The 144,179-nt window shown below is 39.6% G+C and overlaps 1 protein-coding gene across 2 annotated transcripts; it reads right to left on the bottom strand.

The window, feature by feature from the left end:
- Nucleotides 1–61,820: 61,820 nt before the first annotated feature.
- Nucleotides 61,821–98,418, bottom strand: EMC2 (ER membrane protein complex subunit 2). Of its 2 annotated transcripts, XM_062503435.1 has the most exons (11): nucleotides 98,364–98,418; nucleotides 91,979–92,092; nucleotides 91,272–91,336; nucleotides 86,885–86,970; nucleotides 83,960–84,017; nucleotides 73,033–73,118; nucleotides 72,804–72,863; nucleotides 70,283–70,364; nucleotides 69,015–69,125; nucleotides 68,048–68,152; nucleotides 61,821–62,186 (listed from the first exon to the last, which is right to left on the bottom strand). In XM_062503435.1, the coding sequence occupies exons 1-11, from the start codon at nucleotides 98,401–98,403 to the stop codon at nucleotides 62,100–62,102; spliced, it is 894 nt and encodes a 297-aa protein (XP_062359419.1). In that variant the 5' UTR covers nucleotides 98,404–98,418; the 3' UTR covers nucleotides 61,821–62,099. The 2 variants fall into 2 exon arrangements, with proteins under 2 accessions (XP_062359419.1, XP_062359428.1); XM_062503444.1 differs by lacking the exon at nucleotides 98,364–98,418 and having other exon boundaries at nucleotides 91,979–92,220.
- Between the last annotated feature and the right edge of the window lie 45,761 nt (nucleotides 98,419–144,179).

The raw sequence follows: 144,179 nt of genomic DNA, 5'->3' as shown, positions 1-144,179 counted from the left end.
CCACGGTCTCAGAATGTCACAGCTTTGAAATCAGGCTTCCACAGAGACAGTTATGCTGTGAATAAGTACAAAAGAGAATATTTTAGTACTTGAAAACTAGTAAAAAATCCTGTGCACTAAGTGAATTTCTATTAAAAATCATTTTCTAAAAATAATTTTCCTCATTAACAGCATTTGTGTTATTACTGGAATTCTTCCTGCCTATCCTTAGGTGCCAGCTGTGCACAGCAGCCTCTTGCTGCTGTCCCCTGAGACTGGCTGTGTCCCAGTGGTGCAGTCTCAGAGTGAGTGACTCAGCCCATGCAGAGTTAGGTAACTACTGCAGTCTGTAGCCAATACCCAAATTGTCTTTAAACCTCAGGCTAGATTGCAAGAGACCTAGAACACCATGTGCTTGTGTGATTCTCTTCAGGATCCTGGGACTCTCAGAGTGCGCCACTGGCACCTCAGGCTTTCAGTCCCTGAGTTAAGATGACAGCAAGTTTCATCCTACCTCTAGCTAAAATGTTATATAACTTTCTAGTCCCTTGGCCTTCCCTGCAGTCAGAATGCACATAGTCACAAATTAGATTAAATTAATTTTTATAGACGCACTCACTTTTCTTTAATCACACTTTTTCTCTTCCAATTGGGGTGAAGGGTTTGCTTTAGTAAGTTTGTTACGAAAATTCAATAGTCTTAAGTATGTATTCACTTGTCTTTATTTGCCGAGATTAATTTTTTAAGTATAGGACTTTGTCTAAATTTGACTTTACGTGTCCTAGATTCATAAAGTTTGGTTCTAAGATAATAGCAACATTCCTGTAACATTTTTTTACTCCTCAAAGGGCTTTATCCTTTTAGCAGTAACTCCAGATTATGTAGCTTTTTATCACTGGCATCACTTATGACATCTTAGAATAATGAAAGTTCATATATGTTCTCTGTATGAGAAGCCCAAAGTCAGTCCAGCAGTGTATTTTGACTAGTTTGAAAACTGGTAGACTTACGATTAAATTCCTTTTATAGTTCAACTTGGAGAAGTAGATCTGTTGGTAGATTCTCCAAAAAGCATCAGCCGATACTTCTTAAATGGCAGCAACTCTGCAACACCGGTGATATGAAGTGACCAATGTACCTTGGTAAATCTCCCTTAATTTGTCACGTGGAAAACATGTACAAATACCGGAATTAACTGAGAGGCCTGTGAACAGCAGGCTAGCATGTGGCTTGAAAGTGGGTGGGAGCCAGCAGCACATCTGTGGCAAGTGGGGGGATAGTCATTCTGGGGGGATGCCAAGTCCAGCCCATGGCCTTGTCTCCATCAGGCACAGATGGAGATGTTGCAGATTTCTGAGGAAGAGCATAAGAGCAGCACAAGGATCCAGTTTTACACCCTCAAACTTTCTCACAGCCTTCAGCATCTGATAGCAGGGGACCTTTCTGAGGAAGAGTCGCTGTCTCTGTATCTTCAAAATTTTTGTCTTCAAGAACAGATCCAGCTTCTCCTGGGAGGAAGAGCTTCCAGGAGAAGCTTCCCTGTAGCTCATGGGAGCTACATTCTTAGTCTCTGGTGGCAAGAACTTCCCCAGCTCCCCCACACCCTGAGCAGTGAGCTGGCGCCCTTTTTCCTGGACCCATCACATGCTGACTTCATTTGATAGCTCCTATTATTGCACCAGGAGAGGAGTCAACATGAATCCACCTACTGCTCTTGATAGCTCTCCACCACTCTGTGGTCCCCTTGATATGCTGAAGACACTTAGCTGGTCCTTCACAGGAGTCCCCCCTGGCCATGACCAGACATTAAGAAAAGGACAGCTAAGGACACTGACTTTCCTCAGGGCTACCAAAGCCATTGGACCTATGTCCACGACCAGCCCCTGTGGACCTGCCTGCCGTGCAAGCAGAGCCAAGCCAGCAGCCTTGAGGAGCCCTGGGAGCCCCACTGCCCAAGCTGCACAAAGCTTTTCTTCTCTTGCAGCATACACTGCCGTGTGGTGTGGTAATGGCTGAACTCGATTTAAATAAACCACAGCCTAGCCACAGCAGCACAGAGCTCAGCAGAGGGTAATTTACTCTGCCTCTTAGCTGGGATCCTTAAAGAGTCATGACAGGTCCAAGTAATCCGTCAAAAAGCAGCCTGAGCAGCCAGCAGTCTCTGGATGCTAATCCCTTATGAACAATAGACTCATTATATGCAAATTAACAGGAGAAGTGGTGATTGGCCACTGTATCTGCTCAGACAACTGCTCCATTTCAAAGGAACTTTAGGTACCCTGATATCTATAAGTTGAAAAAATTAAATGACCACATTCTTCATCTTTTCTTAAAAGACAACCTGATTTCCTCAGACAGCCTGTGCAGGGATCCTGTGAATGCTGATGACATTGAGGGCTGGGTACAGTGCTCAGTGACTGAAATCCATGGGGAAAACTAATAACAAATCAGTGCAGACACTGAATTTCTTGAACAGCTCTGTTTTTGATTAATTTTAATTCCCTATTCCATTACAGATTTACTTGTTTAATATCAAAAAATCCATCTGAATCCAGGGAATGAGTTGAATATTTGTGGAAAAGATACATGGGTGGTTTTTCTACATTACTGTTTTCTTACTGAGGAGTCAAAGCTGAACCTGAGGAGCAGGACAGCAGCTAGACACAGTCTGACAAACCAGAGCAGGTTCCCACCTTGGTTTGAAGTTAAACAGCTCCGTGGTCAACTGCTTGCTGCTTTCTCCCACTGATATTTGATTGTGGGAAGGTTATGAGTTTTCTGATGCCAACAAAGCTGATCTTAATTAAAATATTCCATTGGAAATGTTTCATAAGATAGGAATACAAGACTGACGCCAGTCTGTCACAATTCACTAGACTGCTTGAAATCTGGAATTGGCCTGGCAGGTAGCTGCACTGAAGCCAAACAGAGTCCTGCACAGAAAGCTTGGCTTCTGGATGGGTGGTTTTCTCTATTTTTTCATTTTTTAAAGTACACCATGTCAAATGTGTTTATGATTCTTTAATGTAGATAAGAAACGAGTTGAGTTTTTATGTCCCTGTTTAGCATGTGATAAACAACATTTAGGCTAAGCAAATACAAACCTCCATAGATGCAGAAATTGATACAGCATATTTTGAAATCAGTCTTATAGGGATCATACAATGTTGGAAAAGACCCGTAAGATCATTGGGTCCAACTGCTGACCCCTGATGTTCAGTGCTAAAGTGTGTCCTTAAGTGCCACATCCACATCTTTTTAACACTTCAAGGGGTGGTGATTCCACCACTTCTCTGGGCAACCTATTCAAATGCCTGCCATTCCTTTCAGAGAATAATTTTTTTCAGCTATCCAGTCCAAATCTCCCTTGGCACAGTTTGAGGCCATTTCCTCCTGTCTTGTTGCTTGCTACTTTGCAGAAGAGACCGACCCCCACCTTGCTACAGCCTCCTTTCAAGTAGTTGTGGAGGGTGAGAAGCTCTATCCTGTGCCTTCTTTTCTCCAGGCTGAGCACCCCCAGCTCCCTCTGCTGCTTGTCCCCCAGACGTTCCCAAGCTTCGCTGTCCTCCTCCAGACATGCTCCCACACCTCAATGTCTTTCTTGGAGTGAGGTGCCCAGAACTGCACATGGATTTAGTTACCCAAATATACACATCTATTGATGAAATTTTCAGCAAGAGTTCCACAGAAGTTGACCCCCCAGCTCACCTCTCCCCTTAACAGCTCAAAATCCCATTCCCATTTCCAGCTTTACTTTGAGGAGACAATCACTCTGACAAACTGGAGCTCACTAAAGCACAGCTCATTTCCTGTGCCAATCCATGGATAATGCCTGAAGAGATGAAGCTCAAGTGATGCTGTGGCTGTTGCAATTATAGTATGCTTCAGGACTTACAGGGAGAAGTTATCTGGCTGCTCCATTAGGCCCTCTGTCCTACATCAGATGCTTTCCTAATTGGTACCTTTTGATAATATAAATCATTGATTTAAACAAACAAACAAAAAAAACAAACATTTTTTCCACATCCCTCTTCCCTGTGAAAAAATCTACATAATTTCAAGGTTCAAGGCACCTGTAGCAGTTGTACACATTCATAAATAAGCTTGTCATCTGTGTTCCAGTTCTGTTCCCATTTTTGAGGACATTTTTCCTATAAAATCACTCAGCACATGGGACTTCAGGCACCAGTGCTGTTACATCAGTGATGATCATATCATACAGCACATAGAACATTTTGCAGGCTTTTCCTTATTAAGACTGATATTAAACAACTATTTCAGCTTTACACATAAGATAGAGGAATGTGACTCAGCCTATAATAAAAAGTACTTTGTACTTACATTATGCTCTCCTTCCAAGGATTTTAGTGTGCTTTCCTAAAAAATTCATTTAGCTTTACAATATCACTGGGTATTTACTGAAGGAACAATTTCACCACATTACCAATAGAAATATTGGCAAAGAGGTCACAGGCCAAATTTTCAGATGTTTTCAATGCAGAAATGTGCGTGCACAATTCAGGCATATTGCTGAAAACAATTCTTAATTTCACTTACTACATGTGGAGATGACCAAACACACGAATGGCCCCTTTAATCCACATCCAGCTGTTATTTGGCAAAAATATGCATTTGAAAATGTGTGTATATTTGTAACCCCTAAACTCATGAACTTCAGGCTTTAAGGTCATGAAGGAAATCTTTAGGTTCACTTGATGCAGCCTTGCAGAGATCTTCAGTGAGTCTGACTGTTTTACTACAAAAATATGCTTATTTTTCACCAAATCTGTATGTGTTTGGTGAATCACTGAAGCAAGTCTTTAACACAGATCTTTGGTGATGCAGCTACTGTCAAGTGCAGTGAGGATCTTTGTGACAAGCAGGAAGCACATGCATTTAGATCTGCCACACTCTGGCAAACACACCTGAAATTCAGGAAAGGATGAGCTAAAAAGACCAATACCTTTTTATTATGCAGAGTCTCACAGTGGGAAATATTTTTCCATAATGCAAAAATTGTCTTTTTATTTTATTTTATTTTATTTTATTTTATTTTATTTTATTTTATTTTATTTTTGCTTTGCTCATTTTTATAGTCTTTTGAGTAATTTCCCATTTAAAATTCCTTTTCTTCCCTCCACAGGCCACCATCCCCAAAAGTATCATATTCATCCTTCTTCTGACTAGATTTTTGAATGATTGTTTTGGAGTCTGGCTTTATCTCCCTGGAGTCTCATATCTAGGGATCAGCAAACTGGCTCATATAACTTAGAAACTGGCCTGAACCATAATTCAGCACTATGGAAATGTTTTGAGGGAAAAAAAAAATCAGTGTGCTTTTCACATTCATATACCCCTCTACTTCCACCTCCTAGAATCAGCTGGAATGCCAAATGATGCCAGGTTACTTGCTGCCTCAAGAGTTTGGATACAGTTTTGAAAGTCCCATGGGTTAAAAAAAAAATCTGTTTTCTTGAGTCCTTTAGTTTTCTTGACTTTCTTCAGCAAATTGACAGTTGTTGGTGACTGTCATTCATGGGTTTTTCTCCTTTTTTTTTTTTCATTCATTTGTGCAATAATGCCTGTGTTTAAAATCATATGGGGGGACAATTGGAAGAGGACATCCATAAAGGAATAGGAAACCCAAAGAAACTAATTAAAAAAGAACTCTGTATTTTGTTATGACTCCCAAGTCCACCACTCCTCCCCCCAAAAAAACCCCAACAAAACAAATTCCCCTGTATTCTTGAAGTGTTCATCTGTCTTTTATCTCTCATCTTCATTAGATGAGAAGCTTTGGGGTTTTTTTCTGCTGTCCCCTTGTTGCAAACATGTAAAAGTATGCAGTCTGCTACATTTTTATTGAGAGTTCCTACAAGTGAATCTCATCCATGGACTTTCCATGTATGCCCTGTATTTTCACCTTCACATCAGGTGAATCTAAGCTCACACAGCTCCACACCTCTGGGAAGACAAGGATGCCTCACAGAATAAACGTCTGGAGTTTGCCACAAAGCCATTTTCTTTAACATGCATCTAACCTACTTTGCTCAATCCTTTAGAGGAAGACTGTGTAAACACACAGGCTCCTTCTCTGGAGCAGAATGGAAATAGTGGAGAATCAGCAGAGTAGTTCTGTGGGGCATGTGGGTTCAGAAAACATGAGGTGGCCTTTCATTTGTATTAGTTATATTCCAGTTAGCTATGACACTACAAAAATTTTCTGATCATTCTGTGTATACATCCTTCTCATGATCCAGTGCAGTTTCGTTAACAAAGAACATTTGTGGACATGGTTTCATCAAAACAAAAAGAAATGACTGCAAGTTATTAGCTTTCACTTAAAGGGACAAGAGTTTTGCCTTTGATTTTAAGGGTCATTGTTCCTCAGCTAATAGAGCACTTTTAATGTCTGCTAGCACGATTTCTTTTTTTCTTTTTAACAGAAGTGTGTCTGTTTTCTTCTCAGATTGTGTACACCAAGTTGACAAGGCTTATTTAGAATGCATAGCTGTGTGGATGTGGTGTTGAAATAACAGATGTTCCAGTAGTTGAACTAGGCATCCAAAGGAATAAAATCAAAACCCATTTGTCAATTGGAACTCATTTCAAAAAGGGTAGCTGGATAAAATGTAACCCTGCTCCCTTTCTCTGGCCCTGGCTTTACAATCTTATTAAAGCCTGAGGGAAAAAAAAAATCAATTGATCTCCAATGTCTGCAAATTGTTAAGACAGCCCTCCTGCTTCAACTGTTCATCTAACGTAGCACTTCTGCTGTCATGCTCATCAGCTCTGTGCCAGTGCTTTCCTTTCTGTCCCATCTGCCCCTAGAGCACCTGCTCAGAGAAAACACTTGGCAACACTGACATTTATAGAAAATGGTCAAAACTATAGGGGATGACCTTGCCAACAGCTACAAGGCTAATAAGAACAAGACTGTGCACCTAAATGGCTGCACTCATATTGGCAACCTTTCTCCAAGGATGCGGGTCCAGGATTGCGACCTTCTGAATATTCATTTGATGTGACAATTTTAGAATTATCCCTTCACCATTTGTAAGTGAAGCATCTTTTTCATATTAAAAAATGCACTGTTTGGTTTTGGCTTGGACACTTGAAGAAAAATAGAGGAATTCACATATTTAATCTAAAAACTGAAGAGTTTTTCAGGGAAACTTAGCTGTTTCTATGTTTCAGCAGTGTTAATTCAATTAGCCTGAAACTAACTCAAGTAAAGCATTATTGTCCACAATGGCGGAACTTCTGGAATCTTCCTTCTAAAGAATTTTTCTCTCCATGAAGACTTGATGTGAAAAACTAACTTAAATATTTCTCCAGCAGTTTACCAACCCTAATCCAATTCCCACTGAAGTTAACAGAGCCATTTCAATTACTCCTCCAGTAGGAACAATTTATTAGAGACAGTGTCTCAGTCTTCATTTACCCGTTTAATTTATCTTCAGCAACTACACCCCTACTCCCACTCTGTGAAACTACTACTGAACTAATTTCCCTCTCTTCACCTATTTTTACCTACTCCATGATTTCTTCTCCTAAAGACTGCTTCATATTGGCCTTTTCTGCATCCCAACAGTTGGTTCCAGCTCAGTTCGCCAAGACATAATCCTAAAATTGATTGGATTTTCAGTCCTCCCAGATCTCCTTCACCCACAATTTGAAGTCTGCTATAGTCTGCAAAGCAGATATTAGGATTTTAAGTTGCTGGGAAATGAGTAGAAAAATGCATGCAGTCTGGGATTGCTGGAACACTGGAAGCTTTTTTCACTTGCATCTTTGTTTTATGGATGGCAGAAATAATGTAAAAGCCAAAGGTGTAATTCACACCTTGAAAAACAGCTGCCTCTGCCAACATTTTTATTAACAGAATCACTAGGAGAATTACTGGAGGTGCAGGATGTGAGGAAAGAAGAGGTACCGCATTTTTTGACTGACAAATGGTGTTGTTCAATTTGAAATTAACTAAGCACTACCAAAGAAAATGCTCTGGCATGATGACTTTGTAATCACCTAAAGACCCTGGTGAATTAGGTGTAACAAATGACACTCAGCTCTGACTCAGCTACAAGTTGGAGGGAGTTATAGTGGCTAGAAGCCTATTATGACCAATATTAACTAAGAATTTTAGATCCTCAAATTCCTCAGTAAACAAATTATGGTCTTGGAGTTGCCCATGAATCTGTTTCAATAATTTCATGGATATCACTCTCAGTGTATGATCTGCTGTACACAAGTACTGTGCTTACTTTGAGAATGCTGCCGGTTCATAATGAAAGTGTTCCTGCTGAAGACTTTTACAGAGACCACAGTGACAGGTATAACAGCACTGCCAGTCTCTGTGTGGTGGTTTAAGAACAGCTGTCAGGAGTCAAGCAAAAGGTCTGGTGGCCAAACTCTGTCAACAGCCAGTAACAGAGGCCAAGAGAAGAGTCCAAGGGCAGGTCAAGCATATAGTGATGATTCCCCAGCCTCCCCTTCCAGCCTACAGCAGTCTGCAGCACAGCAACCTCCTTTCCAGAAGAGGGATCTATGTGTTAAATAGTCCTTGTGGGACATCTTTCCTTTTCCCACAAGTTTGGCTACTCAAGTTAGAAGCTATGTAAACTTTTTGGCATCCACCACTGACACAGAATGTATGTTCCACAGCTCCCCTAGCAAGGAATAAGACAATCTCATCTTCTCCTTAATTGAAACTATCACTCATTCATTTAACTTTATTTTTTCTACTTGTAATGCGGAGAGGCAGTGAGCAGCCATTTCCTGCTTACTTCAGTGATTGCTTTCAGACATACATCCTATCTGCGCTCATTGATCTCTTTTCCAAGCTGATGAATCCAAGACCATTTGTTCCTGATGTCAAAGCTTTTCCACATATTTGATCATGACTGCTGCCCTCCTGTGATTCTTTATTTTTAATATCACATCCTCTTGAGATGGGACATGTGAACTACATGAACTCCTCTGTAGATGTACTGTGCATTTAAACCTTACAAAAATTTTGATTTTCCTTGTTTTTCATTTCTTTATATTTCATTTGTTTTGAGAGCACTCAGGCTGTCAAACTCTTGCCTATAGTTGGAGCCTTGCTATTTTAAGAGTGACAGTAAATGATGACACATTTTATATTATTTTATTTATTTTGACTAACTGGCATTAAAATAACAGTAAGAAAATAGTTTCATTTCCTACTGAATGCTTGACTTTTCCCTCTGACCTCCCTGTTGTCCCCAAGTCTTTCACCTAAACTGCCCTGTATTTATTCTCATTTTAACCCTAAGTAGCCAAAAGATTGCCAGTCCAAATAAAGAATGTGTGCTTTTCATTTTGTGTCTTCCACTGGGCTCAAACATTTTTGTTTTGTCATTTCAAAAGTTCACAATAGCAATGACTGGTCAAAGATCTTTTCAAAATACAACACTGTAAATCAGCATTTGAAATAATACATTGGCGACATAAAGTACTGAAAATAATAAGCACTTGGCACACCTAATTAGTCTCATTATTTTGTGCTTCACAAGGTAAATTGTGTTGCACATTCCCAAGATTTTAGCTAGGAGGAACCTTTTTTTGTTCAGCAGGGTTTGGCTGATAGACATTCTGCCCATAGACCATATGAATCAATTCAGTCTTTCATTTTACTTTCATTCAGTACAATGCCTTCTGATGTGTCACTAACCAGATGAAAACATCTGACAACAGCTGTGGATTTTGAGTGATGCTCAGGTGAACCCCACTAGAGTTCAAACCTGGATATCATCCGTAGGTTAAGGACAGCACAGCCTAATTGCCTTGCTGTGTTTCTCACCACTGAGCATGAGAAGGGACTGAGTGAAAAAAGTGCTGATGCACAGCAGTGAACCTTTGAAGCTAGTGATGAATTTTACAGTATTTACATCTGGTCCTCTGGTGAGAAAAGTTCTGTCCCACTCACAGAGAACTGCAAGCTTTGGTTTAAAAATGACTGATGACAGGTGAGGAGATGCTTAACCATCCACTTTTCTTGGTTCCCTCTGAAAGGGGAATTTGAGTATTCAGACTATGACATTTCTAAGTTCAGTTTTATTAGTGAGTTGATGTATTTCCATTTTCAGCCAGTGGTATGAAGAGCCTGAAGGACACAGGACAGCACTGGCCCATCTTATGTAGAACATTTCACCTTCTTCATTCACAACGAACTTAGCCAGTGCTCTGAATTTGAAAGACGCTCACATAAATTGAAAATTTATACTTGCTTCTGCCAACAAATATCCAACACTTTTTTCAAATATTGAAGCATTATAAATACCTTTGGTAAAGACACAAATAAAGGTAGAAAAATCCTTTAAAATAGATGATGAAATTTAAATCTTTGAATGTAAAGCCAGAGTCACAGTAACTAGAAATTCCATTTTCTTGTCTGATATCAGGCACCTCTGAGCAGTCTCGTATTGATGCAGCTATCTTCACCAGTCAACCAAATGGCCACCGTTTTTTCAAGAAGCAGGAAGAATAAGTCAATATCTTTCCAGCTGGGGAAAAGAACTTTCCTTCTGGGAAAGTTCCATCTTTCCCAGAAGTGGATCTTTTCTTGCACAGACTTGGCATTGGTTTTCCATTCCTCTACAAGAATTACAAGAGTGAAATAGAGTGGAAAACATCAGATCACCAAGGTCATGTGATGAATGAGGCTATTAGAGCAATTAGATGAGTTTTATCTGTTTTGCTTGGTAAAATAAAATTTTAAGTAGGCTCATCTATCTCACCACACCTGATTACTCTGGAGGTCAAACTTGCAGAAAACATTTAGAATGGTAACAGCAGAAAAATTGCACATATGGGCATCAGATTACTTATAAACACATTTTGCCTAGCCTGTGCAAGGGAAGACTGAAAAACCCTGCAGTAAGGGTAAGATTTGCTTGACCTAAGAAAATCTATCAAATGTTTAGGAGTTTAGTTTAAGCCAACTCTCTAGGCGTATTCTGTAACCAAGGAAAAGAGCCAGACCCTTACAATAAGAATAATTTCCTCATAAAACAAGGGTCTGAAATAGGTGAGAAGAATCAGTCTCTGTAGATTTCTTTCTCTCTCATTGCCCATAGAGCAAGCACAGATGTTGAGCTCAGACACAACACCTAAAATTTGTTGGATGTAACTATCCCACTCCCAGTGACTGAGCAATGGCACTTAGCATTAAATGCTGATGGTGTCAAGTGATTCACACTGGAGGACACAACTGGAATTACATCAAATGAGTTCTGCAGTAACTGCACCCACCCTGAAAAGGACCCAGGCTTCACGTAGCTCAGCTCTAGGAATGCACAGCAAACCTCTTGTCTGGAAAGCCACACTCATATGGGGCTGCATTAGCAAAAGCACAGCCAGCAGGTTGAGGGAAGTGTTTATTCCCTTTGGTTTAAGAGGGAAAGCTCATCTCAAGTGCTGTGTCCTGCTCTGGACTTCTCTGTGCAAGCAACACCAACAAACTGGAGGAAGTCCAGCAGAGGGCTATGGAGGCAATTAAGGAGTGAGAGCAAGGAGGGACGTTCAAGAAGAGGCTGAGGGAAGCAGGATTTTTCAGTCTTAGGAAGGCTAAGAGAAAATATTATTGCTGTTTACAGCTACTTAATGAAAGGATATAGAGAAATTGAGCCAGACTGTTCTCAGTGGTGCACAGTGGATGAAAGACACACAAGAGACACAAATAACAGCAAGGGAAATATAAAATAGTTATAAGGAAAAAAATCTTCATAATGACACTGGAAAGGGCTGTCTAGAGGGGCTGAAGATTATCCATCCTTGGAGATATTCAATATTCAACTGACACAGGCTCTGAGCAATCTACCATTAGTTGGGTCTGCTTTGAGTAGAAGGTTGTGCAAGATGATCTCCAGACATCTCATCTAATCTAAATCATTCTACAACTCTATGCAATGGCTGGGGGGTGGGGAGGGGAAGGAAAAGAAAAAAAAAGAAAGAGAGAAAGTGAATTTTATGGTTTTTTTTGTTTTGTTTTGTTTTTTGTTTGTTTTTGGTTTTTTTTTTGTTTTGTTTTATTTTGTTTTGGGTTTTTTTTAATGGTATGATGTATATAATACTGAAAATACAGGGTGATATACAAATCCATAATAGTGATTCAGGTATGATTCTGTGTGCTGGATTGATCTCACCTAACTTTAGTTGTCTAAAATGTCAGTGTGCTGTCTCATAATGGAGGCTACACTTTCCTCTGTAATTAAAACACCAATCTTAAGGATGGGAATTGTCTGAGTTATTTCAAATACTCATTTTAAAATACAGTGAGATTATCCCTGGATTTCAGTCTTCCTTTTAAAATAGCCTAAATAACTATCTCAGACTAGGCACTACCTTTTAGGTAGCTATAGGGGAGGATAAAACACATTCTTGTGTTGAACAACAGAAATACAGATATATTCAAAGAAATATGAAAATTAGTGACAAACATTATTAAAAGGAAAAGTAATTTTAGGAAAGAGGAGAGTCAAAGTAATAAACATAAATTTACAAGAATATTCCATGTCCTTTAGCAGTTTATGTTGGAATTTTAACAAAAGCAAATAGCAAGAGTTAAAACATTAAGAGGTGTTTTCTTCCCACAGAATGGAGTTCATTGCCAACAGGTATCATCAAGCCAAAGAGAAAATAGAAATTAAATTTGAACAACGCATTTTATGAGGTCTTATGTTCTTAAATAATCCCAGAAAAATTTACTTTGCCAATGCTGAAATTAAGACAAAACCAGCAATCAATCAAACACATATTAATATTATAAACTGTACCAAGTTACCAGACTGTAGCACCAAACAATCAGTTTAAGATCATGTACTTTGGTTAATACATCAAACTAGAAAAGGTCTCAGACTAGGTGCAGGAACATAACTCAGCCTCTTCTCAAAAGCCATATCAAAGAGACAGCAAGACTGGTAGTTAAATTACAAGCAAAAACCAACAGCACAGTACAAGCTACTTATTCATATGAGCTGGGAAATTCCTTGCATATTATCTCATAGATGGTCTGCTCTCCAGCATATCTGCTAGTGATCACTCTGTTATTAAACCTAAATACTAAATTAACGAGGTTAAAATTTAAAGACCCGATCTACTCTAGACATTGTTATGTTTCTGCATTTAAATCCTGACCCTGACTGGATGCCAAGTGTCCACCAAAGCTGCTCTATCACTCCCCTCCTCAGCTGGACAAGGGAGAGAAAATATAGGCTCATGAGTCAAGGTGAGGACAAAGAGAGATCACTCACAAGTCACCATCATGAGCAAAACTGTCAGAAGGGGAAATTAGTTAAATTTATTGCCAGTATAAAACTGACTTGTGTAATGAGTAGGAGGATGCACTCAAAGGAGGCTGTGTCCCCACGGAAAGCCTGTGCTGGAGTCTCACGAGGCTTCTGTCAGGACCCATGGCCCCACACTGGAGCAGGTTTGCTGGCAGGACCCCCTTTGTGACCCCTTGGGGACCCACACTGGAGCAGCCTGTTCCTGAAGGATGCATGGAAACCCCATGGAAAGGGACCCATGCTGGATCAGCTTGTGATGCACTGCAGCCTGTGGGAAGGACTCATGTTGGAGTAGTCCATCGAGGACTCTCTGGTGGGAGGGATCCCATGTTGAAACATGGGAATAGTGTGAAAAGTCCTCCCCCTGGGGAATAGCAACAGCAGAGACAATGTGTGACTGGGAGGAGGCAGAGAATTCAGAAGCGAAGTTAAGTCCAGGAAGAAGGAAAGGGAGGGGAGAAGGCATTCTCAGATTTAGTTTTTATTTTTCATTACTCTACTCTGATTTGATTGGTAATAAAATGAATTGATTTCTCCAAGTCAGGTCTGTTTTGCCTGTGCTGGTAATGGCAGAGTGATCCCTTGCTGTCCTTATCTCGACCCACAAGACTTACATTATATTCTCTCTCCCCTGCCCAGCTGCAAAGGAGGAGTGACATAGTGGCTCTGGTGGACACCTGGCCGGGACACCAGCCATGGCCACCCCTCCCTTTATGTAAGTAGCAGCCTGCATGTTCTACACAGCCCCTAGAGAAGACTGAGCAACTCTAGAGGTAAGCAAGATGGTGGTGGCGTGAGGACCCCTCCTAAATGAACAAAAGAAGATGCAAAAGAGGTTTCTGCATCACTGACTTCTGCTTGATTTCTGTCTCTCTTCTCCCAGGGCCTCCTAGGCATTTGGTATGAAGTTCAGTGATGCTCAGTAATATTGTGCATTTGAACCTTTTCACTATAAGAAATTATTTCAAAGTTCAAAAAACACCATAAAGTTTCAACAGTAACAATCTGTTAGATAAATCAAGTTTAAGGGAGTGTAAGAAAAATTTACTCATAAACTTTTACCATAAATGCTGTGACAAACCTTTCCTGGATATGAGATTATTCCTACCAATTATTGCATGTCTAGGTAGCACTAATAACTGAGGCAGCCTTTTCACTCATCACAAACTTGAAGACCCTCTGTAACTTTTTCTTTATAGTCTGTTATATCCTCTTGTTTTATGCCAAAATTTGAAGAGGCAGCAAAGACTAAGAAATAAAATATGTCTGGGGTAATACCTAGTCTGATATGATATTTATTGAAGTGTGCTTTCTATTTTAATAAAAATGGTAGTAAATCATATGTGGTGTCTGCTAAGCATCAGAGACAATACAAGAGTTGCCTATATAGAATCCAAATGTTCCCTTGCTGCAATTCACATGATAGGTTGATGTCTCTGTGATCTCTGGATAATTTAAAAATATGTTTGTGGGGGTTTTTAAGTCTGACATGCATGTCACAGGAATTTTGCAAAGTCAAATTAACAGGCTGGAATATTTCTGAATATATTTTATCTGACGTGTAATTCACAAGTCCATGAAATATTTTTCCTCTTCCTCAGCCAACAAGTATGTAAAAATATTGTATTTTATAACTTATTCTGACTAATAAGCATCCATATTCTATGGAATCTTAGAGATTAAACCCAGACAAGTGTTACTTTGGTGCAGTTTTTAAAATATCATGCACCAACTGAGGCATTCAGTTATTGCTGGTCTCCACTACAGAAAATGGTGTAGAAAAATATTATCCACACTTCGTATATTTGTCAAAATTTAACAACTTCAATTAGTGCTGTTTTCCAGAGGTTATTAAAAAGTTACAATTTTTAAAGCAAACTGAAAAAATGGTTGAAAAATCCTTAAAACTTCCTATATTTTACTTTCTTTCTAATTTATTGAAAGGTTTCCAGTAAAAATATCTGTTATTTTAAATTTTGAACATTTGAGTGGATTTTGAAAAAATTTGGAAAAAATATAGCCCAGAAATGAAAATAGAACTTTGTGTAGTGATAATTGACAATGGATCCCTAAGACCATTAGTACTTTGCAACCCAGAAAAGAACAGGTGTGTTTGCAGGATGTATATACTCATGCAAGATCAATCCAACCTAGAGCAGATAATTCTATCTAGAGCATATAGGTTAGTGAGGAAAATGGAGTATCAGCTTTCCAAGAAAACAATACATATTTGCTGTAGCAGAATAAATTTAAAAATAATGTGCCATATTTCTGAAGGTATGGTTGTTTAGAAGTTATTTGATATGAAGGGACAGACAGAGAAAAGTATTTAGATACCAGACAACACTCACATTAAAGCTCAAAAACTTGCCATGAATGCACTCTGAACAAAAATTAAAAGAAGGTTTTTGATGATCAGAGGAAAAAATTCTGCCTGAATTCCTAGTAGGAAGTCTGGAAGAAAACCTACCTCCTTTTAAGCTGCAGATTCAGCAGTTCAGAATACATGCTGTCTTTGACATTAAAGAATTGTGCAAACTGTTCTGAGGATTTACAATCTTATGTAGTCCTATGAAATTGTACTCAGAAAACCGCACGGCTTAACTGCAGTAAATTGGAAACTAAAACTTCCAACCATTTCTTAGTACTTTTGCTGCAGAAGGAGTCATTTAATGGGAAAAATATGGTACCTAAATAGGACTCCCATGATAGCAGAGTCAGTCTTGAACAAAATAGGATTACTGAGGTAATGTGCATTGCCACCATCACCTGGTGTTACTCAGAAAACTCACACATCTCTAAGACTTTTCCTTGGGATTCTTCACACATATAAGTTTATTTGCTTGTAGAGGAACATTCTCATGGACTTCACATCACTGCAGCAGAGATTATAGTTAGGTATAATTGTAGCTTCAGAGAAAAACCACTCAGTAAGATACTGGTGCTATTATCAATAGTTCTTGTATGTGAATGTATTCCATGTTAGTGCAATGTGAGCATAATTTTTCCTGGAACCAGCATTATGAAATTCCTTACAAGAGGTACATTCTAAACACATAAAAGTAAGAAACTCTCACCAGGGAATTAATAAAGTTATTCTGGAAAAGGCCAGTATTTCAAATTATATGCAGATACATCCATTAGGAGTAATTAAAAGGTCCAGCCACTTCCAGTCTAGGATCTCTGGCCACCAGGAAAAACACATTCAACTCAAGCTATCTGTGAAAATTTTGTGGGCAGCCTCATTAAGCAACTGTTGTATCTGCAAACACAAGTGTCACAGCTACAGATGTCATAGCATAGTTTCCCACCTGGGATGAGGGTATACTTTGAGAAGACAGCTCTAGACACTTGAGGCAAAAATGTCAAAGAGGAGATCCTAAAGACAATATGATGATTATAGCAAGCAAAGAAAAAAACCCCAGGAATCTCCTCCCATGATTATTTGAGAAATTACAAAAACCTTTTGATAGAGCTGGGAGAAGATAATGTCTGTGGGCAGAGAAAATACTCTTTCTCAGCCACAAGATACATCTGGACAAAATGGAGAGGCTTCACCAGATCTGAAACAGAAGAACAAAGTTCAAGTTCATATTGGCTGAGGACCTGACAGGACAAGCAGACTCATGTCCACTAATAGAAAGACTTCAAAAACAAAGCACATGCATATAGTCATATTTCTGGCAAACAAACAAAGGGACCAGCCTTTCAACAGCAGTATCTACTGAAGGCTGCGCCATTGGGGAATATGGTTTCAAATAATTTATTTAAACAAGACAAGATTCTGATCTTGTTAGACTGGTGAAAATCCAAAGTAATTCCAAAACCATCTAGCCTGGGGTTCAAAACCTTAATATCAGGGGGAGAAAAAAAGGGAGATCTCCTTTTTCAATAATATTGACATAAGAATTCTGTTTGATCTTTGTGGGATATGCTTCAAACATTGTTTCATTTTATTAAATAGGAAGGGTTTCATTTTTTTCTACTTTTTAAAGGACCATCTTTATTACTTCTTCACTTTTGCTGTCTCACTATTCCGAATAACTTGAAGTTTTCTATTTTCTGGTTACACCCTTCTCAATGGATTTATAACAAACTTTATTATATACGAAGATCAAAGCACTCATCATTAATCTAGTACAATTATCAGATGTGAAAAACAATGTAGAAAAAACAAATACAAAGGTTTCTTAAAAAGCAGGGTGTATGGGAAAGATGGAGACCAATTTGGCAGCTTGCAGTGACACAGACTGGCAGCTGCCTTTGCACTAGGGAATTCCAGTTACATAAGCACATATTCTTCCAGAATCTCTGAAGTGTCAGGAGCAGCTCCCAGACCCCCTCTAGCACCCATTAGCCACACCAGCCATCCCTTTGTGCCTGGAAGCCATTGCCCTGACCTCACTGACCTTCTCCATGTGCATGCCCGTGGGTGCTCTGTAAAGTGTACCTGCAAGGCTGGACCCAATCTCCACTTGCTGGAAGCTCTTGGGCTGCCTGAGACGTATGAAAATGTCAGTTCACACACTGGAGCTGGGGAAAAGAGTGTCTGCAGCCAGGCCATGTGCCCCAAGGCAAGGCCAGGGGCTCCCCCAAGCACTGACCTGGCAGCCCTGACCAGCAAAGTGTGCTGCTCCAGCCCATGGCTCTCCCTGCCCGCGGTGTCCGTGCCCAGCCCGGTGCTGGAGCCCAGCCCGGGGCTCTGCAGGCAGGAATCCCACTGCTATCTCTGACGAGCTACTTGAAAATGAGACAGCCGCCTCTACAAACTCGTCCTCAATTTCGATTGAATGATTGATTGTTTTTAAACTAGTGCATTGTATATTTTGGGAAAGAATTTATGATTTACCAAAAAATTTCCTGCTGAAATAAAGCCAAATGGAGACTGGTCTGGGCCAAGTTGCTCAACGTCCATGAACAAGAACATGTTTTTCTTTTTCTTCCTTTCTTGTTTTATGCATGCTTCTGGACTCATTTCATCAGCTGTCAGTAGTTAAATACCATTTCAGAAAAGGGTTTATTATTGTAATTTCCTCAATTATTTTGTTTTTTTCAGCTATGGTCTCCTGAAATAAAATCAGCCAGCTAAAGTACTAATAAAATATTTTACCCTGCTGCTCCTTGCAAAGGGTCTATGCCTTCAAGGTGCTGTACTTCTCCAGTGGTTTGTACCTTGTCTACCTTGACCTTAACTGAGGGCATTATCTTGCATGCTCCACTTCTGCTTTGCAAGGCAAATTACTGGCTTCTGCTCACAGCCACCTCAAACACAATGGCACAGCAGTGCATGACTACCAGGAAAGGACACCAATGTGAAACAAAATTGAAAGAAAGTGCCCTTTTTCATCGCATTAAGAAAACAAACAAAAAAAACCCCCAAACAAACAAACAAAAAATCCCCAAAACATAAAACCAGAACAGATATAGTAAGAGGTGAAAGCAATGCAGTTTAAATACATAGTTGTCGATGGATTTTCTTAAGCAAATGTTGGTATTCCTCTAGGAGTATGTGTCTTTTGAAACATTAAGTTAAATATACATTAAAATATTTGGAAAATTCTGGTTTTGAAGTTATATTCCTTAGAGGAAAGGAAAGCAATTATTTTTCATGAAAGACTAAGCAGAGCAGAACCTACCCTCTGGCAGAAGGGACACACTGGGCAAGCAGGGGCTGCTCTGACACCGTGGAGATCAGGGAAAGGCTCTTGCTGGACCGCATAGGGCTTTGGATGAGGATCCTGACCATAAATGATGGTGGAACATGACAATACACAGTGACATCAGGCAGCCCTGGTGCTCCCTCGCTGCTCCCCTCAAAGCAAGACTGGAACACAATGCGTGACAAAGGCACAGAATGAGGCAGCCAAAAAATCATGAGCCTCAGATGTTTAGAGTGTGACATCTGCTTCTGGCTCAAGAAATTCCTGTATTGAATTCAGTTGCCTTTCCTCCAAGACACCCAACAACAGATAACCTCAATTTATGAGTTCTAATACATTTATCTTTAGCACAGGCAGAGATTATTTGGTGCTCAATGGAAATGCAACTATCTAAAAACCAAAACTAAGCAAAATCTATTTATAGCTTTGTAACTTCCCTGTGAATCACAAATAACTAGTCCAATGTTTTCAGTGTTGAGACATTCAAAATCATGATTCAAGCCTTGAAAACTAGCATTTGGCTACAAGAACTTGGTTTAAAAAATAATAAAAACTGGGGCTTTTAAAATTAATTTCTCCTATTTTGGCATTCATACCTCTTCAGTTATTAGAACTGGAAATTTACATCTTTAAAATGTAGCTGTGAGTCTCCTTTGTTCACTTAGCACCAGGGCAAAGGGTTTTTAAAGAGACAACCAGCAATTCTGAGTCCAGCAATAAATTTCCAAGATTAGATTGTCTTTTCACTAATCCAAATGGTTAAGCAGGTACCAAGCATAGAGTCTCATATTGGAAACAGGTTGTACAGAAACAGCTCAGTGTTCTGGTGTTTCAGCATGTGTGTTTCACACACTCAGAGGGGGTAATGAAGTGTCTGTTGAAAACACCAGGAATCTTCCACTGTGTCTCAGGGCTTTGCACCATTCATACCTTCTGCTTGAATTTCATATTTAAAATTAATAAACCCCCAATAAATAAATGTTGCACTTTACTGCAAAACCAAAGAAAAAGCAGAATTTACAGAACATTTGTAAATCAGCACTTCTCCACTCTGTGCAGTTCTGCACTCCCTCATTTCCTTTGTAGAAGGTAAATTCACTGAGGCAGGCAAAACTGTCAGTGCCTTTATGTTTGTACAGCATCCAGCACGGAGGAGGTCTGGTGGGGCTGTGTTTGCCTCACTACTTTCAATTTGCTCTCACCTCCACACTTCAAGGCTGCAGCAGGCAGTAAAAGCAAAAGTGCCAAAATACAGCAAGTGTGCATTGTCTCACTTCATTTCTAGCCTACCTGAAAGCAGAGGTACCAGGGACTTTGTGAGCTTCCAACAGCCCTAGGCCACCCAGATTAGATAAACTGCAGATAAACACCTGGACACTGTGATGTTTATCTATGCGAAATCCAATCTTTTGAAGTTCATCTATCCCTTTCTCTAACTGCCATTATCTGTTGCTTTGAGATGCTGCATCCAACCCTATCAAAGTTATGTAAGCTCCCTCTGATGCTCATAACAGTCCCTCTATCATTTGTAAAAATGCAGCCTCTCATTTAATGACTTCAGCACTTGATGCATACAATATTTTATCGGCTTTTTCTCAGAGATGCACATTTATTTTATCATCTGATACTTAAAATAAGGATTGCAAATAAACAAAGGAAAAAAGTCTGTGTACCACATAGGAAAAAAACCCCAAATATATAAAAGCTTTAGCTATGCCAAGATTGCTTAATTCTGATTAGCAATGACCATTAAGCAATCATTTATGGATTTACTGTGAGTGTTCATAGATACTAATGGGTTTTAGAATTCCTTGGGAATCCTCAAAGGTCAAAGGAAGAAAATGAACTATGAAGTGATAAAAAATGTATTAGGTGACTAATGGACAGGTTGTATATAGAATGGTTCCAGCAGAAAATGTTGAATTTTACCACTCAGATTTATGTAAAAGCAAATCTAGTGAGCAGTGGCCCTTCACCACTGATGAAACTAACGAAGAGAAAATTAAAATGCTTCATGGGGAGGCATTACATGGTGTGCTGTCACTAAGTGCCCTGTCACAAACAATACTTAAGAGATGGCAAGGTCATCTTGATACAAGTCAAAATTTATTCGATTTTTCTATAGTGGGTATCTGTTTGCTCTTTATTTAGTTTCAATCTTGTAACTGTACATTTATGTTTGTGGCTGTTTTTGCATGATTGCCTTCTATGCAATTCAAGACTCAAAGCTCTTCAAATTTAATGAAATATGTCTTTATAATGCTTAGATAAACATTCTGGTCCTGCCAGGAGAGAAGGGAGCTGTAGAAACTGGCAGAAGGGGACACACCTCAGCCTTGTGCATCCCAGCCTGGTGTGTGTGCCCTGTGCATCCCAGCCCAGCCTGGTGTGTGTGCCCTGTGCATCCCAGCCTGGTGTGTGTATCCTGTGCATCCCAGCCTGGTGTGTGTGCCCTGTGTATTCCATCCTGGTGTGTGTGTCCTGTGCATCCCAGCCTGGTGTGTGTGTCCTGTGCATCCCAGCCCAGCCTGGTGTGTGTGCCCTGTGCATCCCAGCCTGGTGTGTGTGCCCTGTGCATCCCAGCCCAGCCTGGTGTGTGTGTCCTGTGCATCCCAGCCCAGCCTGGTGTGTGTATCCTGTGCATCCCAGCCTGGTGTGTGTGTCCTGTGCATCCCAGCCCAGCCTGGTGTGTATGCCCTGTGCATCCCAGCCTGGTGTGTGTATCCTGTGCATCCCAGCCTGGTGTGTGTGCCCTGTGCATCCCAGCCCAGCCTGGTGTGTGTATCCTGTGCATCCCAGCCTGGTGTGTGTGCCCTGTGCATCCCAGCCTGGTGTGTGTGTCCTGTGCATCCCAGCCTGGTGTGTGTGCCCTGTGTATTCCATCCTGGTGTGTATGTCCTGTGTATTCCAGCCTGGTGTGTGTGCCCTGTGTATTCCAACCTGGTGTGTGTGCCCTGTGTATTCCATCCTGGTGTGTATGTCCTGTGCATCCCAGCCTGGTGTGTGTGCCCTGTGCATCCCAGCCTGGTGTGTGTGCCCTGTGCATCCCAGCCTGGTGTGTGTGCCCTGTGCATCCCAACCTGGTGTGTGTGCCCTGTGCATCCCAACCTGGTGTGTGTGTCCTGTGCATCCCAGCCCCGCAGCTCCAGCAGCTCCGAGGAGCCTGGAACCGGCGGGGTCCGTCAGTCCTGGTGTTGGGCCAGCCCGGGCTGACTGCTCGCTGTCTGACCATCTCCAGCGGTTCTGGCAGGGTGAGTTGGTCCCGGCAGAGCCGGCCGGATCATCTGGGGCTGCGGGGCCGGTGCCAGCCCCGGGTGCCCCCGGCCAGCAGCGCCCGTCCCGGGGCAGCAGCGCGGGGACACGGCCGGGAGGGGCAGCCCGCACCGATCCCCTGGGAATTAATGATCGTGCAGCCGTGTGCGGGGCACACATCCAGCTTGCGAGTGGCCCGCAGCGTTTACTCAGCCCTACTCCTGGCTGGAGTCACTTCGACCATGAAGTATTCTTCCCGGTACCATCGCTCAAAGAGTGATGACAAATCCAAAGGGTTTGGGTTTTTTTGTTTGGTTTGATTTTTTTTTTAAAGCAATTTTTGTGTATTTCTGCATTATGAATGGCAGCTTCACTGAGCAGGGAAATACATTTGGCTTCTTGTTAGAAATACTTTCGTTCAGAGCAGCAGAAAGCAATCAGAAGCAAACACAACCCGCAATGGGATCTGTGTCTGTTACCTACGTGAATTCTCAGGGTTGATACCACACTACATACCTTTAAAATTATGTTATGAAGTAATTCCCTTCCAGTTTTTGAATAATGTTCCAGACAGGCAAAACTTTTGGCTTGTCAGCAAAGTTACTAATCTAAATAAAATTGTCCACATATAAGGAAAATGAGTTGTGGGGTTTGGTTCATAATTGGTAAATTTTGGCAGAAATCAGAGTTGTGTTGGGTTTGCATATTTTTAAAAATTATATGGGGGAGGGGAAGGGAGGGGAGGGGAGGGGAGGGGAGGACCTTTTCTAAGCCAGCTATATTGATTCCAGAGGTTGAATGCACAGGAACAGATGAAACCTGCAATGCTGCCAGCTTCCTCCTTTTTCTGCTTGGTCCCTCCTGCCAGTAAATAATATGCATATGGGTTGTGATAGGCACAGGTTGCTCTTCCTGCTGCCTGCTTCAACACAGATTGATGTGAGGTCTCCCACTCTCCGTGAGGGTGTCCTACCTGCTAGACTAAGAGGTGTGCAGAGGAGGAGCTGCTCTTCTCAACCTTTTCCACTCTAAACTGTTTATGCATTGCCTGAGGGGTAAAAAGCTGCGGCAGATAGTGATGGAGGAATAAACTGAGAGAGGCAACACACTGAACAACTACAAAAATGCTGAATTACTTATGCAGAGTATAATATCTCCATCTTAAAGAGTTAAGACAATTAGCCGATAAAACCCTGTGGTGCAGTATCAAGTCCTAATCCTAGGAAACAGAGGAGAGACTCTTAGACAAGCACCATAAATACTTAGCCATCTATGGGAAGATCACCTCTCTGAATGCAGTCTTTTGAGATTTTGAGAATCTTTTGAATGCAATCTTTTGAGTTTATTAAGTGTGCTTAGAAGTTAATTGAAAGTATTCATTTAGTGAACAAAATTAACTGTTTCAATACTATGGAAAAATGGAGTGAGTATTGATTGATTTGATTTGGTTTTTGAATCACAGTTTATATCAGGAAGGAGGAAAAGGGAACAAAAACTAGCAAAGTGAGTGGATCCAGTGGACTAAAGCATTTTTTAGATTTACCATGGCTAATATTATTTGCATAAGTACTTGTTTTGCAGAAGAAAGATTGTGCTGTAGAAGCCAGTTTATTAGACCTCAGTATATGTAGGATAGGGGAAATCTTTGATCAGTTCAGGAAGAAGGCAAGGTGTTTATTTTCTTTAAGCTCAGTCAATAGCACCAAATGAAATAAGACTGATAAGAGCCCAAGGAGTCTATTGGATGCTCCTATCTGGAAGGAGAGCAGAGTGTAACTGATCAATGGTTGTCTCTACCAAGCTGCATTTAGTTGGGATTTTTCCTTTCCAAATTGTCATGACTGAAGCTAGTAAAAGTTGAAAGGAGGATGGATATCTGCAAGGGTAATTGTTAAGGTGTGTGTAATGCTTTCATAGCTATTAGATCAAAGCCCTTTACTGAACTATTTTATTATCAGACTTATAAATCAGTCTCAGTTCATTTTACAAACATTAGTACTACCATCAATTACACACATTTAGGACTAATGGTTTTACAGGAATGTTAATAGTACAACTTTATTTCCTGAAAACCATCAGTGAAGACTATTAAATGGTTATTAATTGCTGTATGTAGCATACAGAATTGTTTGTTTCTGGTTTTAGACTATCAGTAATTTGGCATATAAGTACATTTGCTAACCAGTTAAACAATGTATATCAAATTTAGTAAATGCAAAACCAATTATAAGTCATCGTTGTCCAGGTTTCCTTCATAGACATGGTCCAAGTACACCAGGTCCATTCTAGTGCTGCCCTCCAATGCCCTTATGGATGTGGTACAGCACTCCAGACCCTGCCACCATCCCTGCAGGGACCCTGGGGGTAGGGCAGACTGTCCCCAGGCAGAAGCTATTTTACCAGGCAGGGACAAGTGTCAGGTCACAGCCTCTTGGCTCAGGTAGAAGTGATGGGTGCTGCACTGAGACTTGAACAAAACTGAAATAGCACAAGAAGATGCTTGAGGAGTGAGGGTTTCACAGGAGAGAAGCTTCCTTGTGTAGAGTGTGTAACCTGTTGTAGGAACACTTTGGGCTCTGGCTCATTCCATACTTCAGAAATTTTGAAGCACCTCCTAGATTATGCAGGCATCTCCCATTTTACTCTCCAGACCCCTGATAATGTAGGTGCCTCTTCAGATGCACAGATTTAGCTGTAGGGTACATAATACAAATTGCTAGATATGATGTTCCTCTCTGTGTGTGAAATCAACTGCCTGTCCCATTCAAACCTACTCCTAGCCCTTATTAAGTGCTAAAATTCTGTTTCTGATTTTTAAATAATAAAACAACTGAGGCTCAAGATGTGAATGTTGCATGAGTTCACCTTATCTGCTTTCCCTTTCTGAATGTGTCATGAACCTGAGATCTCGGTCCATTAGTTTTAAGAGGCTGTTTACACATAAGAGGAGGAAGGAGAGACAGATCCTTTGAAGCCTGTGGAGCTACCCCAATTCCCACCAGCTGAGGAGACAGTTCCAGGAGACCTGTCAGGCAATCTCTAATGAACTATGTGGTGTGCAAAGCAAACTTCAGATCTCAAACACTGCACACTATTCAGCTTTCATTAGGTCAGGTAATTATGATTACCTCAAAAAAAGTAGGAGTAGAAAATATCAAAATAAAAATCTTAGCTACCTTTCATAATCCCTCCCTAGGATACAGCTTTCAGCCATGTCAAGCCATGAATATACTCTGTTCACAGGTCTTAGTAAACCACGCTGCCTACAGGAATTAAAGCAAGTTGGAGGTACCATTTTACAGTCAAACATTTATGTCAATCCTTCATTCCAGAGTGGTTCAGCATTGCCTTGACCTTCACATCTCCCTTCAGATTGAATCTGTTACCCTCAGTGAGTATAAAGGTTATAAAGAAGCACCTGATCATAAAATCCAGTTGGAATGCTTTCTCAAACCTCCACCAATTATCCATTAAAAATTCTGTTTAAAAAGCCTGTTTTTTACAGGCTTGCTGTTCTAATGAAAACCCAATAGTAGTTTATCTGCTTTAAACTATTTCTAGCCATCTGGACAAAAGTCTTGACAACTTGATATAATCCTTGATTGATGTGAATAAATAAAATCATCTGAGTACTTCAATGGATAATGAGATATTATCCGTTTCTTTATGAGCAAGAATCTGATATAAAAGAAAATGTGTGGATGGCCTGACAAGCACCTTCCTAGATCAGCCACCATCAGCCTTGGAAAAGAAATATCATTTATATAATATTAATAATATAGAAAAAATTTATTTAATTCGGTGGAGGCCGAGATGCAATGAGCTTATATCTTCACCAGAAAGCCTTTTAATTTGCAAGGAGCTCTTACACTGTAAAGGAAAAACACACCAGAAGTAGCTGCAGCAGGGTTTCCAGCGAGTCACTCTGAGAAAGCCGAGCATAACCAGGAGCTGCTTTGGTTTTGGCAGGCTTAAATCAGCCCAAAGCAGGAAGCTGGACCATGAAGACAAAATAGCAGCTCAGGGGGAGATTTTAATGTATTTTTGTAGTGTTCCCTTAAAACAGGAAAAGAAAAAATATTAAAATAAAATCTTTCTCTTTGTCATTTTCACTTTCTTCTCTCCCCTCAAAATAAAGTGGGAGTTAATCTCTCCCTGCTTTTAAAGAACAGCTTGTTGAGATTTCACGTTATTCTGCATACATCTCACAATTCCTCCCAAGGTGCACTGGCATCCCTGTTCGCAGCCAACATCTGGGTATTTTTTCAAATTTTGTGGTAACTGCTCCAAGTGTTCCATCTGCCCTGGCTGCCCCTGATGCCACATTAACAACTGTCTGTGATGGCCTGCCTCGGTGAGACCTCTGACCTCATACTCTTCATCATCTTCAGCTTGACTAGCACTGTCCCTTGACTGACTGTGATCCTTTCCTCATAATGCTGGCCTGTTCCACATGCCCCTTTGGGATCTGTCATTATGCAGAAATGGAACTTCCAAGGCAGTTTTCTCTCCTGCCACCCGCTCTCAAGAGAAGGAGCCCTGTCTGTCTGACTTCAGGTTATCTCCCCTTGTTCATACCTCATCTGTGGAGATTCTCCTCAAAGCTTATTCTCAAACAGCTTCAAACAGACAACTAAAGTGCTTGTAGCTGACTAAATACATGAGGAGTGACAAGACAAATCACACAACCCTTGGCTGCAATCTTTCCTTCAGTCCTCTCACACACTTAGCTGTTTCCACTTACTTAATGCATTATTTTATCTACTAATAACTTAATCTGTGTCATGGAAACTCATGTCTTGTTTTGTACAAGAGATCCCAGTGTGAAAATAACATCATATGTCAGACTTCTGCTCCTCACCCTTTACAACTGTTAATCAAAAAAGAGCAGCCTTTGTATAAAGCATTTATATTATGGCAGACATAATGTCACACTCACATTTCATGAAGTTCCTTCAGATCAGAAACTGAAGGATTAATTATGGCTACTGGTTTCAGACAAGAAAAGAAAAAAACAGGAAAAGCCATCCTGAGAGGTTAAAATTAACCTTAGAGAGCAGCACCACACAGAGAGAGGGGCAAATTCTGCTTCAACCCAAGATTAAATACCCAAGGGCAAAGCTGAAATTCAGCTACTACATGTCCCAGGAGGCACTGATGTTTTGTATCTGCTGCAGCTTTCACACAGCTATAGGTTTGATGAGGGTGGCTGCGTGGTCCTGCTGAGGAGCAGTGAGGCCACTCGCTCAGTCCACAGTGTACCAGGACCTGCAGAGCAGCACTGGCAGTGCCTGTAGCCTCCCCTCATTATTTCATTGTCTTATCCCACCAGCAGGAGAAGGTGCTCCCTCTGCCAGCATGGAGGGCAGTGGAGCACAACTTCTTCTTTTAAACATGAACCGGAGCCAGCCAAAGGAGCAGCCATATTTTGAGAGAAGGGAATGACCACAGGCTGATTTCCAGATGACTTGCTGGCACTGATTTTCAGAGGAGAGCTGGCAGCCCTCTGCAGGAGGGAGAATAGTTTTCACACTGCAGGGTGAAGTGAGTGATCTGGGATGTATCCTTGCCCTGAGCATATTCCACTCACAGGGAGAGGGTGAGAGGGTCTGCTCAAGGCAAGGCTGTCCACTTTGGGGATGCCTGTCCTCATTCCATGCTTTGGAGGAAAAACTAGGGATTTGATTTGTGGGTGTTGGTATGACTTGGAGGTGGTGTTAGAGTCCTGTAGCTCTGGAGTCTTTAGTGGAGATTAGTGCAAAAATAATTAGATTAAAAAAGATTGCAGAATCCATACAGAGCCTTTTTTTTTTTTTTTTTTTTTTTTTTTTTTTTAGCTGGGGCACCCAAACGGCACTTCAAGTTTGCTTGTCCAAGTCACTGTGAGAGCTAACAAAAATAGATATATTTTTAGTCTAGGAGCTTTAAAAATAAAGTTGACAGCTGAGAGACAAAATATATTAATTCTGAGACCAGTTTTTGGCAGGATTGGGAGTACTACTGAGATTGTCTGAAAAGTCTCTGGAAGTTCGGCACTGTCCTAGCAACCATGAGAATGACATTAAAGACAGCAGATACAGACCCTGTCCAGACCACAAACCCCACATGTACCAATCCCCAGGTCCACTGGGCTCTTTTAAGACAGCTGACATTGTTTTCCAGCTTTTTAAATTTCCAGATTTTTAAATTATCCCAGCTTCTCTGAACTGACATAAATCCAGACAGTGAGTTAAGCCTGGAGACAGGAGAAACATATCCAGTTCTTCAATTCCCCATTGAATGCTGTGATGGGACTTGAACTGGCAAGAGGTTTGAATTGAAGCTGCTCCAGATTTTCTGTGAAGCCAGCATACCAGAAGACCTCCAGTCCCTAAAGCATTTTTTTTTATTACAGAACAAAATAACAAGCCTAACACTAAAATCAGTAAATAGGAGAAAACTCAGAATGTCTGGATGAGAGTGCTTAAAGCAAAGCTCCTTCATGTCTTTGCAGGATGGGATAGGTTCTCCAGCCCTGGCCCTGCGCTCCAGAGGTTTCCTGAGCCATGCTAGCTTAGGTTATCCCCACTGATGTTCCCAGCTCCTTTCCTTCAGGAGCCTCTGAGACCATGCTTTGCTGCAGTGATCCTTGCTGAACCTCTAGACCCCAGCTACAGGCATCCTGTTCCTCCCTTCCAGCACTGCCTGGGGGCAGCTGGTATCCAGAATCTTTACCCCTGGTGGCATGGCAAAACAGCAACTCACATCCACTCTCATGTTAGGAGAACTCTTCACTTAGCTTCTCTCTGATTCAACACTGCTGGGCCAAAACAGGCTGATGTGGAAGAGAGTTTAGTTTGGTGTTTCACCAATTTCTGCTTCTCATCTGAGTAGAATGCATACCTGTAAAATAGCTTGGGATGGGGAAGGAGAACACGAGGCCTTGCTGCTTCTGTTACAGACCCTCTGACAACCAGATGACTTTGCACATGTGTATTTCTGATGGGGCAGAACATGGTACTGGTACTCCTGATAACTGCACCCTCTGGTCACTGTCACTTTTGCTCCTGGTGACCTGTGTTGCTTGTCACAGCGCACAGAGAGCCAGGGACAACAGGCATGAATGTGTTTGTTGGTGGTGGTTCCTGCCTGGAGCTGATGTCCCTTCTCTGTCACCCATGCTGCCTTCAGCAGCAAATGGAGACAATTCAGGTGCCTTGGCACTAACCTTCACATCCCAGATCCAGCATGCTTAATATAACAGAAAAAGTAGAAGGAAAAGGTGTAGACTAATTTTCATTCCTCAGGAAAATTACTGGGTGACATTTATCTCTTCTTTGGAGCCACAGAATGAATAAAAGTGGTTCTTGAGATGTTTCCTTTCTTTCCCCAGGAAAATAGTGAGGAATGAGAGGAGATCTGTGTGTTTTATATGCAGTACTAGAGTTGCTGGTGTTCTCACCCTGAAATCAAAGAGAACACCAAATACATCTTCTAATTTTATTAGTATTAGTCATAGTGTGATGAAGCTGGAGGGGGCAAAGAAGAAAAAAAGTAAGATTTCCTTCAGTCTTGTCATAGAAACTGTTAGTGGAATAAAAAAAATAATCGGTGTCCAGGGTTAATGCTAATGACTATTTAGCAAACTGATAGAAAGTAGAACAGTGGAAACATAGAGAAAACAATTCTGAGGTAGAAAACTTCAGGCTATGTGCAGTTGAGCAGACACAGATGTGCAAACCAGAGCCCCATGTCCCAGAAGATGGAATGTCCCAGCTGCAGTCTGCATTGGCTGGGACAACAGGGAAAAATTTCATGGTTGGAAGAGAATTAGGTGCTCTCAGCAGCACATGATCAGGCAATAGGGAATTGTGGAGAGGAAAGGAAATGTCCAGTTTGGGGCATGAGAGGTGTCACACAGCCTGACACAACATGTACTGGGTGCAAAACATTAGACATCTGCCAGCACTGCTGGCAGGACAAGTTCAAACAACTCCCAGGAGGAATTTTAAGCAAGTATATTTTGGGCTTCGGGTTTGAAGCAGCCACTGTAAACTACACTCTGCAGAAAGGTACCATCCCCAGTTACAATTTCAGTTCATCTTAGAAGAGTTTCTGTGAAAAGATGAGCAAGATAAATCTGCCCCCATTGGCCTGGCTGAGTGCTGGTGGAGGCTTCCATCCCATATCCACCATTACATCTCTGTACTCCTCTGTCAGAGTGATGACTGAGAAAGGCAAATACAGTGTGTATTCCTCTGGCCTCCAAGAGCCTGTGTGCTGCTTCAAGCAACCTTTGTTCAGCTCCTGAGAGCTTTTTTAATACAGACAGTGTGAAAGCGAGAGCTGGATTAAATCCACCATAATGACTAAAAAAACTTCAAGAATTTGGTCTGGTGATCTTAATGAATGGCTGAAGAGTATGTGTCTTGGAAGACATCTCAGGATTACCTAAAGAAGGATTAGTTCTTTACACAGCTACACACATCAATCATTTAGCTCCTTATGGACCTCTTAGCAAAGTATTCTTCATAACCTTTGATTTCTATTTTCTGTAAGGAAACAGAATAATTAATACTAGACATTATCCAAAGCAACCCCTAAGAAAGGAATTCACATATTTGCATCCTTTTCAGTATTTCAAAAATCTTTGAAAGCTTTGTATTGTTTTTATATAGAAAGTGTTCAGGAACAAGATACAGCAAATATCCTCTGTGTCATTTGGATTCAGTTTGGTACACTTGGCCTTCACAGGGCAGCTCAGAGCTGTCTGAGGCCATCATGCTTCCTAATGCTTGAAGAGGAATGAGGCTGTGCTGCCTCACAGGGAAACTCAGCACTGAGTGAGGAATCCAGTGTCTTTCAGGGAAAGAAAATCTGTATGTATCATCACAGCAAAGAAACAGATTCATTTTATTCTTACCTCTTGCTAATTCAACATTAAAATCAGATGGTTTTACATGTAATTCAGTGGACTTATTCCTGGACTCTGGAGATATGAGGATGTGACAACCACAATCAAATCCTTCAGCTCCAAGATTAGTATGAATTATTTCTTCCTTAAGGAGAGCTGGTTCTAGATGTAATGATTTAAGTGGAAGAATCTAGCTTATGGACTGCACCTTCATCTGCTGAATAGGTCATCATTCACAATGGCTTACGTGTGCTACAAGCTAAATATCATGGAAATAGACACTGTTTAGGCCAGGATGGAGAGCAGAGGCTGAATCTCAGGTCTTGTTTCTGCTTTTTCCTTGGTTATGTTGGTATGATGCAAATAAAAACATTAATTAAAATGTTTGTAGTTTATGCACTGCTAGCACACTGCCATTGCTGTCACATCAAATTACAATTCTTCTAAAACAGAGTTCAGTGATTAATTAATTAAATTGTCCTATGTGAAAAACTGGAAATGATATCTGTGCAGAATGTTTATGATACAGGGAAGAATTTGAGGAGTTTCTGAAGAATTACCACATCATAATGATGGTTTCAGAGAGGAGCAACCACGTCCTTTTCCACAGCCTCAGCTGTTCACCCACTTATTGCACTTGCACTGGGCAGTGAGAGGGTGCCACAAGCAAAGTGAGCAGCAAAGGCTGAAGCAAAGGAGTCAGAGGTAGCAGAGCTTTGACTGAGCATCCTCAAAGCTTCAGCCAATGCAGCTGAGAGGGTGGGAACAGGCAGTAAACCGACCCAGAAAAATAGGTGGTGGCAACCTTATTCCTCCCCCAGGAGAAAGAGGGAGCAGGAACTGAATTGTGACTTTCATTGGCAATTTGATATTTGCTATGCTCCCAAGGCAGTGAGACCATGCCCTGCCCCTCACCTTAGTGTGGATTGCAAAGTCAGTGCTAAAGGAGATAACCAGCTGTAGGTCTTTCAGAGAGCCTGAATTTAATCCCCCCAGTGAGAGCATTCAGTTATGTATTTAGAAAGGAAAAAGGTTTCTACACGGTATAAATCCTTGCTTGATAATCCCCAAGCTAATGGGGAAGGCATTCAGTAGTAAACTACAGTCCTTGGACAAAGACATCTGTAACCAGACCGGAGCTCTATGATTAAACTCAAATTCACAGATTGGTTACATGCAGCTAATTTTATTCATTGAGAATACATGACCCCCCTAAGCGGATGTTTAAATTAAGTAAGAATATTGATGACAAATGTTCAAAATGTAAGACAGATGCCTGCAACTTTTGGCATGAAATTTGGAACTGCCAAGAGGTTTGGGAATACTACTCTGGGGTCATTAGGAATCTGGATAGCCAAAATGCTCCCCAGCTGCTGATCTCTTCAGAGGCTGCTATACTTGGTCCTGGAAAATTAGAAAATCAGTACAGTAAGTGATGCCATATACATTGCCGGATTGGTAGAATGCATAAACAATCGGAGAAACTTCCCCCCTTTTCTAGGAAAAATGAAGTGAAGAGAGGGCTGTTGATTTGAGTCTGAGTTTAAACAGAGAGTATAAAAAAAAAAAATCCATGTTTCTTTAAAAAATTGACATTTGAATTTTCTGGATCTGGCTTTCACACTGTTTCTGAGCCCAGGCGTGACCACTGGTGTTCAGCTGTGTGTTGTGTTGTTGTTTCCCATGAGTGATTTCTACAAGGACACCACTGCACCCCTGCCACCCGCTGCTCTGCTGGTACCCATGGAAAAGGCTCTTTCTCAGGTAAATAAACAGAATGAAATCATTAAGAAAAGAGGTTGAGGCTTGGTGGTACCCCACAACAGACACCAGGTAGAAATCCGCAGAGTATGTGTGGGGGTTGGTTCTGACACCCCGGAAGTTAAGGGAAAGAATCTCATGTTATTTTAACTAGCTCCACACTAGATCCATAATTGCAATGCTATGAACAGACACTTTGCATGGATCAGATGTCAGACCAAAATGGGGATCAGAATCTATCTTTCCTGACTGTACTCTGACCTGCCAGAAAATCCTGTTTTTCCGGTGCTGAGTCCCATAGCTCCTTCACCTAGGGATGTGATGAGTGCTCCAGATTTTCCTTAACCGTGCCAAGTTGCCATAGGTGGGGCCTTCCATCACAACCCAACATACACCACTGCTTGCCTAACTGACCTGGGAAAATCTTGCTTCAGTTTATGGAGTTATGTGATCCAGCTACACTAGAACTAGGAATTCTAGAAGACCATTGAGGTGTTTGATGTCTCATTTTCCTGCCAACACCAAGAACAATTTATCCACTCATAATTGCTTCGTAGCTAGGCTGATAACTGGGGGAAAAAAAGGTGTGTGTTACTAATACTGTGTTTTTCCTAAGGGTGCATGAATGTAGGCCAGAATAACAGAAAGAATATTTTAACCTAATTTTGGAAAAAAAGAAAAATTAAGAAGGGCAAAAATGCCTGTTTTTTAAACTACTATGAAGTTTAGTTTTCTGCAATGTCCACTGGCATCTTGCTCAGCAATTGATTTTATTAGTACACACTTTCTGGCAGTAAAAAGGGAGATAACAACTAATATAATTAAGACAGCAAAACAACCTCTAAACTGAAATGTGTCTCTCGGCAGAACAAGTATAGGATTGTTCATTACAGTGCTCTCCAGGAATAACAAAAACAATTCCCAAAAATGCATTATTAATGGACATTCCCAGAATTAATGATAAAACAAACCAGATGTTCTCTTACATTTGCCTCATAAATGCAAAGTCAATATGCCAAACCAAAAAACCCATCTTTGGAAAGTTGTAGGCTATTTATGAAGCTACTTTAATTGTATTTCTCTTTACCATAAGAGACAGAATTCCTTATCTATTGTCTAAAATTACTTAGTTAAGGTTCTATATCTATTAATGAAGAAAGGGCTCATGCCCAAGAGAAAACTAGGTGAAATGTACAATTTTACATAGCCTGCATTTGCTATAGAGTTGTCCATTTCAAATTAGACACATTTTTTTATAAAAAAGAAAACCAGTATTCTTACAAAAATAATACTCCACAATCAGAGTCACAACTGCCTCCTATAACAAATATTTTAAAAACATGGCTTAAGATGACAAAATCCTTCACCAAACAAATTTTATCTATATTAGTAGGTAGCAGTTTGATATTTATCCATCATGGAACATATTTACTCACATGGAATGTATTTCATCCCCCGAATAAAGGCTGCAAAAGTCAACTGAAGCTGATAGAAAGAAAATACTACTGATAAAGAAAAGTAAGAAGAAAATTATATGTATGCTAATACCTTAATGTAATAATATCAAACACGGTGGGCCATCTGTTGTCAATCATCTGCTGAAGTCAATGGACCTGGAAAAATTTGCATTAGATTAAGTTCCTGGACTGGTGTACAATAACTCTGTGCACAATATTTCTTTAGAGAATTTTTAAAGAAAACCATTATTAAGAAAAATTGCTTTTGAAAAGGTACAAGTGTGCATCAGGAGAAAAGAGTGAACAGCAGTCAAGTGCAAGGGCTGGTATTAGAAGTTTGGTACCTTTAGTTTGTAAATAAAATTAGAAGAACATATAAGATTTTCAAGCAAACATTAGGTTCCTATTTTGTATAAATACTTGAGTCTAACCACTGTTATTTTAAATTTTTCGACAGTGTGTGTGTTTTGTTTTTCATAGCACCTTCAGTTGCCAAGTGACATGCAGAAAGAAATGGCAGCATTTATGCTGAAGGATGCTGTAAAGATGGGCTCTCCTGCAATACTGTGCACAGGGAGACATGGAGCTGAAGCCATTGAGGAAAAGGCAGAGGTAAATTTTTATTTTGTGAACTTCACTAACATGCCATAGATTGTTGGGGGTTTTTTCAACATTGTCAATCTCTCTGTCATGATCACGAGATATGGTCAGGATCTCATCCAAAGACTCGCAGACTTTTGAAGTCCTTTAGATCTCCTCAAAGCTGCTCTCAATGAAGTGTCATGTGCCCTACTGCTCCACCTGGCTGAGAGGCATGGTTCCCCCTCTGTGCTGATACCCATATCAGTCTAACTCAAACTGTGTGCTGACCCTCCCATTAACACTTCTCCACTTGGCAGGTCCCTGGAATGAACCACTAGCTAAAGCCTTTCATCACTCCTGGATTGCACTATTGCACCTGAGCAGAGGAACAGTCTTCTGACCTTGCAGTGCTATAAATGACCGTCTCTACTGCCTCTGCTTTGCAGGCCTTGGAGACCTAAACAGTTGTGAACTACAGGCTCAGAACAGCATGCTTTTCACTGAGTGCTGAACACCACACAGCCCACTTTGAGCTCTCACTGCAAGTAGGGTCTGAATATACCATATCTTCTTTCCAGGCCACAGTCATCTTTCCTTCTAGCAGAGTTGGTGCAGGAGAGGCACGGATACATGCTTGGGCATTACCCTGACAAGGGGCTGACCTGATGCCAGGTTCCATGCTTGGACCTATCGTGCAGCTGTCCCATGGTCTATTGCTCCTCAGACACCCAGTCTCTTCACTGCAGGCTGGGATAGGCTGCAGGGCAAATGGTGACTTCAAGAATAGCAGAACCTGCTGATGACCTGGCTCTGACCTGAGGCCAAGGTCAGCTGGCTGTGGATTGCTGCTGTTGTACTTCTCCCCTGCTTCTTTGGCCAGGAGGCCACACCAAGCACTGAGCCTACGCAATTTCTCAAATTATCGACAAGGTGAGGCTGAGAAACATCTGGGACTCCCTGAATCCTTTACAATTCCACTTGTTGAGATAAAACAACTGCAACACTAATGTTTAGCTGTGCAGATGATGAGGTCCTCTTGAACCATTTTTTTCCTAAGCCTCCTTAAGGCCATTGACCCTGCAACTCCCATGTGAATCGCAAGAAGGAGCTTTCCTAACAAACAGGTCATTTTCAGCCTTCCTCTCCCAAACGCTACAGAGTACTGTAGATACTCATAACAAATACACACATGGCCTTTATTCTTATGAGTGGGAACATGGATGGGAAGATGTTAGTCCCTGTGTCTCCAACAGGAGGTCAGTTGAAGTGAGAAACATGGGAAAACTGATAAACAGCAGAGCAATTAAAAGTATGTCCCACCTTGGTTTGTATACTTTACATTGTTCAAGAAATACAGGAAACAAAGGTGGATGCACTTCTCAGAAGGTATAGAGATTTTAAATGAAAATACTGAATATTAAACAAAACCACTTTATCTAAAAAAATAAGTAATAGAATCTTGTTTCTCCATTTCACAACTACTGATTACTGCTCTGCCGTAACAAAGTTTGGAAGGACCTACAGCAGTCACCTTGTCCAAACTCTTGCTCAGAGCAGGGATTATACATGAGTTGAAAGTCAGTCTCTTCTCCCAGGTAATAATTGACAGGAAAAGAGGAAACAGCCTCCAGTTACACCAGAGGAGGTTTACATTGGATGTTAGGAAACATTTCTTCACTGAAAGTGTGGTCAAGTTCTGGAACAGGCTGCCCAAGGAAGCAGTGGAATCATCATCGCTGGAAGTGTTCAAAAAAGCACAGAGATGTGGTGCTTAGGGACATGGTTTAGTGGTGGACCTGTCTGTGTTAGGTTAATGGTTGGACTCAATGATTTTGTAGGTCTTTCCCTACGTTAATGACTCTATGATTCTCTGTTGATGTATTTTGCATGCTGTAATGGCCTCATTCTCATTCTCTCAGCTGCATGATCTGTTCTCTCACCAGTGAGAGAATGCTGGTGCTTTGCTTGAATCCCCCAGGCTCAGAGGTAATTAACAAAGTATTTGACAGAAGCCCAACTTTTGTGATTAAAACTTAAAATATCTCAATTATTCTGTATTGAAAGATATGCAGTCAAAACACTTCTGAACAAAAAAAAAAAGTGTCATTCTCCTCAAAAATCTTTGTGAAATGTTTATGTCCAGAGGCGCATTGAAGCCTTCCACTAAACCTTCAGTAAGGAAGAAGATTTCCTCCTGAGATGGAAAGAGGAAGCAAATAAACTTCATAGGAGGAGAAAATCCACCATAGCTGCTGTGGTGGCCACCACAGAAACCTGGTCTGATCCACAAACTGCCCAACCCCTCGACCTTGGAGAGAACACAGAGCACCCAATCTAACCCACATGGGGAATGAGCTTCCCTGCTTGGCTGCCATGCCCCAGATCTACCCAGCCTCCCTTCAGTTTAAAACCAAGTAGTGAATGCAATACTTGTTTCTTCTTGTGTTGCTGCTATCTGTAATTTGCAGGCATACAGAACTGCAGAAGTGGTGAGGTGCTGCTTGTGCTGCAGTGATTCCCAACCACAGGGATTCTGGTCAGACCTGCTCTGTCTCCCAGCCAGGATCCCCCACGGTCCTGGCTGGCAGTGGATCTCCATCTGGAGCCTTGCCTGTCCTCAGGAGAAGGGGCAGAGCTACCTGGGGACCGTGCACCCCACACTCTGCTTGCTGTCCTCCAGAGCATGGTCACCCCTTTGCAGAGCAGCTGGGGTGGGAAGGGCTCTCAGCAGGGCAGGATCAGCCCCTGCTCCAGCACAGCTGCCTGGAGCTGCCTGCGAGAGCGGCTACCTGGGCATCCAGGCAGCACAGTCAGGTAGGGTACGAGCTCTAGTGGCAATGTTTGCTTCCCTGTTTTGGGTTACTCTCTAGCAACCAGAGAAATCAAAGGCACTAGTTAGCACCAGGTTGGTTTTGAGGCACAGTTTTCATGGTAAGACTTTACATTTTCTGATTGTGGCCTGCCAGCATATGTTTGATAAATGAAGTCATTTGGAACATTATGGTTCCAAGGTGAAGTGTCACTGTTCTCTGTAGTGGGCAAACAGGGACACAATGGCTTTCAGGTGCAACTCTTCTGGCCACAGGTAAACTGCAAACCCCTTTTAATTTTTTACATGGAGACTACAAACATAGAAAATTTGTATTCTTGATATAGACTTCGCTATTTTATCACTGTTGCACGCATTTAAATGTTAGTCTCCAGCATAACATTTGCACGGTCCTGAATATGTGATTGCCTCACCTCTGAAGTGTCAGATAATTCCTCAGTCTCAGGAGTACAAACATATTACAAAACCTTGGACTTTTCAGCTTGATAGAAGTAATCTCCATGCTTATCCAAATATTTCTGTCAGCAACAGAGCTCTGTCAGCAAGCAAAGAGTAAATCTTCACAGCTGCCATCATCCAGCCTCAAGGCATTAACAAGAGCTCCATCTGTACCTAAAATGGCAGAGCATTTACCAAGCCATCCCTGGATTCTCTCCAGCCACTTGCAAACTTCCACTTGAAACATTGTCCCTGTGCCCGGGACCAAGGAGCAAGTATCACCTTGGGGGACACCTGTGCCTTACAGCCCCTCGGAGGAGGACATATTTCATCCTGTCATGTCTGCCCCCAGGCCTGTGACACACCACTCATGCAGGAGGGTTGGGCAGTGCAGCACAAAACCCTGTCAGGAACTTGCACCACTGGTTCATCCGGTGGCTCCCAGGTGAGACCAGGCAGTGGCAGGAGGTGCCAGGGCAAGGGTACATGAATGGTGGCACTGTGTTTCTGCTCCTCTCTCTGCCTCACCCTGGTTAGCATCTCCTCAGCCACAGCTGGTGGCTGAGTGTCCGTCAGGCAGATTGCACACATGGCACATTCCTGTACAATTTCAAACACCATTCCCAAGCATCTTCCAGAGCCATTCCCACTCTGTGTCATTCCCGGCTGTTGCTGTATCACCCTAGGTGGCTGCTCAGGATCTTTCCACAGGTGTTTGGAGATAGAAGCATATTTGAAGAAACATCTACATCTCATTTTTACTGCTTCTGCCCTCTTTTTGTCTGATGCCAAAGACTAAAGAATGCAAAGATTGAAATATAGAAATTGTATTTATAATATCAAGGCACATTTGTGCATCCATTTGGTAAAGCCTGTGATTTGTTGCTGGTTAAAATTTGATAATGTGTATGTTTGCAAAGCAGCATGGGACACAGAGAAGACATATGACCAATGTAGAAGCACACTGAGGGAATTAGCAGAGTCAAAGAAACACAAGGGTTAAAATTACATTCCAGTTTAGTGGCTGGAGATGTTACTTACAATTCTGGAATAAAAATTTTTAAGTATCGCCTCAGACATCTTAAAGTAAATAATTTATGATGCAAAACTCCAGAATGGTAATTACATATAATGTGTTAATCTAGATGAGGAATTTTGCAGTACCCATAATTAAGGAGAGTGATAGGATGCTAAATACCAGATAAGTAACCTTTGTCAGGGAAGCTTGTGTGTGGAACCTGAGGAACCCAGTGGTGACCCATCTTCTACATTTTGAAAACAATAGAAAGGGTTTAACTTTTCCAGATTCTTGTAATGAAATCTTGCACTATGAAAATTCTTCCTGCAGCACGCCCCACACCAGCAAAAATCAAATTTGTCAGTGCTTTGGAATGGGAGTTAACTCTGCACTGACCAGAAGAAAAGCATCTGAGTATGCAAAAACACTGTATTTGAATAAACCACCAAGAAAAAAAAGCAATTTTCAGAAATACCAAATATTGGCCTTAATATTCCCTTTTTGAAGCAACAAGAAGCGCTTTGAAAGGCTTCACAAAACATGCTTCATGGCAAGCTGGCTTTGGCTGTCTGATTCAAATCAGTGCAGAGGAGACTAAATTGTTGTTAAGCTAAAGTGAGACGTAATTTGATTTGCCTGGTTTTGGGGTCAGCAGGTTGTCTCTGCAGGTACCCCAATTCCTTCTGTACTTGGAGAGTGAGCTAGAATAAACAAACATGGGTTTTGGTCCCAAAAGTGGAAGAAGAACCCTAATTCTTGCTGTGGATGGTAAATGTGGTCCCTGGGGTGAGGTAAGTAGTGGCTAAAACTCTAAGGTAGAAACCTTAAATCTTTCAGATGCTTTTGCTGTCTGTAACTATCTGTGAATACTGGATATGATGTGATGGCTAATGATGCAAATGTGCCTGGGTGTGCACTTTGGCAGTGAGGCAGTTCCACCTGCACCATCGAATTCTGGGCTGTGCACTGGGGGTGATATACAGCCTGTGACATCTCCTGCATCAGCTGAAGGGGCCCTCCAAAATTTTCAAAGACAGAGAGAGCCCTGGCCACAGACTATTTCACTTGCATAGAGATACCAGTAGGCACAATATGCTGCTCCAAAAACACAGTGTGGTTCCCCTTTGGAGGTGACGGTGGTATGCACACAGACACTCAGTGCTGGGCAGCCAAACCATCCTTTCTCACCTGTCAGTTCCCTTGCAGACATACCTGGGATCAGGGCAAATGAAGGCAGGATTTAAAGCAGCATCACATCAGGACTCAAACTACAATTTGGGTGCCCTCATGCCTTGTCTAAGCCAACAAGGGCAATATGATTAAAGTGTCATTTCAAAATGAGAGTGTCAGAAGACATGGGGCCAGCCAAGGAGCAGCAGGGAGGAGATGCATCACCCCTTCTGTTCCCTCCTCAGTCCTAAGCCCTGTCTCTGTGGGACCCAAAGCAGCAGCACTCTCTATTTGGGGAAATGAAGCTGGGCCAGGAGCCAGGCTGAGCTCCAGCAGGAGATGTCCATGCTGTTTACCTGCTAGGCTGCTCCCACTCCACATAGCACTTGCCCAGGCATGAGTGTAGGGCATGAAGAGTCTGCCTGGGCACAAGCTGGTGTCTGCCCTTGGACTTTGGTTTAGGATGTGTCGTGGGGATGGGAGTGCAAGGCACTGCTACAGCCCTGCAACCCTCCTGCCTTTGGGCCCTGAGCCTCTTGCAAGTCCAGCCTAGAGAAGAGAAAATGTTCATCTCAAGTCAACCAAATGTCTTCAAATGTTTAAAGCACTTCAGCTTGGTTTTGTCCGTTGCGCAGTGCTGGTAAAAGGCATGATTTTAGAAAGAAACATGGTTTTAAAAAATAGCAATAACCCTATCCTAATTAGTCTTCTTACATTTATTAAGGCCATTTTCTGAATAAATTGCATTTTAAGCATGACAGAACGTCGGATTTTGGGTGAAAATCTTTAAATGAACCAAATACCTTGGAAAACTGAGGGATTAATGTTTTCAGTCTTTGGGAGTAAAAACAGCTAAAACATTTTTCTTCCCTGTTATAAGCCAAAGTTCAAATTTTGGAGCAAGGTCACTTTTAAACAGGCACATTCCACCCAATCATTGTTTAGGTGAAACAAAATGTGAAAGTCTTTGTAGATTTATGCAGTAGCCACCAATGAAATTCTATTCTATATAAATCAAAGAAATTGGAGCTATTCAGATTGATGGGGATAGGGGTCAGGGAAGCATGCCCGTTCCTCAGCAGTCAAAGTGACAGATTGTGTAGGTTTTCCGCAAATCTGACGTGGTTTCTTAATTAGAAACATAAAGGAAGCGGATATACAAATCCCACTGGTATCCGGTGGAAATGAGAGGAGAATGCCAAATGATAAACCAATATTTATAGGGGATTGTTTCCAAGAATTTATTACATTGTTTTTCCATTTAATTACATTGAACTGGTCCTATAGAAATACTATAAAAATAATAATAAATGTGCTCTTCTTTAAAAAAAATATGAAAACTCCGGTTTGAAATGAGCTAATTAGTCTTACTAAATACATTTGAGATCTGCTGTGAAATCCCAAGGCTTAGTCTGCTCACAGCATAATCACCTTAGTTGACATCCCTAAATGGAAAAGTCTAAGCTTTAAAGGGCACTGGGAAAGACAATCTCATATATTATACCAACATTTATAAAACTCTAAGGCAACTGGATCCATTTTTAGCAAAAAATAATACATATTGTATGATTTGTGGTCCATTATTTGCATTGAAGAAATTAATCGTAATTGCAAAAGAAGGAAGCAAGCAGCAAGAAACCTATTTGCCACAAAAATCACCTTTTTTTAAAGTAACTTTTTCTGAAAGAATTTTTTTGGGTAGACTGGCTCGACGTATTTTTTCTATCAGCATTCAGTATAAAGCAAGTCACATCCTTGCTTTATGCAAGTCACATCCTCTCAGTCACATCCTTGAACCAGATTCTGTTTTGATTTTAACTTTAAAAAAGACATCCTGGGAAACTGCTGGAATCAACACCTACTTTGAAATCAGAAATAGTAGGCAAGTAGGCTTTTATTCCCGACCAACAAAAGTATAACATTTGTATAACAAAAGTATAACATACAAAAACAGACAAAGAGTGTGAGGCAGCAGAAGATAGGGATTATTTAATGTAGAATAAAGCAGGTTTAGGTATTTTTCCGAGTACTATTATTTTTTAAAAGTAATAAAATATTGTAGCACTCTGTGCTACAATAACACCTAAGAGTTTATTCCTAAATCTGTCTGATTTAAACAATATACCAATGCTCCTCTAGAAAAATTGAAACCCAAATCCAGAAAAAAGCACAGAACTTCATAGGTCCCATTAAAATTTGTAGTTCTGACAAACATATTTACAAACCTCATTTTTTCAATCAAATTTAAAGTGAAAGGCAATGGCTTGATATATATTGGCAAGACAGTATAACTATGAGGGTATGGATAGTCAGTGGCATTTCACGTTCATCTAGTTTTCCAAGGACAGCAGGTCCATGAAGATGTGCATGTGGCTGTAGGGAATGGGGATGTGGATAGGGTCCTGCCCATGCTTCAGTACAGCAAGGGAGAGAGCTTGGCAGCGTCTGGCTGAAAACCTCTCACAAGGGTGAGAGTTGGAAGGTGGAGTTGATTCTTTTTACTGAACAATGGGCGGGATGAATATTAAGTTTGGAAAGGTTTTACGAACTGAGAGAAAGGATCTTATTTCTGAAACGATAGAGGGACCAGGGAAGGGTTACAGAGAGAAGTGTCACAGTCAAAGCAACAAGGCTGAAGGATAACCCATGCAGCAATATGCTCAATGGAAGCAAAGAGCAAGGCTGCATTCATCATGGCTAGGAAAAGTGTGCAGATATCAACACATGAAGTGGTGAAAGCTACGGGCTGAGCTTTAGCATGCAGTTAGATAGGACCAGCCATATCTTAGAGAGGCTAGGCACCTTCAAGACTTATTTCTCTCTGAAAACTCAATCCTCTTTCCAGGAGTGAAAACTTGGAAAGATGCAGGGAGGTGACGTGTCAGTTAGATGGGTGACAGCCATGAGGTGCTGCTGTCTGCAGAAGAGATGATGGAGGGGAGTCTCAGAGCTTGGCAGGCTGCTTCATAGTATAAAGGGGACAAGATATCTCAGCTAAATACAGAGTCTCAATGAACAATATCAGATTACAACTGGAGGACAATTTTTTTTTTTGTCCACAAATGCACACATATCTGATGCTTATTTTATTGCATACAGTGTGTCAGAGGGTTTTCTGACTTTGCACAGCACAGCTCATGTCAATGCAGATGTACCCTGCCCCTCTGTCCTCCAAAAGGGTGCTCTCATTTCTTCTGGCTTTTGGAACAGTTCCTTGGATGCCCTGTTTCCCAGACTGTTGGGGATGTCCTTTCCACGGATGTACTTCCATGGAGAAATGATGGCTATCACAGCCCAGGTCTGGCTAGAAAGTGTGCTTCCATTTATACTGTATGACTACACAGCAGTGCTGTGCCTTTTTTAGATTACTAGGAGTTGTTCAGACTAATTTAGTTTGCCAGACTAGTGCTACTGTGCTAGAGCCAACCTATTGCTGCAGCCCTATTGCTGGGGAGAGTGGAGAGGGTGGAAGGAAATGTGTGGAGGGGGGAGTTTGCAAAAGAAACCTGATGAACAAATCCCAAGACTAACTAACTCACATAATCTCAAGAAAAGGTTCCCTCATAGCATATGTACACTCCTAGTTGGAATAAAAATCTGTAAGAGTCAAGTTTCTGCATTAAGCTGTGGGCCTGGCTTCCCATCCACTGCAGGCTGGGGGGTTGACTAGATCCTTTAAAGCTGCCCTATAACACTTCTTGCATATTAATCAATCACCTTAGTACTAGGGAGACATGTGCAAGCCCATCACCCATTTTAGGGGACAAATTAGGGCCTGCTTGTTCTGCAAAGCTGTCTGCTCATTGCATGGGTCCCACCTTAAAGCTCTCCTGATGATTAGTATTTATCTGCACCAGAGTGCAGCCTGTGCACCCCAAGCCCCAGCATATGAGGTGCTATATACAAAACCAGCGCTAAAAGATGTTCCCATGTTCCAATGAGCTTATTCTGATCTGGCTGCTTAGCAATATTGAAATGTTTTGTTGAATATTAAGATTGAATAAGCAGACAAGGTATGTGGCATGTACTCAAATATTTTTTAATGAAAATTTCTGACCCAAATGACCTTTGAAAGGTAGAAACTGTCATTCCAAGAAATACATAGGGACAGGCATCATCTTTTACAGTCCAGAATCTGACACACTTTCAAAACGCTGGCACCAAAAAGGAGACTTGGGGACAATTTTTGGCATAAATATTAAGAAAATGTGCCTAAGCACTGAAAGAAACAGAAAAGCTCACACCTTTTTGGGAATTTAAACTAATCTATGGTGCTTCAGGGTATTTTCCTCTAGAATAAGTATTTTGTCTTCTATGGTGCTATACAGTACATACAGCAGGGAATACCACTTTTGAGAAGGAAAATAAGCCTCATGACACAAATCCTGCTCACTGCACTTAAGCAAACACTCTTCATATTGAATCCAATAGGACAACTTATGAAAAGTAGAGGAGAGAATTTGGTCCATTATGTGGCTATCAGATTTAAATTACACCAATAACTGAGATGCATGGGGTATCAGTGACAGGAATACTGGACCCAGAGTGTATGACTACTCAATTACTTCAATGTCTGTTGGATGCTTAAAGGCTAAAACAATTTTGGGTTCCTTCCAGTCAATGCATATCACTGTCAGCTCTTCAGACAGTTTACCTTTCCCAAGAAGCTTTTGCTTACCTTATCACCTTCCCAGATCTGCTGCCTGCATTCTCCAATTACTGCACTTAACTGCAAGCCACGTTACATATACTTTGCACTTCATCTTTATCTGTTCCATTTCGGTGATGTGATATTAGGCAAACATCTTAAACTTCCAGCACTGGGCTTTAAGTCACTGACATCTTAGATTTATTTTTCCCAAAGCTTTCAGTTTTAGCAGGAGCTCAAATGGAACACTGAGAAAGTGGAGCAGGGAGCTGTAGCCACAAATGTGAAGGCAGTTTGGGAAATTAATGTATTCTTAAAGTGCAAGACAAAAAGAGGTAAAATCTTCAGTGCTCTGTAATTCTGACTGAATGATGGAGATCACAAAATGTAGTTGAAAAGAAAGTTAAAACATAAGATAACATGAATCAAAAAGGAGAAACTTGAAGCAAGGGGTCTAATTAATGTAGTTTATAAGAAATCTATGGAAGGTAATATATTAGCTGGAAATATTTCTCATAACTGTTGTTATTTCTATTTTAAAACCTTAAAGGAAAGAAGCTCTTCACTGAATGAGGCAGAAATATCTACTTCCTTCATTAACCACTTTTATCTGATTTAGCTTTACCCTGCAGTACCACTACTTCAAGTGCAATGGATTATTCAGGGAAATAACAGCCATGACACAGATTACTTTATAAAAGGAACATGCTTAATACTTAAATACTTAACATCAAATGTGTTTGTTTATTCTAATTTGTCACATGGGTCTTGCTTATGTGTGCTGATAAAATTCGTTCATAACCAAGTGGCTGCTGTTTCCATCAATTACACATTTTGAGCATCAGCCATCATTTTTACAAATTCTCACTAATATTTTCCTTGGTTTGTTGTTTCTCTGAACTCTTTCCTGATCCAAAACTAAAGGAACAGTTGTGTAAGACAAATTTTAAAAAATCAGCAGGACAAATGAGATAAATTTATCACAGTCAATATATGCAGAAAATTCTTACCAAAAAAGGAAAATACTAAGAAAATCAGCAATGACTACAAAATAACCAAACTATCAAACTTTCTATTTTTTCATATTAAAATATGGTTGTGATATAATAAACAATACACTGAAAATACTGTCTAAAGAAAATGAAGCTCTCCACACAATTTCATATTTCTTATGCTTCCAGGGCAAGGGCTGAGACTTACAAAGCATAAAAATCCCACAGTAGAGGGCTAGGAACTTAAATAGCTCTTCAGAGTCAGGCTACAGTCAGAACCAGGGCTCTGAAAGAAATTTACAGGCATTGAGGGCCCTGATTTAAAACCATCTTTGGGTTACTGACATCTTCAGGGAAGCACTTCTGCATTCATTTGATTATAAGCAAATACTTAAACAGGGCTGACTCAAAAAAATTGAAAAACTTTCTTTCTTGAGAGGATTTCATCAGCACTGCCAGTTGCTTAGCAGGTCTGTAAAAAATATTTTTTAAATTTCAAGTTCAAATCATACACATACAAACTCCACCCATGTGTACATAAAATAAAATCATATATATTCATGGACTGCCTTTCTCAATAAGCCCATATAAACACACTCTATTATTTACAATTTAAGAAAAAACTCCTCTTTAGGTAATTATATTAATCGTTGATTTGAACTTAGCATAATTCAGAGCTAGTAACCCAAAATCTGTCTCAAATTAGAAAAAAAATTTGATATGGTAGTAGTTAATGTTTAGGTGGAATTCTCCTGATTGAACTATATATCTGGTAGTGTTTCAGATAATTAAACTGAGCTCTAAGTAATATGAAAGGTTACAGTTATGGTCAGTTTTTATCTTCTAGCACTGCAGGGCTGTTGGGAATTGAAAATTATATGCAGGCAGGTTTGGAATGGGTCCAAGGTAGACCACACTGGACTAAGTAACATCTGGTGTATATGGCTTAGGTTTTTCAAAAGTGTGTCTGGACAGCTGTAAAATAGAAATTACATAGGTCTCTGACTAAAGGCTACATGTAAAGGTGGCAGAGTTAACCATGTGTTACTTGGAAAGGCACTGTTCTTTCCTCAGAGCTAGGTACAACCAGCCTGGAACATGTGCAAAGAAATTCCAGTTATGCTGTAAAGAATTTATTTTACATCAAGTGAATGAGAAATACTTGTAAAACCTTCATCTTTGACTAACATTTCTCTTACCTCTCTTTCATGTTTAACAAGTTGAAAATAAAACAAAAATCAAGACACTTCTAAGAGCCTGGTCCAGACTCAGGACGTTACCAACACAGACAACATGCAGAAGGCTTCAGAAAGTGTTACTGTGGTATAAAGTGCTTCAGAAAGCATCTCAGCCATCCAGTGCCTTGGGTGATACTGCAATGACACTGTGTAAGCAGGAAAGAGCATCTGACCTGGCATAAGCCTAAAAAGGCTTCTCCATTTAAAAACAGGTGGGGGGAACCAAAGAGATGCAAGTGAGAAATTAAAGAATTAACGTATTTGAGTACAAATAAGGATTTTTTTATTTATTTTTTTTTTAAGAAAAACTAAATGGCAGTTCATGATCTTAACAAAACCACCAAAAACATTTTTTTCTATCATTTGACATGCAAATTATTTTTGGAAAAAAATAAGATTTGGGCAAAAAAAATGTAACTGATCTTTAGTGATACAAGTAAAAGGCAGGAAAGCAATCATTCATCTAAAATCATAGGCTGTCCTTAAATTAAGTAACATATTTAGGTCATTTTTTCCATTCCTCAAGGAGAGCTGTTTGTTCCTGGGAGTGACAAGACACATGAGGCTGTAAGGGATAGCCTAACCCTCAGTGTTCCAAGATAACTTCTACCTCCCAGTTCAATATGCTGAAGCCTCAGACCTCATGACCACATGGCTGGTTGCAGTTGTGTTTTAGTAGAAGCAGCTGAAATGCCTATTGATCAAATTTGTCTTGTCTGTGCCAGGCTGGAGATCGTGGCTGCTTTGGAGTGAAAGTAAGAGTGATGTTGGTGTTTGATGGAGAAGCTCTCACCCCACCAAATTCCAGAGTTTCAGCCACTTTGCTGCTGGGACTAGAGGTGTGAGCACAGCATAGGATTGGGCCCTTGAGGCAGAAGAGGTAGGGCAGTGTGGTTCACATGGAAGGCTTTGCTTCTTCAGTTGTAAGGAAAAGACAAGAATTTCCTCTTAGAATCACACTAAAAAATATACCTTTTCTTTATAATTAAGCTCATAGCTAACGCAAATGCATGCCTGACAGTAAGAATAATGTATTGTTATATATAAATAAATAATAGATATGCGAGATGGTGATGCCCATGGGTAGCTCCTGCTGAGAGCAAACCTCTCCCACCAGTTTGGGTGCCCAGCAAAGTTCCAGTTGTGGTCACTAAGTCCGAGCAATGCTTCCATAAGATTGGGCCACATATGTTCAACATGCCAAGCCATTATTAGTCCTTGGACCTACAAGATCTGAATCCTATTTCTTCTTTGTATGCAATTCAACAGATTTTTTCCAAAGGGATGTCTGAGTGCTGTCTCCTGCTCCAGCCACACCCCAGCATGGTGAAACGCTGGGCTGGGCAGGTTTGGTCACATTCCATCAGGGTGGCTGCAACACCAGCAACTTCAGCTGTCACTCCTGGCTGGCTGGAAGCCACTTTATGAAGGTTTGTGACCTGTTAATTTCGCAAAGAATGAAACTCCAAGAGACATCCCAGGACAAAGCACCTGCAAAATTCACTTACTCCAGAAATATTTTTTTTTCATTTAACAGCATCTGAAACCATTAAGTAAGAAAATAATAGTGTTCCTGAAAGGGAAAAAAAAAAAAAGCCAAACTATTTTCCTTCCAATGACTGAAACATAATTCCTAGGCTATGAGTATTGCCAATTTTTATCCCTCAATTACATTTTTGCTCATTTTAAATCTAAATCTAATGCAAACTGCAACTGAGATTCTTCAGCATATCACCTCCATATTTAAAATTCTGTCACTAATTCCAATATGTCAGATTTCTTACAACAGGCAAAATGGACCTTTAAAAGCAATGTTTTATATTAAGAAGGGCTTAAAGTGCTAAGGAACTCTTTATAATAGGAATGCTCATAGCGAAGGTAAAGCAGAGGGAAGTAAAAGTGCAAGACTTAGAAATAGTATGATTTTGTCTTAAGAGCAGAAGGTTGCCTATGCAAATATGCCACTGCTTAGCAAAGCATTTCAAGTGACCAAGGTAAAGGATGAGCAAAATTTTACTCTCAGAAATGAGACCTGGTTACCAGTCCTGTGGATGCTGAAATGACAGCTGAGCAGAGCCCCTTTAGAACACTACCTGTCTGAGAGATGAAGAAATGCAGCGAGCTGAAGGACTGAAAATATGAAAGACTAGCACACAAGATTTTCTGTGCAACAGTGTCACTTCAAGTTTGTTTTTTTTTCAAAACTCTGCCTTGCTTGAAGCCATTCTTCCACTTTCTAAACTGTTTTGCAGCCATTCCAGTGTGGGAGATGCTAGCACCACAGCCACGTAGCAGTGTGTACTGACGTGCTGAGCTGCAGTTATTTGCTGGCATTTCACTCCTGCTTCACCACCTGGCACTGTGCACTTATGCTTGATACCCTAAATTCAGCCTCAGATCAGAGTCTTTAAGCAGAGATAGCAACATCCACCATGCTTCACAGCTACCCACCTGCCTGTTTCTGCAGTGCTAGTGCCATAAAATGCTTCCCTCCAGGCTTCCTTGGCAATAGCTGCTAACCTGAGGGGGAAATTAATCCCTCCTTTGTGCTTGACAGATATAGACCATTTAAAAGAAGTCATGCTTTAAAATACTAACAGCTTAGTATTTCACTACTTTTTTCACTTTTACATGGAAAATATTATGACTTGCAAAGTACTCTCAGCTTGTCTTCTGCATCTGAAAATATTCTTTCTGATATAAAATACAGGGAGCACAGAAGAGGTCCAGTTGCAAACTGAAATTCAGACAAGCTTCTAAATATCACTATGGCCAGGGATAGCTTCACACTGACCTGTAATTCAATAACAGCTTGATCCAATTTCATAAGGCCCAAAAAACTAGAAGGTCAGGAAAAAGGCAAACATACTTTTTATAATAAACTTTGGAAGTTTACCTACACCCACATTCCTGGGTGACCTATAAGTGGATTCACTCAGGAACTATGTGATGCAGCCATGGACTACTGGGGGGAAAGCCAGCAGACTTCTGCAGCAAAGGTCCAAGGCTGTCTGAACCCACTCACACACCTGAACTTGCCACACATCCATGCTGGGTGGGCACAAGCTAGGAGGCAACTTTTTTTTCTGTGACCAAATGCCAGGAGCAAAACCCTGGGTAGTGTGGGCCTAAGTGTACAACAGCAGGGTCCCACCACAGACAGAAACAGCATCAGGCAGGCACGGAGTCCGATGCTCCCAGGATCCCTTCATTTGCTGCCCGTGGTAAGACATGTTTGAGATCGTGTATCTAAGCAGCTTGCATGGAGTAAATGGTTCCATGTGTTGGTGTTTTTCCAGGTCCTTCCTTGCAGCGCTTGTCCCAGTGCTGCTGTTGCTCCACCTGACCACACCTTGGCTCCCCATCCCACAAAGGAGAAGGCCAAACATGTCCCTCCTTGCTGGTCACCTGGCCAGAGCAGTGCAGGGAAGAGTCCCTGTCATCAAAAATTTGCTCCTTCCCAAAAGACAGGGATGGCTGTTGCTACTTCCTATAAGAAGGATTGTACCTTTACCTGTAGAAAGTTACAGATGTCACAGCCAAGCACAGGTACTGCTCCAGTGTGTACCTCCAGCCACACCGTGTGCTTAACCAAAACCCATTCCAAGTCAACATGAACTGAACTGAAATCCATGCAATAGTTTACTCAACATCATTAGAGCAGATCAGGTTTCATTTCCCATGTAGCTCACCAGCAAGTGCTCATCACAACCAACACAGGCCCCTCCACCCATGAATGAAGCACTTTCCTGCTGATTCTTCCCCCACTGCAGCTCTCCATGTGTAGAGCTGTGTTTGGAGATTTCCTTGGCTGACATGGCTGCTATATGAGCAATCTGACCAGATTACCAGGGTAGCCAATGTCCTTGCCTCATCTCACTCAACATCTGTACTGAAAGTGCTGAATAACTACATCTAGAAGCCTTGCATGTGTTCAAAAAGCTTTTACTCTCTGCAAACCTGAATACTATGTTTTCAAACCAGGCACGTGAAAAAATCATGCAGCACTGAGAACCTAGCAACATCTCTGACTGACTTTTACAGAAATACTCTCTTTAGAATTGAAGCTTGCTATTCAATTCCTGCTAGAGCAATATTCCCAATAGGAAAGCACAGGAAAGGAAGAGGACTACAACACTAGAAATAATGTATTGTAGAAGCTTATGGTTGCAGCAATATCTATACAATATTCACAAAGAGGTGGTGAAGCTTAGCCCAATTTAAGCCTAAAAAGCATTAGGCCTGTGCTACACTCCTGTTGAACCCCTCCAGTTCCCAGTGAATCTTCTGAGATACCACAAGCAGGTACAGAGGAACATCCCTAGCCCAGTGTGCCATGTCTGGGCCACCATGTGTTCCACGCAGTCTGACAGGAGCTCTGGGGCACGTTGCCCATCAGGTTTGAATGTAGCAGATTGGCAGGCAAAAGCATCCTGAGCCTCTCCACTTCATGAATGCATGCGGGATTTGTCCCCCAGACAAAAATCTTCTGTACAGCCCGGCTCTGGGGAGGGCTCTCTCACAATGAACAGGCACAGCAAGTTTGGATATACTTTACCTCATCAGGTAGATGGTTTCTCAAAACTTGAGCCTGACTATACCTCATAAACATGTCCTTTCAAAGAGTCGCTCATAAACTGGAAACAACACATCCTGCGAAAGGAGAAAGTGCGGCTCACAGTTAACTTATTTATTCCTATCTAACATACTACAGACGTCCTGATTTTTACAGCATTACATGTTTTGAACCTTTTCAGTGAAGTGGAGGTTTCTCATTTCAGCCTAACTGCTGTTAATCTGTTCCAAATGTTAACATTGCAAATAAGGTCTGGTTACCATCTCTGCCCCAAGTCGACAATAGGAACAGAGCTGATCAGCATCTGGTTTAGTTCAGAGTACAACTTGCTGCCTAATGCTGCAGAATTTGGGTTGGAAGATTGTTGCATTTCATGAACACCACAGAAAAAAAATTAACTAACAACACTCACATACAGTCATGTGTCATTATTTATTGCTCTATAGGCTTGCTAAAGATGGAATATCACATTACCAATTTTGGCAAATTTCAGCACACATAAACAGGCCAAAACTTCTTAGCATAAATTATGCCAGAGCTGCCTAATGACAATCTAAAAAAAACAAAAAAACCCCCCAAAAAACCAGTCACTTTTCAGTCTTGTGATGAAAAAATTGCTTAAAAATAAGAGAAAAATTTTGATGAGTTCCTTATTTTATCATGTACTTTAGACACTTGTCATGTGTTCCATTCATTACAAGGTATTTGGCAATGCAGCACCTTCAATATAGAGAAACCTATGATTTTAAGTGAAAATGGTTTAAAAAATATTTTAAAAATATAAATTGGCATCAGAATGAAGTATAATGTTTGACCTAAAACTCACAACATCAAGTTCACATTCAGATAAAAATAAAAATTCCTGCCGAATTAAATCAGAGCTGATCAAGCTCTTAGTATACAGAATAATTACTTTCAGGAATAGCTGTGACCCCACTAACATTCAGAACCACTTCTCATTTTTTCTTCAAGACCTTTTCATACTTTATTCCACACCCCTTTATTGTGTCATCTATCATTTTGCTTTTGATCATAAAAAAAATTCTGCATACAACATATTTTAAATATATTTCACTCATTAATTTAAATGGCAGATTATCTTTTATATAGTCAATGAAGATTACAGGATCAAAAGCTCTTGACAGCTATAGAAAATAAACCATGGATAAATAATAAAAGTTTTAGGTTAGCAAGACATGCTAATTTATATCCCTCAAATAATCATATTGAAGTTCAGTTTGAGCAGAAAAACTAATAACCACCTCAACTATTAAAAAACCGTTTTTAAAAATGAAGGCACAGAATGCTTCAAACATCTGGAGCTAGTATAAAATGTACATGAATTCTGCCAAATTTACCCTACACTCTCCTGTCACTTGAAACACTGACTGGAATGACCCACATGACATAAATTTCTTGTTACCTGTGAGAAATTACTTCTTTCCCTAGACAGATTTAGCTTGTTGATCATCCAAACAGTAATACAACATTTATGAAGTTAATCAGGATAAAACTGATAAGCAGTGCATTTATTTCATAGCAACACCTATGAGAAGTGATTTTTGGGGGGACCAAAAGATTTCATTGATTGTATTTTACATTTGACAAAGCTGAAGAAGAAAAACCCTAAATTACTGAATTGAGCCATGTTGCAGAGCCAAGTCAGTAACAAAACTCAGGAAGTGGGAGGTTGCTTCATGCTGGTTACAGAACTATACCATTACCCACAAGATTTTTGTCATTAAAAAAGATTGAGTAACTTCCACTGCACAAAGGAAAAATAACTAATCAAAGATAATTTCCAGTGAAGTTACCGATTTTCTGCATACAGATTTCATCAGAGATACTTTAAACTACCTAGGGATTTGAAAAAGGAATAACCCCACAGACTGAATGACTCGAGAGATAATGTAACAAAGATCAGCATTTACAGGTGTCTTTTATAGAAAGACTAGCATAAGGAAAAAATAAGGAAATTTATCTACTTAACCCTGCTATAATCATATAAAAATGAAAACCCACCATACTTAAGTAGGTAAGAAAAATGAAGTTATGTTTTTAAATCTGTCTTTGCAATGGCATGCACCTTCCTTGCCAGCACCAGTTACATCACTTGAGGTCTGAGCCAAGCAATGTGCTAAGTTAATCTTAAAGATTTGAAGATGCATCTGTATGTCTGAAAAATAATTTTCTTTATTCAATCTCAGTTAACACTTCAGTAGTTTGCTGATACATGAACTTCACCATGAAAAGAAGGCAAAGTTTTTCTTTTCAAGCTGCCAAGACAAGCTGTCTCATAGTGAATTCTCCCTTTTTTCCAACTATTTTTGGGCCAGAGACTTGACTCCACACATGATGGATAGGTCACTTGCTGGGAATACAAGAAACACAAGTTCAAAGTCTCTTGTAATCAGGTAGACAACACAAACCTTCATCTCCTACCACACAGGGAAATGACTCAGTCATTAGGTTACTGGTAACCCAGTGTGGAGTAAACCTTGTGAGTATGGCTTTTTCAGCAGTGAAAAGGTTTCTGTTGGCTTTTTCTTTTTTCTGTTATGGAAAAAAAAGCAGCAGTCAAACCTCAATTTTATTGTAAAATTAAATTCTTGCATGCTAGCCAGTCCTCAGTAGTACAACTTCCCATCTATTTAGTCTTCTTCATTCAGGGTGTTTGTGCTCACCTCCCTCCTTCTCCCATGGTGGCACTGAAACGCTGGTCCCACAGATTTCTTCTCATCACTGGGGTTGCAACAGCAGACAGAAATCTTTCTGACACTTTTGATTTCTCTGGCTCGTATATCTGAAATTACCAGAGGTCATTTATGGCGGTCTTCTGGTATTTCTTGTTCACTGGAAAAGAACACCGTCTCAGGTCTCACCCACCACAGAAAAGGAAACAGGACAAAACCACAAACCACCACCCAGATGTCACCCCTACATATATGTCACAGTTGGCCACAGCACATGGACAGGAACCTGCCCCAAAGAACCTCCACAAAAGATGTAACTGGTGGGAGGCAACAGGTGAGAGACTGTGGGAATGGACATGGACACATGAAGACAAAGGACTATAGGGCTTCTCCAGAACCCAGCAGTACATGGACTTTGTTACACATTCCATATTTCAAGCAGACCTCTAATCTCACAAATTCCTACAATTTCCCATATCTGTAGCCTTTTTTGCATTAATTTTGTATAAAATGGTGATCTTACTGCATTAGTCAGCAAACGCTTTCATTGCTTTCTTTCTCTTCTTTAGGTGCAGATGGCTGTCTATGAAAAGTTACTCCTCAACTGCTTACAAACACAGAGCCAGGGTGATTCAGACAGCTATCTGTTCTGCTTCCACTTAGAATTCTGGCAAATGAAGGACACAAAACACTTATTTTTTAAAAAAATGGTGCCTAAATTTAAGAATAAAACCCATGTCTAAGCACTTAAGCACTTAAATATGTGGTCTGATAAAAAAAAAAATTGAATCAAGAAAGTGTCAGCAAGGCCAACTGAGAGTTGATGACTTGGAGAATTCCATCCCTAATTTTGTTGTCTAAATAGGAATCCAGGAATAGGGCCCAGGATCTCATTTTGAACAAAATATTTGTATGTATGCTGCCTAGAGCTGGAAGGAATAAATTGGATCACTAATTTCCTTTGAACTGGGAAATCACTGGATTTTTTTTTTCAAGCACTCTTCATGTTATACAGGCATTCAGAAGATTGAATACAATGGCTGGGCATTGCAAAGACACAAGACAGTCTGTTCTCATGCTCCACACAGATGTTAGAGCAGGGTACCAGGCCCTACTGCTTTGGCACAGAAGGCCCAGGTGTTATCAACCCACAACCAGGGTAAGACACTGCTCCTTGCACTGACCCCAGCCACCCACCTGCCTGTCAGGCTCACACCCCCAAAATTCACTGTTATGTAGTTAGCTGAAACACAAAACTTCCTTTTTCTTCAGCAAATTTCACATTAAAAAAAAAAGGGTCTAAAGAAAATCAGATGAAAGTTCTTGCTAGGCTTCTCCATCCAATTCCAATGATGGTATCATGTATTGATTTATTCTCCAAAATTCTCTCAAATGACCACATCTACATCTCTACTGAGAAGATGGTTTGTATGTGGAAAAGCCTTGATGTTCTTTGAAATGCTTCTAATAATTGTAGCTGTTTCTTTCATACGGCTATCAGGCTCAGAATTACCTGAACATGGGAGCTTCCCAAGAGGAACAAATTATCTCTATTAGCAAAGTCTCCTTTCTAAGTCCGGGTGGTGCCTACACTTAACTAAATCAAATTTTACTTAAAAGCTTATTAGAGCTTTTGGCTCCAGACAGACATCACATTTCTGGGAAGTTTTGATCAAAAAGCTTGGCCTGACTACAATTACAATATTGTTACAAGGCACTTAATGGTATTGATATGTTTAAAACAGAAATTCTGTGTTCATTTTACATATAAATTATCGCAACTGCATAAATACCAGAGTATTTATAGATTTCTCAGAGTTTTCATCCTCTCTTGGAATCTTTCAAACATATTTCCAGCTTACAATAAAGCCTGCTAATAATGGTCAAGCAGCCCACAGCATAATAATTTATTTAAAAAAAGAAAAGGAATAACAACACTGATTTCAGAATTGAACAGACAGCAGCTATTGACTTTTAACAGATTATTAATAATTTTTATGGTTTTCATTCTTGATTCTAAATTAAAACAGAGTAAACTGCAATAGCTGTCCAGGAAAGAGATACAGTTCTACTGGGTAGTTTTCTTATACTGCTGCCCACCTCATGATCTCTCCACATTTACACGGTTTTCGATGTCTGAAACAAACATTCTCAGATGGGCTGTGACAGCTATGAGTGTCCTATCTGTACTTAATGGAATAAAAAACACAAACCAACTTGTCAGACACACCACCATGTCAAGCTCAATTACCCACATAAACAGAGGCAATGGTTAATTTTACTTGCTGCTTACTTTTTTGAAACTGCTCCACTGTTGATTTTTGCAGTCTCTTCCTGGGAGGATTACATCTGCCTGGTTTAAAGTTTCACTTCCAAACATCATGTCCAAAACCTAAAAGCTTGCTGCAGAAAAAATGTATAAATTTGGGAAAAGATCCTTCCATCACTGGGGAAAATTAGCCTGGATCCCAAGAGGAATGTTATTTAAGCAAGCCCCATCTATGAGACAAGCAGTGCAAACAGGTTGTGGCCTGCTGTGATGGAAGCCTACCAGAAACTTCCTATGTAAGCAGTCACTGTAAATGTGTCTCTCTCCACTGCCCTGAAATATATGCCTACATGCCACCCAAGTGTCATGAAGAACCATAACATCAGGTTCACATTGAAAGCGGTTAAAATACACAGGGGTGATGTGAGAAACATTTTTGCACAATAATTTTTTGTTTTTTTTTAATTTTAAACACAACACCTATCATTATTTTGACAATGCAAAAGTGCAGCAGATTTTGTCACCTACAGTGCAGAGAGCTAGTGGACCTCTGCTGACTCACTCAAGCTGAAAAGGTGGCTCGTCCTTCCTCCAGCCATCCCTTTGACTTGGATAGAGCCTCCCATCTGGAACTGTTTTCCTGAAGTGATTCACCCCATGATGTTTCACACACATGCACAAAAAGGCCCAGTGACTGTGAGACCCAAGCTGCAGTCAGCACATCACCCTTACAGATCTTTCCACTTCCAGGTCATTCAGCATGGATCACACCCAACCCCAGACACGCTTTATCAAGCACCCACAAAGGATTTGAGCAGACTCAGCCCAAGGCAAAGGCTTACCTGCTGACCTTCAGGAGTGCACTGATCACTCAGTGCACTGAAGCCAATGATGTGCAAAACCTTCAGAGCCAAGATCACTGCAGCAAACTGATCCATCTGTACCCTCACCTCTACACCAGACCCAAAGCAAAAACAGATCTTCTACAAGATTCTCTGGCTGTGGAGATGCCAAAGGGAGAGAAGCGAAGCAGAGGACAGGACAGTCCGTAGTAGGAGCGAGATGCTGTGGGGAGACTCATGGCCGAGTGCAGCCCCAGTGGCACTGGGCAGAGCTCAGCTGCTGTGCTGGGGCTCTGAGCACACAGCCCTGAGCACCAACTCTGCAGGCTCTGGCCAGTGCCAGCCCAGCCTTGTTTGTCCTTTGCACCGTGACCGCTCAGCTCTGGGATCCCGAGTGCAGATGAATGGCAAGCTCTTCGCAAAGTGCCACTGGAAACCCTACTATGGCATTGGGTTAAACAGTCCTGTGTGCTTCTCCAGCCTTTCTTCCTTCCTGATAAACATTGAAAGGATTGTACTGCTTTGTACAGGGGACTTCCTCAGCACAGGGCAAAGTAAATTTACCTGTGAAGTGCACTGATAAAGGGTTTTCATTTCACATACAGCAGCTGAAAAACTTTACCAGGTAAAATTGGTGGGGTTGATTTTTTTCCTTTGGGTTTTTTTTCCATTTCTGTGTGTGTGGGTTTGTTGGGTTTTTTTGTTAGGTTGGTTGAGTTTTTGTTGTTGTTGTTTTGGTGAGGTTTTGGGGTTTTTTTGTGTGTGCTTTTTGGGGGAAGGGGTTGGGTTTTGTTTGTTTGTGGTTTTTTTTTGTTTTGTTTTGTTTGTTTTGGTTTTTTGTTTGTTTTGTTTTGTTTTTTGTTTTTTTTGTCAGTTTATTTTTAAGAGGCAGATTCATGACCCATTTATTCCTGGTAACAAGTCTCTTGGAAGACTCAAGTAATCTGTTGTACTACTATAGACAGTAGTACTACAGTACTACTTGTTGTAGTTAAGCTATCTAACATTCCATTCATATACTAAACAAGTACTAAGCAATGTTTTGAGAAATACTAAGCCATATTAATTTTCTAGACAAAACCACAGTCAAAAACTGTACTAATGCTCCTCTACTCTTGACACCAACTTGAAGGAGGGTGGGTGCAGTCCTTTTCTGCTTGTGGAGGTATGTGCACATCACATAGCACTGTTTCACTGGAATCTCTATGGTTTAGATTATACCGGAGTTTTGAGTTTAGAGCTGAATATCTTAAATTACAAGAATTATTATTGCAAACCTGACTGCAGCTATAGTTGGTGTTCTTGGAAGATGAGAGGGCAAGTAACAAGAAGCTAACAAATTCATGCCAGTAAGTCAAGTTTCATTTGCTTTCCTTTTCCCCTCCCTTCTAAAGCTGGCTGAAATACAAGTTCCACTGTAAATGCAGTGACTAGCAAACATGGATGCCATCACAAATACAGCACTGCCAAGAGGAAGTCCTCCGTTGACTAAAACAGAGTTTCCAATAGCAACTGCAAGATATTCTGGGCACTGAACTGAAGAGATTTAGGGATATATTCTAAACAAGATGTGCTTTTTGCAGCTACATAATATGAATTGTATAACATTTGGACAAAAGGTTTTGAAGTAGTCACCACTAAGTTGTATTACGAAGGCAGAACTGGAGATTTTGGTGGCCCTTTGATGACTTTTACCTCATCAGGTAGCACTGAGCTCTCCCTGTCAAGCCTATTACCAAAGCATGGTTGAAAAAAATAAAGACACAGAGTCATTGCTACACAGCCTGGCATTGCATAGGTTCCAAGCTTTTGCTCTCAGCTGGAACAATATGAAAATATGGCCTTTTATTTTGGAAAGAGGAGACTTAATGCTTGATAATATTTTTGTGTAGCATTTGTCACTGTCAGAGCACAATACAGAACATAATGAAGTTCATTTGTTAATTAAGTAACCCATTCTCTGAAAACCTATTCTTTAATGCAACACAGTATCCGTAACATTATGAAATCATTTACTAGAACTGGAAAATTACTTTTACAAAGCTCATATTGTATGATAGCTTTTCTCCTCAACAAGCCCTTTCTTGCTGAGAGTGCAAGGCATTTAATGCAGTTACTTCCCCTGCAGAGGATTTTTAAACTTTATTTTTTAGATTTGAATATGGAAAGTACTCCCAATTTCCATTGATGCAATTCAATAGTTCTGTCAGAAACTGCTCATGCATTTTCATAGGACTAATTTATTTAACCTTTGAAGTAAACACAAACTTGTCAGAAATATTTGCAAGGTTAACTTGTAAGCTCTACTATGTGGAAATTTTGCCAAAATACAAGCAAAAAATCAGAGTGCTAAATAGTAAATTCAAAGAGATTCTAAGCAGTAATGAAAATGAGAAGGTGCTAAGCAGCCAAAGGACAAGAAAATTGTCATCAAAAAACTGAAAACAAGAAACAGGACAAATTTTCTTACAGAGAAATGCATATATTAAATACCCAAGTCTGACATTGCTGTATTAGAAGCTGCCTCAGAACAAATCTTTATATAAAACACATTTCAGCAGATGCCTTCTACACAAAAATACTGCACTGCTTGTTTTTTAGTACCTTGGAGGTAAAATGTTATGCACTAAGTAATTTTAACCTTCATTACAACTTCCCACCATTTTTAATTTTAAAATGCAACCAAGTTATACAAGATGTAGGCACAACAGAAAAAAATCCTAATGAGGCCTTAAAACTCTAGATGGCACACTCCTACAATCAAAGACTACAACAGACATACACAGGACCAACTATGATATGTTTCAACTATGATATGTTTTCCACCCAAAGCATATATAATCTAGCCACACATACTATTCTGAGGCCAGTTTGTAAATTATTACTATAAAAGGATGTGCAGTATTTCCCCAAGTTAGAATTGGATTATTTAATATAACACTACGCAATATTTGCAGTTTTGTATCTCAATAGCAATGAATTAATCTATTTTATGATTCCACATACAATCAATTCTCATGGCACAGCATCCATTCTTTCACACTCCAACCTACTTTATGGTTAAGAGTCAGATCCTACATGTTTCTTGAAGGCCTAGTCTCATGTAAAAAACAGCTCAGTTATACAAATTTTTCAAGCTTTGAAGGAAGTTTTTGTTGCTGGTTTGTTTTTAAGAAGGGATTCAGCTGTGTTTCATTACATCGAGTCTAGGATCATAATAAAGGCATTTTAATACACAGCCTTTAACCTATCCATCTATATAGATTAGGCAGTATAAAATCTTAAAGTCTAATCATCTTGGATGGTTGTAACAGCCGTGAAAACAACATTGCAATAGTGGTATTAGAATTCGCCAAGAGTACGTTGCTGCTGTTATGCAACCTTACGGAAGCTTTAGTAAATGAAATGATAGCTGTACAACTGAATTGCCACAGTACACATCTGAACAACACCCAGAATGATCAGAGGTGCAAAACACTTGAATTAGGGTGTTTGACTAATTATCTGAGTAAATGAACGAGTGCCTAAAGACAAACAGAACACAGTTTTACAGTGTGCTAGATGCTTCATGCTGATAGTGGAGCAAACACTACCCCCACTAAGTGCAAGGCAGCTGAACAAGCTCTCATGCCACCCTCACAGTGCAGCACCTCTTGCTCCACGTGGAGAAGCCAAAGCACCAGAGCATAGGGGAGCCCATACCAGAGACACAGTCCAGCAGAGAACAGCACAGAGACCCAGCTGAAATCCATCTTGTGGAACACAATGTACAAGAAAGGACACAGAAAAGGAAGAAAAAAATAAAGGGAATATGCAGACCCTGACTGGACAACTACGTGGACATAGAAGCATTTGCCCACAGAGCCACAGAAGAGAATGTCTTTGGCCTTAAGCCAGTATAACAGCACCTCTGAAGCAAAGCCCATGAGTAAGTTTTCTCCATTTCTACAGTAATAGATACCAACTCATTAAGAACACCCTTCAGAAACTTCCTTTTCTAATAAACTGTAATCATAATCATTCTTTGTATTTTCCAGAAAGTGTACCTCCATAGCATGCTTTTACACTCTTAAATATGCAAACAAAATATTTATCATATGTTATTAATCTGTGATTAATCTGTGATTGTATTTTGTGATTTCCATTGTCAAGTTCAAGAAGTCACTGTATTCTTTTTTAATCATTTAACAAGTTTATTTCTACAAATTATGGCTTACAAGCATACTGTACATACAAAAATCTAAGGAGACTGATGTGCAGCATGTCATTTCTTTATGTTGTTTATGTGGATAAGTTATTCATTTCAGTGGGTATTCATCACATTTCTTATAGCAGCAATAAATAGGCATTTTACTTTTCATAAAATGTTATTTTTTATAGCATATAATCAATACAAAATTAACTTTTAACAGCACTAGAGTAACATAACCCACAGGTCATTACAGGTTGAGTGTGGTATTGAAAAATTTCATATCAGAGCTCTGTGCCAAGCTAAGACTGAGTTATTTGCAGGGTCTCCAACATGTCTTCCACTGCCTTCAAAGAGTATTTCGTTTCTTTCTTACTGCGACCTGCAAACTAAACAGGAAAGAAATATATATATATATATATATATATATATTTGTCATATATCTGAAATTCTATGTCTAAATCCTGTGAAAATAACAGTTCTACACACCAAATATCAGTAATTAACTCTACTTACTACAAACTTAAAAGCACAAAACTAAACCTCAGAATTTTTACAAGAATACAAGTTATATCACCTTCTTCTATGAAGCAAAGAAAAAACACTTTCTGTTAAAGCAAGACAGAAAACATTCTATTTATCAAAATTTACTATAAAATAATCCAGACAAAATATAATTATATTTTATGGTCCAAAGTAACCATGAGGAATGACGTTGTACTTGGTTGTAACCCACTATTAAAACAGCAGTTTCAGAGAACATTTTCAATAAAGTCTGTGTTGATAAGAAAGAAAGAAAAAATACAGCTTAATAAATACTACTTATGGCTTTAGAAAGGAAGGGGTAGAAAGACAGGAAATGTTGACCACCCCATGTTGAACTCAAAACAGTTTTTCTAGTGATACTGACAATTCCCATCACTCATCAGCCATATCTAGCAGAGGGGATTCATTGACCAGGTTGGTCTTTAGTCAAATGAAACTCCTAACCATTTTTAATACACCTGCACTAAAAAGTTTTGTATTTCAGGTTGGGAGGGAGGGGTGGTAAAGAAATTTCAGAAAGAGTAACTAAAACTTGTTTCTAGTAAAACAGCCTATTCTCTACTTAAATGTTAACATCTAAACACTCAATAAATTTTCAATTTGAAGTTTTTTATTTCAAATACCACTGGTGTCTCGCATAGTTAGTCCTTGATTTATAATGTGTCCCTTCTCTCTTGTAATTAACTTAATTTAGCAAACTCTTCATGACCTGTTAAGAAAGATTAAGTCATCAAACTCAGGTAATATCACACCAGCAACAAGCTGCAGGACCTGTTAACCTGCTTTTGACCCCCAGGCTACAATCTAGCATTGCGATTCCCAACCAGCACTGAATTTTTAAAATAAATAATTTTGGCATAGTGAATGATAAGCTATTTCAAATCAAACAATTAGAAGAAATTTTGTTACTGTGACAACACTTTACAGCTTAGAGATGTACTGAAACCACCATATTTTCATGTTTTATATTTCCAGGTGATTAACTGGTGTACCCAGTTTTGATTCTAGTAGTACATTAAACCCATGCTTGAGGTTGTGCAGTTTCCATAGTGACATGTAAAAGTCAACTTCAGAGGAAGATTTCTTAACACACTCCAAGGAGAAAGCAGCAACTTTTGCTTATATCTGACTGAATAAAATATCCTCTCTTTGTACGCATTAAACAGACCAAATCCTTTCACAAAACAAGCAAGTTTAAAAAACACAAATCAAAAGTTTCAAGTGAAAAATTGTTTCAAACTCAAAGCATTCAGAAATTTCAATAAAAAGCACAGAAGCCTAAACATACTGTGGTCAAAAAGCACTCTTGGCAAAGCACGCAGAGAAAAGCTTCAAAATAAGAAAAATTTTACTTATTCTGGTCATGGACACTGGAACCAAAATTGACATAAGACATTAGTTTAAAAAAATGCTACTTGCTAATTTCAAGAGCAGTTGCCTTCATGATACTGACATGTAGTTTAAGCTGAACAAATAAAACCAAACTCTGCGTCATAACATCCAGAAGCACACTTGGAAATCTAATCACTTCAAATTTGCCCTGACGAACAATTATTTTGTCTATTTAGCCATTACACAGCAATTTGACTGATTGAGCTGGAATCCATTTCTTAAATCATGATTTAATTTTCTGTTTCCCAAATGGTTAGTAACAAAATCACCTCTCTCCAGCCATAAATAACATGTAGATTGCTAACACAGAAGAGTTTAGCAATGTACCCAAGAAGCATGTATCTGGAAAATTACTATGAGTAGGATCACATTAAAGATTTTTGTGAGCATTAATCAAACTTGCCTGCCTCTGCTGAAATGCTTCTACCAGAAAGCATGCTAAACCAATTACCTAATTGAAGAGCACCAGGTAGCCTTATTTTGTTTTGGTGTTAAAGTTAACTGTGACTCATGTCCTCAGTTAGAACAGACAGAAGTAATGCTCAGGATCTGCACATATGGAATGAACCAGTTTGCCAGCCATAAGGCAAAAGTAAGCTTATAATAGTAATAACAAACTTAAAACTAATTCTTTGAATAAGGATTACTTCACTAACTTCTGAAATAAAAGACTAAAATTAAATTTTATTTGGGTCTTTTTTCCACCCGGTCAATTAAATTTAAGAAGCTTGGAGCACAATTACTTTTTTTTTTTGTTTTTTCTTCAGAGGATGCGATAGCAGCCAGGAATTCCAACTCCATACAGCAGCCCTAGCTATAAAACCTTTCTGTCTTCCTGAAGAAGTTTATATTTCTCCTAGATTAGACACAGATGAGAAGTCCTAATCAGCATAGATGGTTACATAATTAATATAAGTATATTAACTAGCTGAAGTGTCAAATATCTGTGCATTTTAGAAATTTTTTAAACTGTTCTTTATCACAAGTTTTCCTGTTTTCACCAACATTGAAATAAGAGTCTATTTCTATACTCAAACGCTGCTTTCTTTAAATGACAATAAATGAAGAAGTTCCTCTGATTTCACAAAGGAATACACAGGAAAAGCAAAAATCAAGTGCCAAAGCACACTGCTTGAATGACAGAATAGATCGAAAGAAGGGGACCAATAAAAATATTTCAAGTAAATTGCATATAAAATAAATTTTAAAATAATTAAATAATTAAAAAGCAAGTATAGCCAGTCATTTGAAAAAATAAAGGTAGTTATTCAAAATTACTGAGCAAACTGTTGGCAATTCAAGTTCAAATCCAAACTGGAAAGATCTCACTGCAAGACAATTGCTCAAAAGTAACATTCTGCACTAATTACTTGTAATTTAAAGTCACAAATTAATAAAATTTGTATAGACATCCAAATCAGGATTCTAAATTCACCTTGCTCTCTAGAATGTGACCACCAGAAAAATTTCATTTAGCAGTATAAGAATGTCCAACCAATAAAACAAGCCAATATGAAACCCAACAAGCTTTTAAGGTTCTTACTTCACTTTACAGGTGGGTAATGCATGGAAAGTGGGAAGGATTTAGAGATCATAAAAATATCCAGCTTAAAACCTGTCTAGACATCCCCTCCCACTAAGTCAGGAACACTGTAAGGGCTTCCCCTGGCACAAGCGACCAAGGTTTCATCCGCAGGTCCAAATGGTGACAATTTCCAACTGCTCAGCTCACCAAGGGAACAACAAATCAACATTGAGTCATAGGGGAAACTGCCACCTAGTGCATCATCTAACACCACTTGCTGCAGCTGCTGGATGTTCTGAGCCTCTGACACAGAGGCTGGAGTAGCCAAATGCTTCTGAAACCCTGTAACAAAGTCAGGAGGGTTGGACTGCGGATGTTCTGCCCAGCTGCACTCACTAGAGCTTCTTGTGGTTCTTCTGGGAAGAAGAATGGGGATATTCACCCCATTTACTTGTCAGATCCTGGCTTGAGCTTGAGCACATTCATTTTCTCAAGAGCTGAAATTCCATGAGATTCTAATCATGCAGTGTTCTTCACTTTATATCCCAAACGGCTAACAAGAGCAGCTAAAGTAGGCTATCTATGTATCTACATCTCTATCTCTGTAACTATATCATCTATGTATGTTAGTTATGTTAACACGGCCTGTTCTGGTAAGCATCAACCAAAAATGCTTAATGTAGGATCCAAAAGAACTCCACAGAAACAGTAATAAAAATTTCAAACTAAAAGAAAAAAAAAATCAACAACCCCCCAAACCTCTAAACCCCCCCACACTTAAAAATGTCCCCAGTACCACACCACTCCCAATAGAATTCAAGTTTTATTAGAGACATTATGATGTTAATGGAAAGCCATGTGAAAAGAAGAAAACAAAAACAAAAAAACACACCAAAAAAACCCAAATAAACAAAAAACCAGGTGTGCTATCTGTATGTGAATCAGTTAACTTGAAACTGTCATAATTAAACATCCATTATAGCTAGAACCAGGAGATGCCTATGCCCAGGTCTTCTAGGCCATTCCACAACCAACACTGGTTTTAAATTTGCACACTGATGCACCCTGGAAAGGGCTGTTACCTACAAGTGCTAACAAGTCTCTACCAGTACTTTGATCTCCAGTCACAATATTTACCTAAAACGTGCAAATCCGCTCTAATCTAAGCACGTATTTTTTCTAAGATGTAAAACATGAGATACTGTTTTTTACTAAAAATTCACACGTCTTTTAAAACTCATTTTGTTCTGTCAATTATGACTCCGTGGTGTATTCCATTCTTTGACTTATTTTGTGTGTTTGGTTGTTTTGGTTGGATTTGTGTTAGCATTTTTTTTGTTTCTTTGGGTTGTTTTTGTTGTTGCTGGGTATTTTGTTGTTGCTGGTTTTTGTGGTTTTATTTGGTTTTTTGTTTGGTTTGAATCCTGCAATACTTGAGTTTTCCATCTGAGCTGCACTTACAGAAATGTCAGGCATACTTCAAGTCAAAAGAAGCCTTGGTTATTCATGAAACATCAGACAAAGTAGTTAACTCATACACACCTTACCATCATGATCAGGTAAATGGTTTATTAATGAAAAGCAGAGCAATTTAAAGAGCAGCAGAGCAATAGGCACATAACTATAAAATGCTTCATTATATCCCCAGGGATACAATGCTCTTCACTGTACAGTCTGAAGTTACAGGGCCAATTAGGAGAAATGGAAAATACCTCTAAGTTGGAATATATCAAAAACACATCAGCCACAAGGACCTTCATGCTTGGCAAGAAACTGAAATGCAGTATGTATTAACAAACTGCACTGGCTGTAAAAGGAAAATCAAATTTGAATTCCATAATAGATGGTGCTTGTAAAAAGGCCATTTGGTAATATTAACTGTGAAATTGTAGCAACAAGAAAAAAATTAAATATTGGGTTACAATACTGAAATATTGCAGAGAAAAAGAAGTGTTACATGTATACAAAGTCTTTACATTTAATATCAATGCTTTTCATTAAAAAAAAAAAATAAGTTGTGGGGAGAATCAGACAGTATGATGTTGATGTCCAGGATCACTTATATATAAACTTTGATTGGCAGATCATTAAGAATAGCTGTAAGGGACTCAAATAGACATAATATATTTGGGATACACAGAGAGCAGAGCCTATGAGCCAAAACATGTTTTCATTCATAGTTATAGAAAGAAATAGAGGCTTATAATACAATAGGAAATATTTTTCAGAAAGTTGAAAAGACTCCCAATGACTTCAGCATGCTTTAATTATGGCCTACAAAGTCTATGTTTTCACAAATCAATGAGCACTTTTCTGCAAAACTACACAAAACCAACTTCAGTCACAAATAGTAAGGCAATTAAATATGATTTTGAGTTAGAGTAAACTCAAGGACAACAAAAATCCTAGAATTTCCATTTGTTTTCTAGTTAAAAAAAAAAAGGAATAACAAAGTCACTGTAAGAATTAAGTTATACCAAGTTTTACCAAAATAGCTGTAGAACCAAGTCTTGAAGGTCAATATTACAATAATGTACATTCAGTTAATGTTAGTAGCAAAAAATCTGTTTTAAGCTAATAACTAAATTATAATAATTAATAACTGTAAAATATCAACCTTATATTAATTAAGCTTTCCAGGAAATCAAACAGAAACAGAATATAAAAAATCCAAGTAGATTATGCTGATTTACATGTTATATTTAACCTCTTGAACAGCAGCTGATTGAAGTGCAGAAAAGAACTTTAGAGAATGTTAAGAGTATCACAAAGCAATCAAGTACTAACCTGGTAGGCTCTGTTTATTTGGTTTGCTGCCCAGCTGGCATACTTCATATTATCTTTTTTCATTTTTGCACTTGCTTTTGGATTGGAAGCAATATGACTGGCAGACTAGGAACACAATAAAATAAAAACAAAACCCAGTGTAATTTCAAAGTTTATGCTCATGAAATAAGCTGAGAACATTCAGCGTCCTTACTGTCCAAGCTTCATGCACAGCGATAGTGGAAAAAGACAAAAAAATTTTAAAAGTTACTGGCATTAGAATTAGCTAGACTTTTTAAACTACTGTTCTATTTAAAGCTACATTAGACTTCAGTTCAGTTCTGTTAAGAACCAAACCTGGACATGATCAGTTAATCCAATTTGCTTTTCCTAAAGTGAGAGTCATGAATTAGCTTTCCACGTTCAATTTGTTATCATAAACAATATAAAATACATCAATTGTATGCCCAAAGTGCCATTAAAAACATGACACTTTTCCCTGCAGCATCAGAAAACACATTTTAAAAGCAGATAAGACTCTACATAAAATATGCCCACCCTCACCTGAAAGGATAAAAAATATTACTTAAGAACCAAAGAGTTTTTTACCTATATAAATAAATCCACTATGAAAGGAATCACTGCTACTGTGCTGGTCTTTTTCAGCAGTTCATCATCCTCTAGAGAGGAGCATGTCTTTAAATCCTTTTTCAAGAAGTTACCCTTCTGTGCCAGTAACTATAACTCTTTTGAAAATACAGGCAAGACTTAAAGGTTCAGAGCACTTCAGTAAGGAGCAGTTACCAGCACAAAATCACCCATGCTCCAAATGCAGGTAAAATGCTCCATAGTTTTAAAACAGTGTTAATAATCTGAGCTATTAGGCTAAAAATCAGGGGGAAAAAACGAAACAGCAAAGGGTAAAGGATAATATATATGCATAAACTTATTCAGAATGATAAAATGGAAAATATACAATCATGCTTACCATGTAAAGTCCAAATAGAGCTCTCATATTTCTGTTGTTAAGCTTCAGTGCTTGTGCAAAATACTTTCTTGACAGCTCAAGGTTTTCAAGCCCCCCCTGAGTGTATTTAACCTGTAAAAATGGTAAGCTCCTGAAACTTGCATGTCATTCATACCTCAAGCATTCACTCTGAAGTAAAGATATTACAAAAATTCACTCCAAGTTTGTTTCATATGACATTTCAAATCAGGCAAGTCTTATCAAAAGCCAAATACTGGCCCGGGAGAAATACAAGTTCTTCACAATATATACATTTAAAAATATTTAACTATAGAAGAGAAAAAGCCCAGGATTAATTGAATTAATGCATTGCTGCAAGATTAAAAAGTGATTATTTTTCACCTATAAATACTTCAAACCTTGGGATTGTCTCTTATGAAAAGTAGAATAAACTTTAAATTCTGACTACTAAGAATCCATAGTGACACCATGCTCCCACGGCATGCTGAAAACAATTCACAAAACAACACAATGCCTATCATTATGTATTCAAAATAGCACACGAAGTTTAGAGGATTACTCCTTTGTTTTCCTATTTATTTTTCCAGATATTAGATCAACAAAAAGAGGCATAAATACTAGAAGATATGCTTCAAAGTCTTTCTATGAGAAACCTACTTAGACTTTCAAGTTTTAATGTCAGTCCAATTTTATCTACGTTAACTAAACATATTTAACCCATTCTAAGCAGTTAACAGTATAATTTAGGAAAAAAAATAATAATCTGAAAAAAAAAATCTGTAAAAACAAGATGAATTCAAATGGCTAACACCTTGAGCTAAAACTTCTAATTTCACCTCTATTTTTTACCTCTCTTCCACTTGTGCTCCTTCAGGCAGAACTTGGTATGTGGATTCCAAGATCTGAGTCCATAGTAACAGGCAATATATCATAACCTTCTAGGCAGCATTGCTGTAGAAAAGTTTAACTTCTCATGCACTTAATTTGAAAAGTGCATAAAAACTTCCACAAGAAGAGTTCATTTAAAATTAGCTTTTATCTTCAATAATTCCTGCCCTAACTCTTATATTTAGCTTAATCACACTGTGACTGAGTCACTAAGTAAGAAAACACAGTTTTCAGAACATGTTCAGTTCTATGAGATGTTAGCATTCTCTGTGAACTCTTTTAAATCTCCTAGGGAAAAATTAAAGAAACCATTTTCACCACTTCTGTAACATAAAACAGAAAATGTAATCAAACATAATTGATTTTTCTGAAATACCTACTTCAGCATATTGTTGACAATATAAGTGGTTGTGTGGATTAGTCATCATAAGCTCCTCTAAGCAGAAGGCAGCCTTTGCATAGCTGAGGAATACAGAAAACAGTGATAAAATGAAACATGAGTACACAGCTCTTTGCTTCAGTATTTTTACAGCACAATTAAAGTCTTACCTTCCCCCCATAAAATCACATTCACAATTAATAAAAACATTTCATTTTAAAACAGTGTTTAGAACCAAGTTACCATTTTTACATCATAGATGGGGAAAAATACACGAAATATAATGGTCTAGGTACAAATGGAATAGCTCATGAAAAGCCTTTAATTTACTAATCTCTTATTAATAGGTGCCATTTTGTATCAGAAAGAATGATGAGTAGAAAGCATTATTAGGTACTGTAAGACACTGAACTGAGATGACAAAATAATTATTTTTTTCCTAAGAAAATTCAGCTACCTGAGGATTCATAAACATAGATACTGATCACACCATTTACAGTCAATTAACTTTACCTGCCAACAGTCAACCACAGAACTGAGATTAAAAAAAATCCCAAAACAACACAATAAGAACAGTTCTAAAATTCAAACAGTTTGAGTCAGTGTATGAAAACAGCATCAGACCTCTGCAAATGGGCCATTTGAAAAGGCTAGTCCTTGAGATTTTTAGTGAAAGCTTTCAGAAACAATTAAGAAGTCAACCTCAAAATACAGGTTTATTGAGAAGAATCTTAGCTTGGTAGTCTTTCAAATAATAGAATTGTCTGCAGAATTCGCATTGTCTAGAGATATGTGATAGCACTATTGCACAGTTTATGTGATATGATTCCAAAGTTCTGAGATACAAGGCTTATAATGACAGTGTGGGTAGATATTTAATATCGCAGTAAAAGCAATTTAGCAATTATGAGACCGTATTAAACCAAATTATCTGCAAAATCTTGTATCCTAAAATAAAGATGTTTTGGTTTTCTCCAGAGCATGTTATGATAGCCATGTATCTACATCATTTATTAATCTGGAGATAAAAGGGCAGCCACCTCATTCCCCAAAAGCAGAAGCCAGAGTCCTCATCGCAGAACAGGAGAGAACTGAGAACCATGCAAACCTTGTACGTGTGTTTATGAACAACAAGAGCATGGTGATTTCACAAGCTCTGTGACTTGTGACCCTGAAAAAAACATATAAGCTGATGCATTGCCTTCTCTTTTAAAACTTAACTTTTAGTTCCTTTTAGCCAAGAGCCCAATTTTTCCCTATTATCAAAATAATGATAATGATGCTCATGGAAGTAGAGTGAGGACAGTGAATTCTTTCCATGAACTGTAGTTCTACATATTGCTTTTTATTTGATTTACAGACCAAAACAAATACAAGCTAAAGCAATTTTTTTCTTGGTTTTTACTGCACAATTTCATAATAAATACTATAGCAAAAAAGCTCCAACTCAATAATGGAATACGTATGTTTGCATCACTCTATCATTCACTTCTGTACTGACAGATTTGACAAGCTTAAATATCTTTCTAGCCAATTTTTTTTTAAGTAGCCGTTTTCTTGGAAAAGTGGCTGGTAGATTTCCTCAAACAAATGGAAGTCCAGGTATCAAAATTCTAGTTTATTCCTGAAGTCATCATTTAAAAGAGTTTAATGACTATTTTCTTTGAGAATGAGGTGCAAGTAGAGGTGACTGGGGAATAATTTTTTTCATCACAGTGAGAATGGCTATTTCTTCCTTGACAATTTGATTTTTTTACTACCCTCTGAAAAGGAAAGAAGGAAACAATGTGATATAATTCAGGCTGGGCTGAAGAACCAAAGAAAGAGGGGGAAAAAAAGATACGCCTTTGGGTGGAGGTTTGAATTAATGCTGTGATATTAGAAAACCTGCACTAAGGCTTTGAGCTAATCCTCTCACACTGGGATTTCCTCCTGTCACTACAGCAATAAAAAAAGCTAACAAAAACATTAAATATCCAATAAGCAAGTTCCTACAACATTCAGCATTCTTGATCGCATTGGCTTTTGTACCCCGGCGACCAGATGCCTCCAACTTTGGATCCATGTTTTGCTTTGTGGGGTTTTTTTTTAAAGGTTACTAAAAGTTCTGGGAGAGGTAGGCTAGAAGAAAATTGGAATATTGGTTGCTGTGATCAATTGATTTTAGAAGTGAAGAATTTAACATCTCTAACAAGTAAAATACGTAACTTGAATGAAAAGTGATGGGAAATAAGTGCTGCTCTCTGCTGCACTCAAACCACTTCTTTTTAAAATCAGATTTTTAAAAATTACTGAAACATACAGGTAATTAAATAAACTATTTTTATTTAAAAAAAAATGCCTTCTTAAGGTATTTGGTAGACAAATAAGCTTGGTAATTATTTCCAATTGAGGCCTAGTATATTGGAAATGAGACAGCATACTTTGTAACACTAGTCCTTAAAAAAAATCTGTAAGGTTTTGACTTACACAGAGTGGGTTTCAAATTAACAGTTTTTATGTGGACTTGGCAAACAACTTACTCATGTTCATTGATGTAAAGTTCTGCAAGTTCATGCCAAGCTTCTTGGTCACCAACAAATCTGTATAGAGAATACAAGAGAGGGAAAAAGAAAAAAAGAAAGAATGTGCAAGGGATTCTGAAAATGACTAGCACTGAAGCAAAAGCGTAAATGAAATGCAAATTCCACTTTAATTAAAAAGATTTATCAGAATAGCAAAACACAATCCGTATTCTTGCAAGACACTCACTGTTCCAGATACTCATTCAGCTCTCGGATGGCCTCGAGATTTTTCCCCTGGGCTTTTCGAATGGCAATCTTACGCTTTCTTGCTGCCTATGGGTTGACATTAATAAAGGATTAGGCCTCATAATTCCCTGGGTTTTTGTAAGGAAAGCAATTTGACTGTGCAAATTATTATCTCAATACCAGTGGAATTCCACTGCAGAGACACTGCTAGGTTGAAGTTTATAAACATACCCTATGACATCCCATCGAGAGACTCAAAACCTCTTCTTACAATCACATTATGTATGCTTTTCTTTGGAGGCACAAGCTGTATGCATTATTTCATTCAAATAAATGACTGTCCAGATTCTGATAATTACAAAACAGCAGGGGATGCTAATCTTCAGCCATTCCAACGACCCCCACCTTGTCATTCACAAGATCCATGACTGTAGAAGAGAAATGGTCCTACAGAATCCCACAGATGTATCTTGGTTGAATCTGTATAAGTATGGCTTTCAGCCATTATAAAATATTCTTGTTGGAGTGCTGAACGGCACCTTTAACTAATGCTAAATACACACCAATTTCCTAAACAAGTCTCTCATCATTCTTGGAGTACAAAGTTGGCTCTGCAATGTAAAGGGAATACAGAACAGCCATTTTAATGGCAAAAACTGAGCAGTACTTTGATATGTGGGTAGAAAATACATTTCAATTTAAACAATATAAAAACGAGTTGCAACAATTAAAAGTTATTTAAATTTTGAAGTCCATAAAAGTTGTCAGAGACCAAAAGGAGGAAAGATATAGAGGATTTTAATATCTGATTATTCTGTACTTTAATCCAATCTTCCAGCTTCTGAATTATGCTGGTTACAGTTTTCAGGCCTGTAGGTGTGGTCAGTCTTACAGATTATTCTGAGCTGGAAGGGACCCACAAGGATCTCATCTAGTCCAACTCTTAGAAGAATGGTTCAAACAAGAGATTGAACCTGTGACCTTGGTGTTATCAGCACCAGGCTCAAACCAGCTGAACACCAACATACACTTGAGGTGTGATTCAAAACAAAGGAATCTTCTCAGCTGGGAGCAAAACGCACATCTCAGCCAGCCTGAAAGTCATCAGAGCAGAAATCTGACAGAATGGAAGGAAAATACAATTCCAGCATAACATAACTCAAAAAAGGAATGCTATCAGCTTACTTCCTTGCCTCTAATCCCTCTGCTCTTGGGTGACACAACCACTGTGGTCAGATGGGAGACAACAGTCAGTCCGTGATGTCTACAGGTACACACACTCTCTTGTATGTCACTTCTCCAGGAGATAATATTAATGACAAAAATATAAAAGCACACTTCTCTGGTAATTAAGTCCCACTGTTTATCGCCTTCATAGCTCTCATCCTATTTCATATCTTATTAAGAGTTTATAAGAGTTGGGTATCACCTTTCAGAAGCCTTGACAGGACAACAACAAAATCTTAAACAATTTCAGTCCTTGCATTTCAGATGGCTCTGAAATAAATGTATTCATGATGTACCCTTAGTTCACTCACATATACCCTGCAAGAGTTCCTGTATATTTACATTTTAAACATAACTACTCTCCTAAATAATTTTTTATCCTTCAATCCATTTGAACAAATCAATTGCTTCCAAAACAAGAGTGGTACATTAGTTCATGCACCAAAACAGAAAAGCTAGAAATGCTTTTGACATTACGTTCACTCTTTTCTTTCTATTCATCCCCATTATGTCCCCTACAAACACATATTCAATGGAAATTCAGTGAAAACAACTCAAGTGAGGAAAAAATATTTCACCCTTCTGATTAAATGTAAGACAAAGTCAGAGAGAAGACTCATCAGGGGCCAAACTAGAACACAAGCCGTGTGGTTTCCACAGCTTCTTTGTCAAACTGCAACCTGTGAAGTTATATACATCATTCTACTTTTAGTGGGAGACATCTGGCTAAAAGCCATAACTGGAAATTTAAACTGCTGACACATTTATCACTGTAACAATAACACACTCTCCATTTTATTTTTGCTTTTTAAAAAATAAAGACAACAGCATAATTAAACTTATTCTCTTTAAATTAAAAAAGAATAATCCCACATGCTTATCATGCTGCTATAACAAACAAAACCACAAAAAACAACCAAAAAAACCTCAACCAAAACCATTGTCTGCTGCCACATTTTATGGAGTTCTCAAAGCATTTGTAAAGCAGGTCACCCCCTTCTTTGGTGGGAACACAGGACAGTGTTAACCCACTACCCAAAGCTGACATTATACACAGCCCAGTGACCTGCCCACTGAGCCTGAAACAGGAAAAGAGGGAAAGTGGGGATAACAGCCTGCACAGCCAAAGGAATGCATCAACCAATTACAGCCTAGGAAAACAGAAGGGTTTTTGCAGGTAACAGACTATCAACTTTAAAATTGTAGCTTTTTAAATGTAGCTCTTGGATTAACAACTGGGTTATATTCAAAATTTAAAGAAATCAAGAGCTTGGTTAAAGTAAACCCTTGAGAACTAAAATAATCTATTAACTATATAAAATCAAACAATGCATAGGACAACTTGATTTGCAATGGTAAACAGGAACAGTCTACATAAGTCACTCTCCGTTTCTAATGCAACTCCTTCAATTGCATCCAAGTCAGTCCTCCAAGAGTATGGAAATAGATTTTTTTTTTTTCCATAGCTGCTTTATTTTTTAACCACAGCACTCCGAAGTAACATAAATCACAACATCCTCAAGACATTAATTTATGAAAAGCTACAACTATTTCTAGTCACAAATATAAGCTGATGTTTATCTATAGCAAGTATATAATAAAATGCAATCAAATAACAAGGACAAAAGCATTAGACATAATTAACATATTCTGGTGGTAGCACTTAGGAATTTAGCTACATAAACATTTGACAGAATCTCCCTGCTGCACCAAATCCCAAGAAATTTCTTTAAAATTACACTTTTACAACATTTAAACTTCCCTTTTTTATCTACCTTCCTCATCTCCTAAAATATAGCAGCATCTGGGCTTGGAATTTGCACTCTCTTCACCCTCAAAAGGCTAGGAGATAAGTTTATTTACAGAGAACTCCAAGTTTACAAAAGAGAGGCTCAGCCACTCAAAACAGCACTGACATCCTGAGGAAGAACAAAATGTTGTCTAGTAGCACAAAATTTCTGGAAGTCTTTTTAAAACCACTGGAAATAATTCAGTGAGGATGCAGAGGTTTTTTTAAAGCAAATTCTATTTTTTTCCATCACATGAATAAAATCATAAAGCCAAGAGATATGCACTGAAGTATTTGGTAGATCTGTGATTCATAGGAGTGGTATGACAGGTGAAAAAATAAAAGCCATGAAAACAAACTACTATTGCTTTTAATGGTATTCACAAACTACTCTCCTAACTTCCTATTCCTAGTTTTTCTTTGAATCATAAAGTCTGTCAGTTTTTAAATTAAAAAAAAAGACATCAATAATTCCAATAGTTAGTATGTTAAGAAAAGTACATACAAAAAGGCCTGCATTACAACCAAAACATGGGCCAGCTTGTGTGCTGCAAACTTCTAATTCTTGTTCTCATTTATATTGCCCCTGAACTCACTGTGTGTCAGCTTAAGTGCTGCTCTGTGAGCTGGGGGTCACACAGTTTCCTGAGCATCCTCAGGACAACAGCATAACTAATGAAAATTTACACGCATAGCATCAATTTTTTTCTTTATTTCCGTACAAATTGAACAAAATGCTTTACTGCACAGAACCTCTGCCAACACTAATAACCACTTTAGTATACAAAAACAGTTATTTTTTAAGCAAACTCAGACTCACACCAATTATACAGAAGCTTTACCTAGCATTTATATAATATTACCAATTTATTACCTGCCTTACAACCAGATGATAAAACCAGTCAATTTCATGTTTTATTATGTTAAGGGCCCTCTTTACCAAAAACCTCACATCTCAAAATACAAACTCATTTTTAGGGACCTATTGCAAAAACTGCAAAATGCAGAGTACAAATCTGTTCAATTATTAATTTCAAGTCCACCAAGAATATTCTTGAAAATTATTTTGAAATACAGGGACTTGAAATTATTTTGAAGTCTAAGAAGCCTACTGAAATAGTCACAAACAATTACACTGATAAAGATTTTAAAAACAACATTCAAGGGGTACCTTTCAGTTCTTCACATCACAACAGTAAGACTTTCTAGAACAAGCCTCATACAAAAATCAACTCTGTCTTCTTTCTCCTTCTACCTTAACTAAAAAGGAAAAGGCAAAACCTCCAGTGCTGTAACAAGATCTGCAGCATTTGACCATGCAGATACTATGACACAGATTTCCCCCCTCAATTTTCCAGAGTTTAAAGCAAAACACTAGAATGGTTATTGGCTAATTCTGTAAATCCATAATTCTTAATGGAAAGATACATGTATCTTAAAGAAATATGTAAAGAATCAGTATCATATGGACTAAGCTACTTCAGGACAAATTTATTAAGGAGTGAACCTTTCTAAGGTACTTCTTTTAAAGACTAATAATCCCCAATCTGGCATAAGAACTAATCCTCCATTCATCATGATTCTTTTTAATTAGCATTAAGTAAACACAAAATGAAGTGAGGACTGGAACATTCATCAGCTTCTGCATTTCATTAGTAAAACATACCAAGAGAGAGTCTAACATTGTTCTAAATTTCATGGCTGCAAAGAAAGTATTAGTAGGAGTCTTTTCAGGGATTGAGACCCAGAGGAAAGGAAGAATTTCCTATCTGTATAACTCCTACAGCATAAAACACCATACTTTTCATCTTAAAAAGAAATTTTTCTTTCTTTTTAGCATCTTACAAAATGTGTATTTGTCTAAGAGTTTGATACATTGAAACATTTTCCTTCAAATTGCAATATGCAAATCAAAACAGAATTGTAAACAGCTACAGCTAAGATACAGGAAAAAATTACAAAGATTTGAAAAATAGCACATAATCAAAACCAACCACAATAATGAATTTATTTTTACCAGAATTCAGACTTTTTTTCAAAGTTAGTCATGCAAGACAGTTAAATCTTGCAAACCTATGCAGGCACAGTGCTACTGGGTTGAAGCTGCACCTTTAAGGATAATGTCAAAGCAAAACATAATTTTTGTATCCAATAAATAACCTATAATGTCTAACACCAGCATAGAGAAAATTGGTAGGAGCTGTACAAGCTGAAAAGCTAAAGCCTGGAATAGGCAAACATGAAAAATGTTATATATATATATATATACACCAACAAAAAGTAAGAATGGTTTACACAGAGGAAAGTAAGGCTTCCCTTACTAGTGGAGTTCTTCAAGGAGTCTCTAAGTGTAGATTAATAAAGATCCATGTAAAAGTCATCTTTGACTTAAAAAATATTTTCCACAAGATGTCTCACCTCGAAGCTGAAAGCTCTCAAGGGAACTAGAGTTACCACAGCCTGACAGGGGAAGGTCTTCACATTGATAAATAAATAAGTCAAAATATATAAAATAGAGAAAAAAATTCTCTGCACTGAGAATCCCAGAATCACTTGTATTAAAAACCACTGCTCAGCAGTCTTGATAAGAGATCTAACAAGAGAATTAATAGTGATGTAAAGTTAAATGTTGATTAGGACTTATACAGATATAAAGAACAAAAGACAGCAGCAAAGAATAGCATTCACAATAATGAATAATAATGAATACTTTTACCAGCACAATAAAACAACCAATGAAATTTAATCTTAATAAATGTTTGCATATAGGAACAAACAAAACTAATTTAATGTACACAAAAATCCTGTCTGAATTTGTCCAGTTAAGAGGGATATACTGGACTTGCAATAAACAATTCTATAAAACATCAATTCAGGGTTCAGAAACCATGCTAAGAAACCCAAAAACCCTGCCTCAAAACTCCAAACTGAAAATACTGTGATACTGGAGTTATCAGAGAAGAATACAGAAGAGACATATCCGTGGCACCACTTCGTTATTTTTAAGTCCATAATGGTCTTGTATTTTTAATACTGACTGCTGTTCAGTCCTCTCATTCCTCACCCACATATAGGAAAAAACACAGAAATTACACAGAGGATAGCAGGACAGTTTTCAGGCACAGAATGGCAACAAGAACAGCAACACATTACAACTTCTTAGCTTAGAGGGAAGAAAAGTGCAAAAGATCCCTCAAGTCATGAGTATTAATAAAGTGAAAAAAATTGCTTGACAATAACAGTCAAATTCAGAGGCATTAAATAAAGTTGTTAGATTGAAGGAGTGGGAAAGGAAAAATAACACACATGGAAGATTTGCACAATCCGTTAAAAAAATACAACATTTATTTACTCAATTATGTTATAGATGTAGGCGTGGCAAACTTAAGCAAGTTTAAAAATAAATCTATGCAGAAATTTCATGAAGAGCCACTAAAAACACAGTTATCACTTCTGGCACAAGAAAACTGCAACATGAAGATGAATAGAAACTGGCAGGACAGACCACAGCATACTGTCATTGTCCTGCTCTTATACACTTCTGTGTATAAGAAGTATCTGCAATAAGTCAAAGCCAGACACAGGACAAGTAAAATGGACTTTTGTCACAACTGCAGTACAGCTGCTCGTCTGTTCTCTTATGCTTAATTTCAAGAGACAAAACCTCTGTCAACATTTAAAAGTGCTACACACACAAAACATGGGGAAAATGGTGGAATGCACTCTCACTTCACCAATCATTACTGAACAAGAAACAAAAAAACCCTGCAATGGCAAATGATGCTCTGTCAAAAGCAAAAAACCTGTTTTTAGGACCACATAGTGCATTCCCAGCTTATTCACCAGTTCTCATTGGGAACTAGCCGAAGTAGCAGCTGCTGTTCTTCACAGCTCTCACCAACTCCATTCTGTGTCAGACAGTGCCAAGCTATCTTTTTTGATTCCCTTTAAAACTACCACTGTAGTTTTAACACCTAAACACCTATGTTTAAGACCTAAACACCTATGTTTAGGTCTAGTTCTGTCTGTTCTGGGAGTACAGCCAATATATTTAAGGAAACATGTCACCTCAGAAAATTTTCCCCATTAGTAGATGCTTCATTTAGTGAGCAGTTTTCCCTTTTGCAACTCAGAACATCCTGAGATAAAGGTACAAAGCTGCAAGATCTTCACAGGAAGACTCTGCTAAAAATGAATTCACAGTAACTGCAGCAGTTCCAAGGAATTACCACAGTTCAGATGATAAACAGATATCCAGTGCTCAAATTCAGTGCTCATTATTCTCACCTTATTTAGTGGATACAAGGAGGTAGGGAAAGAAAGGTTATCTATACAGTCAAGACAGTAGTAATCAGTCACAGAAAGAAACTCAGATATTCATGGTATATAACTGCTGCCTATTTACTAAGATTTTGCTCTGAATCCTTCTAGTATTCTGGATTCCCAGAGGTTTTCAAAAACTTCCCGTGCCTCTTCTGAAATATGTCCAGCTCATCTACAAAAAGATCTCGGAATAGTAAGAGAAAGGGTAACTTTTGTATGACCATATACATACACTTGTTCCTTCCCACTCCCATAAAAAAAACAGACTTGATGAGAAAACTGTCTTACTATGAAAATTTTGAATTCTTCATTCACACAACTATATAACTAAACCCATTATGGTAATGAGACTATCCATGCCTCCTAAGCTAAGGAAGCATATAGAGTGTCTTGCATGAAAATCTTGGTTGAAAAAGTGTGAGAAAAACAGATGAAGAATTATCCTAATAGACTCCAGATTTTCTATGGATTAGAATTAATGGAAGAACTTTGTGCCTTATCTCACTTTTCCCTGGTATTGACCAAGTGCTCTGCAATCTTCTTGATGGTTGAGCTGAAAAATCAGGAGAAACTGCAGGTGCACTAGGATGACAGTGGAGTGGGTTAAACACCCATCTAAGTTCACTTAGAATTCAATCTACTTCACTAATCTTGAATACATTAAATCAATTTCCTTTCTCATCAACAAGCTTCTCTGCTCTACTGAACAGACCACCTCAAGAAGAGCCTGATCGACGGAAAATACTGAGCTGTCTAATTAAACACTTTTCCTCCAAAGCAGAACAGGATAAGGAATTCTCAATGAAATACATAAAGAGCAAAAACAAACAAGAAAGGCCTTTCTACCAACACCAAAAACCCAATAACTCACTTTTATTTTGTTCTGAGAAACAGAATAAGCATTTTATCTGAAGATCTACAAACCAGTCGCTGTTCAGCATCACTATAAATATTTTCAACTGGACACTACATGAAATTTTAATTATTAAAGAGCCCTGTGATAGAAAACACTATGCAACCTTAATAATAGGAATCTGTCAGCTTGACCTGTAAAACACCATCATTTCAACCAAAATAGACAAGAATGGATAGTTTTCATTCTTACCCTATTGAAATGTATGCAAGTTATGCATTTCATAAGAGCCACATTTCATTCATTAAAGTCTTTAGAAAAGAGACTATTACTCAACATCTGCATGCTTTGAATAATGAAACAAATATCTAAAGTGGCATTAACACTGTTCCATTTTCAAATGAGTCACCTTTTTCAGTAAGTAAGTGCAGAGTGAGACAAAACTTAGAGATTAACATAATTTAAAAATAAAGACTATTTTTATTTCTATCCTAAGAAATTAAGTAATTACTGTTACCTTAATTTCAGCAACAAAACCTCATATGGAAGTGTAAATCTCCACTACATAACTGAAGTTCAAATTTTACTTTTTATAATGGAAAATTCTGCTATGTGTCTAAAAGAAGTAATTTTTTGAAAAGTCTTTTTCCATTCTACTTTTTGATCAGTCAGTGCAACATATGATTTTTACATGATTTGTGTGAACAAATGTCTGTTTCACTTAAAGCACTTGCCAAAATATTTAATGAATATAAACAACTCCACGTGTCAGCAGACCAGAAGAAACTTTTATAAAGCTAGGTGAATGCCAAGACAAACTCAGCAACAATTGCTTTTCTAAAATCGTGGAATATTTATTTTCCTACAGCAGCCTTCAGTGTGCATGGAAATAATTAACAGGTAAATGATACAAAGAAATCTACACGCCAACTTACCAAAACTTTTTATTTTACTTTCACTCTTGACGCACAAGCCTTACCCAACCAATTCTAGTTATATAGCAAGGAACTTTCCTTTGCATTTAACATTCTCCAATTCTACTATCAGAATTAAGAAATTCAAGCACACAACTGTTCTAATAGAATAGAATAGAATAGAATAGAATAGAATAGAATAGAATAGAATATTATAATGCAACTTATGCTTCTAAACATTACAAGTTTATGGAATTTTATGATTTGGCTACATAGAAAATTCAAATAAAGAAATAATCATGTATTTTACTTATTTAAATATATAATTTTGTTTTGTAATGACATCCAACAAAGCACACAGATGATATTAGCTATGATGAGATAGTGAAGAGTAAAACTGCCAAAAAAGCATACTTCAAAGACCTGTTGTCCATAAAAATCACTGTAATATGGTGCTCCATTTTCCACTGGTGTCAGCAAAAGGTCATAAAACATGCACCAAGCTGGCCCATTCTGTGTTTTCACTATGGGTTCCATATTGGTTCAACATGACTCTGAAGACTTAGTGTCTCTGAAACTCTTTGGGCCATGCTCTGATAAAATCCACAATTTACTGTGGATACCTATGCATCTTGTGCTCAAAACTTCTTAAGATCAAGCTTCTACCACTTCAGGGAGAGTGAAAAAGAAGAGTGAAGAACTGACATAGTTCCTTTTACCCTTGTACAACATCTGTGAGTTCTGTCACTGCTAATAGACAGACTTTAGCCTACCACTGCTGTCCAAGTGCTTTATTTGGTATTGTTTCCAGACGTGTTGCCTCAAAAATAACTTTCTGGTGGTTTGGGGTGTCTTTTATTGTTGCTGCTTGCTTTTTAATTTGTTTTGTGGGTTTTTTAGTGGTTTACTTAGTTTAAAAGGGATAGCACATGATCTACATCCAGCTCTGGCATACCCTAGTTAAACCCAGTTATCTATCTGTGGGTTTTCTCCTCCTGGATAGCAGAGCACACCCCTAGGAAGATTTACCTGAGATTGCTGAAACATCTGCAATAGCACAAGTATTTCATTTACAGAGAAGTTTACCCAGTAGACAGTTCCTCAAAACCAAGTAACACTTACACCCTCAATGATTAATAAAATTTTTTTGACTTTCCAATAAATATCTATGCCATACAAAAATCTGAAATTCCATAGCTTCTTCATATTTCAAGTTTTATCCCTGTGGGAAACAAAAATCCATAAAAATACATTGCTACAAGTTTCTCTAGACTTTTATTTTGGCAGCTAACAGCTCACAGTGGTTTTCATTAACAGTGTTCAAGAAATGCTTAGAACAGTACAGTCTGTCTCAGACTTTGTTTTATACAATTGGCATGCTTCATGCATTTTGATTCACGAACTAGTAAAATGTCCCAGACATAAATCAAAATAACTGCTATTCAAACACTACCTTAATGCATTAATAGTTAATCCTTAAGTAAGATTACACATTAGGAACCCAGAAGACACGTGGCGGACTATATTAGTCTTTTAAATACTGAATATTCTGGGAAATGAAAGAGTTGAAACCCCCAACTCTAAACACTACTAAGACTTCTTAAAGATTGCTATTTAAAATTTCTCTCCTACAATCAGTGTTAAAGCAGGTATTACATTACACCTTCCCATCATGAAATGACAGTAACATTGGTTATTATAACAGAAGACTAAAGAAAACAAATACAGTAATACAGACACACATTTTTCCACACTGAAACAGAAAATACAGACACAATTTCAAACAACACCACTGCAGTTTAGAATTATCGTTTGAACTTACTGTATTAGTTGAATCTTCTTGTAAAATTCTGTCATATAACTGGATAGCATCATCATACCTGTACAAAGAAATCATTCACATTTATTTCTGCTAAGACAGAACTTCCAACTTTTTAACTGTCCTTGCAATAGTTAATAACCCTCCTTCCTTTTTTCTATACTGAAATGCAATATACTTATACTAAGCAAACTATATTTATACAAAATTCTTTTGAGAGAGTGCTAAGTATCAGCTAAGTATCAGCAGCAGTATTTTTGTCACCAATTAAGAAAAAAGCACATGGAAACACTTCATGAAATACCATTTCAGCAGCAACTTAGATATTTTATACCCAGCATCTCACCCTCCTGCCTGCTCTCTTTATGTCTACCCAATAGTTCAACCATCATATCCCTTACTCACCTTTTCATATCTCCCAAGAAAATGAAACTTCAAAATTTGAAAAGCCATCCAAAAAAATGACATTCTACTTCATTGTTGTAACTTAAAACTTCATTTAAAGTTCCTTCTGTTGTGACTTTAAAAAGTATAAGCAGCTGCACACAGCAAACTGCAAGATTCATATAGGATCTACCACAGATTATAACATAAATCTTTACAGAAAATGTTTTCCACCATTTCCCACTTTTTTATTTGTTGATCAATTGATTCTGGTATCTGAAGTATGCCTGAAGCAAGTTACTTCAGGTGCTATGAGCACTTCAAACCTTCAAACTTTCTAGGAAACAGCTCTGTGTGCTCAGTATGCTGTGTACATGGCCCCAACAAATGAAATAATTCAATTCAAACCATATTTCACTACATGGCTTTTGTACTGTCACCACAGAACAAGGGCATACATTGTGTCTTCATGGGTAGTTTGACAAGTAGTAGAGACATTGCTGATTGATTTCTGATGCTCCACATGCCTTACACATCACCTCGGACACTCATTTACACACTCACATTATTCCCTAAGCACTGCTGACATTACCACAGCTCAGCTGTCCACTCCAGCTACCATAAGGCATAGCAACTAGTGTGAAAGGAAACATAAAAGCAGAAACGAGTAGAAGGTGACTGCGACAGACTTGAGCAGATGTACCATAAAATGCTGCATTTGTCTTCTGCGTTAGTTGCTGCTTTGTCAAATGCATCTTAGAAGACTGAATCTGATGGCTATCATCCCAGCTTTACATGGTGAAGTTCAGAACATTATTCTTTTTATTAGCAAGGGTCTACAGGAATGTCTCAGTCTATGGGGATGTTCCACACTGTTTCCTCTTCCTATTAGGAAAGCAGGATCCTCCCTAGATCCTACAAGTCACTTAGAATTTAATAAAAAGTTTGCTTCAATTGAAGTGAATCACGGTGCCTGCAGCCTAAATCTTTCTAAACTTCTTTTGTAGTCAGGGGAGACAGACAGACTCCTCAGAGGCAAGGCTTAGAGCACCTGCAGATGGGTTCTTGCTCAAAACAACTGCCAAGCTGAAGCCTCTTTCTGCTCAGACTTCTAGAGAAAACCTGTGCACATCAATCTACAGTTTCTGTTAATTTCTCTGCTCCCTGATACTCTAATCTCAAGGACCTGATCTGACAGAGACATTTTGTTAAGAACCTTGATGAGCACTTTCAGAAAACTACGGCTCAATAGTGCTTCAATGCTGACACCACACAAGATTTTTGTGCAGCAGTCATCTCCCACAAAGATCAGTTCCCATGCAATAACATCTTTAATGTAGTCACATAAGCCTGAACTCAATTATGATCTACTGTACTTCTGAATAGGTTTCAGGAAGGGGGAAAAACTGCCGTCATTCTCCTATATTATTCCTACCCTATACAAAATGAAGACAAGAGAGCTAAGTCCAATGGGAATTCTTCCAAAATACATACTTTATATGAAGTGAGTCTGAAACATAGAGTATCTGGTTGCCCTGAGCCAGCTCCTGTGAATGGAGTCCATTTATTCATTCTCGTTGATCCAAGCAATGGACTTCAGTATGAGTGTATCACATCAAACACCATTTTCAAAGCTAATTTCAAAGCTAATGAAGAACATATGCTAAGTATCTTTTTTAAAAGCATTTAGGGTGTACTTCCAATTCCTTTTTATCAATATGGCCCAAAGGCTCCAAACTCACCAACTCTGTATGCAAAGTGTGGTATGGAATAGATTTCTTGTCATTCAAAGGCACTGGAAGTCATTCTTAACATCCAAGACAAGTGCTATAGAACAGAATGTTGATAACAAAGACGCATCCAAGGAGAAATGTGTACAATAAAGCTCATCCTCAAGTCCTGAGGTCATTCATTTGGAAAGCTGCAAAAGCTTAACCTGGTTCATTATTTTAGTAATTTCTGTTGAACTTAGCACATTATAACCCTTCCGCAGAATATTTCAAAAAGGTCAGTCTGATTTTTATGTTCTGCCATTCTGTTCCATATGGGGTTTTTTTATTTGTTTCTATAACAAACTCTAGATTTAATTCTTTTTAAGTTCATTTACCCACACTCAGGAAAGAAGGGTAAAGAGTTGCACTCTGCAGTAATTAGGAGTATAGAATAACAATAAAGGCAAAAAAACCTGCTGGCGCTGACTTTCATGCACTGCCCCAGCTCTCCGAGATTAAACTTACACCTCACAGAATTTGCCAAAAAACTGTGCAGTGTTCTACTGTATAATGAATTATGCTGCGAAGAAAGAGATCCTTCTGATCTATGATCTCTGATGGGAAGACTGCAAAAACGAAACACTGAATAGCACCTGCAAAAAATGTCTAAATACAAATGTCTAAAAATCTTAATGATCATGCACACTGCTATTTCCTATAAAGAAACTGCCCTGCATTATTTTGCTATTTTGTAATGACTGAATGCTTTTTTAAGAAAGAGCAAACATTTTTTACAGACAAAAAGTACGTTTTTTTAAAATTCAGGTTTTACCTTTCCATAGCTTCAAATCGCATTCCAGTTAATCGTTTAACTCTGTGGCTCCCAGGAAACTGTCGCCTCAGTTCCTGAAGACAAAACTGTACAAAGAACCAAAAATACTATTGTGAATATAATTATCTTCATAGAAGCTAGAAGAAAAAAACATGAAAAAAAGGCCTTGACACATAGTTCAACTACCTGCCATGCCAGTTCTGAGTAAAAGCAAACACCAACTTTTGAAACCAGTAAAAAAATGCATTGATAAAGAGAAGGTTGGAAACTGAAATTCTGACTGTTAGATGACTAATTTTAAGAAGTATCTTCCATACAGGGCAACAGATTGTCAGGCCCCCTTGGAAATAGTTATTTGCCCAGAAAATTACACTCACCCACTGAAACAATTCTGACACTATTAAAACTTGAATACTATTTAGTTGCTCCACAGTGACACAAGACAGTAAAAAAAGCAAGGACAGTAAGAGTTTAAGTGAGACTTCTTTAATAAATGGATATTTCACAATGGAACAAACTATGCTAATACAATGCTCTTTGTTTATTTTTAAAATAAAACTTTGAAATCCAAAGAAAATATTTGCCACTGGCTTGGGTACAGCCTGCTGGCAGAAGAGGCGTAATTTTTAATGCCTGAATCAATGAGACACCTGGGCTGGATAAAAAGAATTCATCACAGGCAGATTTTTCTGGATTAGCAAAAGGATGTTTGGTAGAGAGACTGAGTCACAACTTCCCCACAGCAAGCTCGTAACCATATCATGAATGTCGCTAAATAGCCTTGTAAAGTTTGTAGCTGACTCATGACAGTGGGAGGCAGGACAGTCCACAGGCTCTCAAAACAGACCAGTGGTGTGTATCATGTTAAAAGCTTCACACTGAATCCTCCTCTTCCAGGCACTTATTTATGCAACTCAACTTAGAACCTTGTTCTTCAGACCTAAGGTTCTAGCAGAGGCCTAACTACATAATCTGTTCTATCTCATTAAATCCACTGGTCAAAGGAAAAAGTACAAATCAGTACTAATTAGTAGGATCCCTCTTTGTTTTTGCAGATAAACAGCTTGCTAAAGCACATCCAAGAGAAATATTTGCATCTCTCCCAGATGCTAAGAAATAGAAGAGAGAAAAGCAACAATGACCAAAGCTGTGATACTTAGCCTCAAGCAAGAACAGACTACTTTTATCACAATCAACTTAATTTGCACTGAACCAAGATCTTTACAAGGCAATTTCACACAGAAAGGCTCAGGTTTAGCACAGAAATTGCTTACTGGCACTTTGAGTGTTGTCTAGGTGAGCTGCTGTTGCTCTAGTCATAAAAAACTACATGCACTTAGCAGCATGTTACATGATGTCTGAACTAATCTCTGACGATTCTTAAGAGACAGGAAAATTTACATAAAACTCCAGACAAGTAGATTTAATCCAGCTTTTAAAATCCAAACAGCCTTGTAGACTTTAAAAAGAACTTTCACATACAATAAATCCATCGTGTGGTCCAGTGAACAGTGAACCCTGAAGGATAGCAACTTTTAGAAACACATGTACTAAAGAAAAATGTACAAATAACAAAAATTACAACATTTACAATACTAAAGTCCACAATCTGTAGATGGACTTTTACAACTAAAAAATCCTCACTGACAATATGAAAGTAGTACTCAAATGCAGGAGTAATGCAAGACCAGAGTTGTTCACACTAGATCTCACTACACAACCATTATACCGAACACTGCAGACCAGGGGCCAGATCTACTCCTGTAGATTAAGCTATCAGACACAATAAAGTGATAGGAAAAGTTGTAAGAAAGTCATGAACAACTCACTGTAACACTGATAAAGCCAAAGACACATGAATAAACTACACTAGCTGTATCTTCAAAATGTTCTGGACTCAGCAGCACTGAATATCCACTTTTTAAATGGGACTTGTAATCCCGATAGTAATTTATTTTACTGAGGACTCGTTTTTCACCATGTCAATAATTTGCTTGCGAGATTCTTTTAGAATTCTCTCAGTTACAATGGCAAACATAATTTGCATGTGAAACTTCAACTTGCACTTAATTTACTTTCTGACTTTTTAAACATCAGACAAAGGCAGAGAAATATAGAGCTGGACTTCAGCAGGTAAAACACGGGTAATGCAAGTGCTGCCAACAAGAGGAGGTGATTGCACTAAACCACCTGTATGAACCATGGGCTGACTGCAGCAGGGGCATGCATTACACATGGACTTTTTGTGCAGGACAGAGAGCACAAAGTAATAAATAGAGGAAAGAAAAATAAAAAAAAAAAGTCAGAGAAATAACTCCGAAAACTACCTCAGCTTCTAATCTGGAGTAGATGATACCGATCCCCCTAAGCAAAATGTATCCCAGCTGTCAAAAGCTCACTGCTAAAAACCAGAAGTGCCAAACCTGTTTGTCTACTTTGGAGCTACAGCTGTAGTAAAATGCCACAGATGACCTGTTTGAATTAACTACTTCTTTATTACAAATCAATCAAATTAAAAAAATTTAAAAACCCTCTAAGTTTCCACCTATGCTTTCAATCTCATTCCTGAGCTGCATATAAAATATTGCATTCCCTCAGCTCAAGCAATATTCTTTAAAGGGCACATACACTGAAATTTAAACTCCCTGCCAGAGTTAGTAAAAACAAAGAGTATTTCACAACTGATCTTTCAACACTGGCTCCGTTAACAATTCTGTGAAAGTCTTCTTTAAAAGACCCTGAAAATAAAGACCAAATCTGTTTTACATATAAATCAGGACACAGAAAAGTATTTATTTAAACAGTAAGTCTATTTGTTTTAAACAAACAGCCATAATACAACAGTATTTTCTTCCGAGGGACAAAACAGAGGGAAGTTCAGTGGGTTCACAAGTTCAAAGTCCTGTACTATATTTTGCCGTATATTCCATTTCAACACACGTATATATATATATATATATATATATATATATATATATATACATATGGGATGCCAGATACTCTGTCTAGTTCTGCCTACTTTCACACTGCCCTTCTTCCAGCTTCATCCTGTAGTCTGACCCCTTGCATTTAAGTTTTACCCAAATGACATCACACGAACCTCAAAGATTTTATGAGGTATTTTGTCATCTGATAGAAAACAAGGCACAGGAGGAGTAATTGCCGTGAAAGACCTGGGGCCTTGAAAATGGTTTTTACTTAGAATAAGCTCAAGCTTGACGGCTTTCAGGGCACAAGGTAAGCCTCTGTTTTCTTCTGACTGTTTTGTGAAGAAGGGGTGAAAAGGCTATTAAAATTTTCCTGCAAGACAAACTTCTGCCTTCTCCTGTTTTTGCCTTTAAAGGATTAGCTAAGGTGACGGGGTTGTTTTGTTTGTTTCAGTGGCTTTGCTTTTAATCTAACAAACAGGTTACAGTTCAAAATAAGCTAATTCTATCTCAATTGTTATTTACCGCATTCAAATAAATTTGCATACAAATTGACAAAACTCAAATATTGATTAACAATATTTTTATCAAAAATCACCAAATAACTTGGATTGCAAGGGACTTTTGGAGGTTGCCTGCTCCAAAACCCCTGCTCAAAACAGAACCAGTTTGCAAGGGAGTGCAGAGCCATATCCAAATCTATTTTAAGCCTTTCCAAAGGAGATTCCACAGCTTCAATGTGCCTTTTCTCATAATGCATTCACTAAGTTTTTCCCAACATGTAAGTGGAATTTCCTTTGTTGCAGCTTATGTCCCACACTCATCTTTTGTTGCACACCTATGAAAGTATGTGCCCACCTTCCTTGTATACCTTCCTTATATACCTTACATATTCCTTTATACCTTCCTTCCCATCAGTACATATTCAAAAATCCCTTCTTGGGTTTCCTAAGACTTAACACAGATCTCCCAGTCTTTCCTCATACATTATGCAGTCCAGCTGCTTATTTATTTTGAAGACCTGCTCCAATATGTCAGTGACTTTCTTTAATGGTAGCCAACATGACATATAATATGATATGTAAGGTGGGTCATTTTACCCATCAAAACATTCAGAAACATTCAGAAAACCAATATAATTTGAGAGGTTTTCAATAAACAAACACTCTCTGTACAATATGGCAACTTCAATATTATTCTTGACCTTTAGCCCATACCAGAGTAGCTGTAAATATTTTCATGGCTATTGGAAGAGATGTGATCTGTCTAAACAAAAGTTATGCCTTAGAGGAGGTAGGTGGTGGCAGTTTCTTCATAGCTGTGTATTTATAGACAGATATTTTTTCTACCAGTCCAAACTATGGAGTTCAGAATATCCTGTAACTTCCAAAAAACTATCTGGAAGAGACACCCAGGATGAATACATACAGTGTGAAAGAAAACTCAGCTTGAAAACTTACCAATGCCAAATCATCTCGACTGCAGTCCAGGGCAGCAATCATCACCTGTTCATAAATTATCCAAACTGGACACAAAGAGACAATAAATGCAGATAATTAGTTTGGGGTTTGTTTAAGATAATAGGAAGCACCTATCATATAAACAGGATTAATTAATTCTGTCTGTACATTTTTCCCCTTCTACTCCCATGAATCACGGCTGAAATGCAAACAAATTAAGAAAATGCTGGAATGAATCAAAAACTTATTTAAGCAATTTAGCGCTTTTAGTGCCAAAGTACTTTCTGACATCTCGAAAGGCAAAAAAATCTCTAATTCTCTATTTTTCCCAACATCATAACTGTCATGTTCTAGAAAGATCCCCGAGGATTTCTTTCAATTTCTGTTACAGTGCTGAAGAACAGAAAATCAGGCAAATAATATCAAAGTAACAGTCTCAAATGAAGTTTTCACATTGCAGTCTAAATATTAATATAGCAAGCCAGAAGTTCTTTCTGGTAATTTTTATGACTGTTTTCACTACAGCCCACATTTGGGAAAGAAATAAGCTCTTGGAATTCTGGAAGCCTGCTAAACTAAGAAAGTAATATATATTTCATCAACACCAGCATATACTGAAAGACAATAATAATAATGCTGTTAAATAAAATTGAGACTGAAAAATTAAAACCAAATCAGACAAGGAAACTTTTAAAATAATGACTCACTGTCATCCCCAAGTTTAGATGCATATTCATTAATTAACTCTTCTCCAACATCCACTATCTGTTCACTGTTTCGGTAGTTTTCTTCCCTCCATTTCCTCATTTTATCACGCATATCTGTGAGCAAAGGAGAGAAAAAAAAATTGAGATTTTCAGATAGTAATGGGATTTGAATGTGCATATGATAGATAAGATACACACCTGAAGAATGGGATTAAAGAGCAACAGAGTTAGGAAAGTGACTTCTACTAGTAGAGAACAGATCTTCGAAACCTTATTACCCAAACTGTGCTCATGCTCTAACATAATCAATTCAAATTCCAAGTTTGCAGTCTCTCAGGACAGTAATATATGTGATAAAAAATGTACACCTAGTTATCCAATAAATAATGAAATTTATCCACTGTTAGGTAAAATAGGCTACAAGAGATTTCTCCTGAGTAGTCTCAAACATTTACAAAAAACACTAAAATTGCATTTCTGCTACAGGTGGATAAATTTTCACTTGAAATTTAAAAAAAAAAACATTAGAACTTCCACTCTGAAAGGAATCTACACACTCCTAGATAAAGGAGCTTCAATAAAGGTACACATGGATATGAAGGTTTTCTACACCAGGGAATTATCCAAAGGTACAAAAAATATCACTGTTTACCTAGGCAAGATAGAAACTACAGTTTATTTCAAGAGAGAAACTACAGTTTATTTTATTGTTAGGATTTTTGTTTTAAGAGTACATTTAAGATCTCCAAGAGAGCAGGCATATTCGTCAGGTCAGCTAGAGAACGCTACCTTGCCTGAGCTTTATTTATACTCCAGATCAGGAAATCACTAAGAATGTGATTTTATGTACAATACATTTATATATGCAGAGTTGTTCTATACACAAAAATAAATTTTGAGAAAACTTAAGGAAAATAATTTTCATTACTAGATGAAATTTTACTAAGAAGAAGGTACCAATTAACCTTTGTTGCTAGCATTTTTTTAAAAACTTTACAACAGCTAGAAAAACAAATACAGCGATAGATCTAAACACTGTCAGTTTTTCCTGCACTTCAAAACACAGAGTTAATGTACATGACAGTTAAAAATTAAGCACTGGAAGCTGTTCCATCTACCTGAAGTGATCTCGAATCACTCACAAGACTGTTATTGTGCTACATTTAGTGCTTTGAAATTCAACCAAAACCACCACAGGGTTACATTTCATATGCATGGGCAAAGTTAAATGGTTCTAGACATATGATGGTCCCTGGAAATTCAACGTTAGACGGCAAGAATGTGAGCGAACACAAACATTCACAAAAGCTGACAAGCTAAACGCCAAAAAATAAATAAGCTGTCTGATTTCCACCCACTCATTTACTTGGAAATTATCAATGCCTTCATTCCAGTGTGAGTCCAAATGGAACAGTGTCTGAATTATGTATTAACAGACGGTACATCTACCATTCATCACACAAGTACAACATTTACAGCAATGGAAAAAAACCTTTAGGATAAAGAATAGAACATCAGCTGATGAATGAAAGATTTATTAATTTTAGAAATACTGATGTTGTGTAAAGGGTAGAAGAAAGAAAACGCTAAGAACTGCAGTAAAATTATATGAGGCTTTTTACAATGTTGTCAAACAGTAGATTTTTTTTTACTAAGAAATCTATCAAAGGAGTCAGACAATAACTTCAGTCTTGGAGACATAATTCAAGGCTGGGCACAAGCAACTTGGAATTTTAGAAGAAAAAAAAAGTAAGGTAAAGAAATGTCTAAGTTTAATTACAAGTCTGATGATGATCAAGTGATACATTTGTTTCAGACTTGGGTTTTTCTAAATTGGCAGTCATGGCACATATAAATCAAAATGTTACATATTTTAAGGAGCACAGGCACTTGGGATAATGTTTACTTTCGCCTAAAACCATGCAAGAAGTCTACCTCAGCCAAGAGAGAACCTGTGTTTCATTTTTGTGTCCTGTAAGGTGTCAGTTCATTTGGCCTAAGCAACCAGATATGAAATATTCCTCCTATAACTACCTACACTTCCACTGAAGAACTGGATCATAGTTTTCAAGTCTTTGAGATCTAAAAGCACCTGATGAAATGAAGGAAATCACCACTTTGGGACAGACAGGAAATTGCAAACTCCAAAATGCCACCTTGGCATACAGCTGCTACCAGGACAGTCACACCAGGACCCTGCAGCCGTTACACCTCCAGAGCTCATTTGTATATTGACTGTGTTACATATATCGATTTGGATATTGATTCTGTTACATACATTGATTTGTATATTGATTCTCTGTTACCCACTGCCCACCTCTGTGCACTCTCATCTGGCAGGTGCAGGCAGAGGCACAGGTGTCACAGCTGGCTGCTGCAGATGCTGCCTCTAATCCTGGCAACTCTGCTGTCAAAAGGGCTTCAATTTAAAAAAAAAATACCAAAAAACAGCATATCACCTTTGCCTGCTGCAAACCCATGAATCCATAAATAAAACCTAGAGTAAACTGATATGACTCTTTGATTACAACTGAAAATTAGGAACAGCTAAAAGAAAGCAAAGACAGCACAGAACACAAGTCTACATCAAAAACAGTTAATTGCACAGATTATTACAGAGATAAAATGTTAGACTGTTTCCTATTTCCTAGAGACTTTCCATACGAACTAAACATTAATTCTAAGTCACAGAAAGGGAGTTTATCACCTAAACTGGACTCTAATGACTACAGACATTAAAGACAGAAGTGCTCAGTTTTTAAATTCATTTGGAATTAATGTCTTTTTGTATATAATGTGTTCCCAGATACATACATTTACAAGAAACAGACAGAGTGTCAAATTTCATCTCATACAGCATTTTATTATATTTTCAAAAATGACAAAGGGTTCCTTGAAAAAAGTCTCACATGAACACAGTAAACTTTTGAAGTGCTACTATTGAACCAATGCAATTTTTAATACAGTAAACAGCAATGCTAATTTAAGAGAACTAAAGCAAGAGGCATTCAGTTTTAAAAAAAAAAAAGTTAAAATCAATTTATATCAAAAAGAAAGCTAGTTTAAAGAATATTCTCTTTTTCATTTTGATATCCACTGAAAAGAATTACTGATTGAAACAAGAGTTGCCATGACAGCACCAAAGTTCCCCAGAAAGCTCAGCCATGAAATCTGAAAGTCACTGCTTCCCTTTAGCAGGGTGTGATGTATTTAACACCATTATGCTGCTGCGTGAGGTTAAGAAAAGAAAACCTGGCTTATTCTGTCCAATTCTGACAATATGTTAGGTGCATTTTCTGTGAAAATCAGTTGTTACTTGAATAGTTCTTGTCTGCAGATTGTGCTAGTTTTACACGTGTGTACTCCAAAACCCGCTCCTAAAATTAAATTACACAGGTGTTTGCTTTTTTAAATCTTTCCACTCATGGGACAAATTCATCTTTAATGTATCACTGAAAATATGACAAATATTTATTCTATGAAGTTCCACACAGCTCAAGAAAGTCCTAATAAGAGGCTGCACATCACCAGGTAGTAAGTGATGTGCAAGCCTACTGCATCCCACTCCTTGGCTACACCCACTATTTTTGGCTTCCTGTCACTCCACAGAGATTCTAATTCTTTTATTTATGAAAGAAGCAGGAAATATGCTATTTTCTCTAGGATAATTAGCACAAGTATTTTAAAAAAAAAGAGCAACGTAGCACCTTTGTCTCAAGTAAATGAGCTTTATTGTAAAATATATATTACATAACATATAAGCTTCTCTTTCAATACCACAGCACTCTGTGGTATTGGATCATCTAAGTCCATTGATCAAGGCCATGAAGTTAAACAACATGTTTTCCTGCTACACAGATTTCCAAGTACATTTTAAAGCACAACATACAGCAACAAACAAAAGAAAGAAAAATAAGAACAACAGGTCCCACACTGGAAAACACAGGTATTTTCAGTTATCTTTCCTAACCACCTGCACCACATATATATCTAAAAAATTGGTTAAACTCCTACCTCTGTCTCAAAGAACCTGAGCGAAAAGCAAAGCAAGGTACAAACTATTTCAATCATTGTTATTCTTCTTTCCTAACCTTGAGTTGCAGACTCATCTTTAAGCAATATGTAAGTATAAAATGTCTTGTTTAGAAAGGCCTGGGTATATAAAGGACATACCAGCCATATACCTGGTTTCACATAAATTAGGCATTTTAGAGAGATTCAAAATGAGCTACATAAAATTCCAGGACTGTGTTTAAGTTCTTTGCTAGAAACTAGGTCACAACACTGCTGGGATCACCTCACCCATGAAAAGCTTTGTTGCACCATGATCTGTTAAAGCCCACACATAGAAAAGTTACCTTTTTTTAAAAAGAGTCCTTTCGCAATTTGTTGCAGGACTCTGTTTTTGTTTTACTTTTCATCTCTTGCAATAGAGAAAAAAATACAGAATTTTTCAAATGCATGCTTCCAAAGTGGAGCCAGTCCCTTGTACCAACACACACCAGCCTTTCATTTGGATGTACACTTGAAGAGACAAACTGAGAAGCTGATGTGATAAAACTCATCATCTGGTCCCCCAAAAGTTCTCATTCAACCCCACCCATATGCAAAACTCTACACCTAGCACAGTGCCACAACTGTCAATCAGAACTCTTTGAAACAAAATGTGGAGGGCTAAATGTACAAAGACATGTTCACAGCACATTACCTATCCTGTGAAAAAGCTAATTTCTCTTTTCCGTCACTGATACCCAAGAACAACAGGAAAAAATAACAAAAAATAACAAAAAGTAACAAAAACAAAAACAAACAAACAAAAAACAAAAAAAAAACCAAACAAACAAACAAAAAACCCCAAGCAACTAAATTCCTGTATTTTGTAACAAGATCTGCTCAAGAAAAATAAAAACTGGAAAATTTTTCAACACAAAGTGGTTTAGGACAACTTCTGTGAAAATCTAACAATAACACCTGTTAAGATATATGATCTCCATCCAAGCTGGGCTTCACAAGTACTATACCTTCACTCAAGAGATATAAAAGAAAGGTCAATCAAGGTTTTCTCAATTAGTCTAATGACATCATGGTGATACAACCAAATACCAAAGTAAAATTAATGATATCTATTGATCTCTAGACACACTGACAAGCAAGCTTACTTCTTCAGCCTTTTTAATTCAATTACAGCACTATTTTCTTCAATACCAGCTAAAACGTTTTCTGAGATTTAATGGCATTTGAGCCAAAACCCTGAATGTTTGAAATTATATTTTGTTTTGCTTCAATCCTACAGAAAAAGGTGCAGGAAAGACAGCATGGGCACTATTTCAATGGGGAAGTTACTAACACTTGCTAAAATGCATCCCATGCAGTGTTCCTCCTGTTAGCTACAAAACCAAACCAAGCATTAATTCATGATCGGGGAATTATTCCAGTGCTCAATTATTTCTTCACAGACTGACAGCACATCAATGAAAAGCCAAGATCACACAGCTTCTCTATGCATTATCTTCACTATGTTTGCGAGGCATGGTACATAGCTAAAGGTTACCCCTCTATGGCCAAAATTATGTTAAACAATCCATTTATTCTTGATAGGAGACTGCAAAGGGCTCAAGTACTGTCTTGAGCTCACATGTGAATACCGATTATGAAAAAAGAGCCACTCAGAACATTGAGCAAAGCTCAGAGAGTTACTGCTATATGAAAAATAAATCACCATTATGATCGAACAGACGTGAAAGCTATAAAGACCCAGAGGGCGGGATTCTCATAAACTTCTGTCACTTCAGACCTTCTTGAAGTTTCCCCACAAACGCTTAAGACCGAGTTTTACGACAGTATCAGGTAATTTGCAGTTCACCAAGAGATGAACTATGGCACAAACTGCTGACCCTGCCAAGAGACCAGTTCAGCTGGTAAGCGCTGTACCGAGGAGGAGACGGCCGGGAAGCGGCGACGCAGCGGCCGCCGCAGGGCCCTGGGGACGCGGGGTCTGTCCCCGCGGAGTGGAGGTGGAGAGGGGTCGGGGGAGGCGGAGAGAGGGGCCGGGGGAGCGGAGAGGGGGGGCCGGGCCGACGAGCACCGGGGCAGCGCGGAGCGCTCCGGGCCAGGCGGGCGTCACCAGCCGGGGACCTGCGGGCACCGAGGGACCGAGCGCAGGTCGCCGCCTTTGCGGCCCGCCCGGCCGCCCACAGCCCGAGGAGCCCGGGTCCGCCACAACCGCCGCGCCTCGCTGCTGTTCCCCGGGCCCGGGTACGGTCGCCCGGCGCCGGGCCGGGCCTGCCGGGGCTCCGGGAGCGCCGCCCCCTCCCCGCGGCCGGGGGCCGGACGGGCCGGGCACGACCCCCACCCCCGGCGGGGACCGCCGGCTGCGCGGCGTTACCTTCCCAAGTCACGTCGTACATCTCCGACACCTTCGCCATCTTGGCGGCCGCCCCGTGACGCGGCGCGGTGACGGCTCCGGCCGTCATTGGCGGGAGGGCGGGAACGGGGCCGGTCCGGCGAGGCAGAGCCGAGCCCGGCCGCGGTGCGGGCCCTCCTGGGGCCTGACGCCCCCCGCCCCGGCCGGGCTGCGCGGGGCTCCTTCCGTCCCGTCCCGTCCGTCACCGTCGCGGCGGCCAAGAGGGTCTCGCCCCGGCGGAGGGACAGAGCGTCCGGCAGCGGGCGGCTGTCCCGCCGGGCCTTTGGGCTTTGTCAGCCCTTGCTCCCGTGGGGAGCGCAGGGACGGGACACGCGTGATCCCCGGTCCACGGCGCTCCGCTCCCGTCCCGCCCGCGGGCAGCGAGGTTAAAACCTCAGAGCCCAAACTGCAGGTGGCACTAAGGGCTGCGGGTTAATTTCCTGTGTTACAATCCGCATAAACTCTCCAGGACCAGCTAGCGTGGCATGAGGTGGTACGCCTTGAACACACGCCGGACGCAGAGGTGCCCGGTGTGGTGTGGGTTCAGCGTGAGAACTGCCAGTGTTTTTCCTGTCCCTGTGTGATAATTGATAAAAGGTTCGTGTCAGTCATAAGAGTATTGGGGTTTGTATAAACCAGAATACTCAGGTCTGAAATGAAGCATGGACATTAAATAGAGAAATATATATATATGATTGAATCATTCTGTTTAAATCCCCCTGTTATGAATATAGTGTTTTTAGTAAATTGTATTTGATACCAGTTTGTAAAACAAGGGTTTCCCATGGCCTGAAAGATATTGCAAAATCAGATTTCCTGCTTTTATGTAATCAATTGCAGCCTGAAAGATTTTGCAATACCAAATTTCCTTCCTTTGTGTAATCAATTGCAACTTACCTGTTAAGACTCCCCATGTCTACTGTTCCTTGTCTACCAAGACCAGGTGGCCACTTGACAAACTGTCCGGAGACTACAAGGAAAACCGTACTATAAAAAGGAGCTGCAAACCAAGGTTCGACAGAGCGTGGAGTGGGCGGTGACCCCTCTCGTTCCCCAGCGCTGCTTGCTCCGTCTATATCAAATAAAGCAATCTAAATTTTGCTAAATATCGAGACTTTGTTTCTCATTTATAACACCTGACATCCCGGGGAGGAACCGTCTAGGGTGAGCCATCGGTTTCTCTGTGTCGTGGTTTGACACTGGCCCATAGCCAGGCACCCACGGGAGTCGCTCACTCACCCTCCCCTACCACAGCTGGGCAGCGGAGAGGGGAACAAATAAAATTAACCAACGCTTCATGAGTGAGGTAAGGATCAGGAGAAACACTTCAAGGGCAAAATAGGCTCAACTGTAAGGTTGTAAACTGAGGGTATTACTAACAGAATCAGAGGAGGATAATGAGAAGTAAAATAATCCCTTGAAGCACCTTACCCCCCAGCCCCTCCCTCCTTCCCACCGAAGGTGCGGGCAGGCAGGGCATGGGGGCTTGGTCAATTCATCACCGAGGTTTTCTGCTGCTCAGGAGAGCAGTCCTTCCCCTGTGGGGTCCCTCCCAAGGGAGACAGTTCTCCATGAACTTCTCCGGCGTGGGTCCAATCTCACGAGCAGCAGCAAACCTCACCTGCTGCAGTGTGAGTCCCACGGGCACACAGTCTTCCCAAAACTGCTGCAGTGTGGGTCACTCTTCCACGGGGTCCAGTCCTCCAAGCACAGGCTGCTCCAGCCTGGGACCAGGGCTCCCTGTCTCCCTGGATCTCCTATGGGATCACAGCCTCCTCCAGGCATCCACCCACTCCAGTATGGGCACCTTCCCCAGGGGCTGTGGGTGGATCTCTGCATCCCCGTGGATCTCCATGGGCTGTGAGTGGATCTGTGCATGCCCCGTGGTTCTCCATGGGCTGTGGGTGGATCTCTGAATCCCTCATGGATCCACGAGCTGCAGGGGCACAGCAGCCTCCCCATGGTCTCATTACAGCTTGCAGAAGAATCTCAGCTCTGGTGCCTGGAGCGCCTCCTCCACCTCCTTCTGCACTGACACTGGTGTTGTCATGTTGTTTTCCTTAACATGTTCTCACCTCCTCTGACCAGGAGAAAAACCTGGCTTTGTTTTGATTTCCTTCTTAATTATGTCATCACAGAGCTTTTACCAACCTGTCTCATTGGCCTGGCTTTGGCCAGCAGCATGTCCATCTTCAGAGCCATCAGCCATTGGCTCTGCTGGACATGGTGGAAGCTTCCAGCAGCTTCCCACAGGAGCCCCCTTTGCTGCTAACAAAAACCAGGCCATGCAAAAACAATGTACTCTTCATGTGCCCCAGACACCCCATGGGCAGTGAACCACCACAGTGATAAATAAATTTATGACCATAGGTCAGAGAAGCCCTGAGGGCGTCTACAGACAGGAGTGGAGGAAGCCATGCCCACGTCTGTGTCCCCTACACTATTTATCTGCTGGTATCACAGCTTCTGCTGTGGACCTGAAGTGTTTCTTAGTAAATAAGGCTCCCAATTTCAATACTGTTTAGTTGGTAAAAAATAGATGTAACTTTGCTGAAGATAGTGAAAAAAAAGTGCAATGGATTTTTAACTTCCTATGTAGTAAAGAAACTGGGTTTTAGAAAATATCACCAGAAACTTAATTGTCTGACATTTAATTCTGGCAAGATATTTTATGGGAAATCACTCAGACTCCATACTCAAAATTAATCCCCTAGCTCCATCAACAAATGAACCTTAGTATCAAGAATGGTTTCTGTGTTTATGTTCCTCTTCTGACTAGAATAAGCTATTAATTCTTAATACTGTCTACAGTGTAATTACATATCACAACTTTGACAGCTAAAAGCCCTCAGCTAGAATTCAAATGGTGGTCTAGAAAGATGGGGGATGCTTGATTTTTCTTCCCTCTAAAGTGGTTTTTAATCTTCTAAGTGGCTATGTTGTTTAGACCTTGTATAGCATAGTTGTACTTCTATTTAATTTTAAAATGTCAGTGTCTGTATTATCTGAACACTTTACAAAAAAAAAATATATATATATGTTTGTTCTCATAGTATATGAGTAGGGAACTGATATTCTTGTTCTACATGTAAAGGAGTGTAAATGATTATGGTACAGATGCAAAAAGAATTTAGCACACACCTGCTCTGCACATTATGGGTAACATTGAAATAGCTGAGGTAAAAGGAAAAATTAACTTGGAGAGTACAATGCTTCTGGAATGCCTGATGTGGGACACACAGAACTTGTAGGCATATAAATCCAGTATTTTGATCCTTTTAAAAGCCCTGTCAGCTATCATCTAATGCTGAAGGACCTGAAATTTCAGAAAAGTGTGTTTGAAGCATTTGGGAGGCGTTTGGACTTTTGGTTCCCTGCACATCTAGCCCTGTGCTTGTGCACCTGCCCACAGCTTTGTCTTGGCAAGAGGCAGGTGATGGTACACCGCAGGCACTCAGCCCAGTCACTGCTCTCAGTGATCTCTCCCCTAGCTAGATTTAGACATTTCCCCAGTTATGCAGTCCTTCACCTGAACTGTAAGAGGAGACCAGGCCCTGAAGTTATGAAGTGTAAGTGTTGCCTGCTGCCTTTCTTGGACGTGGTCTCAAACAACTTGCCTAAAATCACATATGCTGTGTTCTGCCAAGCTCAAAACTGACCCTTCCACTGCATACCTCTACTCTTACTGCAGAGCAGAAAGCCATCCACACTCACCAAGACACAGGAATTACTGTTACAATATCACATTATGCTAGATACTGTTATAGTTGGAAACAGAAATGTTTTTGGTATTAAGCTTTTTCTTCTTGGAAACAAAAACAGTGGTTTTCAAAGCTGTTTTCTAATGCCAAGGAGCTTCATCACTTAATTCAAAGTTTAAAGTGTTTTGCTAATAAAGCTTAAAATGTTCTAAAAAGGGAATACTAATGTGACATCTCTTTTCTGGATCTGTCATTTTCTGCTCTTCTGTAATTTTCTGCCGTTTCTACAGGAAACAAGTAGGAAGGTAGGGATCCCAATTTCACATAAACTGTAAATGCACAGGTTCTTGAGGGCATTATTTTAAAGAACAGAAAACTCATCACTTACTTTTTGTAGGTACCACAGCTAGTTCTACATTTAACCAAATGAAAATTTTTAAAAAGTAATTTTTGTTGTTTTTTTATTTCTCAGTGTGCTATTGAAAAACCTTTCTCTTTAATGTGAAACCAGTCAGTCAGTTTAATAGTAATCCAGTGAGAATTGCTGTTCAGACAAGTGGTACTTGCTAAGGAAGAAAAACACAGTAGTTTAATTTGCAACTTACCAATATAGCAAAGTATGGAAGTCTGTGTCCTGTGCATGAGATATGGGGCATGTAGAGACATTTGGGCTCATCATCTAATAAATAGCATCTAGGACCCATTTTAGTTCAGTGATGTTGGGGGATTAATTTAGTAATGTAACAATGGTGGCATCTTTCAAGTAAGTAGGACATAGGAGAAAATAACTCCAGGACAGCCATGTCGCAAGGAAGAATGTACACATGCAGGATCCATGTATGCTGTGAATGAATAAAGTGAGAATTTATCCTCTGTGTGAATCAATTATTCATTTGCTTGTTAAGATGCAAGAAATGGACAAACTTCATTCTATGTAAGGAGCATTTAAAGATATTACTGTCTTATTTAGTGATGCGAAAGATCAGTCCCAGAAGTTAAGTAAGTAGATGAAAAACATAAGGAATTTTAAAAGTTTGAACAATGCAATTTAAGGACTTTGTGCTTTAATGTAGGTGACTTTGTGTCTGATCATGATCGGCATTCGTTTGTTAATTTTAGAGCTTCAGATATATTTTACATCAAATTTTAAACTTTCAAAGGTGAAAAAATGAAGTAAAAATAAATACATTTGCTTTAAGAGAATTACTATGATGGGTAATATATACAGAACATTTTAACATGCTATTAGGTTTTATCACAGCATGACCACAGTAAGAAGTGGCAAGTATAATTTTTCATCCATCCTGAAAACTCTGAGACTTTTTCTTATAATTTTGACCAACACAAAATATTATATATTGAAACATACATAGCAAAGTGGTATCATTTCGAATTTTTAATCCAGCACTAGTATTTACGGTCAATTTAAAATTAATTCTGTTTCTGACTCCTAAGCTGAAGAACAGGAGGAAAGCATAGCTAGAGGAATTTTTTAACCTTAGGCTATAAATCTTCCTGGGTATTGACAATCACAAATGGAGAACATGTCAGAATCACCTCATTCAGTGTGCCATGAGAAAAGGCAAGGAGGAGACGATTTTGGAAAGTTGGGGAAAAGAAATATAAATCAACTCGATGAATTGACAATGTTAGTGATCCTTAAGCAAGTCCAACAACACTTCGTTTATGCCTTGATACTCTAAACCGTGCCCTGAGAGCCTTCTGAGGCTGATTCTGAAGTGGCAGTGAGGTGAACAAACACTGCAGGTCCAAGTTTCTGATTCCACAGAATAAGGTAGTGCAAGTTCGTGTTTACTAGCTGAGTGTACAGAAGCTTGAAATTGCTCTCCTAAAGACACCTCTCTGCGTACTTAATTAAGAATCTTTGCGGAGTCTTAACTGTCCCTGTGGACATTAAAAGAAGTGCAAGAATTCTTGAACTGCAATGTGTGGCCGAAGCTTAAACTTTGTGCTGGAAGCTGATTTTTCTCACGTCTAAAGTGAGCCAATTTGTAGTTAGGAGAAGCCTTTGCGGGGTCAGGCGGGATCTGAGGAGGGGACATCAGGCCAGGGCAGCCCCTTTCCGTGCCGGTGGATGGCAGGAATGGGGCCAGCCCCGCGGGGCCGTGGCCGCGGCTCGGAGCGCTCCCCCAGCAGTCCGGGCTCGCCGCACCGCTGCACTCCGCCGGGCTCCGTCCCACCCCCGGGCCGTCCTTAGGGGGGCTCGGTGTCCGTGCTTGCCAGCGGCAATGCCCCTCGGAGAGACGGCAGAGGAGAAGAAAGACATGTCACGCCTGTGTGGGGGCGGGGACGAGCGGTTCTCCCCAGCGCAAGGGAAGAGACGAGCGGCGGTGGGACCGAGCGAGCCCCGCCGCCGGGCCGGCAGACGCGCCAGCTCCCGAGCTGCGAAGAGACGGAGCAGGGGCTCGCACCCGGGGGTCTGCAGCTCAGCACGTCCCGTGCGTTTCCTTCAGGGATGGCAGGGACGCAGCTGGCAGCTGTCAAGGAGGCTCAGATGTTCCGTCCTGCATTCACCTCTACAGATCACAGCCCAGTCACTCGTCTCCTCATAGTTGCAGTAGTGTGTCATATACATTTGGGATCTTTTTTGACTGACTTGGAATAAATTGTACTGAAGTTAAGAGAATTACAGTACTCTCTCTGGGCTGAGGTCTGCTCTCAGAATGTTTCTTTAACGCCCTCCTGACATCCTGACCATTTCAAAATCTTCTCATTTCTGAACCACATATCTGTCTCACAAAGAATTCTCCTGCGCTTTCCCCCATCCTTATTTATTAACTTTGTTCCCTTTCTCGAGTTCTCTCCTGGTGTCCAGCTACATCTCATTATTTTTGTGGTGTTTCTGAGATGATTTTGTCTGGGCAACACTGGATTTGGAGAGGAAATGATCTCTTTGTAGGGCAGCATGTTTTATTCATGGCTAAAGTGATTTGTGTTTTTATCCTTAAAAATAAAGAGGAATCAGTTATTCTGCCTGCCAAGGCAAAATGATGGTGACAGTTCGTCATTGTTAGATAATCCATTCTTGCTTCAGCAGAGGCAGAAATGACTTCCAGTGCTATTGCTTGAGCAAGGCATCACTTAATATTGAGGAAAATAACCAGATTTTGTATATGTTTCTCATCACAGTATTAGAGATGAGAAAAATAAAATACAGAGAGCTCATGTAACTTATCTAAACTCCTAAAACAAAACAAAGGACTCACTCTCCATTTATGCATAATATAACTGTTCAAATTAAAAGTCCTTATTCCTAATTTCAACCATATTGCTATTTAGTATTCACACACATTTCTTTTACATGCTGCTCACATCGTGCACTGCCAGGTCGTACTGCAGTTTGGGTAAGTTTGTGAGGTGTCAAATTTCAACACTGATTTTTTTTTTTTTTTTCCAGGTATTCCAGCCCTTCTCCTGCTTGTCTTCTTAGAAACTTAGTGGCAATATATACCTCATTATTTGTCATTTAATCCCTCATCTTCCTTGCAAACTGTTTTCAGCTGCTTGGCTAACCTTTATGAGCTTCCTCACTGCCAGCTGGCTGGTGTTTTACCAGTCCAACTAGTTCCTCTCTTACTCAAGTCACAGGTTAGAAAAAGTAGAGTCTGTGTCCAAGGATTGGGTATGTCTGGAGGAGCTACAGTGAACACAATCATTGCAGTAGTAAAGCACATCAGTATTAATAGCAGCCACCTCAGCTGTGTTTTTATTTTATGAGCACCATGAGCACAACACACATATGAAACAGCTCATCTGGGAATCAAATGACATTAATTAAAGGGCCAAGAATGTCTTCACTATTTACCCTGCTACAAAATCCTGAATTTAGACACTTGCTCGTTCTCTCAATGCTAATCTACTCTTAACTTCATTCAGTTCTTCAGCTTGGGGCTTCTTTGTGGAGGCAGAAGCAGATTAGAAGAGCATCATAGAATATGGACACTGCAATAGCAGGTGTCCCTCAGCAAGTGCAAACCTCTGTGTTCTGAGCCTGCTCCATGAGATGGCCTGGGGATTTTTTCCACAGATGCTTTTTGTACTGCAGCCTAAGTTGCACCCTCTGCTACCAAGAAGTCTCAAATTTGCCCTCTTTGCTTGATCTTGGATGAAAAAATTTCAGAGGGGAAGAAGATTTTTCACAGAAAATGAAAATAGAGTATTTTGACTCTTCTGGGGTGTCACTAGGTTTGATTTGGGATAGAAACTTTAGTAAATTGTTTACACATCTCCACCACCTTGCTACATTCTTGACAGTGTAGCTGCCAAATGACAGAAATTACATTTAAGAAGCACAAGCCAAGCAGAAAAAGCCTCATAATAGTCAAAACTGTGATTCTAATTACTGTCACATTGTTACACACTAGAGCTGTTATATAAGGTTTAAAAAGAATATACAATACATCATTACAGTCTGCATGAATGAATGTTAATGGACTGCAGCTCCAGAAAAAAAAGTTAATCAAAACAAGGCTGTGATTTTGCCTGCAAATAAAATGACTCCATCCATGGAAACTGTTCCTGTTAAAAGTCAGCAGCAGAAGGGTTCCTTCACTCTGCTGTAAATCCATATGGTCTAGATGTCTACATACAAGGTATTTCTCTCAGGTTCATTTTATACTCAGTGAAGAAATTAATGCTTTTTGTGGTACATCTCATCCTGTAGAAGGTGTCCAAGGCTGAATCACAACCAAATGCAACCCTCTCTTTCCATTAACTGTAAAGGGAACTGAGAAGACCAACTCAGCTGCAGATGTCTTAATTGACAATGTCTGTGTTTAGTTAGATGAAGTGTCTCTAGAGGGGTATATCCTGTCCTTTCTTAAGCCTTGCTACAGCCACTGAAAATGTGACATAATAAACTGCTTTTAGGAAATCTTTCTCTCTTAGGGAATAAGCTATTAAAGTTCTCAACACAAAGATCTTGAGCATCTTCTTTCTTTACTTTGGTGGTGTTATTTTCTCAAGCTATTATAAAGAATTGACATTTGTCAGTTTTTATTAATTGGTGAGTTTAAAAAATTATCATACCCCTTAGTTTATGTGTATCTTCTGCAGTCACCAGACTTGTGAAAGAGTGTCGTTGGAAAAAGTTCTTCATTGGCATGAAGAGCCACCATGCTTTTCCTGTCAGTAACCTCTGAAAGATGTATGTCCTGAACAAGATTATCAGCTTAAAAGAAAGCTATGGGGCCCTGACTAGTGAAAGAGATATTTTCCACCAGTCATAACCATGTACCATTTGCATAAAAATTGCAACCCACAAAGTTAAAAAAGATGGTGAAAGTAATTAAGTGTTGTAAGAGACTGCTTGGGCAAATTATGGAGTCTTTGCCAGTGAAGGGTATTAAGAAGAGACAAAATAGGAGTGATTGCATCAGTGGGTGGATCTCATATTTCTATGACTGCCTACTTGGTTGAAAAGACAATGAAGTTGCTTGGGCTTTCACTGTTCACCTCTTCATTACCCATCTTGGATATTTGTACTCTTGATAAAACCATAAAATGCAAACTGTAGCTTTACAATACTCAAGACATGACACAAGAGGAAATGAGGAAAAACTATATATATGTAGTCAATTGAAAACAAAACACTGAATGAACTATTTTATTTCACACTGTAAGCACATGGGGGGTGTGGGGTGAGTTACCTGCTGCTCAATACAAATATGGCAATGCTGCTGCAGATGGTTGGAGGACGAACCCTGAGGGTCATTCTGTGGGTGCTGAAGAAGCTCAGCACCAGCAAGGCCATGGCTTCCTCTTCTTCTTGCACACTTGCTCATAGGAGAAAAGATGGGAAGGGAAAGAAGAAAGCAAAGGGAAAAGATTGTAGAGGGCATCATTTCTAGGGGGGGCATATTATGCCACATGTAAGATTAGGGGGTGAGGCAGGTATGAAGAGTTGCCTGTCTTGTCCAGCTGTCATCCTGAGAACACAGTGTATCCTCAGTTGTGCTGATACAACTGTTCTGTGGTTCTCAACCAGTCAATACAGACAGGTGAAAATTAATTCTAAAAACGATCTGGAGAAGAGTGATCATTTCCTCCAGCTCAGGGATGGCGCTCCAGTCTCTCAGTTAAGTTGAAGGAGCAATACACTGTGGCCACAGATAGGAAAAAATGGCTAAGGATTTCCTTACACATGGAATGATGAATCCCTGCTGTAGTGGATCCACAATCCAACTGCAGCTGGCTAGTGTGACTATTCTTCTCTTGAACTTTAATTTTACACACCCTTCAGTTTTGCAATTATTCTGCATTTTTGTTTTGTTGAACCTCATTTGTTATTATTTTAGCATTTAAAAGAAAGCATTTGTTTATTTTTGGCACAGCTGACTGTGGGCTTGTTTAGCTTTCTTTATCACATATTTTGCCAGTTTAATAAAACTCAGTGTTTGTTGAACAGTTTATTGCTGTAAATGCAATTGCAATGAAACAGAAAGCCTCAAGGCATTACTGAAATATTGCAAACCACCAAGCAATATGTACAAGCCTTAGAAATAGTGTTCTATGATCTCAAAATTGGAGGCAGAAAAGACTCCAATTAAATAGCTACTTAATGCAGCAGAAAAATCAATGTTTTATACACTATCAGATTTAGAATTTTTTCAGGGATAACATCTGTCCTACAGGTCAGCATCTTCTTCAGCACAGTATTCCAGCAGTAGGAGCACTTCCAGTTTGCAGAACAGCACAAGTTAGCAGGTGACTTCTTGAAAGGATAACTATGTGTGGCATGAATGTAAGCACATACATACTCAGAGTGCCATATGGGCTATATTTATTTGGTGTATATATGCAGAGGAGAAAGAAGTATATGTGTTACATTTCATATAATAAAACAGGTGGTGTTGCTTTTTGTAAAACACTTTTTCCCTCTCATGCTTTTCTGTAAAGGCAGAAAAAGTAAGCAGGAAAAAAATGTGAAGAATTTCAATAACAAAAGGTGCTATGAAAATGCTATTGATCATAAAGTGGTCAAAAAAACTATAATTGTTTTACACTAAATTTCCTAATTTCCCTGTGTCTTGAACTGGTATTTCCAGTGCCATTGGGAGTCCTTTCCAGATTTTCAGATCAGCTAATAAGTTCATCAGTATTCAGGTATTATTCTTATAATAAACAAAATTACCTCCAGTTTCTTATATTTTGTAAATAGGTAAAGCAGATCATCATCATCATATGTATAGTATTTATAATATTGGCATTTGAGTGACTCTGGAAACCATGCCTTCTTGCCTCCAGCTTTCCTAGTGTATTATCCATTCTGCAACTGTTACAAGATGTAATAGTGTGCACCGGGTGGATGCACTTTGTGCATATTTGGCTTCTTAAGTCCTGGCAGGAGAAGGTAAATGGAATTCCTCAAAATAACAGGAGGCACCTGCACCCTATTGAGAATGTTATTAGTGGGAGAGAATAAAGATCTCAGCTTGTCCAAGACACTATGTGTCTTATCTGCTTCAAACACAGATGTTGCCTATCTTGCCAATGCCTCCCAGGCTGATGCTCATAAGCTTTCTCCATGGTCCTCAGGGATCTTAAGGAACCTCTTATGGATCACTTACATCCTGACTTCTTTGGTGAAAGCACATAACAATAATGAGTAATAATAATGAGGAAATAATGAGTACATTTGTGCCATCTATTGCCTTACTGCAGTTTGTAAGCCCCATTCTCTGAAAGCCACTCTAGCACTTAGCACACCGTGGTTGAAAACTTTTAAACAAGCATCACAAATCTGTACTAAGACATGTGAAGGGTTTTCCAGGACGCATGATAGTCTTGATTGGCTTTTAGATCATGATCTTCTATAGGCATAAGCTCTCTAATTTGTGTGCTTCAATAACAGAGTGATGGGTGGACTTTTCAGGTTGACTAAGGGACAGGAGATCATCTTGGACAATGGATTGTCCAAATGTCTCCCATTTTGTCACTGTGTTACAGATCTTCTGGCCTGAGCATCTTGGAAAATTCACCAAAGTCATACAGCTGTTGTCTGCTGTCATACAGATTGTCTGTCTGCCTAACAAACATTTGGTCCATATTCTTGGAAATTATTTTGATGGATCTGTGGTGGGATGCTTCATGCCACATGACTAGGGGTCTGTTTTGTTTTTTTTTTCTTTCATTTACAGCATTTCTGTGAATATTCTTTTTTAAGTTTATACAATCATTTCATATCTATTTGTTGGGGGTTGGTTCTTTCCCTTTTCCCTCTGTGGAATTTTCCCCATTGTCATGCTAAGATACCTGTTGACTGGGCCCTGGTGACAAGGGGGAGGAGAGAGAGAGAGAGGAGGGAAACCCCGTGAGATTCAAAAAGCCAGAAGAGGAAGCGGAAGGCTGGGCCTCGGCCCATTTCACCCATGGAGTTCGGATGAGAAGGACGATCGCCGCCTTGGCCCCATTCCTGCCATGCCAGCACCGGGAGCCATCCTCACTGCTGTCGGACCCTGCCCTGCTGCCTTCTCGCTGTGAACTACCACCATCCAGCACTCTACTGAGCACCAGGACCCACACCGTGAGCGGAGAGCTCTCTCTCCATCTCTCTCTCCCCCTGGGACAGCTCTGCCATCACCCCCAGCCCTCCTGCGGCTCTGCGGGACCCGCCCGCCCCCAGCACCGGGAACTGCAGCTCAGGGAAAAGGTGCCTGCAGCCAAAAAACACTGGGACTGAGTTACTGTTCTGTTTGTGGGTAATTTCATAGCTGTTGTTGTTCTTGTTTGTCCTGTTAGATATACTAGTAAAGAACTGTTATTCCTACCCTCATATCTTTGCCTGAGAGCTCCCTTAATTTCAAAATCATAATAATCTGTAGGAAGGAAGGATCATTTCCTTAGCAAACACCTGTCTTTCAAACCAGGACAGATTTTGGCCGCCCAAAGTGAGGCCCGAGGGCATTGAGAGGAAAGGGTGAAAAAGGAATAACAGTTCTTGAGTTACCTCAGTTTTGTATTAGGTGGCATCATGTTGTCCAGCTTACTGTGATTTGGGCTCCATGTGGCCACAGCTTTATCTCTCCCATTTTCAATCCCTTACTTGAACATGGGTCCTATAACTCAGGCTGCTGTAACTATTATCCAGTTCCTTTTGTGGGCTGATAACGTGAGAAATTCATGGATTTTTAACTTCCTCTGGAAGGTGGGTACATGGATTCAGAGCTATCACACTCTAACTGTATGTTTTTGGGGTTACTTTAATAATGGTACATACTGTGAGGATATGACACCAGGGAAAATTTTGTCCCAACCCGTTACACAGTTTTTTGGGTCTGCTCCACCAGCTTTTGAGGGGTTCAAATCTCTTCTAAGTAGTAATAATATCATACAGTGGCTGACATTGCTAATAGGCCTTGTAAACCTGTTCTATTTAACATTCAGAGATGAGGGGAGATTGACTTGGATGACAACCCTGATACGTCCCCCAAGGAATAGGGATCCTGCCCCAGAGCCTGGCCCTGCCCCAGAGCCTGGCTCTGCCCCAGAGACTAAGGACTCTGCCCCAGAGCCTGACCCTGCCCCTGCCCCAGACACTAAGGATTCTGCTCCAGTGACTAAGGATTCTGCCCCAGAGGTTAAGGATGTTGCCCCTGAGCCTGACTCTGCCCCAGAGCTCACCTCAGAAAGGAACCATCCAGAGTGGGTGGGGTTTCTAGTGAAGGAGATGGGCCAGATGCTGAAGGAGTACCTTTCCCCAGCTCTTGAGAAACTCTCCCCTTGCCTTAAAGAGGGAGAACCTGATGGTGCATCAGTGGAACCCACAGATGTTGCATCTCGCCAGGTTCCAGCTGAACTGCAAGGGCACTCACAGCCAGCAGTAGTTGCCCCCGTGGAAACTAGAAAGTCTAAGGTGAAAACAAAGCACCTGGATAATAAGGATCAGAAAGCAGGGCCCTCACAACCAGCAGGGGAGCCAGAGGTTGAGATTGTCACAGAGTCCCTGTCATACGAGAGTCTCCGTAATCTGCGTAAAGATGTTGTACGAAGGGGCCGTGAGGCTTTTACAACGTGGTTACTGCGGGTCTGGGACCTTATGGGTACAGGTGTGCAGCTGGATGGTACTGAGGCAAGGAATTTGGGACCCCTAACCCAGGACTCAGGTGTGGATCACATATTCGTAAGGGAACCAGGACCCCTTTCCCTCTGGGAGTGGCTTTTAATGAGTGTAAGAGAGAGGTTTGTCCATAGAGAGAGAATGCAGGAGCACCACCATAGAATGCGCTGGAAAACCGCTGAGGAGGGGATCCAACAGCTGAGAGAAGTGGCAGTACTGGAAGTACTCTTTGGGAGGGGTGGACAACATGACAATGACCCCGACAAGGTCAGGTGCACAGGGCAGATGTTGTGGAATCTTGCACACCTGGGGCCATCTCAATACACCACATTCATTGCAGCCATTAATGCTGACACCAACCAAGAGACAGTGGGTTCTGTTGTCAATGAGCTCAGAAATTTTGAGAGTATAATGAATGGCCCAATGCAGGCTCAGGTCTCTGCTGTGATTAGGGAACTCAAAGAGGAGATGAGAGAGATGAGGGAGGAGATGAAGAAGGTCAGTGCAGCACCAGTGCGAGTCACAGATCCCAGAGTTAGAGCCCAACGCCCCCCAGCTAGGGAGAGAGGATACACCCCACGAGCTGACCTGTGGTTCTTTCTGCGTGACCATGGGGAAGACATGAGGAGGTGGGATGGGAAACCCACTTCTGCCCTGGCAGCACGGGTGCGTCAGCTCAGGGAGGGAAACACTAACCAAAGGAGCTCCACGAAAGTGAAGGTAGCCTCAACTTCCCATAACCAAGATTATTACAAAAGGGAGGATGATTTTGTCAGATCCCCTTGAGGGAACCTCCAACATGTATGCCCAGGAAGGAAATAATAACCAGTGCTAGAGGAGCCCTGCCTCTAGCCAGGGAGAGTCACAGGAAAACCAGGTCTTTTGGACGGTGTGGATCCGATGGCCTGGCACATCAGAGCCACAAAAACATAGGGCATTAGTTGATACTGGTTCACAGGTCACCCTAATACCATCAGAACATGTTGGGGAAGAGCCTGTTTCTATTGCTGGGGTGACGGGGGGATCACAGGAATTGACTTTGCTGGAGGCTGAGGTGAGCCTGACTGGGAAAGAGTGGCAGAAGCATCCAATTGTGACTGGCCCAGAGGCACCGTGTATTCTAGGCATAGACTTCCTCAGGAATGGCTATTACAAAGACCCAAAGGGACTCAGGTGGGCTTTTGGAATAGCTGCTGTAGAGGCAGAAAGCATTAAGCAATTGAACACCTTGCTTGGACTGTCAGAGAACCCATCTGTAGTGGGACTCCTGAAGGTGAAGGAGCAGCAAGTGCCAATTGCCACCTCCACAGTGCACCGCAGGCAGTACAGGACAAATCGAGATGCCGTGATCCCCATCCACAAGATGATCCGTGAGCTGGAGGGCCAAGGGGTGGTCAGCAAAACCCACTCACCCTTCAACAGCCCCATCTGGCCTGTGCGCAAGTCTGACGGAGAATGGAGATTGACTGTGGACTATCGTGCATTGAATGAAGTGACTCCACCGCTGAGCGCTGCCGTGCCGGACATGCTGGAACTCCAGTACGAGCTGGAGTCCAAGGCAGCAAAGTGGTACGCCACCATTGACATTGCCAATGCATTTTTCTCCATTCCTCTGGCAGCAGAGTGCAGGCCTCAGTTTGCTTTCACCTGGAGGGGCGTGCAGTACACCTGGAACCGACTGCCCCAGGGGTGGAAACACAGCCCCACCATCTGCCATGGACTGATCCAGGCTGCACTGGAAAAGGGTGAAGCTCCAGAACATCTGCAATACATCGATGACATCATTGTGTGGGGGAACACGGCAATGGAAGTATTTGAGAAAGGAGAGAAGATCATCCATATTCTGCTGGGAGACGGTTTTGCCATCAAGAGGAGCAAAGTCAAAGGTCCTGCCCGAGAGATCCAGTTCCTGGGAGTAAAGTGGCAAGACGGGCGGCGCCAAATCCCCACTGAGGTCATCAATAAGATCACCGCGATGTCTCCACCAACCAACAAGAAGGAAACACAAGCTTTCCTAGGTGCCATAGGCTTTTGGAGAATGCACATTCCTGAGTACAGCCAGATCATCAGCCCTCTCTACCTGGTCACCTGGAAGAAGAACGAATTCCACTGGGGCCCTGAGCAGCAGCAAGCCTTTGCCCAGATCAAGCAGGAGATCGCTCATGCTGTAGCCCTCGGCCCAGTCAGGACGGGACCAGAGGTGAAGAATGTGCTCTACTCTGCAGCCAGGAACAAGGGCTTGTCCTGGAGCCTTTGGCAGAAGGTACCTGGTGAGACCCGAGGCCGACCTCTGGGATTCTGGAGCCGAAGTTACAGAGGGTCTGAAGCCAACTACACCCCAACAGAGAAGGAGATCTTGGCTGCTTATGAAGGAGTTCAAGCTGCCTCAGAGGTGACTGACACAGAAGCACAGCTCCTCCTGGCACCCCGACGACCAGTGCTGGGGTGGATGTTTAAAGGGAAGGTCCCCTCTACCCACCATGCCACCGATGCCACATGGAGCAAGTGGATTGCCCTCATCACACAGCGCGCCCGTATCGGAAACCCAAATCGCCCTGGGATTTTGGAAATAATTACAAACTGGCCAGAAGGTGAAAATTTTGGTCTTGCCGAGGAAGACGAGCAAGAACAAGTGACCCGGGCTGATGAAGCCCCGCCATACAACCAACTGCCAGCAGATGAAACTCGCTACGCTCTTTTCACTGACGGTTCCTGTCGCATCGTGGGGATGAACCGCAAGTGGAAAGCAGCCGTATGGAGCCCCACACAACAGGTTGCACAAGCTACTGAAGGAGAAGGTGGATCAAGTCAACTTGCTGAACTCAAAGCCGTTCAGCTGGCCCTGGACATTGCTGAAAGAGAGAAGTGGCCAAAGCTTTACCTTTACACTGATTCATGGATGGTAGCCAATGCTCTGTGGGGCTGGCTGGAAAGATGGAAAAAAGCGAACTGGCAACGTAGGGGAAAACCAATCTGGGCTGCTGATGAGTGGAAAGACATTGCCACTCAGGTAGAGAAGCTACCCGTAAAAGTCCGTTATGTAGATGCCCATGTCCCCAAGAGTCGGGCTAATGAGGAGCACCAACACAATGAGCAAGTAGATCAGGCTGCAAGGATAGAGGTATCACAGATAGACTTAGACTGGCAACACAAGGGAGAGTTGTTCCTGGCTCGATGGGCCCACAATGCCTCAGGTCACCAAGGCAGAGATGCTACCTATAAGTGGGCACAAGATCGAGGGGTGGATCTCACCATGGACAGTATTTCCCAGGTTATCCATGACTGTGAGACGTGTGCTGCCATCAAGCAAGCCAAGCGAGTGAAGCCCCTCTGGTATGGGGGGGCGGTGGTCCAAATATAAGTATGGGGAGGCCTGGCAGATTGACTACATCACACTGCCTCGGACACGCCAAGGCAAGCGCTACGTGCTGACCATGGTGGAAGCCACCACTGGATGGTTGGAGACCTACCCTGTGCCTCATGCCACTGCCCGCAACACCATCCTGGGCCTGGAAAAACAAGTCCTTTGGAGACATGGTACCCCTGAGAGAATTGAGTCAGACAATGGGACTCATTTCAAGAACAGCCTCATAAACACCTGGGCCAGGGAACATGGCATCGAGTGGGTGTACCACATTCCTTATCACACACCAGCGGCTGGGAAAGTGGAACGGTGCAATGGGCTGCTTAAAACCACCTTGAAGGCACTGGGTGGGGGGACTTTCAAGAACTGGGAGATTAATCTACCAAAGGCCACGTGGTTAGTGAACACCCGAGGTTCCACTAATCGAGCAGGCCCTGCCCAGTCTGAGCCCTTGAGAACACCAGATGGGGACAAGGTTCCAGTGGTGCACATGAAAGGTATGCTAGGAAAAACTGTTTGGGTGAACCCTGCCTCCAGCAAAGACAATCCAATTCGTGGGGTGGTCTTTGCTCAAGGGCCAGGTTGTACCTGGTGGATCATGCAAAGGGATGGAAAGACCCGATGCATACCCCAAGGAGACCTTGTTTTAGGGTGAACTACCTACAATACTGTGCCTGTATCTGTAACTGTATGGATGTCTATAGTTTGAAGATTTTAATTTGATGTAGCATGATGGTAGGGGAAAATTTGGGGTGGATAATGTTGGGGGTTGGTTCTTTCCCTTTTCCCTCTGTGGAATTTTCCCCATTGTTATGCTAAGATACCTGCTGACTGGGTCCTGGTGACAAGGGGGAGGAGAGAGAGAGAGAGGAGGGAAACCCTTCGAGATTCAAACAGCCAGAAGAGGAAAGAGAAGGCTCTGGCTCGACCCAGTTGCCCTGCGGAGTTTGGAGGAGAAGGACGATCGCCACCTCGGCCCCATCCCTGCCATCCTAGCGCAGGGAGCCATGGTCACTGCTATCGGATCCTGCCCGGTTGTCTTCTCGCTGTGAACTACCACCATCCAGCACTCTGCTGAGCACCAGGACCCACACCGTGAGCGGAGAGCTCTCTCTCCATCTCTCTCTGTTCCCCTGGGACAGCTCTGCCATCACCCCCAGCCCTCCTGCGGCTCTGCGGGACCCGCCCGCCCCCAGCACCGGGAACTGCAGCTCAGGGAAAAGGTGCCTGCAGCCAAAAAACACTGGGACTGAGTTACTGTTCTGTTTGTGGGTAATTTCATAGCTGTTGTTGTTCTTGTTTGTCCTGTTAGATATACTAGTAAAGAACTGTTATTTCTACCCCCATATCTTTGCCTGAGAGCTCCCTTAATTTCAAAATCATAATAATCTGTAGGAAGGAAGGATCATTTCCTTAGCAAATACCTGTCTTTCAAACCAGGACACTATTGTAACAGGAACATTGTCATGGTGCTCCTGAAGTGATGAATGGGTTGGGGACATTTTGTGGTATCACAAGGATCCTTTTGCTTGCTGGTCTACTCTTCTGAGGCTTGAAACTAGCACTGTACTCCTCTTTCAGTTCTATCCTTCTGCCATCTGCCATTGCACATCTATTAATCTTTAACAAGGACTCCTCTGAGACAAAGGCAGACCTGCCTTCTCTTAGCCTGGATCTGAAGTTCCACTTTTTCCTCTTCTCCCAGCTTTCTGAGTATCACTGTGTCTTTTGTTCTTTCTGATGATTTTCTAAATATCCTGATGATGTCTACTCAAGATGTGACCATTAACTATGCCCACTATATTTCTTCTCTACTTCTTGATACAGATTCTCCTTTTTCTTCCACCTTTTGTTCCATTTGGTCATGTGATTGCTTACTGTTACTGATCACAGATCAGTCTTTTGTGTCTTCTCATCAGCTCATATCTGCAAACCTGCATTTCCTTCCTCTCCTCTTCCGCTGCATGCCTCTCTTGACATGCCTCTCTTGACTTCATTATGGACTCCAGACATATTTCTGAATATTCTCTTCCTCAGGGCCTATCAGATGACTGGATATGGTACAAACTTCTGTTGAATGCTCAGTGGTTACATTCAACCCACAACTGTATTGTACACATAATCCTTTTTCTCTGCTATTTTCTAGATCTCTTCCACTTCTCTAGCAGCTACTGTCTTCTCATCTCTGTCTTACCAGTAAAAAACCTACCACAGCAACCACAAAACCCAGACCCACTGCAACATTTCCCTCTTTCTGCTGTCTGCCTGCTGTTGTCCTTAATTAAAGGACTCACATATTTACAATTTTGAAGTTTTCTTGCTTCAAAATAAATGTTTCACTATGTAACTAAAATATTTGACAATGCAAATCTAAAAGTTGAAGAGCTTTGCTTCCACAGAAACATCACCAGTGATAACCATACTGGTTGAGGATTAAATTGGACCACTGGTAACCTGAATTTCATGCCTATTCTATGATGAGACCTGTTATTAAAAGGAAAATACTTTCATCTATCTAGGTCCACTGAAGTTTCCAACAGAGAGTTTTCCTGCATCAAATCCTAATGGAAGTTAGTGAATCCCCTATGCCCCCATGCAGCTGATCCTATAAGTACACCAAATGTGGCCTGATTAGCTTCTTCATTGCTTACCATGTGTGCACAGCCAGAAATCAAATCTGCCTCCTTTATGCTTCACACTACGCTTTAAGTAGTCCCACTTTATAACAGCCAAGTTTCGATAACAGTAAGCTGTACGAGGTGCTGACATAATTCATTTTAGTATACACTTCTTTGGAAGCTAATTTTGAAAGGATGTGTATTATTACATTTTCTGTAGAGGCTGGTAAGCATGAGAAAGTGTTTTCTAAATTCTGTATCCAGCTACTTTCTATGCTGAAATATATCTGCAAGCACTTTTTGGTCTTCTTTCACATCTCACTAGTTTTTGGTAAGGCCAGTAGCACACTGCTAAAGTGACTATTATGCCTTTCCAAAACCACATAAGCATACATCCAACTTCCTTGGAAATTCAAGGGCATAGTCTAACCAGATATTTTCACACACCCACTGCTTTTTTTTGTGTCCTAAGTAATAAACATTAATTATGTTAATGTCATCGTGAGAAGATCAAGCAAATGCATGACCAAGACTTAACTAAGTTTTAATGGGATTGTGCTGGAAGTATGAGTTTAAAATGCATTATTATTCCCTCAAAGGCAAGGATTAATTCTATTATCTATTTTCAACTGAGTGTTTCCTCTGCATTTCATTTTCTTTTGTTATTCATTTGCGATTCCATGGAACCCCTATTTTCAGAAAAGGCAAAGTGAATATAAAAATGCATAATGTGCCCTTCAAGGTCAGTAAGTAGAATACTGGTGTAGGAGAATCTGTAAAAACTGACATATTTGAGGGCCACAAAAAGAAATGTATGTGTTAATTTTTAAAACTTCTGCTTCAGTCATTTCTAGGTTCTAAATTTTGATCTCTTCAGATTATTGTAAGTGGCTGTGCATCCAGACTTATCAGGGAATCCAAAAACTTCTCTAAAATAATCAACTGCCTTTGGTCTAATGGTTACTTTTCTAAAAAGGACCAAAGAATAAGGGAAGTTATAATCTTAAGATGCACTCCATACCTCCCTCAAACACAAGTTGACATCAGCAGCCCTTTCTTACAGGAACTTGCTTGTGTTAGAGCTTCTGAAAGCAAATCACAGATGGAAGCTTTAACTAGGCAGGAAGACAGCTTATGTTCTGAAACTGATGTCTGTGGAAACCCAGAGAAACTGTGCATATGTCTTTAGGCTAGTTCTGCAGACAAGAGGGAAAAAATGGTTAATATATACATTTTAACAGCCCCTCTCTTGTTTAAGAAATCCTACTGTGTCATTTACACTGATAATATCTCTTGAAGAACTGATATAATAGAAATGGAAGTGAGAACTAATGGCTAGATCACCTCTAACTATAATAACAACCATCTGGATGTTATGAGGTAAGTCTCCATGATACTCCTACAGTGGAGCTGCCTCTTGTGAATGGATCTCATGACTCAGATGCCACAGTGTGAGAACTTTCTGGTGAAATACCCCTTGTAGTGAGAATTAAGAGGGTTATTGAAACTTCATATACTTCTTTAGTAATACAAAAATGCCCATGGCTGTGGGTGATGCTATTGAGACTGTCATATACTGAAATTCTTAGTGAGTGAAAGAGCTGCATTTACCCTGGGTCAGGTCTCAGAGGCTGTGGTCTGATGGGGTCAGACATGGTGGCCACATCCAAAAAGCAATGCTCTCTGGCTTATGCCTCTTCCTGAATTCCATCCAGGAATTACTTGGGAAATTGCTAGCTAGCCTTGGCACAGCCATCACAGGGACTCTCCTGGCAATTTAACAGTGGAGGCAGTTAATTTCCTGGGAAATTTTTGATTTACTAACCTAGATGTAGTCACTGAATATCCTTTAGAAGAGCCAATGAAACTACCAGAAAATGTGAATTGAGGGATTTGACAGAGATTAAAGGAATGGAACTCAGATGCTGACCTGTGAATGGCAGAGGATTTATGGCATCCTTGCTTTTAGATTATAATGTGGATTTTCATTGCATTGTTTATTTGAGTATTTTCTTTTGTGCCTGCACAAGCCTATTATAAATCAAAAGGAAAAATTTTCACTTTCATTACATGTTTTTTTCATTACATGATTGATGCTACAAGTATTATTTCCAGGGGATGCTTATGTTCAATGGGAAGAAAAGTAGAAAAATGTATCCTTCAATATTTAAGGGAGTGAATTTGCTATGCTTGCACTCTCAGTTTTCCTAGATGCATCAAGGAGAGCTTTGATTGCAAAATACAAGCAGAATCTGAACCAGTGCATGTGCAACAAATTATTTAGTCATCAGCACTTTTCTTGTCAAATAGATGACTGCTAAAAATGATAGTTATTACTGTCTTCCCCTCAACTGCACAGCAGTTCTACAGTGAGTACCACAGATGCATTAGTAGAGCAACTGAAAGTTTTGGCCTTAGCATTCTTCTCAAAGGTATCACTGCCTGAACCCCAGGGACCTTAAGTAGAAAGGAACAAGAGCCTATTTCCCTACATGAACTACAAGATATTTCTCAACTAAAAATATGCAAATGTTGACCAAAAAAAAAGTAACTACTGTGAATCTCACCATATACTAAGTATTGTCACTGGATCACTTCTGAGACAAGTTGTTCAGATTATCATTCAAAATATATCTTACTTCTGAAAATCAGAATGAGATAGAAAGTTCTAATTAAAGGGAATTTATCATAAGATTCAGTGTCACCTTTCATTTTACTCAGTATTTTCCTAGCTTCACAATTACTGGCAGTTTAGGTAAAATGTTTTGTGATCTCATCAAAATGGTAAGTAAGATCTTACAAAGTAGTTCACCAGTGTATTGAAGAGAACTAAAGGTAATTATGGGATTTATTTGGTCCTGCAATTATTGGACTTGATCCTACTCAATCCAATTCAATTTGTATTTCCATGAATTTCTAGAATTTGCAACACAGTGCAGTATATTCTTCCTGTAAATCAGAAGCAAGAGTCAACATGCTAATACTGCCCAAGTGTTAGATTAAGTCATGTGGGTCTATAGAATGTGCACATTTTATGTCTCAGACAATTTGCATTCCATACTTTTTTTATGAAGGGAGAACATGGTCTATTACAGACACAAATAGTTTCCTAGGTGATCCTATAGGTCACACCGTGTTCTGCTGTGATTCTTATGCATAGAACACAGTTTATGTGCTAATAAAAGGATGAAATGTTATATGTAGGTGTTTGCAGGAAGTTCAAGTGGTCAAACCCATAGTAAAGGTGGGCAATGTTTAGATAGAATGTGTTTTAATGTCTCAATTATCCCTGCTACTAAGCAAGACAACATTTTCATAATTGTAAAAATGAAGGAATGTTCCTTAGAAATGTTCCTGAATGAGTTCCTTAGAAATTACAGCTTAGGGTACTAGAGGTGGTTTGTAATTTGTATGGATTTCCTACTTGTAGTTTTACATATAGTTAATGATATGAGTTCTTAGCCAACATAACTGAAATTTACAGTCTAGGTCAAACCTAATATGCATAGATATTCTATTAGTGCCTTCTTACTGTTCACGTTTTCTCTTTATTCAATAACACAAATGCCTTCTGTTTCTTCAGGAAAGGATCTGCCCCAAATCCTGGTGTCCCATAAATGCCAAAAGAAGTACCTCACTGTCTGTAATAATTCTAAGCAAAGTTCTTAGGATTTGTGCCATACTTTCATTTTACTTTCCTCTCTTCAGATTATCAAAATGTCCTCATTTTGTTTCCTTCCCTGGTTGAGAGGCATCACATTTTATTTTTCTGTAGGTAAAAAAATATTGTGTTGAAGTAATTTCAAGCAGAGCAAGAGAGCTCTTTTGTTCTGTTAGGAAGTTCTAACTGAACCTCTTTAGTCACAGCTATGAGAAAACTTGGCTGAAGTTTGAAAACTGAGATGCCACTGCTAAATTGACTAGACGACTGTAATTGTTACATTTGACTGAAGAAACACTTCTGAAAATACTCACTGGACATCCGTCAAGAAGCAGCTCCTCACTCATGATCTCACATAGGAAATGGGAAGGACATATATTATTTATCTGCTGAGTTTGATAAAGCCAAGCAAATTTGAAAAAGTGATTGTGTAAAGAAGACTGCAAGTGCCTTGCTGCTGTGTTCAGAACAAATTCTCCCCAAAACTGTTGCCTTACCTCGAGGGGGTGAGGGGAAACTCCTGTGTGAGCTAACTTCAGTTAGTCAGATGTTAGACTACTCAGTGTGCATTTAAAAGGTCAGAATGCAGAAGCAGCAGTCTGGGTAGAATCTCGCCTTGGCCTCATTCTGCCTGTGCACTCTGGGAAAGCAGTGTACACAGTGCACAGGGAAACAAACACATCCCACAAAATCTACACTGTAGAGGGCATGCCTCGTTGCAGGTGCAGTTGCTCCATATTTGCAATGCACTTCTGCAATATTTCACTCATAGGGAACAAATTTACTTGTGTGCGTGTGTGTGTGAAATTTTTTCATTTCATTTTGAATTCTGCAGGCCACTAATGTACTACAGAAATTCAGTATCACAATTACTCTGTGCATTAAATAGTTTCAGTTCCCAAAATCACCTAGCCAGTGATGCAACCAGTAGGTCCCAGCCAAAGAAGACACTTTCACAAGTGTAATACAATTGGAAGACTTTACCCAGAGCTTTGAAAATCTTGAAGAGCTGTACCAATCTATTTGATAATGAAGAGTTTGTAAAAACCTTTGGCCCGTGAAAAGCAAAGGTTTCATATGTTATTTCCATTGTTATTTTATGTTATTTTCATTGGAATTACTACAAACCTGTGACTGCCCTGTGCTAGATGCATGTGTGCTGAGCTGAACACAGCAGCCTATCAAAGGAAAAAAGACCATTGTAGTCAGAGCAACATTCACCATCTTCTAGACAGAGGCAAAGCTCAATCACTGGGAAACCACAAAGGTAAATCCTCCATGCATTCCACAGCTGTTGTTCTGCAGGAAATGAGTACATCTTGTGGGTACTACGAATTATAAAGATAAACTTGGACAACCACAAAAAAGCATTAATAATGAAAGGCAGCCTGACTCCTGTTTAGTTTTCCCTTTTGAAGGTACACAGCTCAATGTCTGTGTCACTGTTATGTAACCACAAATTGCCTTCCCATCTTCTGTAAGCTGCACTGCTGTCAAACGATAGTGATGACCCAGCCACACTGTCCAAAGATGCCAGAGGAAGAGAAAAACCAGACTACTACAAATGATACAGTGAATACTCCTTTCCTGTTACAAATTCCACATTAAATCTAAGTAATTATTTGGCTGCGGTGATCCTTAGTTCACAGGACAATGCGTTTACAGGCATTTAGGAACAGCAGTTTACAATAATGCTTGCATATGGGTTTGATATCTTGTGTTGTTAAAACAAATCAGCAAGTCTAGACTATAATTTGCTGAAGCAATTTATGGTTATTTCATGTTTTTTTTTTTCTCTAAGTAGAGGTGAATAAATTTGACTGTCTTAAGAGGAAGAATAGTAGTGCACATTCTTTTGACTTTAACTGTAAGACTGATCTGAAACAGAAGTATTAACATCCTGATCATCAAAAATTGATTGAAACTATTAGTGCTTTATTCCACTATGATATTCAAATATTTTGGGACCTGCTGATTAATCATGAAAAAACACTACTGCAGCCATTGCTTCACAAATTAGTAAATTAAGACTGTCAACAAAGCAAGTCAGTAGCAGAGCAGGTGGCAAGGACCCATGTGGGAAACCCTCAGCTGCCTTAAATTGTTACTGAAGTCACCAAAGTGTAACAGCTGCCAGCAGTTGAAGGTTCCCCTTAGCTTTTCACTCCTGGGCTTCTGCTTCACTAGAAGGCAAAACAAATGCTTTTTGTATTTCTGGGAACATTGCAATGCTGCTTTATGCCAGACTTGACAGTACTTTTCTTCCAGGTGAGCAAGTACTTGTAGGTAATTTTCTCACACTGTTTTTCAACCTTATTATAAATCTCATACAGCTTCAAAATCTGTACAACACAAGACACTGTGCTCATTCTGCTTAGATGTGATTGCATTTCTGAAAAATGTAACATAATATACAGATAAATTTAAAAAAAACCAATACCAAACAACAATAACAAAAAAACACCCCCCCCCCCAAAAAAAACAAAACCAAAAAACCAAATCCCCCCAGTCTTTCAAGAGCTAAGAAATACCTTCCCAGTGAGAGTTTGATTTCTTTGTGTCTTTGAGCCAGAGAAACAAGTCACCAGTCCCACATGGCTGGTGCTAGGCTCTCTGCTGTGGTACATCCAGATACCAAATTTCCAGAAAAAATTGTTCCCAGATAAAAGACTTGGAGGGGTTCTGGGACTTGCAGTGAACTTTACAGAGCTGTCTCCCACCTGTCTGTCCACAGCTGGCTGTCTTCCAAAAAGAAAGCCTTCTCAAACACTGTAGACTACAGCTTCAGGGCTTTCACCCGCAAATGAGCACACTTAGCACTGACAGAACAGAAAATGGATTTATTTGGACTAGTCATTAGATGGCCATTAAACAGAGAAAAAATTAGGTATCTTTGTTGTAAAGTTTTGTAAGAAAGCCCCAGGAGTTCAGCCAACAGAGACTTTTTCCTTTGCATGGACTCCTAGGCTTTCCAAATCTAATCAGTTATTGTACTGAAGTTCTTCATGGGCATGATGGAGTCTTGTACTTTATTTTTTCTTTATTTTTTAAATGCTTATGTAGATATGAATTACATTCTAACAGCATAATACTTAGATAATTGTTTTGGTTTACTGCAGTGGTCCTACTGACAGACTTTGAAAAAACAAATAAATTCATTGTTCCTATAAATGATCAGATTATGAATTCACAAGAAAGTATGCCTTTTTGTTAAGAAGGTAGAATGTTCATTAACTTCTATTAATACAAAATGGCATAACTCCACTGAAGGAAGTGATTAGCTACACTTCCCTGTTTTCACTAAAATTAGAGGTATGTTATGAAAGAAATAACTGTCTAATATACTCATTGCTTGTTGACCTTAAGCAATACCCAAGATGCTAGATGTCCCTCTCACCTTTTCCAGTGGCTCCTCATTTGTGTGCTCCAGACAAGCATAAATACATAATTTTGTTTTAGAAGATGAAAGAGCTGCTATTTTACAGAACACTACATGAGGATCTCACAGTGCTGTGCAGAGCATAACTAATTGAGCCTTTAAACCTTCCAGGACTTGGGAGAAAGGAGTTGGGCTGGACTTCTGTTCCAAATAGACTGCAGTTTGTAACAAGCCACCTCATTCAAATTATTTCTCTTCTGACATTATTGCACTTTGGACTGTGTTTGGTTTTATTTTGTGTTGCCCATATGGAGTGCAGTTCCCCTGTAACTTAATCCTTAAAACATCAGTTCTAAGAAAGGATCCTCCTTTGTATGAGATGTGCATGGTTATCAGGGTTATCAAGAAGTAGACTTAAGATTCTACAGGTTGACATTTAGAATTCACTAAACTGGTAAAAAAAAAAAAAAAAACTTGTTTGAATCATCTAAATAGGGTATAGAAAGAGGCATGAAACTATATGGTTGTATTGGGGCAACCTACAAGTATTAGGTGAATTTCTAACCCCTAAGTGCTCAGAGAGATGTGTCAGGTTATTGAATGGACAATCATAAGTGGAAAATGTTCAGGGGCTCACCCTGGTATTTGTAGGAGGCCTCTGCCCATGTGAAATGTTTTTTAAATTTCCATGTGCCATTCCAGGATGTGTGTCATGGCCTCTTCTGAGAAGAATGAAGTCACTTGGCCTTTGGCCTCATGACTTCCAGCACACTCCAGGAAAGGAGTTTTTCACCAGGAGCCATAGCCTGCAATGTCTTCTTTTTCAGCTACCCTCCTAGCTGTGCCAGGCTATATTAACCCTTCCTAAGCACAGATAATGCCATGCTCCCTGGGATGCCTCTTTTAGGGAGATCTTTGGAAGGGCTTATTGCAGTGTCAGTGTCAGTATCTGTTGTAACAGAGAACTCCAGCAGGAGTGATTTCAGTCTCTCCACTAAATAGTTCATGCACAAAATCTGATTTACTCATTTGCCTTTCAACATCTTTTCCCTAACACACAAAGTTTTAAAGTGGTATAAAAATCAACAAAATAAAAAGTCCCTGCAGTCAAATCAGATGTAATCCTCTCATACTCCTTTTCTCCTATGACTTCTGTCAACAGTTTGCTCTTCAGTGCAGGATGACAGTGTTGGAATGTGACTGTGACACCACAACCACTGACAACCACAACCACTTTGGTCTGATCAGACCAAAGCTGTTACTGTCACAGACAGGGTAGATCTGGGATCAGCAGGGCTATGCATTTAACCCCCTTGAGCCCTGTGCCAGATGGGGAAGTAAAATGAGTCTTTCAGATCACCATAGCATCCTCCCAGAAAGCACTCACATTTCTATGTATTTGACAATCACTGTATCTGGCAAGAAGAAATGTATTTAAGCAAATATTTCTAACTAGACCCTTGATTCATACCATTATATTAAAGGGCTAAAAGTATTAGATTTATGAATGTGTTCAGACAAATATTCTGCCCTGTATTTCTTTTCCATAATTCTAAAGTTTTCTGGCAGCATCTATCATGACCTCCTGTCCAAAGGTTTTACCAAATTCTTAACATCAAGAAAGTAGAAGAGGTCTCACGTGTCATCTTTTCCCATTTTCTTTGCTAAACCATGTAGAAGATGAAAGAGAATTTGTTTTCTAAGAATTTGTAAAACTAGCTGATACAAAACCAGAAATACTGATTAAGGAGCATTCCCGCGTAACACAGGACTTTTTTATTATTTCACTTTTGCTTCTTAGCATGCAAAATTATCTCTGTAAAACAGTATATTTGCATTTAGTTTTACATTCTGCTTAAAGTGGCACCAATGTAAATGTAGAACAATTACATTGAGTTGAATTTCCTCCTGATTTTCAACAGTGTGAGAACATGATTGGCCTCTCCTTTTTATCAGTCCCTACTTTTCAGCTGGAAGTTCAGCCATTCCTCCAGGTGAAATGACATTTGAATAATGACAGGAAACCAGTGTCAGAAAGCCAGCATATAATGTACCCCATAGAATGCACATAGCAATCAGTCAAGACTAAGGGATTATGGCAAGTGTAGTATTTATCATTGCTTAAAACCCATGTAAAGCTTCTGTCAGGGGAGAAAAACGTGAAAGAAGTCTGTATTTTTCACAGTAGGCCTAACTGAGAAAACAATTCTTTGCAAGAAGATGTTTTAAAGCACTTTTCTGAGTGTATGCTAATTTAATGTGCTGCTGTTGTTCATCCCTGTCCTGAATTTTTGGGATAAGAAGCTTTTTGGCAATGGATGTTGGCTGAGAACAGCCTTCTCTCTCTTCTCTCATAAACCACATCATAAGGCCATTAGCTGCAGCACAACTACCTTAGACTCTTGTCTTCTTAAAACACTTCTTTTTCAAAGTAAATACAACCAGCAATAATAAAGCAACAACCCCCATTTGCAGCTCTAAATCAAAATTGGATCCTGGAACCAAGTGTTTGGTGGGAAAGGACCAGACCTTTCTGGGCACTGTGGCCACATTAGGCTGTACTGAGCCATAAACCAGCCTGCCCACTCCAAAGCTCATATTAAGCAATACTGGAAACTGGTCAGTTAGTTATTCTGAACCTGCTGCTATGGCAGTCACTAGAATATTGCTGGAGAAAAGAATATCTAGCAGAAGAGCTGACCCCATGATATAAGATCCTTCAAGGATCTTCATTCCTCCTCTATGAATATGTCTTTTCATCTTCTCTTGGACTTGTATGAGCTGCCTGGTAAGTCGATGGTTGGGCTTTCCATTGAGACTAGCATCTCCTTGTACCTATGAGTTTCACTAGGAAACCTTCACTGCTGCCCACTAGAGCCATGGTGAGCTGCTCAGGTCCATGGGCAGCTCGTGCACGTCCATCTTAGGGTCTGGTTCCACAAATGGTGATTCCAGAGCAGGAATCTTCATTCCTGTCCTCAGTTTCTGCCTTATGAAGCATTTGGATGAGTCCAAGTACACTGAGATGTACAGCACAATCTTTCTGCTGCAGGGTGTGCACACAGCAGAGAGACAACAGGGGAAGGAAAGGGGGAGATGGCTGTGCCATGTCTTACAGACTTTGCAGATAAAAACTATCAACAGATTGACTCTGGCATTTTTATTGTATTCTATGGTTGTAAAACAAAATATGATTTGGATTCTTTGGCAGGTCCTATATGCCTGACTGGAGAAAGGCAGCCACTGGCCTCTTGGAGGGAGTTCTGTGTTATTCTGGCATGTGCCAAAGTAACTTTGAGTTCAAGAGGGTGGACCAGCCAACTGGCTTCTGGTTGACACCAGAAGATCAATGAGGGGGAGAGGGAAAACAGACTGAACACGGACTACACACAACACATAGGAAAGACAAAGAAGAAGGACAAGAGAGAGCTGTCTGACTGCCTGCTCTCTGGAGGACTCAAAGTATTGGGATGATCACCATCAGGCTTTTGGTTCATGTTTTCCCAGACCTCAAGCTAACAAGCAATTTTTAATTTATGTAATAAAAGATTTGCAGAATATTCAGTGGGACTCATCCTACTGTATCTGTATAAAGATGACATTAGTGCAGCTCTTCAATAATCTCCTACTGGTAAATTTGGCTGATCAGCTCTGTACTGGGGGAGCCAGGCCATACCCAGATGCCAAACAGAAATAAACTCTTCCATGGAGATTGATTTTGCTCCTGTACATGTAGGAATAACAGAGAAACATAACAAACACTCTTCAAAGAAGCCTCATGACTCTTTGTCTGGGAAGTAACTCCTGCACAGTAGCAAAAGCTACATTAGAGTAGATTCCCTTGTTTGCTTTCCCTTCTGCTGAGGGGCTGTTTCAGAACTTCACATGGTTAATGATAAATGTTTTCCTTCAGATACGTAACAAACAAGCTATGCTATCACAATATTCATGTTTTCATCAATGTGCTAAGTTTCTGGGAAGGCAGGAAAAAGCTGATTTTAGTAGATGACTGAAGAAATAATCCTACCTAGGATATAATTTTTGAAACAGGAATTGAAGAAGTAAACATAATCTGACACCAGAACCAAGAGAAAAGGAGTATTCAACAATTCCAAAATTATAAAAAGAGGAGGGAGATATTTTTGGGCAAGACAGTCCTTCATGTGAGTACTTGAGCTGAATTGGTAAACAGAAAAGAGTGCCACTGAACTGGTTTACTCTTCCACCAATCCATTAGATGTTTCTGCAGTACTGTTTGTTCCTTTAATTTGGTATTGCCACTTGCATGTCTTGTGAAATACCATTTGAATGCCAGGACAGCTGAGATTTTGGCACACACATTTTTCACAGCTGTTTTGAAACTACAAATATGATGTATGCTACATCTGGTGAGGTTGGAGTGGAAAAATACCGTGGAAAAGCACAATTCCTCTTCTAGAGCTGCTGGGAAGGGTTTACAATATCTAAGTCCTTTATTCAGTAAAGCAACTCTTTAATGACCTATCCACAATCTTTTATAATAAGAACCAAAGATTCATTTGACTATTTCTGCAAAGTGGGTTTGTTCATTCTAACTAGAAAATTAACACAGAACATGAAAGATGAGTAAGTTATATCAGTGAATCAATAAATGATCTAAAAACATATTTTTTATTAATTTTCATGACATGGCTATGACTATGCCAAGCAAGGCATCATGTGTACTCAAGTGTAATGAAGTCTCATACCTATGACTCAGTGGCAGAAGTAGAAGCTGGCCTCCTGGAAGTGCAATGAATAATCAAGGGATTTGCTGGTGTCAGTCTAATGTTTTAGATGCTGCCAAGTGTCTTCTTTCAAGGGAAGTGGAGGTGACTAAGTAGCTTCGATATTTTCTCAGGTTTTATTTTCCTAACAGTAGCTTTCACCTTATTTAAAATCACTTTGTGGCTGATATTCAAATCCTTTGAATATGTAATTTTCCCAAAACTAAAGTTGTTTTGTTATTTCCTTAATACAGATTGATTAGACTGAGTGTAGAGTTCAGTAAAGACCAGCTCTTGATAGAGGTTGCTTGGGGAAAATGAGCATATTAACAGCAACACTAATATTTTATTTCCGAGGGAAAACGTCTTTTTATCAAGGTTGCACATTTCTGTGTACCCATTGATTTGGGTTGGATTTAATAATCCATAATCTGAACACTCACATTTTGTACTAGTATGTGTTACAGACCTTTCAATATAAGTTGTAGTGCTCTCAGGTTGTCCTATGTTCTACTGAATTTTTTAAAATGTGGCATGAGTAGAAGCTTATTTTGATGACCACTTGTTTTTAGTTGACTGACTCTGGCAAGGATTCCTGCATTTCTATGATACAATTCCACTGGCGTCAAATGAAAATACAGCCTTGCAACAGGAAGCTAAGCATGAGTGTGATGCTATGCTTGAAGAAGAATATGCTCTGGTGCAGGCACAGAATGAAATATTCAATAGGAATCACCACTTCAATTACAGTCATGAGGATGAGTCTGGATTTTCTGTAAAAACCATCAGCAAAGGCTCTAAGCACATCCCTAGTGCACCCACCCCTAACTGTATTTATCAGTTCTGTTCTTCTTCCAGACCTGGTGAAGTGTCACTCTCCTGGGCACTGATGCCCCAGTGCTGCAGGAGAAAGAGCTATCTCTATGCCTTGCCAGCTCCTCTGCTGAAAAGAGGATCTGTGGAGCTGGGCAGAGTTGGGGAACACTCTATCTGGGCCTTGAGTAATGTGATACAGTGAGGTCCCATTGCTGTTGTGGGGCACTATAGAGCCTGGACATGGATGGTTCTCAGCTCCCCACTGACCCCACTTCTGCTCCAGAGACATATCCAGTATTCAAGGCTGGCACTCAGTTAATTGGAAGCACAGTGTCTGCAAAAGCCAGAGGGATGAAAACATTTTGGAAAAAAACAAGGAAATGCCAATAACCAGAGCAGTCACCTTCCCAGCCAATCTTGTCACCTCCTTATGCATTATTAAATACCCAGGATACTTTCATTTTAGGAGGAACATTCTGGATTAATAAATAGAAGCCAGAAATATTTTCAAAGTACTACTCCCAGGATTAAGTGTCGCAGGTGGAAGGCCTGCATTTACCAAAATGCATCACTCCTTGAATGCTACATATGTAGAAGAACTTGGGCCCCCTTAGTTTTTAAATATGCAAGTATACAAAGTGAATATCCGCTTTGCTCTGGAATTAAGCAATATTGATTGTGGTTTTATAATGGCATTAAAAACTGAAGATTTCCAGTAACCAAAAGAAATATACTGGTTTTATGTGACACAAATGTGTGAATTAAGAGGTTTTGACTGGACAGGACATGAAATCTTTCATAAAGGATCATCCTTTTCCCACTACAAAAATGGCAACAGGTCAAGTTTAGAAAAACAACTTTCCAAGCCCCTTACGTCCCATTCCACTTCTTTAAGACACACTGCATCTTAGTTAATTACACTTGAATTGCTTGAGATTGATACTATTACCATTTTAGCAATTCTCCAGTCATCCATAAAGCTTCCTATGAAGTCCAGATTCAACTTTACAAGTAAAAGTAAACAAAAGCATACCTTAAAAATAGAAGAAAATGAGACAGAAAACCTATACCTTTTGGCTGCCATTTCAGGATAGTATAGGCAATGCCATGACTTCCCTGACTCAATATTTAATTTGTTTTTATTTAACTTATTTTCTAAGATCACAAAATACGCCATAGAGTCTTTGGCTTTGATTTTGCAACAGCAACTGCCTGAGTAGATCCTTATGGAGTCCCCTTCCTGAATGAGAGCTTAGATATTGTAAATCTATCCCAGTCATCCCTAAAGAGAAATTGGACTTTTTCACTGTCTGCAGTCAAACCTCAGCACCTCCAGATGTAGCACGCATCACAGCCTTCACTTCAAAACAGCTGTCAAGAGTGTGTGCCAGACTTTCAACTGTCATGCCATACAGTCAGGATCCCACACGACATACAAATGGCAAAATAGAATTAAATAATGATACATAATACGAGAAGAAAAACACAAGTTACTAAATGGTAGTGGTCATGCTCACTGGGTTTGCAAAATTCTAAATTTCTCTGCTGGAGTGAATTTAATACCAGGCAGTTCTAAAATCATGAGGTCAAGATATCGCTACATTTGTTGAGAGGAGCAACTCTACCTGCTCAAAGTATTTTTAAGAAAGGTGTCCCAAAATTTATCTGGACCAAATACCCTTTCCATTTAATTTAGCTGTTATTTACTGTGCATATAAAACTCTTCAGTTTAGGAGCGATGATATATAGTGTGTAACTTGCAACCTCCACATTGTGGTGTAGAAAAACCGTCTGAAACTGCCTTTATTTAGAATTTGGAATGATTTCATCAATTACTAGCACTCTTGCTCAGTACAAGTAGATTTCAGTTAGTAGCGTGTTTGATGAGGCAGATCAAGCTGACAACTTTCATTAGTCAGACATACAACCATTGAAAACATCTTCCAAACCAGAAGGTTAGGCTTAAGAAACAAGACACTGGTGTTGGCAGGTTCAAAGATTGTTTTACAACTTCATACAACAGTTCATCTGTGCCATTATAAATGACTGAGAAAGCAATGCACTGAAATGCTTACTGATGGCCTGACACTGAAAGAGGCCAAAGAATAAGGACAATTTAGATGATCCTGATCCAGCAGTTTAATTTGCTGAATGCTGTGTCACCAGAAGCAAACCTGTTGAACTGAAATTCAGATAAATACTTCTGCATTGGATTTTGAAATAAACATCATCATAAAAATGGGTATGCAAGAAATAAATTGTCAGAATTATTCAATTGCATATCTATATGACAAAGCATTTAATTTTGTGTAAAGGCACTGTATACTATTAGTTATAGAGTATTAAATGAAGAAGAGTCTCAGAGGACTCTCTAGACATTACTGTTATAGAAGATAAAGTCAGGCAAGATTATCTAAGAATCTTGTGGAAATAACATTTATAAACCTAGGAAAATTTTAAAATAAAATATAAACCCAAAGATGGTGTGGTATTTCTAAGTCTTCAAGCTTTAATAAGCTTTAATATCCCCTCCTTCCTCTCTCCCTCCTCGCCCCCCCCCGCCCCCCCTCCCCCCCCACTTTTGTGTTTATCTCAAAGCAATCAAGGTTTTTATTTCAGATCTTCTTGTATATTTAAGCACACTGGTGGCACCAGTTGTCTACTATGCAATGGTCTAAGTATTTAAGCTTCTCATAAGCTCTTTGCAAAATTAAATAGAACATTTAAAATAAAGTAGCAGACAAAGTCCTCAAGCTTAAATTTCAAATGAATATTGTATAGATTTTTCTCTACCCCCTCATTACAGAACATGCATGTTATCTTAAAAACTTGTCCCATGTCCTTATAGCACCTTCCAGTACTTGATGGGAGTGTACAAGAGAGCTGGAGAGGGACTTTTCACAAGGACATGTAGTCACAAGACAAGGGGGAATGGCTTTAAGCTGAAAGAGAGTAGATTTAGATTTTTAGATTAAGTAGTAAGAAGAAATTCCTTCCTGTGAGGGTGGCAAGGCACTGGAACAGGTCGCTCAGAGAAGTTTTGGTTATCCTATCCCTGGAATCACTCAAGGTCAGGCTGGATGGGGCTCTGAGCAACCAGGTCAAGTTTGTCTCTGCCTATGGAAAGGGGGGGAACTAGATATCTTTAATATCCCTTCCAACCCAAACCATCCTACAATTCAGTGATTCTATGAAATAAAATCCCAATTAACTCCTGATGGATATAATTCCCTGCCAGGTTATCTCTAAGCGATGAGATAATTTGATTATTGCAGTATTTTAGGTGTGTCCTACTAATAGTAAATTTAGATGCCACCACTCATTATATTATTTGTTCCAGGTTAATATAGCCTATACTTTTATTCCTGCCAAATAACACTCATCTACTCGATCCAAATGAGGATCTTACATGTCCAAATTAACTACTATTTCTTGCCATCACTCCAGTAATACTTCAATTTTTATTGAGTATTACTCCTGTTGGTCACAGAGTTATGAATAGGTCTTGCTTACAAAACAGCAACCTGTTTATTATTATAGGTCACCTAAAACTAACAATGTAGTTGCAGATTAGGTATGCCTTTTTTCCTGTTTTTGAAAGATTGTGGTGAATATACAGAGCTATGCAGAGCTAAAGTTTGGGCATTTGTGTTTTTTAATTAATTCAGGGAATGTTCTGCAGTAATAAGAATATCTGTATGTTCAGATGCTACTAATGGATACCAGTATCTACATAAAGAGATGGACTAAACTATTATTTTGCTTTGTCTCCTCTTAACAGCAACAGGAAACAGTCAAAGATAATTGCATTTACTTGACAGTTGTATACCAGTTTCACAAACCCAAGGAATTACATTTCAGTGAGCTGCCAAACCTGGTTTAGTGCCAGCCTGAGCACACTCAGTTTATCACCAGCTGACCTGCTGCTGCAATTCTAATTCCAATACCCACTTTCTTGCTCTACGCTCCTATTTTCTTATAAATAAGATTCTGCAGTCATTTCAACATATCCCTCTTTTCCAGGGGTTAAGGCACGACTGGAAAAGTCTGTAGCCTACAAAGCTAAAGCTAATATTCACCTGAATGTCTACCTATGCTTATAATCTCCATTGGTATTGGAATCACAACATTTTATGGGTATCTCTGTCTAAACTTACAACATTCACTGTAGCCTAACACTATCCCAATTGGTTCCCAGCAGAATTCGTGCCAGTGGGCACAGTCTGGATCTGATTTGGAGGACGGCGATGGAAATAGGGATCATTAAAAACACCCCATTATCATATGGTCTGGTAGTTGGCTACAGTGCAGTTCTACAGACATGATTTAGTACAGATGTTTCATTTAAACTCTAGGTTTATAAAGGTACACATTTTTTTAGTTTACTCTGATTATAACCACAGTCTACTCCTCCCCAGTAATCAACTGCTAGAATTTGTCAAATGTTGTCATTTAATATGTGGGTCACTTCCAGTGCTGTGTTTGTTGCATGGAATGCTCCACTTCCATAGAAACAGATGTTTTAACTTAACAGCAAGAAGAGCTAAACAAGTGCATGTGAAGGCGCAGTGCAAATAATGTGTTTCATTTCTGTTATTTATAGCTGTCCACAGCTATCATAATTTTTTTATTTGAAAATTATTAAACCAATTACAAGAAGTTTATTTGGAGACACAGCCAAGAATGATGCATGCTAGGCAACTGCTTCTGGGAAAAGTGTCTTCTTCTGGGCCATTGCAGAGGCGTTTCAAAGAAGTCAATGCGTTTCTGAAAGACTGCAGTATAACAGGGTCTATACACTAGACCTCAAAGTATATGCAGAAAAAAAAAATACCCTCTTTAGATCTCCCAGCTGTTCTGGCAGATTATGTCAGGTGTCAGGGAAGTGGAGCTAATACATACTTAACTCCTCAGCATGTTTGAAGAGGATCCCTTGTTCTCTTTAGAACAGCTGACATGCTGGTTAGAAGAAAGAATCAGGGGAGGGGGCCTTCTCTGCAAAATGGCTGAGATGACAAGATGGCTTTCTTCTTTCTTTCAGTTTTTCAGACTGAAATACATCCTACCTAAACTAGGAATTGCAGTTGTATGAAAAACTAGTAATAGTCTTATCTAAAAAAAAAAGGGGAAATATTTTTTGAAATACAGAACTACATACACGTGTCACAACGAAGTAACAAGCCAGCCATCTGTGAAATTCTTTGCTTCTTTAAATCTTACCTGAGTACTTTCAGGTCACTGTAGGAGCCACTGATTTTTATAACAAAAGTAATGTTTGAAAGCAAGCCATGCTGCATAGTTTCCAAAGCACAAAGATGGAATAATTCCTAACAGTGCTGTAACATTCCACGTCCAGGGGCAGATCACATAAAGAGAGAGCTGCACCCAAGGTAAGGGCTTATAGCTGATACTCTAACATAATTTCCCAAACAAACCAAAGAATTTCTACACCTAAGCCGTGGGTAAGCCCGAAAGCACAACCCAGGTTATTTCAAAAGCTCACTGTGTTCATTTTCATGCCCACCCAAATGCCCTGGACATGTACCTCGTATACTGGGTTCTAGTGCAGTAGTCAGAGCCAGGCCAGATGAGAGAAATATCTATGTTTGGAAAGACTCAGCAAATGTGGGACACAAAAGCAGTAAACAAATCAATGGGATGCCAGACCAAATGTGTTCCACATTTGTGAAAATAACAAAGTTGAGTCAGGAAGAAAGGTTTATGTGTCTTCTCCTCATACAATCCTTCCCAAGGTACTTTCTTTCAATCCCCCCAAAATTAAATCCAGCCCAGACAGCAGCAATATTTGTGAGTACACAGCATCAACCAAATGCATTGCAAAGCCACGGACAGCTCCATGTGGCTTGGCATGAAGCACTGCTCAGAGGGGTGAGCAGGTGTTTCCTCCCGCAGTCCTCCTCCACACCCAGGCACATGGGTGTGCTGCCACACGGCACTGCTGGAAAGAAGAGTCTGTGCCTCACCTGCCACCTGAAGGGGACCCAAGCCCAGGAGCCAGCCTGGCAACTTCTTCCTACACAACTCTCAAATCTCTGTCCCTGCCATGAATTCCTGCAAGTGAGAAATCTCTGGATCATTTCTCAAGCCACAAGAATGACCCTGTGACACCTGCCTCTGTCTGTGCCAGGGACAGAAAGCCTTTTCAAATATCTTTTTGAGGGACTTGTGAAACCACAGGAATCAGCTCACCTCTCCTGAACAGGTTAGACAGCATGTGGTAGCTCCACAGTTTGGTGACTGCAACAATGGGAAGCAGGCACAGAGGCAGAACTATTGGCACAGTATGGAACAGAACTATTGTTCAATAGAAAATATGTAATTAAAATTAAATATAAAAAATTAAATTACTGGAAGATTTATTCAAAGTTTCTACTAATTGATTTTTCTATTAAAATCGTGAGATGCCGAAAAAGTTACTCATAGCTAAGTTATTAATTAAAACAATGCTTTGCCACATCCATAATAAGAAATGGGAATTTTTGAAAGCTGGTTAGTCTGGAAGGCTTTTAAAACTCTTTTTGGTGTATTCAAACTCAGTATTTAATGTTCACTTACAGTGAGTGAGCACAGACCAACCCAACCCTACAATAAAGAAAAATAATGTCAGCTGATGGCTTTAAAACCTATACTTTTGACCAAAATAATTAGGTCAGCATGACTGGCAGCAGATCAGTTTGAAGATATCTTTAATTAATGTATTTTATTTTAAGGATTATGGGTATTGTATTTATTCAGTTAACTCAGCCTTTTTCCCTGACAGCAATTTTCTACAGAGAAAGTGTCACAAAATAAATTTGAAATAACTTTGTCTTAGGAGTAATAAGTACATTTATGGTGCAATTTACATGACTGAGGCAAGTGATTTAATTTCTTTAAATTTAGAATTTCATTGTCCACCTGAACTACATATTACTTTTAATCTTTATTGCATGACATAACCTTTATAAAGTGGGTGGAAGGGCCTCACTAATTTACTGGAACTTTCATCTATTTAGAAGCCTGGTTAAAGAAAGAAGACATATTACACTAGCACTGGATAGCAGATTAAAGGACTACAAGGGCATTAGGTATTATTCTTGCTTTCTTAACTAAAAAAACCACTATATATCTATATATCTATATATCTATATATCTATATATCTATATATCTATATATCTATATATCTATATCGATATCTGTATCTATCATCTATATCTATATCATCTATATCTATATCTAATCTTTATGTTTAATATATGTTCTCCTCTTGAACAAATAAACCAAAAAACCATATTGCAATAAAACTCAACTGATTTGGTAGACCTCAAAGTCCAGAATCCTTTTATACCTCAGCTATGCACAGTTTTGCCTGCACATTATAGTCACATACATTTTTCTTCCTTGATATAGTAATTTGCCATAAAATTAATATCTGGAACAAGAATTGGGGATCCAACTTGAAATATCAGTTGGAAACAATTCTCACTCTGTGATCTCAGGTATGGCCTCTTCCTGCTTTACTTCCTCCACTTATTTGCTCTTCCTTTGTTAACTAATTCTCTGGATAAGCCTAAAAAATAAGGAAAAAATCATAACAAAGTTACAGACTACTTTCTGTACCTGGTGCCATAGCCATATGTCTTCTACCAAGTATTTCCATGTTCTTCAACTCCTTTATTTGTTGCATAAATTAATGGAAGAAAATACTGTCCTGGAGAAATCCTGGCCTGTTTGGGAATTTTTCTGCCAAACATCCAGGAGCTCAAGAGAATCTCTTTGCCATCCTGCCTTCTCCATGGGATTCCTTTCACTCCACTGATGTGCATGCCCATGTATCTCTAAAAAAATGTAAACAAAAAGATGCAGGATGAACAGTAAATTCAGGTGGAGTCCTGGATATCTTCCAATTCTTGGGTTTTATTTTTTCTGAGGTGTTTTAGTTTTCTCAAGTAAAAGTTTTGTGTTCTGGGAAAACACATTTCTCCCAGCACCACAGCTCCTTCTAGTGATTCTCCTAAACCCCAAATCATCACTCAACATGAAGCCACGTCAAATTTGATAGTGCTGCAGTTGCTTTCATGGGAAGATCAAGAAGTTAATTCACAAGAGACAGAGGTAACTTAACCTTTTCTAAACTGCTTAGCAAGACTGAGGAAAAAACACTTTTTTCCCAATCTCTATTTAGAATTTCAGAAATTAATTTGTCTACTAACACTCACACAAAGCAGTCTTTCACTCTCACACTAAACCTTCCAGCACAGCACATCCCAGGAGCTAGCATGCTCTCTTGGCTGCACTTGCAGCTGCAGGACACAAAGCACTTCAAACTGGTTTTGAGTCAATGCCACATTGTGACACATCAGCAGCAAGGGGCATGAACTTCTCTGGAGTTACACTGCAGGCAATACTTGAAAGGACATTCCAAGCTCCCTTTTACAGGCAGCTCTCACCACTTCAGTGTGCCCATGCTCCACACAAGCTCTGCTCAAGATTTCCATGTAAAGTACCTTATCCATGAAGAACACATTGTCACAGTCCTCCACCAACAAAGTCACAACAGCTGAATTGCTGTGGGTTTTACTCATCTCCTCCATGGTAAATCCATTCTGGCCACATCCTTCTCATGATGCTGACAAGAGGGCTAGGCTGTCCAGCAGCAGCAGAAATTGTCTGTGCTGCAGTCAGTCACCAACTACAAAACTCCTTCTTGCACCTGGAATTAAACTGGGAATAAAACCACACCCAGGACTGTGTATATTTTCCCACATGTTTTATCTCCAGTGCAGTTGTATCAACGAGCTTCTGTTTCCTATTTGAAATCAGCTTCCCAAACACACAGTTCCTATCCTTTAGATCTCCTGGCATCACATGCTTAGGGTTCTCCTAAACTCAGTAACCTTTTGATGAGATCAGTTGGGCATGAGTCAGAAGTTCATCATGCTCGCCACAGAACTGATTTCTACTCTCCATTTTCCCAGGATAAAAACCCAATTGGTTTATTTTTGTAGACTCACAGGACATCTCCCAAAATTGAGCATTTGGAGGGTGGGGAGACAGCAGCATCCCAGTTCACCTGTCAACAGTACAGTGGAAAGAGAGACAGGAAAATGGCACCTGTTAGGAAAACAGAAATGCTACTATCTCACTTTGCTCATTATGGAAACACGGCCACTTTTTCCCATCCTTGAAAAACAAAAAGACAAGTAAAAAATGTTATTATTTGTTCTGACAATTACAGTGACCTTTAAAGCTGAAATTTGACCTGCTAAGGATTTCTGGCCTCAGTTTCTTTTAAATTCTGATGCAAAAAATGCTTTTTGCATGTGCATTTGGAGCAACTGGAAGTATTCCACTGTGCAGCTGCAGATAAACCCATATTCCAACAAGTTGGTTCCAACATCTGGCTTCTGTTCTAACCTGATTTAAGGGAGTCAATCCATTGGCTAGTGGCCTTTGTGCAGATCACAGGTTTTTCTTGCTTTGACAGTTCATCACATGCAATATCCAGTTAAATTCCCTGGCAGGTTCAGAACCTGTGGAGAAGTCAGCCAGGAAAGTCATCTTTGTGCCAGCAAGGCACTGCCTGCCCTGCACTGCAGTTAATGGCCTTTTGTTAAATTCAGCAGCTGTCTCAAGAGTTCAGAAGAGAAATATGAGGCTGTGATTTAATGAAGTAATTTGATTACACAGAAATCAATCCCCTGCTAGGATTTGATAACTGCAACAAAAATGCCTACCAAATTTGACACAACTCCTACTTAAATCATTCTATAAGCTTGTGCTTAAGCACTTTGTTAAACAAAGACTGAAGCAGAAGAAGATAGTGCCTTTGTATTCTGTTTGGGATAACAATCTGAAATGCTTTAAATTGGGTTTGCTGCCTCTTACATATTTTTTATCGTTTCCTAAATCAGAACAATCATCTGCAGAAAAAGAGGAACAATGAAAATTTCTCAAGCTGAAAAGTGTTTCAAAACCGGATTTTTCTTGAATATTATTCTAAAGTTGTATATTAAAACTAAATTAGGTTTAGATAATTTAGGCTGTAAGGAGTCAAACTTAGCAGTGTGCTTACCAGACCACTCCTGGAATGCTTGTAGTCTCCAAATTCTTTATTGCTTCTTAACCATATCTATGTGGGGAAAACCCTTGCATATTTTAAGTTCTACCTCTTCTTTAAGATGTCAAAGTTTTTGGTGGGAAAAAAGGGTAATTTAAAAATGGGAGATAATATAAAAGCACAATTTCCTTTCAACAGACTGGTTTCTCTCTCTCAGTCTCATGTTTCTAGCTCTGCATCTAAACCTCCATATCTTGGAGTAAATGTTTACAGGACACAACACTTGGATTTTTCTTGTGCATGTGCAGAGTGAGCCCAAGACCTGGGATTTAATGATGAACATAGATTTAATACAGAGATGGAGAAATAAAAGGCAGAAACAAACCTGGTTATCTGCATATTCCTCTGTACACCATTGGATTGTCTCAGTTCAGTAGATGGAAGCACATTTAGATTAACATTTGCAATATAGCATTGGGTAAAAAAACTGTAGAATACCTTGAGAGTGTAACATTTTCTTCATTTTCCTTCATTCAATATAAAAAAGCCCTCTTCTATAATGCACTGCTGGTGAAAAGGTGTGTTGTGGGTGAGACGTGTTTCTGAGCAAGCTCCCACATTCCAACAGCAATTTTTGGTGGTCTAAACACAAAAAATTAATTTCCTTGCTCAGTCACAGGTTATCACACTTGGGCCCAGACTCCTGAGGTGCAGTTCAGGTGCTTCCCCTCAGTCTCACCAGGAAGAAGGGGTTTTGCATGCAAAGACTGAGGTACCATGAGATGCTGAAGCACAGCAGCTCATCCTCAGTGGAGAGCAGCTTGCAGCTGTGCAGCTGATCACACCTTCTTTTAAACATGGCAAATAATAATGTTGTTTTCATGAAATGATGAACTATTAAATCTGTATGACATATAGATGAGAGAAGAAGTGTTCACAGGCCCACGGTAATTTATGAACATGTGGTGCACAGATGTTACATCAAATTTTTCTCCCCTTTACTTTTCAAAATTTGGATTACATTTTGTCTCCTTCTCTCTAGTGTTCAAACTCTGTGTTTGATGCTTTATTAGATATCTCAGCAGGGTAATGGATGATTAATAATTACTGATGACAGATACTTGGTTTCTATAAGCTGTGGAGTGAAAGATAAATATGATGGGAACCGTTGTAGCTATGTATGACAACTAAACCTTTTTAAGACTTGTTAGGGTTACCCATGATTTATGGGGATGTAATCACTGACCCTAGATAGGGAAAACCTCTTCAATTTCTCTTCTTGTAATCATCACTTTTTCTTCAGACCGATATATCGGGGGAAAATAGCCTCAAAAAAAAAAAAAAACCCAAAAAAAACCAAAAACACAAAAGACAAAGAAAGAAAGAAAAACTTAACCTTTTCAGGGTTGGGAGATATTTCAAAGAACACCCAGTTTCTGACAGTAGAATTAAAGCTTTCTTCAGAGCAATACATGTCCTGTGTTTCCATCTCTCAATTAAATATTGAGAATAAACCATCAAAACAAGACCAGAGTGTGTGTGCTGGCATCCAGGGCTGCACTACAGGCTCACTTCCTGCTCTGTTAAGTCTCCACTCTTAAGAAGGAAAATCAAAAAGACAGTTCTGAATCCTTTCTGAGCAGAGATGAACCATGCAGTCCTAATCTGGATCCTGGAGAGTCATATACAGAGGTAAGGTTTTGCATCAAGACCATTTCTTTTGAAATGAGAAGCGTCTGGCCACAGCAACTTAAATTCAATTTCCAGTGTTTCAAATTCAAGGAAAAGATTGTAATGGGTTAGGTAGGTGGATTGACAGGAATAACTCAAAGCAGTTGGCAAGCTGAAAGCCTTACCTCATTTCTATGTCTATCATATAAAAAATCCTCATTTACAGAAATAAATCACTTCTGTTTCTTTGGGTCATATTTGTTGGAGAAACAAACAACAACAAAAAGAACCTTAACAATTTTATTAGGAACTCTTTCTAATTTCTTTAGGTCTACTAAAAAACACATACATCTTGTCAATGAAATAATATTTTGTTTCTATTATCAATTCCTGATAATTGCAGAATCCTGAACAGTACTGGAAATTCTACAGGCAAAAGCTATGCCAGACAGGAACATAGATGAAGAAGAACAAAGGTTGAAACACAAACAAGTGAAGGCAGCTTTTGCAGTTGAAAAAAAGGAAATTTCCTTACAAGTATATACCTATAATAGTGCTACATGTGCTAAAAAAAATTGAATATATTACTCATTATTATATAATAAAAGTAATTTTTTATATATAACCAACTACTTATGATATTTTCCTTATTTAAAATTCTGCTTCACCACCCCCCACGCCAGCCCCAAACCCAACTTCCTGGAAATTTAATTCCTCCTGAAGTTAAATAGTTTAAAGACTGCCACAAATTTCTCTGACTCTTAATGTTCCTGCAGAATGATGAAAACTCTGTTTTTCTGCACCTTTCATCTCAGCTCCACTAAGTTTTCATGAGATGTGCATAAATTTGCATGTGGAAAGAGAATTACTCCTTCCCATATCTGGTAATTAGTCTGGGAAACATATTGCTATAAGAGATAATCTGATTAAGGACCACAGTTGAATTCTATTCCTCCTAATTAACTATTATGCATGTTGATAAATTCCACCACTGAATTTTGGCCTGATAAAGTTTTTTAAAAAGTTTAGGAAGTCTGCTTTCTGTTAGTGGAGAAAATAGTACTCATGTTAAGGTTTGGTCCCTCTGCTGCTGCTTTGAGTCCAAAGCCCACCTACACCTGGAAACCTAAGGCAAGACTGGCAGGAAGCAAATTTAATTTGATGGGACAGGGAAGGACTGTGCTGGGAGAGGCTAAAATACTCTGCACAGACATACTGACCTCCTCCTCCTCCACCAAGACTTGAGAAAAACCAGCAGATTTATATTTTCCTATCTGCCACTTTCATCTGAGCTGTTGTCACTCCTCCAGAACAATATACATTAACAAAATCAATAGAAAACTCACCTTAATTGTGACTGGGTTTGGAGCAACTTACCTTAAAACATTACTAAATTATCTTTGATTTTGATCACCATTTAATTGTGGACAAAAAGAATGGAAAACTTAGAAATAATCTGACCCACCAGCCACCAGGGCTGGTTTCATTACAAAACCCCACTCCATCATGCTGAAGCAAAGCAAGAGCTCTCAATTGCTGAAGCAGACAAAGGAGCCTGAGGTGCAGCTCCACTCACAGGGCAGCTTTGTGGCTGGCAGAAGGCACTGTGGGGGCACCCAAAACTGCTGAGTTTCAGTAGAAACTCTGAGAAAAACAAGCAGAAAAATAATTTAGGAAAAAAAAAATATATAAAGCTCTTTTGAC

This window comes from Cinclus cinclus, chromosome 1 (genome assembly GCF_963662255.1).
Source record: "Cinclus cinclus chromosome 1, bCinCin1.1, whole genome shotgun sequence".
Lineage (NCBI taxonomy): Eukaryota > Metazoa > Chordata > Aves > Passeriformes > Cinclidae > Cinclus > Cinclus cinclus.
The sequence above is the reverse complement of the archived record's forward strand: the minus strand, read 5'-3'. Positions and strand labels throughout refer to the sequence as shown.

Excerpts from the sequence above, each read along its gene's own strand:
- EMC2 (XM_062503444.1), bottom strand. The coding sequence starts at position 92,156 with ATGCACATTCAAATCCCATTACTATCTGAAAATCTCAATTTTTTTTTC. Across the intron at positions 86,971-91,271 it reads GTCGAGATGATTTGGCATTG|TTTTGTCTTCAGGAACTGAG; the intron begins GTAAGTTTTCAA and ends TTCTTTGTACAG. Across the intron at positions 73,119-83,959 it reads AAGAAGATTCAACTAATACA|GCAGCAAGAAAGCGTAAGAT; the intron begins GTAAGTTCAAAC and ends GTCAACCCATAG.